The sequence below is a fragment of the Epinephelus fuscoguttatus genome, linkage group LG5 (genome assembly GCF_011397635.1).
Source record: "Epinephelus fuscoguttatus linkage group LG5, E.fuscoguttatus.final_Chr_v1".
In the NCBI taxonomy this organism is placed as follows: Eukaryota; Metazoa; Chordata; class Actinopteri; order Perciformes; family Serranidae; genus Epinephelus; species Epinephelus fuscoguttatus.
This window is the reverse complement of record NC_064756.1, coordinates 40,679,732-40,822,533: the sequence shown is the minus strand read 5'-3', so window position 1 is coordinate 40,822,533 and position 142,802 is coordinate 40,679,732. Positions and strand designations below refer to the sequence as shown.

The 142,802-nt window shown below is 41.8% G+C and overlaps 3 protein-coding genes across 6 annotated transcripts; all 3 read left to right on the top strand.

Annotated features, from left to right (window-relative positions):
• The first annotated feature begins 21,423 nt into the window (after nucleotides 1–21,423).
• On the top strand, nucleotides 21,424–45,218 carry LOC125888302 (dehydrogenase/reductase SDR family member 13-like). Its single transcript, XM_049575565.1, has 5 exons — nucleotides 21,424–21,635; nucleotides 29,853–29,971; nucleotides 30,229–30,352; nucleotides 37,762–38,088; nucleotides 44,561–45,218. Exons 1-5 carry the CDS (start codon nucleotides 21,509–21,511, stop codon nucleotides 44,818–44,820), a joined length of 957 nt encoding a protein of 318 aa, XP_049431522.1. The 5' UTR covers nucleotides 21,424–21,508; the 3' UTR covers nucleotides 44,821–45,218.
• A 4,423-nt stretch (nucleotides 45,219–49,641) lies between these two features.
• LOC125888303 (dehydrogenase/reductase SDR family member 13-like) lies at nucleotides 49,642–88,788 on the top strand. 3 transcript variants are annotated; one of them, XM_049575568.1, is made up of 6 exons: nucleotides 49,642–49,770; nucleotides 63,088–63,206; nucleotides 65,197–65,320; nucleotides 65,491–65,817; nucleotides 66,916–67,145; nucleotides 88,768–88,788. In XM_049575568.1, the coding sequence occupies exons 1-6, from the start codon at nucleotides 49,644–49,646 to the stop codon at nucleotides 88,771–88,773; spliced, it is 933 nt and encodes a 310-aa protein (XP_049431525.1). In that variant the 5' UTR covers nucleotides 49,642–49,643; the 3' UTR covers nucleotides 88,774–88,788. The 3 variants fall into 3 exon arrangements, with proteins under 3 accessions (XP_049431525.1, XP_049431524.1, XP_049431523.1); XM_049575567.1 differs by lacking the exon at nucleotides 88,768–88,788 and adding an exon at nucleotides 74,997–83,489; XM_049575566.1 differs by lacking the exon at nucleotides 88,768–88,788 and having other exon boundaries at nucleotides 66,916–69,864.
• An 8,139-nt stretch (nucleotides 88,789–96,927) lies between these two features.
• On the top strand, nucleotides 96,928–120,586 carry LOC125888300 (pyruvate dehydrogenase E1 component subunit alpha, somatic form, mitochondrial-like). 2 transcript variants are annotated; one of them, XM_049575563.1, is made up of 11 exons: nucleotides 96,928–96,933; nucleotides 97,607–97,665; nucleotides 97,786–97,959; nucleotides 99,987–100,113; nucleotides 102,001–102,092; nucleotides 104,445–104,537; nucleotides 104,728–104,883; nucleotides 105,863–105,934; nucleotides 106,053–106,120; nucleotides 116,636–116,744; nucleotides 120,310–120,586. In XM_049575563.1, exons 2-11 carry the CDS (start codon nucleotides 97,612–97,614, stop codon nucleotides 120,472–120,474), a joined length of 1,110 nt encoding a protein of 369 aa, XP_049431520.1. In that variant the 5' UTR covers nucleotides 96,928–96,933; nucleotides 97,607–97,611; the 3' UTR covers nucleotides 120,475–120,586. The 2 variants fall into 2 exon arrangements, with proteins under 2 accessions (XP_049431520.1, XP_049431521.1); XM_049575564.1 differs by lacking the exons at nucleotides 104,445–104,537; nucleotides 104,728–104,883.
• Nucleotides 120,587–142,802: the final 22,216 nt, after the last annotated feature.

Here is a 142,802-nt window from a genome sequence, read left to right as displayed (position 1 = left end):
GTCAGATCGGGGGGTCAAACACACACACGCACTTACACACATGAAGTGAGCGGGAAATGTCTTCTATGATGACTGTAGTAAACCTACATATATTGTCTCAATCGTCATGTCTCATGCACAAAATCACGCTGGTGAAACCAGGGGCGTAGCACCAAATACTGGGCCCTCTGCATAAGTCTCTGTGGGCCCCTGCCCCTGCTGTCTTTTCCCTCATGATGCACATTGTGATTTTTTTTTTTTTTTTTTTTTTACAAGGTTAGTTTTCTTTCTTCCCCTTTCCTTTCTGTCTTTTCTTTTTTGGAATCCCAATTGCCCTTTCTTGGGGAAAGACGTGAACTCACTCAGCTCTATGTGCATGTAGTGCAGGGGTGGGCTAAACCTTTTTGCGCCTTCAAAGGGTGAGGGGTCACAGTGAGGTTCCACATTATTTTTATACAAATTTAAATGTATCAAATCAATTTATTAAGCCAGTTTGAATTTAGTTTAGATATGGAACTAATTACTTATAAGTAAAAGTTTGCATACAAAACCAAGGCGCTCCCTCACATTAGGGCCCTGGGTAACTGGTCCCACTTTTACCCCCCACTACAATGACGCTAAGTGGAACACTCAGTATGTTTACATGACATTAGAGAAAATTGACTTATTGTGTTAGTCCAACTAAATCCAGAGTTTTAAAATACATGTAAACATGTTGGCCCGACTGAAATTGTACTAGTCAAATTTCTCAAAGTCGGACTAACACACCCAACAAACACACACATTACGCGGTGTCATCAGCAGTTAAAAATATAATAGCCGTTCTCACTCGAGCAGCTGAGTGTGTGGGAGCCCGGCAGAGGTTTGCGAGCTTGGCTAGAGGGTGTTGAAGTGTTTGCAGCCCAGTTCTGTGCTCTGGCCCATCAGGAGAACCACAGACTGACCAAACTGCTACAGAACTACTGGCACTGCCGCAGACAGCTGACCCAGTCACACACACACCTACATACACAGTCCTCTGACTGCAAGAGCACTCAGAATCATCTATGGAGCTTCAGAGATGAACAGCAGAAACAGCCAATGTGTGTGTGAGTGTGTGTGTGTGTGTGTTGTGTTCAGGTGTTGTCACATAAATAACAGTCCCCAAGCAATAAACAGGACAGACAATAGGATTTTATTTATTTTTACACTACATTTTCACTGAAAGCTGACCGAATCTGACTCGAGCCCGAATACAATTTATACATTTTTGACCGAACCCGGCCCGACCCATCGGGTACGGGACTCAAATCGTATAGCCACACTCTAATATAGTGCCACCGGGAGTCAAATTACTCCTCCATACAGTCAATCTGATCCAAAATGTCTAGGTGCTCTGTGCATGCTCCACAGTTTCCACCCTGGGCTTTGACCCGGAAGTCGAACACCATTAAATGCGTAACAAAGATGAAGCTGGTAAAAATAAGGCAAAATCTTCATCCAGAGCTGTGCATTTTTGGACAGACAGTGTCAGCACCAGTTTGCTGCGAGCTTACCGTAGCTAACTTGTTTGTTGATTGTTTGGTCTGTGATGTAATAGGTCGACTGGAACAAGCTGAACATGTTATGTGTGTGACTTGCGTCTACTCGAATTGCAACCCAGTTTAGATCACCACGCCCACTTCCGCATACGCAGAGCCCTGATGGAAACCTCCGACCACCTCCAAGCCTGCGACCCTCCGGTTCCCAACCCAAGTCCCTATGGACTGAGCTACTGCCGTCCATGGCCTGTTTGATCATTCATGACAACTGTGTGGGCGGTGATTTTTTTCCAGCAAGGGCTAGCACATTTTGTGGCTGCGGCAGCCAATTGTGGCACTTCCGGTGGCAGCTCCAGCTGCCGGATGAGCTGCCTCGCCAGCTGCCACCACCGCGGCAGCTGCCTCGGACGCTAGTGGCAGTGTCCGAGGCAGCAGACAGTATTTCGGCAGCTGCCACAGCACCACCTCTGTTTTTACTTACTGCCACGGAATGGCAGGGTGTTTGCATGTGTTTATAAATGAAGTTGCCTTTGTCAGCGGTCAATGTATATTAGTACTATGTATATCATACAAAGCTAGATCTTCATCATTCCACCTGTTTTAAACTACAAATTATGATAACGAACTGCCTCAGTGGGACCTCGAGCTGCCTCAACAGCGGCAGCTGCCACTACTGAAGCAGCTGCCTCAGTAGTGGCAGCTGCCTCGTAGGCTAGTGTCAGCTGCCGCTGTCGAGGCAGTTCCCGAGGGCAACTGACGGTACTTCGGCACTTGCCAGTTACATCTTCAGGTGTTCCCACAGCTGCCAGTGAGTTGCCATGGCAACTGCCACTGTTTTCCCTAAACTAAAGCTATGTCCTTGATGTTTTTAATTTCCAATTATTTTTCAGACCCAGATAGAACACCAGGAGGTCCAGCCAGAGCACTGTTCCCACCTGCTTCAAGACTACAACCCCACCCACCCACAACACAGACTGTTGTGGGTAAAGCCTAGCCTACAAAAGTGTGAAATGCAGAACATCAAGGCTGAAAAACTCTTTCATCCCCCTCTGCCATCAGACTCCTGAACAGGAGTCACAACCACGGACTCTCTCATCACTGTAGTCTACATTTTGCACATAATAATCTGCGCATTTGATTTGCACATTGTAATTTGCACATTGCATTGCTAACATCAGACACTTCACTTTTGTATATACCAGATATATAAGATTTGTGTTCTTTATTTATTGTAATTTCTGTTTTTTCATACTGTAATTTTATACTATTGTATAACTCGGCATCAGTGTGGACAGCAAAGAAAAAATTTCATTGCACAGAGAAACTTGTTTTTTCTTGCTGTACATGACAATAAACACTTTGAATCTCTTGTTTCTTGTTTGAAATTGCTCTAAATACATGGGTCATTTTTTCATACATATATGTCAAAGAGATGACGCAGTGGGATAAGCAGGCGCCCCATATGTAGGGGCTACAGTCCGCACTGCAGCGGCCCCAGTTCGAATCCTGCATCAGACGGCCCTTTGCTGCGTGTCTCTCCTGTCTCTCTCTCCAAGATGAGGACTATCAATAAAGGCATAAAATGCCCAAAAAAAATAATATTTAAAAAAAGTAAATTTAGCCTTTTAATAAATAAAGTAATGAAAAATAAAGATTTTTGTAAATTGAAAAGATGTACAGTACAGGCCAAAAGTTTGGACACACCTTCTCATTCAATGCGTTTTCTTTATTTTCATGACTATTTACATTGTAGATTCTCACTGAAGGCATCAAAACTATGAATGAACACGTGGAGTTATGTACTTAACATAAAAAGGTGAAATAACTGAAAACATGTTTTATATTCTAGTTTCTTCAAAATAGCCACCCTTTGCTCTGATTACTGCTTTGCACACTCTTGGCATTCTCTCCATGAGCTTTAAGAGGTAGTCACCTGAAATGGTTTTCCAACAGTCTTGAAGGAGTTCCCAGAGGTGTTTAGCACTTGTTGGCCCCTTTGCCTTCACTCTGCGGTCCAGCTCACCCCAAACCATCTCCATTGGGTTCAGGTCTGGTGACTGTGGAGGCCAGGTCATCTGCCGCAGCACTCCATCACTCTCCTTCTTGGTCAAATAGCCCTTACACAGCCTGGAGGTGTGTTTGGGGTCATTGTCCTGTTGAAAAATAAATGATCATCCAACTAAACGCAAACCGGATGGGATGGCATGTCGCTGCAGGATGCTGTGGTAGCCATGCTGGTTCAGTGTGCCTTCAATTTTGAATAAATCCCCAACAGTGTCACCAGCAAAACACCCCCACACCATCACACCTCCTCCTCCATGCTTCACAGTGGGAACCAGGCATGTGGAATCCATCCGTTCACCTTTTCTGCGTCTCACAAAGACACGGCGGTTGGAACCAAAGATCTCAAATTTGGACTCATCAGACCAAAGCACAGATTTCCACTGGTCTAATGTCCATTCCTTGTGTTTCTTGGCCCAAACAAATCTCTTCTGCTTGTTGCCTCTCCTTAGCAGTGGTTTCCTAGCAGCTATTTGACCATGAAGGCCTGATTCGCGCAGTCTCCTCTTAACAGTTGTTCTAGAGATGGGTCTGCTGTGTGACATTCATCTGGTCTCTGATCTGAGCTGCTGTTAACTTGCCATTTCTGAGGCTGGTGACTCAGATGAACTTATCCTCAGAAGCAGAGGTGACTCTTGGTCTTCCTTTCCTGGGTCGGTCCTCATGTGTGCCAGTTTCGTTGTAGCGCTTGATGGTTTTTGCGACTCCACTTGGGGACACATTTAAAGTTTTTGCAATTTTCCGGACCGACTGACCTTCATTTCTTAAAGTAATGATGGCCACTCGTTTTTCTTTAGTTAGCTGATTGGTTCTTGCCATAATATGAATTTTAACAGTTGTCCAATAGGGCTGTCGGCTGTGTATTAACCTGACTTCTGCACAACACAACTGATGGTCCCAACCCCATTGATAAAGCAAGAAATTCCACTAATTAACCCTGATAAGGCACACCTGTGAAGTGGAAACCATTTCAGGTGACTACCTCTTGAAGCTCATGGAGAGAATGCCAAGAGTGTGCAAAGCAGTAATCAGAGCAAAGGGTGGCTATTTTGAAGAAACTAGAATATAAAACATGTTTTCAGTTATTTCACCTTTTTTTGTTAAGTACATAACTCCACATGTGTTCATTCATAGTTTTGATGCCTTCAGTGAGAATCTACAATGTAAATAGTCATGAAAATAAAGAAAACGCATTGAATGAGAAGGTGTGTCCAAACTTTTGGCCTGTACTGTATATAGTAACATAGTTATATAGTTAGAATGCATTCATTTCAAATATAGCCTAAAGAAAAGGAACATTCAGGCATGTATGACATTACATGAATACAGGTAATTTTGATCCATGTTGTGCATAAAAGTGCTAATTAGTACATTAGGTACACACAAGTACATTAAAAATTCTCCAAACATGACAAGGCCACACACTGGAAAAGAGCAATGTAAGACCTACACCAGAAGTTGTTTTTCCTAACCATTTTCAGGATAGAGACGGCAGGAGACAAAGAGGATCAAAGTTAACGGAGGGTGAATTCAGGTATATTGGGACATCAGGTAATTTGGGACAGCATAAGAAAACAGCATGGTACTTCTGCCCTGAAAAGTGCATGGCAAAGCATTTGGTACTGAGATCTTGCTGTGGAAGTACATGACCAAAGTCACATGATATAATTCCTGTGGCATCACATGGGGGGTGGGGGGGGGGGGGGGGGGTGGTCAGCATCAAACAGGAAGTTGACCCCAGAAAGCAGGAGGTGAGAGAAATGACATATGCTCCAGCTTGACTTTAATATAAGGGTATACAATTTGAATGATGAATATATTGAAGATATAAACTATATACAAACATGTATGATGTAATAGTGTACCAAAATAAACATGTCTTGTTTTGAAATTATGTTTACATTTTTTAAAATAGGACATTTACTAGGTGTCCCAAATTATCAAACACGTTTGGTAATTTGGGACAGCATGTTTCAGGTAATTTGGGACAATGGCAAAAGGCTATTGAAATGAAATCCTAGCACTAGTGTACTTATATTATCTGATAAAAAGAAAGACAACACATCTATGTCAACCATAGACTATAAATAAAGGACATAGTCAATAGTCAGTTCAATACTGTGAACAATGGTAGCCTACTTAATAAAGAGTATCTATAAATCTCTAGTTAGGGAGTTTTTTGACAATAAATTAATAAGCATTTCTAATTATATCATCAATTTGTTAATTTGCTGTAAATTATAAACAAGTTTGAATGATTACTTGGGAATATCAATATACAATGAATATTTTGACCTTGTTTTCATGTTTACTGCAGAGCGATGTTTTTTTGAGAGACTGCATAGCTGCTGCTGAGTGGTGTCGCAAGACAAAGTTTGATGGAAGGCTTGAAATACCAGCGGTCCTTTCCATGGACAAAGAGGAGCAAACTAAAATCCTCCAGGACCTTCGTAGTTGGGAAGATGAGGATTATGTTGATTCTCCAGCAGAAATGTTTACTTTCATTTTTCAAAAGAAAACAGACTGTGACAATTTCTGAACACAAGTTGCTGAGGTGAAGAACCACAAAGTTTTTGCCAGATTTGAAGAACAAGACTGATTTTTTTTCTTTGTGGACCATGCAATAACTGTGCAATATCCCCACATAACTTTTTTGTTTTTTACTTGGTGTGAAATATTTTATTACAGTATTTCTATTACAGACTGGATAAAGGCATTACATAAAAATCTTTACAGCTGTATAATCTCTTTATTCCTCTTCAATGATACAAAGCCTGTAGTACATGATTGGAAAATGCTGAGGTCAACAGCTGGAATGATCTTGAAGCAGTGTGTATACATACATACTCATTCATACTCATTCGTAGGGCACCATAGGCAATCGTCAGATAAATACACATACTAAACAAACATCCTCTACCCTACACTAGAAATCCACAACCCCAATAACCAAACCAACTGAACAAAAATATAAACGCAACACTTTTGTTTTTGCTCCCATTTTTCATGAGCTGAACTCAAAGATCTAAAACATTTTCTATATACACAAAAGACCATTTCTCACAAATATTGTTCACAAATCTGTCTAAATCTGTGTTAGTGAGCACTTCTTTGCCGAGATAATCCATCCCACCTCACAGGTGTGGCATATCAGGATGCTGATTAGACAGCATGATTATTACACAGGTGTGCCTTAGGCTGGCCACAATAAAAGGCCACTCCTCGGCAAAGGAGAAGTGCTCACTAACACAGATTTAGACAGATTTGTGAACAATATTTGAGGGAAATATATATATATATATATATATATATATATATATAAATATATATATGTATGTATATATATATATATACATATGTATATAACAAAGCTGGATTCTCATCATTCCACCTGTTCCAAACTACAAAATTACAACAAGGCTTGAGCTGCCTCAACAGCGGCAGCTGCCAACAAGCTGCCCTTCATCGGTGTCTTATAAATATATGTAGGCCTACTGGCCAGTAGCCTATCATACCCTGTCATGCTGCTGTTAATGTAGGGTACCTATGGTGTTGTGGCCCTAGACCTCCTGGTGTTCTACTTATCTGGGTCTGAAAAATAATTGGAAATTAAAAAAAACATAAAGTGCATAGGTAAAACAGTGGCAGTTGCCATGGCAACTCACTGGCAGCTTTGGGAACACCTAAAGATGTAACCGGCAAGTGCCGAAGTACCGTCAATTGCCCTGTCAACAGCGGCAGCTGCCACTAGCCTACGAAGCAGCTGCCACTACTGAGGCAGCTGTCGCTGTCGAGGCAGCTCGAAGTCCCAGTGCGGCAGTTCATTATCATAATTTGTAGTTTAAAACAGGTGGAATGATGAGGATCTAGCTTTGTATAATATACATACTAATATACATTGACCGCTGACAAAGGCAACTTCGTTTATAAACACATGCAAACACCCTGCCATTCTGTGGCAGTAAGTAAAAACAGAGGTAGTGCTGCGGCAGCTGCTGAAGTACCGTCAGATGCCTAAGACGCTGCCACTAGCGTCCGAGGCAGCTGCCGCGGTGGTGGCAGCTGGCGAGGCTGCTCATCCGGCAGCTGGAGCTGCCACCGGAAGTGCCGTGACTAGCTGCCGCAGCCACAAAATGCGCTAGCCCTCTTTTTTTTTTTATGACGATCCCATTTAAATGTTATTTAGTTTTAAAGTTCTGCTTAATTAAGGGCATGGCCACTTTGACTGACAGGCTGTCAGCTAGGCCTCACTGCAGGCCACTCAACTTCACCTCCTTGCCATGTTTTGAGATGCTGGAGCTGGCTCGCAAGAGCTTGTTGGAGATTTGTTTTTGTACAAATATTGGACAATAAGGCTTGCTGTTCAGATAATTGTACCAAATGACCATGAAAGACACCAGTTCTCCAGTTTTTCAGTAAGTGATATTCTATTATTATGTTACTTACATGTTGACGCTAATTGGCAACATGAATCCTTGTTTTTCTGGCTTGTTAGCTCAGCATCTCGCTATCTAGCTGCTAACCAACATGCACCGAAGTCCAAACGTAATACAAACGTGCTAGAATTTAGGGTGATAACACTTTCAACAAAGGGCGTCTGTGTGAGGCTGGAAAATAAAGCTCCATCACGTTAATGTTAGTTAGCTAAAGTTCTGCCATGTAAGTGATACTTGCCATAAAGGCAGTGTAATGTTGAGGTAACATTAATGTTAGACTTGGTTAGGTAACAGTTTTGTTATGTTAAATGTTGCAGACTGTGTGCAATTACAGTAAGGTGTATGTGTGTAACTTAAAAATATTAATGTCACGTTTCAGCTTTGTTCCAGAAATAACATTATTCTAACTAGATGTTGTAGGCGGCACGGTAGTGGTGGTTAGCACTCTCGCCTCACAGCAAGAGGGTTGCCGGTTCGATCCCGGGCGTGGGAGCCCTTCTGTGTGGAGTTTGCATGTTCTCCCCGTGTCAGCGTGGGTTCTCTCCGGGCGCTCCGGCTTCCTCCCACAGTCCAAAGACATGCAGATTGGGGACTAGGTTAATTGATAACTCTAAATTGTCCGTAGGTGTGAGTGTGAGCGTGAATGGTTGTCTGTCTCTATGTGTCAGCCCTGCGATAGTCTGGCGACCTGTCCAGGGTGTACCCTGCCTCTCGCCCGATGTCAGCTGGGATAGGCTCCAGCCCCCCCGCGACCCTCAAGAGGATGAAGCGGTTAGAAGATGAATAACTAGATGTTGTGTCTTTGGTTAAGCAAGAGTTGGGTATTGAGGCTGTACGGCAAGTTAACATAAAATTTAACGGTACGCAAGCCCAAACTTTGTTATTTTTGTTAATATTATTGCTAAAACAGGCGACTGATTGTGGTCGGCTGTTGACTGTAACGTCAACCTGTAATGTTTGCAGCTTGTCCACTGCATTCAGTGTTTTTACATCGTCCTTAACACTACTGAACTTAATCGTGTGTTACACAAGTGAATGTGGTATGGCAACACTACATTTAAGTGTCACATATGAAAAATAAGTGTAAATGCAACAGACAGAATAGAGGACTGTGATGTCCACCGCCTCTTTCAAGCTAAAATCAAGTGGTGACCTAGAAAATTTAATTTGCAATGTTTTCATGTAAAAAAAAAAAAAAAAAAAAAAAAAAAAGTCTGGGAGAGAGGTAACCTTATACATATACACCTTCATATATCTGCTTATCTGTTTAAAGTTTTCCTGTAGGTGATGCAGATAGGCTGGACCAGTGGATGCTCAGTGTGAGAAGACAGAACTGGACTCCTAACAAGGCTTCACATCTGTGCAGTAAATACTTTGAGACTCACCACTTCAGCGCTTACCTCAGGGTACAAAGACCTTTTTTTAATACCTCATAAAGAATCAAGCAACTTACTGCTTTAAATTGATGAAGTATTGATAATTATTATGTATAATACAATGTTTAGAAGACTGATTTTTTTATTTAGGAGTTTTGTTCACCTAATACTGTCAGTCCACACAAGGTAGTTAGTCTTCGACTGAAGCAGACATTCATGCACCTATCCCGTCAAACTGGTTGTGTCCCACCATGTCTTGACAAAAGTGTTTGTCTTTTACTGTAATTCAAAAGGTATTGAATTATTGTTTTGATTAGCTGCTACCTTGGCCAGGTCTTTCTTGTAATAAAGAAATATCCAAATTCCAAACCTTGGATCACCCCCCACATAAAACAGTGCCTTAAAGAAAAACATCAAGCCTTCAAAACCAAAGACTGGGTTACCCTGAAAATGGCAAACCGAAACATCAAAAATGAAATATTTAAGGCAAAAGTAAAATACAAACACAGACTAGAATCTGAATTTGCTAACATGCACACAAAACAGGCATTTCAGAAAGTAAGAACTAAAGTCACCAGATGCACAATAACCGACCCGGAATCCTTCTCAGAAGAACTCAACTCATTCTATGCCCGCTTTGACGTTCATGACTTTTCTGGTGAATGTGAGGATATGTTGAAAGCCCTCCCCCATCTGGAACCAGAGGAATCGGCCCCCTTCACGGAGGAGGAGGTACGGCGCCAGCTCAGCCGGTGCAAGCTGGGCAAGGTCCCAGGGCCCGATGGCATCCCAGCAAGGGTGTTTAAAACCTGTTCACAGGAGCTTTCACCCATCTTTCACTCAGTCTTCACCAAAATCTACCTGACTGCCACAATACCCACCATCTGGAAAACCCCCACTATTATTCCAGTCCCCAAGAAACCCCAGCCCACAGAACTCAACCACTCCCGCCCTGTTGTCCTCACACCCATCATAATGAAATGCCTGGAAAAACTGCTGCTTAACATCATCCTGCCCATTGTCACCCCACAACTGGACCCCCTCCAATTTGCCTACAAAGCCAGGAGGGGCACAGAGGACGCTGTAGCCTGCCTGCTGCACCTCCTTCTTCAGCACCTAGACTCTCCGGGCCACTTTATTAAAATACTCTTCGTGGACTTCAACTCTGCTTTCAATACCATCCAGCAGCATCTGATAATCCAAAAATTATACCATCTCAACATCCCCCCCTATCTCACCCACAACTTCCTCAGTAAGAGACTACAAGCTGTATGGGTAGGTTCAACCACATCACCTGCACTCACCACCAACACCGGAGCACCGCAGGGTTGTGTGTTGAGTCCCTTCCTTTACACACTTTACACTAATGACTGCATCAGCCCATCCCCCAGGACCACTTACCTCAAATATTCAGATGACACAGCCATCCTCGCCCTTCTCACAGACAACTCTTCCCTCGACTACCATAACACTGTCACATGCTTCACCCAGTGGTGTGACAGTAACCACCTTCTCCTCAACGTCACCAAAACAAAAGAATTAATAATCAGCCCTCCCTCCCCCCAGCACCCCATTATCATTAACAACTAAACAGTTGAAACAGTAGACAGCTTCAAATACCTCAGAATAACACTGGACAATAAACTCACCTTCAACCAGCACATCACAGACATCTAGAAACGTAGTCACCAAAGACTATCAGTTATCTGTAAACTTAAAGGACTCTATGTTGCTCCACATCTCCTGCTGTTACTGTACCAAAGCATTATTCAGTCCATCCTACTGTACTGTTACACCTGTTTCTATACCATCCTCTCTGTCAAAAACCAGACTAAACTCACATGCATAACTGGCACTGCCGCAAAAATCATTGAACTTAATAACAGGGCCATCACACGTATCCCAACCTCAATAGAACAGGACTTCACACAACCACTAAATGAACATCTTGCCCTGCTGCCCTCAGGACGCAGGTATTCAACACTGAGGTGCAGAAGGGCTTGCTTCAGGAAAAGCCTGATTCCTGCAGCCATAGCTGCTCTGAACAACAGGCCCCGTTGATTGTGTCATGCTGTATATATGTCGTTACTCTTTATGTGCTGCTCGCCAGTATGATATATTCTGATGGTGTCAGTGTTTTTTTGTAATTTCATTTCATTTTAATTTAACCTTTATTTAAATCTCGAGGAATCATTGAGGGTGAGCCCTCATTTACAATGATGTAAGAGCACAACAAACAACAGTTATGTCATTGTCTTTCAAGCTGAGTCCAACAAGTACAGTGCTGTGGAAAAGAATTTTCCTTGGGGACAATAAAACCTAACTAACTAACTAACTAACTAACTAACTAAAAGAGATTTTCACTCTCAATGGGACTTCCTAATTAAATAAAGGTTTAAAAAAAAAAATCACCGAATGACCGGTGCCAACAGAGGAAAGACCTCATGTAAGGAGTGGTGTATTTGGTGCCATTCATCTGGACTGTGGAGAAGGGAGACTGCAGACTGAGTTCTGGGTTGTGATTATGATGCCAGAAAACCACTTCCATTTCAGCTTCCACTCATAAAAGGACAGACCAAGTTTTAACAGTTTGTTTGTTATTCTCTGTCCTTAGTGTGAGGGCTGACATGTAGGGTGAGAGCACTGCCCCCTGTAGGTAGGGTCAGAAAGTGTCCTGCCCTTATAAGGACAGGAGTGGGCAATTAGTGTCCCTTTGTCTGAATCCTGGTAAGAGGAGTCAAGGAGAGAGGAGGCTTTCAGAGGGGAAGAAAGCGAGGATACACGAGTGCAGCCTTTGCAGAAGTCTTTTACCAAACGGCACACCTCCGTGATTGGATATCAGTTATTGATTGGACAGCTGATCAGACTGATCTGACACATCACAACATCACTGGAGTTTCATACAGAGTGGACAGATAAGAGATTAAACCCAAGTGTATCACTGTGTAACGAAGAGCCCTCCGTTCCTAGTGACTGATGGCTTTGGCCTTGTAAATATTGCACAACTGGGTCTGTGCATTAATGTCACTTTTAAACAAACAATTTAATTAGGCACTTTAATAATGGCACATGGCACTTTCATGGTGATAGTTGCACTTTATTAGCATGATTTGCACAGAGCAGTTTGTACATTGCATATTTGCACATGAGCTTTATTAAATATGCAAAGCATGTGGATGAACATTTCAAACCATGGTGAAATTGATGAGTAGTGATTGGTGACGTGTGTTGTCTTCTGCCAGGTGCGGTTGTGGATGATCTGCTTCACCTCAGGGGGAGAGGGAGTTAGAGTAGACAATACTGTGTGCGCACCACAAGGTTCATAATAGACAACGGTTAAAATTAAGTGCTGCTGAGTTTTGGTTCATCAGACATAACATAATGTACTTTAATATTGCAGTGTTAAAGTGTTTATTAGTGTGTTAAAGTTGCGGCCTGTGTTTGAGTTGTATGTGTAGATTCTTACCTGTCCTTCCTGTGTCTCCTCCAGGGTATTCAGCCAAAAGAGTCCCCGGGCGTACGAACACCAACTTAAAGGTTCTGGGAGAGACCAAGTGATAGTATAGGAAGAGGGGGGTTTGGTAGATGGTGTATATATGTATATTTATTGTAGTGGGTTTGTGTTTATTCCGGGGGGGGGGGGGGGGGGGGGGGAAAAAGCGGTACAGCTGGAGGTGAGCTGGGATCCCCGATAGGAGCGGGGGCAAAGTTTTCCCGTCTTGTTTCATTCATCCCCAAAACAAACACATGCGCGAGCCAGGTAAACGTCCTTACGACAATACACGCTAGAGCTCATGGGAAATGTAGCCTTCATTCCGGCAAAACACTACCGCTTTTGTCCACATGGTCGCCAAAATCAACTCAAAATGAAAGTTCCTTGTAGGGGCTTTAAAGTACTCACCATCTCTTACAGTTCTGTATTCTTGAAGACCAGCCAACAGCTGTTCTTTTTTTTGAATTTCAATATGTTCAAGCACATCTGTATGACTGTTTTAAAGATTGTAAAAGAAGGATGTATTGAAATGTCCGATTTCTTTGAGCATCTAGTATGTACTCAACTGGCTGTATGATATCAAAATGAGAGGTGTAGTACTGTGTACATTTTATGCAGTAGCTAGAGGGCCATCTTTTGCAATTACGATAACCAACGGATTAGATTTGCATAAAACAGTGGCAAGCTCATCAGCTATTGGCTCGTCAACTTGCAGTCTATGACTCTTGAATACATCAAAAACATTAGCTTTTGTGACAGGTAAGGCTGCTGTACTTAATATGAAGTGAATTTCACAAAGGATCTCATCAATAACGGTCTTTAGAATGTGAATAATATTTTCCAACATCAAGAGAATGCAAGCAATTTTCTCTTCAGTAATATTTGGCAGGTGTAAATCTGCAGCCTCAATCAATCAATCAATCAATCAAACTTTATTTGTATAGCACTTTTCATACATTAAAAATGCAGCACAAAGTGCTTTACAGAATAAAAACAAACAAAAATAATACATACATGGGGCGTTGGTGGCTTGGTGGTAGAGCAGGCGCCTCATGTACAAGGCTGTTGCCACAGCGGCCTGGGTTCGAATCCAGCCTGTGGCCCTTTGCTGCATGTCATCCCCTCTCTCTCTCTCTCTCTCTCTCTCTCTCTCTCTCTCTCCCCCTTTCACACTTGTCTGTCCTATCAATTAACGGCTTAAAAATGCCCAAAAAATCTCTTAAAAAAAAAAAAAAAGATACAAACATATTGAAAACCCGTCCCTCCCACCCCCACATATAAACACACACACACACACACACAGTCAATATAGTCAATAACATGGCCGGGCACTGAGGAACTAGGTGAGGAAAGAACCACCTATGGGGAGCCATCCACACTGAGAGGTGCTACAGCCCACGGCCACAGGGAGCGCCGCCACAGAGACCACCCCGACCAGACAGACCGGGATGGACTCCACACATGGTGTGGAGATTAGGAAAAATTAAAGAGTTAAAGATTAAAATAATATTAATAATAATAATAAATAAATAAATAAATTAAGATTTAGAAACTAAAATACATAAAGATTTAAAAATAAATCATTTAAAAGCATTAGAAAGTAAAAAGAACATATAATAGAAGAATTAAAAGAGTAAAAGAAATCAGTTAAAAGCTAAATTAAAAAGGTGAGTCTTGAACCTCCTTTTAAAACCATCAAGAGTCTCTGCAGTCCTGATGCTCTCCGGCAGGCTGTTCCATAAGTGAGGGCCATAATGGCTGAATGCAGCCTCCCTGTGGGTTTTTGTTCTAACTCTTGGAACAATTAAAAGGCCTGTGCCAGAGGACCTCAGGATCCGAGAGGGTTGATATGATAAAAGCAGGTCAGATAAATAAGAAGGCCCAAGGCCGTTAAGACATTTAAAAACTAATAAAAGAACCTTAAAATCGATCCTGAAACACACGGGGAGCCAATGCAGCGATTGTAAAACTGGTGAAATGTGTTCCCGCCCACTAGTCCTCCTCAGCACTTGTGCGGCTGAGTTTTGGAGTAGCTGCAGGTTAGAGATGGTCTTTTTGGGAAGACCAGACAGCAGGGTATTACAGTAATCTAAACGACAAGAGATAAAAGCATGCATCAGCACCTCCGTGTTAGCCTGAGAGAGAAACGGGCGGACTCTGGCTATATTCTTAAGATGATAAAAACCTGTCTTTCTTACATTTTTGATGTGTGGAATAAAACTAAGCTCAGAGTCAAAAATGACGCGCAGGTTCTTTACACATTGTGAAGGTTTAAAATCTGTGTGTCATCTGCGTAACTGTGGAAGCTGATGCCGTGCCTCCTGATGACGTCCCCAAGGGAAAGCATGTATAGATTAAAAAGAATTGGACCTAAAATTGACCCTTGGGGCACTCCACATCTAATTTAATGCCTTCTGGAGGAACATGTATCCATACTTACAAAGAAACAACGATCTGTGAGATAAGAGCTGAACCAGTTAAAAACAGTACCAGAGAGGCCCACCAGGTTTCTGAGTCTGTTTAATAAAATGTGGTGATCTACTCTATCAAAGGCGGCGCTTAGATCCAGTAGTACCAAGACTGTGAGTTTTTGTGAATCAGCATTCAACCTGATATCATTTAAAATCTTTAAAAGGGCTGTCTCGGTACTGTGGTTTATCCTAAAACCAGATTGATAGTTCTCTAAAATATTGTTTCTTTTTAAAAAATCATTTACTTGGTTAAAAACCAGTTCTTCTAAAATCTTGCTTAAAAATGGTAAGTTGGATACAGGTCGATAATTATTAAAAAATGTTGGGATCTAAATTACTCTTCTTCAGAAGGGGCTTCACCACTGCCGTTTTGAAGGCAGTGGGGAAGACACCCGTCTGAAGAGAGTAATTCACTATATTTAAAAGCTGTTCCTCAAAGAATCCATAAGATGTCTTTAAAAGTGATGTGGGAATTGGATCTAAAAGGCAAGTTGTTGGGTTTACCTGGGAGAAAACTCGACCGAGTGTCCTTGCATCAACCAGGACAAAACTCTCCAGTGTTTCCTCAGGTAAAAGCAATGATCCAGGTGTGTTAAAAATTACATTCCGTTGGGATAAAAGACTGGACCTGATATCAGATTTTACTTCTGAAGTGGTCTGCAAAGTCCTCGCAGAGGGCATCTGTTGATATGTTGGATGGTTTATTAAAATTGGTGCTGGTTAAAAGATCGAAGGTGGAGAAAAGAAATTTGGGGTTGTTTTTATGATCGGAAATGAGTTTTGAAAATTTTTAATTTTAATTTTAATTTTATATACTTTATTAATCCCTGAGGGGAAATTCAATTTTTCACTCTGTTGTCAATTACACACAGGTCCGAACACACACATCCACAAACTGGACCTATACATGCACTAAGTAGAGAGATGTCAGAGTGGGCTTCCCATGTCAGGCGCTCTGAGGGGTTGGGGGGTTCGGTGCCTTGCTCAGGGGCCCTCGGCAGTGCCCAGGAGGTGAACTGGCACCTCTCCAGCTACCAGTCCACGCTCCATATTTTTGGTCCGGACGGGGACTTGAACAGGCGACCCTCTGGTTCCCAATCCAAGTCTCCATGGACTGAGCTACTGCCGCCCCAAAAGTGGGATATTCTTGCCTGTTTGACTGTTTTATTGTAGGTTTTGAGTTGTTTGCATAATATTTCAAAATGAACTGTCAGTTTGGTTTTTCTCCACCTCCTCTCTGCACTCCTGCATTTTCTTTTCAGTCTTTTGATGTTGTCATTTCTCCACCGGGGTGTAGGTTTTGTTTTTATGATTTTGGTTAAAAGTGGAGCCACTGAGTCAAGTGTTGACTTTAATTTACTGTTAAAGTTGTCCACAATAAAATCACAGGGTGCAGGTAAAATTTCAGCAGGAGTGCTCTGTAAAATCTCAATAAAATTTGCAGCCACTTCAGAAGTTAGGTAGCGTTTCCTCACTGTTCTCACCGGGGCCTCCTGATGGCTAAAACTGGTGATGTTAAAATACACACAGTAGTGGTCAGACGCAGCCAGGTCAACAACAGAGGACACACCAGTGGACAAGCCATAGGTCAGGGGTGGCCAACCAGTCAGAGACCAAGAGCCACAAAAATTACCGTGGTAGTACAAACAGCCACATCATACACATGTGCTTACAAACGCACTCCCTCTCTCACACAAACACGAAATGACATAAAATCAAAATCCATACATTTCCAATTTTCAAAGCCAGATTTATTTATCTCACACACAAATGAATAACCATGAATAGAGATACACACAAAAACAGTCTCTCCCTCTCATACTGTCTTTCTCCATCCCCCCTCCACACCCACAGTCTCTCCCTCTCCCACTCTCTCCACAGACACATCCACACAGTCTCTCCCACTCTCATACTCTCTCCAGATTAGTGTTGTCACGGTACCAAAATTGGGACCCACGGCACGATACCAGTGAAAGTATCACGGTTCTGAGTAGTATCAGGATACCACAGCGAAAATGAGGCAGATGTGCCTTTTGTCATTTATAAAAAGACAAATCACTTTTCTATAATACATCAATGATATTTCAATGGAATAAATTACTTATTGACTTATTCATACTTCAAAAACAGCATCAATAAGTAATTAACATAGGGGGGATCAAAATAAAATAAATAAATAAAGTAAGAATCAAACAGCCACCCTCCTCCCCTGACAAGTAAAGAGCAGTCCCTTCATAAGTAAAGAACAGTCCCTAAAGTGCGGTGAGGTTTGTGGACCGTTACCTGCCACAAAGAGTAATGTGAACGGCTTGTTTCTCCTCTGACACGTCACACACCTGTGTGCCGCCACGGCTGTTCAGGTACTGGGCAGTCATGACGCCAATTTATTCACCTGGAGCCGTGCTTCTCGGTCACCGGTAAGCCGTTATCTTGCGCCGCGGAGCACTTTGGCTGTTATTGGCCAGTGCATGGACACTCACCCTCATTTGATTGGACTTTGAACTTATCCCACAGTAGTGGCACCATGTCATGTAGCCTACTGTGGTGTTTAAGTAGCAGCCTACTGCGGTCTACTGTTGGTACCAGTATACCGTGCAACACTACTCCACACACATCCACACACAGTCTCTCCCTCTGTCATACTCTCTCCACACACACAAAGACATGCATTTCTTCCCTGACAACTTTTGTTGTGTGATGTCGCCACCGCGCTGCAGTCCTGCATTCCTCCTGAACTCCACACCCTCTCACCTGCCCTTGCGCACTCCTCTCTTTCACTCTCTCCACTTAAGCCTGCTAAATTTCTTAAAGGGCCATACACACTCATAACAATAAATTGATTTTTTTTACGACGGAAGAGCCGCACGCCAATGGTTTTAATTAATGGATCGAAGAGCCGCACACTGATAGGCAAAGAGCCGCATGCGGCTCGCGAGCCGCGGGTTGGCCACCCCTGCCATAGGTTATGACCAGGTCCAGGGTGTGTCCTCTGCTGTGAGTCGGCTGTGTGACGTGTTGTTTAAAATCCATGCAGATTAAAAGGTTTAAAAATTCTCTGGACATTGGATCCGAGGTATTATCAACATGTAAATTAAAATCACCAGTTATTAAAATTATGTTATAGGTGGTGTGAATGATTGTTAATAGTTCTGAAAAATCAGTGATAAAAGAGGTGGAATGGTGGGGTGGTCTGTAAACTGTGATACACAGAACTGAACTGAACTTAAAGTTACATTGTCATGATTTATATCCAAGGACTCTGTTGGCACATCTACTGAATTGTCTGACTGATCTAACTCAGTGCTTGTACTGAGGACATGAGCTTTACAGTCTTTCAGTGAATGCTGGTTGTGTGTCCTGTTTTTGTGTGTGCTGAATGTACTATAAACATTTGTCTGAAATGTACATCCTTGAAACACACGTGGAACTGTTTTATAGTGCCTGAGATGTCCATTTATGTGCTGAAAAAAATCTCTCTCTGTTGCTAGTTCTCTACATGAGCACACGATATCGGAATATAGATGCTTCTACTTCCTTTGGAGAATGAGGATTAGCATGATTTTTATAAGTGTGATTTAATAGCTTACTCCATGTATTAAATGTAAATGGACAATCTGTGTATGGACATGGATATCGATAACTACCCCAGAGATGGCCCATGGGCCTGCCTAAAATGTTGCAACAACAAGTACCTGGTAGCTAGTTCCAAACTGAACTCTTTACACTTTGACATACATTATCCTGTAAATTAAAAAGACAATTGACCTATGGCTAAGCCACGCCCCCTCCACTCACTTGGACAAACTATCAACATTCAGTGACCGGGGCGCTATGGCAGGTGTCACAGTACATGGCATTTCGCAGGAGGCAATTGATGATTTTTGGGGACATAACGATCAGATGTCACTGAGAAGTAACCAAAAGGCCTAAACTACACATTGGAGGGATATATTCATCATTTTATTGTTGAGAAGGTCAATGAAAAGCTTAAATTACAAACCAAAATTTACAGGTCCCAGTGTGCACTTGTGAACCGCATCTTGTTGCCGTCACCATCAAAGACAACAAGTTAAAGTGCCACTGAAGTTAAGGTTTTTGGCTCAGAATATGAGAAAAGGATAACAGCCTTTTTACCATCTTCAGTGTGTCTCCGTTAGTTTGGTGCTACAGTATTTACACTGAATCATTCAGCATAACATTTGCCAACCTTTGTTATCTCTGCGATTATTACAGATAAATTAATGAAACTATACTCCAGAAGGCGGCACGGTGGTGTGGTGGTTAGCACTCTCGCCTCACAGCAAGAGGGTTGCTGGTTCGATCCCGGGCGTGGGAGCCCTTCTGTGCGGAGTTTGCATGTTCTCCCCGTGTCAGCGTGGGTTCTCTCCGGGCACTCCAGCTTCCTCCCACAGTCCAAAGACATGCAGATTGGGGACTAGGTTAATTGGTAACTCTAAATTGTCCGTAGGTGTGAATGTGAGCGTGAATGGTTGTGTGTCTCTATGTGTCAGCCCTGTGTCTGGCGACCTGTCCAGGGTGTACCCTGCCTCTCGCCCAATGTCAGCTGGGATAGGCTCCAGCCCCCCCGCGACCCTCAAGAGGATGAAGCGGTTAGAAGAAGACTATACTCCAGAAGTTAACGTTAGCTTAATTTAGAGCCCTCTGGACAACAGCTAACAATGATGTGCGTTCACCAAAGTACAAAACTAGAACAAAATAGGCTAATGAACTCCCAGCAAACAAAGTAACATGATGAACAACGCAGCTAGGAACTAACGTTAGGCTAACTTTAGCTAACGTTAGCTAGAGATGTTAAAGATAACTTTAGCAAAGTGACAATATGTTGCCTCAAACATGATGTTGACATACCTTAGAACAGATGTAGACATCCTTGTTAATCTTATTCACGTTGAGTTGATGTTGTGGTCTAACGTTACTGCACAACTTTATCCAAAGGAGACACTTTTCTCGGTTGAGATGTGGTTTAAAGTGTAAAAAATACACCTCGTCACCCAGCCTCTCAGGATACCTTGTGTCGGAGTTGCATGTAACCCATGCACACCGTTTGACCATTTTTAAACTTCAAATCTCTGAAAAAGCTCATAAAACCGAACAAAACTGACTTTCTGTAATGCATTTCAGTGAACGGCCAGGCAGAGACTGTCCGAGTATATGGGAATGGCTATACGCACTGTGATTGGCTCATCGCGTTTGAGGGCGGGACTTAGCAATAGGTCGGTTAGTCACCTCACATTGAACTAATAATAATAGAAAGATGGTGTCATCAGTTAATAAGTAGCCAATATCTTACCATCACTAATAGGTTGCTAACACGGAACAGCATTATCATTCATTTGCAGTCGTGTAGACTATGTGATCAGTTTAAGTCCAATATTCGCTCTCCTTTTGTAAAGCCTAAGAAATAAATATCTTTCTCTTTAGCTGCTAAATGCCCCACTATGTTCATCAGCTTGTCTCTAACTGTGCCTGTCTGCTGTTTACTTTTTCAATGAAAACTGCTGCCTACTGTGACTGGGAACCAGGTCGATGAGAGTGGTGTGGCTCTGTGGCTCTGTGACACCTGTCACATCACCCATTGTCATTTGATCACAAATTAAAATATTGATTGGTGTATTGATAACCAACATTTAACTGCATGTATGCCATCAGAATAATTTGAAAGTTCCTACAGTCACATATATAAAAGAATTCTATATGGAATAACATTGTGAGGCAGCAAAGAGCAGTTCTACTGTATGTCTTCATCTGTAGGCCTGGAAATGTAGGTTGGCAACAGCAGGTGGTGCTGCTTTCCTATTAGATGATAGGCAACTGAATGGGAGGGAGATGAGAATAAGCCTTTCACAAGACATTGTTTTGATTTAACACAGCATTATTTTTACAAACATATTTTGCTGGTGTTCGTGATTGTTCACCAAAATATGGACTGTATTGTTTGATTTCACTTTGAGCTTATTTTAAAATAGAGAACAAACTTGAAATACATTGTCCAAACTTGCCCCAGCAGACATGTGTGTCGTCTGATAACAGCGAGTCCACTGTCACGCCCAGGCAGGATATGAGTGTTTGTTTATGTGTGTGTCTGAATACACAAATTTGCTCAGACTTCCTCAGTGCAGCCAGTCTGGTGTGAGCAACCAGGGCTTTAGCAATGTCTACTCTTCTGCTGGTTGTGGGTGTTGTTGTAGGGTTTGCTTACATTTACCGCCATGTTGTGGTTAAGGGAAAGCGGTGCACAAGTAAAGCAAGGCTGGATGGGAAAACTGTGATTGTGACCGGTAAGTAAAGATTCTTATTAATGTGTGCCATGAGGGGCAGACGACATATCCAGTGACTTTTTTCTATAGGCTATTAATTGGATGTGTGGACTACACTCAACAAATTTTGCATTAAGAAGCAGCTCTTACAGCACATTTTATAGCTTACCAATTTCAGTTGCAGGCACTGCAACTCTGAATGAAAACAAGACTCTAAGAATATAAAACAGAGAATCTGAAAGTACAGATATAAATCATGTCTTCATTTTAAGACTCTGTGTCCAAGAATTTTGGTTCCTTCATTGGTGATAATTCTTTATGGCTCCATCATTATGGGTGACTTCTTTTCATCACACAAGACGCACATGTCATTTGAGTCACTGTTAATAAAAACAGATATTGATAAGTGCTGCTTTAATGGAATGATAACTCAGAAACTGGTCATTTTAATATCGGTGTTATGTTGAATTGGTGAAGAATACTTTGACAAACAGAGAATCCAACAACAGGAAAAATTCTTGAACTGAAGAAATAGGGGGCCACAACAGCAAAATTTTATAAAAACATCCATTTTCAAACTGAAACAACTCCTGCAGTATAATCCAAATCTCATTTATCCAGTCATCTGGTCAGTACTCCCCAAACACATGCATTTTTGCTAAAACCTTACTATTCAAAACACTTAAGCATAAACAGTCTCAGGCAAGGATGATTAGTGTGCCTGCAGACTTCACACGCTTTCCCAGGTGCCTTACTTGTACGCGGAAGTGTTAAACATCGTAAGGTTTTAGTAAAAAATGCATGTACTTTGGAAAGACTGAGCATATGACTGCATACATGAGGTTTGTGTGAGAATTTGGAAACGGATTTGATTTTGCTTTGTTGTGGTTAAGCACGGCTCCCTTTTACCATCCTACCAGGATGCAGCTGCATAATCCATGCACTTATACAACAAGCTCTCTCATAAGGCAGAACACACAGAACTGTGTGCCAAGGCCATGGGTGCAGTGGCATACCTCAGAGCTGTACACAAAGATGGAAAAGTTGAAATGGAGTTTGTTTGGGGAAGAGTGAAATTAGCCCTCTGCTCAGAGCCAACTGTTTCTCAGCTTCAGTCGTGTGCTGCAGTGATAGCCATGGAAATTGCAGGACACATTTGCAATGAACAAAACCTCAGGCTAGATGCTATCAAGTGATAGTAAAGTAGTCTTAGGCTACATCAATCAATCAATCAATCAATCAATCAATCATTTATTTGTCACATGGAATTATACAAAGTCTAACTCCCACTCCCCACCAACTCATTTAACTTATGCACTATAATTTTTTATGCGTCTTCTTACTGTTGCTGTTGCTGTATAATTGTCTGTGTCTGTTAAAGGGCCAGTGTGTAAAATGGGTTGAAAACAGTGACATCAGTGGTCAAATTCTAGATTGCAGGGCTCACTCGCTCACCCCTCCCGTCGGGTAAATGACGGTGGCCTCGTAGGGACAAAAAGCCTTGCGCACGACTTTTTCAGGAGTAGGTCTATCTAGCGACGAAGTGAATGTTTATTTAGAAATCTAAACCATGTTACGATATTGTAATGAATCCCTCACGAGCAGGAGACCAGAGGAGCGTTCGGGAAAAAGGCCAGTTTATTTGAGCACTCCAAAAACTCCGGTAACACTCCACTCCGTCCCAAACTCTGACTCTTCTAGCGTAACAGACACACTTCATAACTTTACATACATACCCGTTTACCATTCCGAGTGGGGACCTCCCCCCCGCTCAATCTCCAGCCCGCACACTGACTGACAGCGTGGCCGGCAAACAGAACTGAGCTGTTTATTTAGCTTAGCGATATCTCCGGACTATAGTAGCTGCAATGGACGACTTTGAACGCGATTTTGAAGAGTTTCTTGTAGCGGACACAGACCCAGGACCATACCTGTTTGAGCCGGAGCATACAGATGAGGAACTCCATGTGTTTGATGCTGAGTGGGCGAGAAGAGAGGCTGAATGCACAGAATGGGATTCGGTGCTACTGCTACCATTGTTGGGGAGATATATCATCAGGAGGGAAAGCGCCGCAGAGAGTGCATCACAAGGAGTGAAGTTGCGTCTTCTTTTCCTCGCAGATGACGGTTCGGGTTCATTCTCTCCTGTTGCGTGGTAAGTGTGGTCCATTCGCAAACTTTATAACTAAATTAACTTTTCACTACTCTCTATCCACGAACTACTAACACTCTGCTGTTTCCTCCTCCTTCTTCCTTCCTCCCGCTGTCTTCGATGGTTCATTTATACACGCGAAACGCATTCTCTGGCTGGCTGGATTGTCCACACGGTCTGCCGTACATACATGGCAGCGCAAGATGGCGATATATATATATGTAAGCATAATTATAAGGCTACGAAAACCAAACGAATTTTATTTTATAGCGATCATACACTTGTATAAACATATTAATGGGTAGAATATTCAGATTCAGATTCAGATTGACAATAAACCATGCCAAATATTACACACTGGCCCTTTAAGCCATGGTTTCTGGCTGTGGAATGATTTAACCGTCCTTCAAAGAAATCATAATAAATCACCAGTTCATCCTACAGAGCTAATTTTTTTCAGCACTGAATTGTGACAAAACCTTGCTTCACTGCAACCTATAGTAAATTCAGAAGTCAATCAATATTTTTTAGAATATGCTAAATTAATCAACATATTTATCTCCAAACATCTTCATTCAAATGCAACCAAAATGGACACTGAAACTCTTTGGATACTAGATATCATATGTTTCAAATTGTGCTCAGATCATTTTAATGGTGAGTCTGCAGTGATATGCAATATCTTGTAAATTGTACTGTGAGCACAAAATTTTCTGTTTCATCTCATTTTTAACGAAATGTCAGCAACATATTTGACAATGCACCTGAAAGCAGCAGCAGTTTTGCACATGTGATATCATTGCCTGAAGTTGTCAGAAGAGGCATGACAAGCCAAGTCTTGTTGGTGGCACAGTTAGCATGTCACCTTCTCTATGGATACAAAGGTTCAAACCCCTAGGTGGGCAAGTACTATGCTTCCTCAAAGGTCAATGTATGGTTTTTTGGATTGTATCCCTATTAATTAAATTATTGTGAATATTTTAAGTTGTGTGACCTCCTTCTCTGCCCTCTGCTTCCGACTTATCCTATCCTACTTAATTGTGCAGCGGGGTTGAGGAGGTCTTTAGAAAACTACCTGCGCCTGGGTGAATGACACAAATTGTGTGCATCCTCCTGTTTCTGTTGTGGTTTAAAAGTTTACATGCTTCATCTTGTTCTACTTCACCAGTCCAACTAAAATTCCCAATCTCCTGTGACAAATCTCAAATATCCAATATATTCAACTCAAGTTAAAGAACGTCATTCAATCAAAGTTCATCCTGTCAAAACCCACTGGCATATCCCTGGGATTTTTTGATGGTTATAGAAACACAGTGACTAGGTGCTTGGTTCAGTAGTTGAGTGGTAAGGTGGATGACTTGTGAGTCGCAAGAGTTCAAATTCTGCTCTTGCCATCCTGCAGGTGGTCTTAATCTTTACATTTGCAGGATAACTTTTGACACCTGTCACATAGTAGCACCATTTGTGTATACATTAATAGACATGGGATGCATTCCAGGTCTTGAATGAAATAAAAACTTGATACAAAATATAGTCAAGCAAAACACATTTTTTTACTGAATGCAGCATCAAGTTTTTGCTTGTTGTCAGTTAACCCTAGGTGTTTTTTGGTATTTTTACTGCCTTTACTTTTAAGCTCATATCACAGTCATTATAAAGGCTACATACACATGCTATCCAGGCTATCCAGATTTGCCATCATTCCATGTCCTTCTGTGTGCCTGTATTTTATATTAATTTTTATATCAATGAAAAAAACAAATCTGTGTGACTAAATTCTTACATTTTTACATGTATCTCACCATATCAAGTTGGAAAATGACATTTTCTGCCATATATGAAGAGGGGAGACTCTCTGGAATCTGGCAGTATAAGAACCATGATGGTGGGACATTCTGTCACTTCACAGCTATCCAAAACATGTGGTTTGTGCCAGGTGGACATGATGCCAGTATTTTTTTCATTCCATTGACTCATTCACAAGTCATAAATGTGTTTTATCTGAAAGAAACATGCAATATTTACATCTAAGATCATAGAAAAATAGTCAACCACGTGCAATGATGTTCTCCAAGATAATATTTGCCACTTTGTTTGCAGTAAACAAAGTTTGTTGTTGTTTTTTAGTTTCAGTTATATATTGGGGGGGGGGGGGGGGGTTTGGGCATTGGGGGGGGGCACATGTCCCCCTCAATGTATATGGTGACTACGGCCCTGTCAGCATGCATAATTAGGCCTCAGTTGTCTGGGTGCGCAAAGGTGAAGTGGCTGGTCTTGTCCTACAAAGTTTGATGGAGTGTCAACTGGACAATATGGAGATATTTGCATCTTGAAAGCCGGACTACAAATGTGGATAGACAGGGAGAAACACATGCAAGCCTAAGACGTGGTAAGATAGGATATTCCTCACTATATGAAGTGACTGATAACAAGATCTGTATAATGGGTTGTAAAGAAATTCGTCAGGTTTTTATTTTGCAGACAACTGATCTGTATTTATAGCGTGATGGGATGACAGCACAATGATGTGTGTGGTATCATTGGAAAGCTCTGCTCCTGTGCTTTCATGTGATGTGTGTGGCATTTCTGTGCAAGCCTGTATTCACGAGTAATCCATCCAAGAGTAATGTGTGTGCCAAGCTGTATGAAAGCTCTGTTATACATAATTTTAGTGTAATTTTATCATTGTTTTTCGCTGTGAAAACATTGGACTACTGACAAGTGGTTGGTCTTGCCGGAAAGCTACAATTCTGTTTCACGTGATATGCGTGGCTTCTCACTATGACGCACGGTCACGGAGAAAATCATTAGAGAAGAACAGGTGTGAATTTGGACGCACTATGCGTCGTTCGGGCCCATAGGGTTAAAAAAGAAACAAGCATTCAAATGCTTGCAATCTGCTTGGACCCTGCTCTGCTTGGAAAAAGTTATTGAAACTTTAATGTTGCTTTTGTTTTATGGATAGCTGTTCTTGTACTTTACTCTAATGACATTCACTCTGAGATTGCAGTAGTTAAACTAGAAACATTTACTTCTAAATAATACAAACCAATAATTTACTAACTTGGCCTAAACAGAATAAAATGGTCACCAAAACTTGGACTGTAAAGCACAGGTGTCTTACTCAATGACTGCATGCTGTATGTCATGGAAAGCTGCCACTGCCTCCTCTGTCCACTGGATCTGACTGGGACACAGAGATCCAGTCAGGTCTGTGAGTAGAGCTGCCCTGGCAGAGAACTGCAGTATGAGGCGGTGAGAGAAGCCTGCCATGCCCAGAAATGATCATATTTGCTTCCTTGTTTGTGGCAAAGGACAGGACTCGATGGCCTGGATCTTGCTGACCTGCAGCTGTATCACCCCATTCCTGATGATGTGGCCCAGGTATTCTGTCTCTATGGCAGCAAAGACACACTTTGAAGGGTTGACAGTCGGCCCGGCAGCGTGGAGATGATCCAAGACAGCATGCAGATGTTTCAAGTGCTCCTCCCAGGTCGTACTGTAAATGACAATGTCATCCAGATATGTTGCAGCAAAGTCAGTGACATCACACAGTACCTGGTCCATGAGCCTCTGGAAGGTTGCTGGAGCCCCATGCAGACCAAATGGCAGGACCATGAACTGGAAGAGACCCCATAGCGTCCTGAGGGTTGTAAGCTTCCTGGATCACTCAGTGAGTGGAACCTGCCAATAACCCTTGCAGAGATCTATTGTGGTCAAGTATTTTGCTTTTCCTTGTCGTTCAAGCAGGTCATCAATTCTTGGTGTGGGATAGGAATCAAACTGAGAAACTGAATTCAGGCACCTGAAGTCAATGGAGAATCTTATGCTGCCATCCTTCTTTGGCACCAGGACCACTGGGTTACACCCCTCGCTTTTTGAAGTCTCAAAAATCCCCAGGGACAGCAGCAGGTCAATCTCCTTTTTCATTGAGGATAGCAGGCGTTCAGGAATCCTATAACTCAGCCGTCTCACAGCAGAACCTTCTTTAACAATGTCATGTTCACCAGTATTTGTCCTCCCAGGATTATCCTGGAATACTTCTGAATTATAGATTTCTCTCACCTGGAATTGCTTATCTTCTGAGAGGTGGCTGAGATCTTGGTCCACTGGAGCACCAACCAGAGGCAAGTATTGCTCATCTACTTCCTCCTCCTCTAGCACACCTCTGATTACCATCACGTCCTTCCTCTCAGGTCGCTGCACCCACTCCTTCCCTAGATTTACGTACATGCAGCACTCTACTCGACCATGGCTGCCCTGGGGTTGATACCTGGAATATGGTGAGCCCAAGTTTCTTCAGGAATTCAAGTGGCCCTTGCCACTTTACCAGAAGCTTGCTGTCATCACTAGGGAGGAGCACTGTCCAGGGATGAACGACCTTTGCCGGGCTGACTGATCATACCAGGATTTCTGCTGCTGTTGGGCCTCCACCATGTGTGATTGGGCAAGCTGACTCATTTTCTCCAATTGCTCTCTCATCTGAACAACATAGGATATAATATCAACAGAGTCCCCCCTCCCCCTTTCCTCCCTCCCAAATCTCTCTCAGTAGTTAAAGAGGTCCTCGTACTTCATGCCCGTACAAAAATTCAAATGGAGAGAAGCCAGTGGAGGCTTGGGGTACTTCCCTACAAAAAAGGGTATGGCAGCCACGGATCCCAGTCTGTGCCACTGTTGTTGATAAACTTCCAAAGCAGCTGCTTTAGGGTCTGGTTGAAGCATTCCGTCAGTCCACAAAGCACATTTGTGTCATCTGGGCTGAGTTTTAGGGCACATGGGCTTTGTGTGGCCTTCTACTCCACAGAGATAACAGACTGGCTTTTTACAAGAATGTTTCAATGGTCTGCTAGCTGGCTGGTTCTCCCCCATGGAAGGCTTACCCGCACTGGTTGCTGGCCCGTGTTGGTACTGTTGGGCTGCTTTGAGGTTGTCCTTTCTTGTTTTCCATGTGTTGTAGCCTGTAGCTCCATGGTTAGGCTGGTTGGAGACATCAGCCAGCTTAGCAGCCTCCATTGCTGACTCTGGGTCATGCTCTCAGGTCCAAACCCGAAGCTCAGGGGGCAACATTGTCAGGTATTGCTCTAATATGATCATTTCACAAATCTGCTGGATGGTTTTGGTCAAATAGGTAAAAAGAGAAATTAAAAAAAAAATCCAAAAAACTAAAGAGGAGGGCAAGAAAGAGAGAAAAAAATCCTGTTCCCTCCACTGGATGATCCCACCACTGCCACCAACTGTCAAGGGCCAAGCAGTGAGGCAATGAGATTTGGTTGGAAAAATAAGGTTTTACTTACCCAAAATCAATACAAACACTAGATGGTATGATCTAATGAGGTGGGCACAGTATTTAGGAGCTGCCTGCCCTTGGCCAAGCCTTTTGTCTTCCCAGGAAGAAACCTCTCACCAGCACGATAACACTTCTGCTTTTACTTTGTGTGGCTTTGGCCACCACAGTTTCCTTTAATGTTGCTACATTTGATTTAATCATAAATTGGAAAATTTTGTGAAATCTATGAAAATAAAGATAAACATGTTCATGGCATTCACCCTGCTTTGTTATACATTAAACTTTATGTGGAAGACATGTCAGTCATTTTGTAACATATATTCCTTTAGTTTCACCCCTGTTTTATAACTATATGCACATTAAATCTTCATTACAGATTACAGACATTTCAGGGTCTTGTCCCCCAGTGAGGGTAGAATGGAGCGTGAGATGGATCAGCGGTTTGTCATCTGCAGTGATGCAGGCACTCCGCGGACTGTCGTGGTGAAGAGCGAGCTGAGCCAGAAGGCAAAGCTTTCGATTTACTGGCCCATCTACATTCCAACCCTCACCTATGGTCATGAGCTGTGGATAAGTGAAGCTATAGTAACATCTATAGTAACAAAGAAGTAACCATAACTTCTATCATGGAAAAAAATGACTGTCATTCTTTCACCATATATATATGTATATGTATATATATATATATATATATATATATATATATATTAATGTATATTCTGTATATTCCACATACTGTATGTTGGACTTGTATATAAAACATGTTTCATCCATGTTTTTCACTTTTCATCTGCAGGCAGCAATACAGGCATTGGGAAGACTACAGCCATAGATCTGGCAAAAAGAGGAGCTAGAGTTATCCTGGCCTGTCGGAGTAAGCAGAGGGGAGAGGCTGCTCTTGAGGACATCAAGAGGGTGAGTAAAGCTCTACCATGTTCTTTTTCTTCTTCCAAAAGAAGGTTCTCTGTCTGAGATGCCTTGCTGATGAGCTTACCCACACAGAAGTTGCTTATAGTTGCTTCTAATGATTCTGTGAGGATGCTGTCATTAGCCATGTTGCCACACAGCAAGCTGACATCAATATTAAACAAGCGAATCCTAAAATTTCGGTGTCTGTTTGTTTTATATTTATTTTCTCATGTGCTGGAAATGCCCCTCAATATCTCCCACAGGAGAGTGGGAGTAATCAGGTGGTGTTCATGCAGTTGGATTTGGGGAGTCTCAAGTCTGTCCGCAGCTTTGCCGAAAACTTCCTGAAATCTGAACCCAGACTGGACATCCTCATCAACAATGCAGGTTAGATTGTTCATCGCAGCTTAATGTCATAAACCTGAGTGCACACAATCAGAAACCTGTATTAAGTGGGTTGGGTCCTTACCTGTCTTAGAAGTTTTAAGTATTTCGAATTAGTATTATTATTATATTGTCAGTAATATTTCAACAACAACTTCAAAGTGTAATGCAGAAAAATAATTCTATTTTTCCTAATGAGAAATGATCATTCGTGGGTTCGGTGTGATCGTCAAGCGCATGGCCACCTAGACAGGAGCTCCTGGTAAACTACCCCAAACTATCTCGAAATTCTCTAAGTTTAAGACCGGTATCATTGCCAAAGCTGTGACAGGGGTTTGTGGACTGCTTATGTGAACCATATTTGATCCTACATTCAGTAACTTTTATGAGTGGGAAGCAATATATGACGAAGGGAAAGGCCAAGAAGGAAACACTACAAGCTAACGCTACTGACACGATGGAGGGCGAGTCGGACTCTAGTGGTAAAAACAAGGCTGGCGTTTTATCTGCTATGCAAACGGCATTGGGTAACGCTATGGAAGAAATGGGCCGGGTCAGCAAACTGCTGCAGGTTCTACAGACGGATATAAATCAGATAAAGGTTAACAACACCGAGCTCTGAACAGACATGGACAACGTTATGAAGAGACTTGAGGAAGCTGAAAGCCGGATCTCAGAGCTAGAGGACGACAACGCAGACCTCCGCGTGACAGCCCAGCACAACGCTAAAGCACGTAAGGAGCTCAAAGCGGCTGTTGAGGATGTTACCAACCGTGATAGACGCCAGAACTTGAGGTTGATCAGCCTGAAGGAGAGAATAGAGGGCCGCAACCCAACGGATTGTGTGTGGAAGATCATCTTCGAGGCGCTGGATATAGGCTACAGGTGGATCCATCACAACTACAACAGGTACATCCTACTGCTGCAGAAATACCCAGAGATGATAAACCACCCAGGCCTATCATAATCCGCTTTCTGAGTTACTTGGAATGGGAAAGAGTATTAGCAGCATTGAGGGAAAAATACAGAAAGGGAGAAAAGGTGTGGTGGGGAGGCTGCAGACTGTCTTTCTTCCCGGACATGACAAAGGAACTGGCAGAGAAAAGAAAGCTGTTCACGGAGGCGAGGATGAAGTTGCACGCTCTGGATGTGTGTTTCACTCTGGCGTACCCAGCAGAGCTGCGCTGCACCTGGAGAGGTGAACAGATGAAGTTCAACGATCACAGTAAAGCAATGGAGTTTCTTTAGAAGATTAATACTACCGGCACCGACACCACGAGTTCCACGGAAACCGATAATACAAGCATGCTGGAGTCTTAGAAAAAATTGACAAACAATCTGTGCGACCGGACTGATATCCTGTTAAAAACACCAGAATGAAACTATGGTAACTCCTGACACTTTTCCCTCTCTACTTTTCCAATTGTTTTTCTTCGTGTGGAGTTAACCCACAAAGGGCATGGATGATTTAGTTTTTGGTGAGTTTTGATTCATACGACAGTTTACTGTGACTTTATCACACCAGATAATGTTGGTTAATTATTTAAGTTGATCTGTATGACTGGTCGGGCTCTGTTGTTATTAATACTGGCTGGAATAATGCTCTTCAGATAGTTGCCAATTATATATATATATATATTTTTACTTTATAGATAAAGTGGAGCCATATTTCAGGTGTGAATAAGTTAAATTGGCAATGAGATAAGCAAGAAGGGGGGTTTGGGGGGTTTTTATGGGCTGGCCAATTTCCTCTGCAACTCACGTTTTTGTTTTGTTTTTGTTTTAAATTTAGAGGGAAATTAAAGGTTGTGCAGGGAGCTCAGCACAAGTAATGTGTTTTCCTTTCTTATTTTTTTGTTTGACAGTCAGACAGCACTCAAGTATAATATGGACATTTGTACCTATGTTTATCCTGTATTTGGTTTTCTCAAATCCTAAAGTGCTAAGAGCATTTGATAATGGTTAATTTTGTAAGGTTTATCAGCTGGAATATAAATGGATCTCAGAACCCTGTAAAGAAGAGAAAATGTTTAACATATCTCAAATCCCAGCAAGCTGATATTGCTTTTATTCAGGAGACTCATTTGGTTGACTCTGAAATAATTAAATTCAAAAGAGATTGGGTGGGCCAAATCTTTTTTAGCTCCTACTCTAGCAAAAAATCAGGGGTTGTGATACTGGTGCATAAAAAATTGAATTTTGTCTTGCTAAAACAACATAAAGATGATGAAGGTAGAATAATATGATAAATGGGGTTAAGATTAATCTGTGTAATATTTACGCTCCTAATAAGGAAGAATCAGAGTTTTACCACAGGGTAAATAAAATGCTGGGGGAAATAGAAGGAGGCATTTGTGTACTGTAACTGCGGGTGATTACAATCAGGTACAAGATGGGATTTTGGATAAAACTACACATTCTACTCATGTGCCTACAGACAGGAAAGCCATACATTTGATGATGAAAGATTTGGTCCTTGTCGATAGCTGGAGGCTGGCTAATCCCAGGGGAAAGGAATTTACTTTTTACTCACATAATCACAAGTCATATTCAAGAATTGATTATTTTTTAGAGCTATTACTGATTGTGTAATTGAATGTACAATTGGTCCTATTGCAATATCGGACCATGCGGCTGTGCATCTATGTATGACGATTGGGACAGATGAAGTGAAGAAAAGCAGGTGGAGATTAAATGTATCCCTATTACAGGATCAAGTATGTGCCAATTCAATAGAGGATGATCTTAAGAGGTTTTTTGAAATAAATACTGGTTCAGTAGAGAAGGTGGGCACAGTGTGGGAGGCCTCTAAAGCCTATATAAGAGGGAAAATAATAGCATGCTCCAGCAAAAAGAAAAGGGAACATAGGGAGAATCTTTTGAAATTGGAAGCCCACCTTAAAGAAAAGGAAAAGAAATTGGTGGGAAATCACACACTGAAACCACTACTAAAGAAATAAACAAAGTATTCCATGATTTCTGTGTTGGGCTTTACTCATCAGAAATGAATCCATCACCAGTCAAAATCGATGAGTTTTTTTTCAAAGACTAATCTTCCTAAATTGTCTGAAGGTCAGGAAAAATGACTAAATGAAGCAATTACAGAACAGGAAGTTAGGGCTGCAATATTGGCATAAAAAGTAGGGAAATCACCGGGATTGGACGGGTTTCCTGTAGAATATTATAAAAAATGTATTAATATACTAGCACCCATACTGACTGATGTATACACAGAAGCATTTCTTATTATCAGGAAAATTGCCAGACACAAGGCTTTAATTTCATTAATTATTAAAAAAAATTAAGACCCCACAGATCCAGGTAGCTTCCGTCCGATAAGTTTGATAAATGTTGATGGTAAGATACTAACAAAAGTCCTGGCAACAAGGCTGGAAAAGGTGATAGCATATTTGATACATACAGACCAGGTCGGCTTTGTTAGGGGGCGATCATCATCCGATAATATTAGACACTTGTTGCACCTTTTTTGGTCCAGTTGTGAAAACGATACACCTGTAGCTGCCTTCTCCCTTGATGCGGAGAAGGCGTTTGATAGGATGGAGTGGGGCTTCATGGTGCATGCATTGAAAAGTTTTGGTTTTAGTGATGGATTCATAAAGTGGTTGAATGTATTTATTCAACCCTAAAACCCTCTGTCTTAACTAATGGCCTAACGTCTCCCTTCTTTAATTTAACAAGGGGTTCGAAACAAGGAGTCCCCCCTGAGCCCACTGCTCTTCATTTTGTTTTTAGAGCCACTGGCATAAGAGCGGAAACGGGTAGTAAAAGTGTATGGGGCGGTAGTTGTGAAAACAAATTGTTTTTGTACACAGACGATATCTTGCTCCTGGTTTCTGATCCTGTTAATTGGATTCCACTGGTTTTAGATAAGATTGAGGAGTTTTCAGAGATCTCTGGGTAAAAAATTAACTGGCATAAATCAGAGGCGATGCCCGTATCTAGAACATGCCTATCATCAGCAGTTTCCTCTTTTCAATTTAAATGGATCCCAGAAGGCATGAACTACCTAAGTGTAAGTTTAAGTGCAGACCTTGAGTGTATCCTCGAACTGAATATGGCAACAGTTCTTCATAAGATTAGGAATAACTTGGATAAGTGGAAAGTGATAAACCTCTCTCTTTGGGGGAAAATAAATACTATAAATATTACAACTGCTCCACAATTTAACTATATTTCAATGATGCTGCCACTAATAATACCAGACAGGATATTTAAACAATATAATCAAATAGTAAAAGATTTTTTAAGGAACGTAAAAAGGCCTAGGATTAACATCAGGAAAATGTACTCCCTCAGGGAGTGGGGGGGATTAGCTCTGCCAAATGTGGAGACATATAAATTGGCTTTTGAGTTGGCCAAATTAGCTAGGCACTGGGTAGGGTGTGATTCAGAGGTTGGGTGGGTACAAATTGAGCAATCGCTAATGGCCCCGTTTACACCTATACAAGCGCTTTCACAAAAGAGGCAGACAGATGGGAATCAAAATCCTATCTTGACTCATTCCAATTGGGTATGGGCTAAAACACATAGAATACTTGGTAGATCTCAATATAAACAGGCCTATTCTTCTGTGTGGAGTAACCCACAAGTCCACATAGGGAAACGACCAGTTTTTTGGGATAATTGGCAAATAAACAACATATGCACTATAAGTGATCTATATAAGGATACAACATTCAAGATATATCAGGAACTGATTGATGAATTTGGGCTGGATGGGAAAGGAGATCTTTTAAATATTTACTACTACGAAGCAGTATAAGGAGTATGTTGAAGTGTAATCAGGGTTTGGAGGAACAAATGCACAGTGCTTCAATATTCTATCAACATATCATTGACATTCAGAGTGTGAGCTGTGAGAACCTTAGGCTGATCTGGCAAAGGGACCTGGGAAGGGATATTGGAGAGAAGTTATGGCAGGATATAATATCCAAAGTTGGTAGGGCTACAAGGGATGTTAGAAGCAAATTTATCCATTACAAAATTGTGCATCGATACTATTATACTACTCTTAAACTCCACAGAATGGGACTATCAAAAGATCGAAAATGCTGGAAATGTCAGAGGGCAGAGGGTACGTTCTTGCATGCTATGTGGGAATGTCCCTCTGTTCTCCCTTTTTGGAAAGAGGTACTGAAGAAGCTTCGAGAATTTGTAGGGAATCATTTGCCAGAATCTCCTGAGCTTTACCTTCTTGGGAGTAGAGAGCTAGCACCGCAAGGTGTCACTAAAGCACAGTTTGAACTCATACTAGCAGGCTCCCTCGTGGCAGCAAGATTAATCTTGCGCAATTGGAAGAGCCCAAGTAGGCCAAGAATTTCGGAATGGACTAAACTTATCACTGAGACTGCATCTTTTGAACATCTGGGGCTGGTTGCACTACTGGTCTTTACTACACCTGGTCGTAACTCCTAAGACGGTCTTTGTTAAGACCAGTCTTAAGGAGTGGACTTAAGCCGGTTGCACCAACAGGGCTTACGCCTGGTCTTAGCTATGCTGGTTTTAGCTGTGTGCGTCCATGTGAATGCCCCCGGGATGCCCCTCGCGGCCTGCCTAGAGGAGCGCGGTGACGTTAAATGACGCGCCGCTGAATCACCCCGTGTGCTTGACAGATGACAATTGACAGTTGACACCCCCTCTCATCTGTGTTGACAGTTTATTTACAGTTTAAGATTTGAAGAAAACCTGAAGGATCAATGAAAGTTTTACCGACACTGAAATTAGAAAATTAATCAAGCTGTACAGCGAGCACAGAGACGTATTACAAATGAGAAAAAACAGTGTTATGTTATGTTATGTTATTTTTTTTTGGGGGGGGGGCATCCCTCTGTCCCATTCTTGTGAACTCAAATTCTCAAGACCGCCTTGAGGGGATTTCTTCAAATTTGGCACAAACATCCCCTTAGACTTAACAATGAATTGATTAGAATTTGGTTGTCATAGATCAAAGATCTAGGTCACTTTGACCTTGTCTTCTGAACGTCATATCTCAAGAACACCTTGAGGGATTTTTTTTCTTCAGATTTGGCAGAAACATTCACTTGGACTCAACAATGAACTGCTTAGATTATGGTGGTCAAAGCTCAAAGGTCACTGAGACTTTGAAACCGTCTCATTCTCATGAAAGTGTTATCTCAGAAATACCTTCAGTGAATTTCTTCAAAATTTGGCACACACATTGACTTGGACTGAACAATAAACTGATTGGAATTCGATGGTTGAAGGTCAAAGGTCAAAGGTAGTATAATGTCACAAAATATGTTTTTGGCCATAACTCAAGCAGTCATATGCTAATTATGACAAAACTTAACACAAATGTCTGGTAGGATGTAATGGAGTGATTAAAGATTAAAGTTCCATTGATTGTCATACACCTGAGTATATGGAATTTGTTCTCCGCATTAGACCCATCCCCTGAGGGAGTGGTGAGCAGCAGCGGTGCCGCGCTTGGGAATCATGTGGTGATCTAACCCAATGTGATTCCAACCCCTGATGCTGAGTGCCAAGCAGGGAGGCAATGGGTCCCATTTTTGTAGTCTTTGGTATGACCCAGCCGGGGACTGAACCCACGACCTCCCAGTCTCAGGGCGGATACTCTACTACTAGGCCACTGAGCTGGTGATTTTTATATCCAAAATGTTAACCAAAACACTGTTTTGACCATTACTCAACGTCATATCTCAGGAACAGAAAGGGAGACATTTGGTCAGATAATGAGCTGGTGTCACTAATCCTGGTTTCCATCTGAAACAGTGCTAATTGTATAGATCTTCTGTGCTGCCAGGGGAAAACATTTGTGAAGCACTGTATGAGAAACTTAGAGAAAGAGAACCAGTAAGAGAAACTGTTGCGTGGAGGCATACAGCTACGAGGTGGTAGTTCAAGTTTTTTAAGAAATTTGATTGAAGTTCTAGCATGTTCACAGTACATTCAGTCAGTCAGTGCAGTCAGTTAAGCACTTGCTGAATGGTTTAAATTTTAATCTGAAATCTGAAATTAATTCATTCAAGTTGCTGCATTGATCCGAGGAATACTACCATGCTCTGCTCTAACTTTACCCCACCGTTACACAAACTGACCATTTTTTTTTAGCTGTCTGTGTCTTACCAAAATGCACTTTGGTGTTTGTAGTTGACATCTTGTCTACCCTTCCGGACAGAAATGGGTCAGAGTCAGCTCAAAAAGTACATAACATAGATAAAGATATGTAAGACATGCAAGTTCTCTAGAATCAAGCAATCAATGTTGACTTTTCTTTTGACTTTAGCATGTCTTTATATTCAAGGAATCATCATACTCTTCCACAGATATTAGATAGTTTAAAGGCTTGCTTGTTTTGATGGTACCATGTCTGGAAACAGGATTAAGCTTTCTCTGTGTTTTTGTTTCAGGTATTTACCTACAGGGTCGAACAGAGGATGGACTGGGGATGATGTTTGGTGTCAATCACATTGGTCATTTCCTGTTAACAAACCTGTTACTGGATCGTCTGAAGGAGTGTGAACCGAGCAGGGTGGTCAATGTGTCATCCGTGGGACATTGCTTTGGAAAAATTGATTTTGACTGCCTGAACACCAACAAAGCTCTGGGACTGGGGACCTCATTCATGGAGGTCTTTCAGGTCTACACCGATAGCAAGCTGTGCAACGTCCTCTTCACACATGAGCTGGCCAAAAGACTGCAGGGAACCAAGGTCACCTGTTACTCCCTCCATCCAGGTCAGTAGTCAGAGTATGTCACCATTATATTCATGCACAGGAATGGGTAATAAATTATAGTAATAATATAGTAGTATATAGTAATATAGTAATTTATATATACAACACACACACACACACACACACACACACACACACACCAAAAAAAAAAACCTGGGGTCCTGTCTGGTGGGGTAGACCCCTGCTTCTACTGATCTTGTACTAAGTGCCTGTTCCTGTGTTGCCATGATCAGTGCTTCTGTGCTGGCTGTCAGTCCAACCTTTTCCAGCCACTGGTAGGACTACTTGGTGTGGGCCACTTCTTCAATCTGCCCAAGGTACATGCTGTGCAGGGGCTTGTCCTTCCAGCTCCCGGCGTCTGACCTCCGATTTCACCAGATCCAAATTTGAGCGTTCGAGCATTCATGGGACATGCTGGTACTTCAGAGGTACCCCTGATCTATGGTGGGGCCTCCTTGGATTGGACTTGGCTCTGACCTGTTGAGAGATGGACACAGGAACTCTGGTGGTGCCCTCTTGTGCCTGGCGCCAGGGCATTGGCAGTGTATCTTTGAGTTCTGCAGGTTGCAGGGTGGGGTACTGGCACATCCTCCAGATGCTTGATTGGGTTGGGATCTAACTAATTTGGTGGCCAGGTTGTCACCTTGAGCTTTTTGTCACGTTCCTCCTCAGGCCATTCCTGAACAGTTTTTGCATTGTGGCAAGGCACAGAGTGCCATTTCATTGTTTGGTTGGGTGGTGAGTGTTAAGTGGCATTCACGTGAATACCATCACCTAAGATTTCCCGCCAGAACACTGAATTGTGACAAGATGATCAATGTTATTCACTTCACCTGTCAGTGGTTATAATGTTTTGGCTGATTGGTGTATGTATGTGTGTACACACACACACACACACATATATATGTATATATATATATACACACTGCTCAAAAAAATAAAGGGAACACTTTAATCACACATCCCAGATCTCGATGAATGAAATATTCCAGATGAAAATCTTTGATACATAAGCTTTTCCACCGCAGGAACTTTTATCAATTACCCAGAATTTTGAAAAACCACCTTGCGTTTCCACCAAAATTACCTGGGTAAAAAACTTTCCCTCACCCCAAAATTTAGCCTGGAGAAAGTACCTAGTAGGGGGGTAGGACTTTTCAGATTACCTGGAATTCTTGAGGGGCGGGGCTGTTTGCCGGAGAACACTGATTGGTGGAGCACGCACTTGCAGCATTCCGCACTTCCTGGTACAGGCAGCTGCTGAAAACTTTTTTTTTTTCATCTCTACAGGCTTCACTTTGTTTGTGTTTTGATTAAGGATGGGTACCAGCCGCCGAGCGGCCGCGCTGGAAACAAAGTTAAGATAACTCAAAAATGACTCAAGTTGACCGCCGCTAGACTCATTACTGTAAGTGACATTAAACCTTGGAGAGTAAGAAGCCGATACTTTTTCAATACATGTGTTCAGCAGCATGAACATGTAAACATGTAGACAGCGATATTCAATATGCTCCATCCACAGTCTCTCATCCACCGTTACTAACGTTATGTCTTCCACAAGGACAGCACGCTAGTTCGGCTGATAGCGAATTGTTACTAATAAGCTGAAATGACAGCTGTCTGTATGTAGACTAACTTAGTTTGACATTTATCTTAAAATACTTTTAAACTTAGCTGCTGGCTGAGACAAACAGCCCCAACTCTCTACACCAGCATGTAACCAGCCAAGCTGGCAGAGCCAAATACAGGGCACACGCCAAATCAGCTACATCATCAGGCTAATTTGAATAAATTATCTGGAACTTTGAGGTGTGGTGGAAATGCAAACCACTCAGATTACCAGGAATTCTTTTACCTAGGTAAACAAATTCTTGGTAATAAAAGTTCCTGGAAATGTTGTTGGAAAAGGGGCTATAGTGTAATTCGTTGAGAACAAAATAATGTAAGAACAATCCATGGAAACCAAAATCATTAACTCATTTAGGACTGGATTCAGAATCATACCCAAAATCAAAGTGGAAAAATCAGATCATGGGCTGATCCAACTTCTGTGAATTTCCTCAGGACAACTCATAATGTGGCTCAGTAGTGTGTATGGCCTCCACGTGCCTGTATGCATTCCCTACAACATCTGGGCATGCTCCTGATGAGACGACGGATGGTCTCCTGGGGGATCTCCTCCCAGACCTAGATTAGGGCATCAGTCAGCTCCTGGACAGTCTGTGGTGTGATGTGGCGGCGGTGGATGCTACGATGCATGATGTCCCAAAGGTGCTTGATTGGATTCAGGTTTGGGGAATGGGCAGGCCAGTCAATAGCATCAGTGCCTTCGTCATCCAGGAACTGCTGACACACTCCAGCCACATGAGGCTGGGCATTGTCATGAATTAGAAGGAACCCAGGGCCCACTGTACCAGCGTAAGGTCTGACAATGGGTCTGAGGATCTCATCCCTGTACCTAACAGCAGTCAGGGTACCTCTGGTCATGCTGGAGAATGTTGCAGGCAGCAGAATGTTCTTCAGACTCTGTCATGTCTATCACATGTGTTCAGTGTGAACCTGCTCTCATGTGTGAAGAGAACAGGGCGCCAGTGGCGAATCTGACAATTTTGGTGTTCTCTTGCAAATGTCAATCGGGCTGCACAATGCTGGTGTGTGAGCATAGGCCCCCCTTGTGGCCCTCATGCCACTCTCATGTAGTCTGTTTCTGACAGTAAGGGCAGAAACATGCACACCAGTAGCCTGCTGGAGGTCATTTTGGAGGGCTCTGGCAGTGCTTCTCCTGTTCCTCTTTGCACAAAGAAGCAGTTAGCGATCCTGCTGCTGGGTTGTTGCCCTCCTATGGCCCCTTCACCTCTCCTGGTGTACTGGCCTGTCTCCTAGTATCTCCTCTATGCTCTTGACACTGTGCTGGGAGACACAAACCTGCTGGCCACTGTGCATATGAATGTGCCATCCTGGAGTAGCTGCATTACCTGAGCAACTTCTGTGGGCTGCAGTTACTGCCTCATGATACCACTAGTGGTGAGGGCACTGGAAAAATGCAAAACTAGCCAAGAATCAACCAGAAAGGATGCAGAGAGGGAAATGGTCTGTGGCCACCACCTGCAAAACCATTCCTGAATAGTGGTTGTCTTGGTAACTGCCCCTCCTTTCCACCTGTTGTCTGTCCAATTTGCACAACAGCAGGTGACATTGATTCACAATCAGTATTGCTTCGTATCTGGACAGGTTGATATCCCAGGAGTTATCATACATATATATATATACACACACACCCACACACACACACACACATATATGTATATATATATATATATACATACATATACATATGTATACACATTCACTTCAGGAAAACCTACAATCATTAGCCATAAGGTTCTGTCTTGAATGCAGCTGTGTTCCAACAGTACAGTTACCCCAAACACACATTAAAAGTGATATCAGGCTAGAATTAAGGTTTTGGAACAGCTTTCCTAAGGTCCTTACTTTAAAGCTATAGTGCGTAACTTCTGTCGCCTCCCAGCGGATAATACATTATTACAACTAATAAGCCGGCGGCACTTCCATGTACACAGAGTAACACTCGCCAGTCACCACACACCGTGTACACAGAGTAACACTCGCCACACACTGTGTACACAGAGTAACACTCGCCAGTTGCCACACACCGTGTACACAAAGTAACACTTGCCACACACCGTGTACACAGAGTAACACTCGCTTCACACCGTGTACACAATGCTACACAAGGTGGCGAACACCAGGCTGCTAACATTACATTACATTCATAGTACCATTTCCAAGAAAATACACTGAACAAAATATAAACGCAACACTTCTGTTTTTGCTCCCATTTTTCATGAGCTGAACTCAAAGGTCTATTTTTCTGTACACACGAAAGACCATTTCTCACAAATATTGTTCACAATATCTGTCTAAATCTGTGTTAGTGAGCACTTCTCCTTTGCCGAGATAATCCATCCCACCTCACAGGTGTGACATATCAAGATGCTAATTAGACAGCATGATTATTGCACAGGTGTGCCTTAGGCTGGCCATAATAAAAGGCCACTCTAAAATGTTCAGTTTTATCACACAGCACAATGCTACAGATGTCGCAAGTTTTGAGGGAGCGTGCAGTTGGCATGCTGACTGCAGGAATGTCCACCAGAGCTGTCGCCCGTGAATTGAATGTTCATTTCTCTACCATAAGCCATCTTCAATGGCGTTTCAGACAGTTTGGCAGTACATCCAACCGGCCTCACAACTGCAGACCATGTGTAACCACACCAGCCCAGGACCTCCACATCCAGCATGTTCACCTCCAAGATCATCTGAGACCAGCCACCCGGACAGCTGCTGCAACAATCGGTTTGCATAACCAAAGAATTTCTGCACAAACTGTCAGAAACCGTCTCAGGGAAGCTCATCTGCATGCTCGTCGTCCTCATCGGGGTCTCGATCTGACTGCAGTTCGTCGTCGTAACCTACTTGAGTGGGCAAATTCTCACATTCAATGGTGTCTGGCATGTTGGAGAGGTGTTCTCTTCATGGATGAATCCCGGTTTTCACTGTTCAGGGCAAATGGCAGACAGCGTGTGTGGCGTCGCGTGGGTGAGCGGTTTGCTGATGTCAACGTTGTGGATCGAGTGGCCTATGGTGGTGGTGGGGTTATGGTATGGGCAGGCGTATATTATGGACAGTGAACACAGGTGCATTTTAGTGATGGCATTTTGAATGCACAGAGATACTGTGACGAGATCCTGAGGCCCATTGTTGTGCCATTCATCCACGACCATCACCTCATGTTGCAGCATGATAATGCACGGCCCCATGTTGCAAGGATCTGTACACAATTTCTGGAAGCTGAAAACATCCCAGTTCTTGCATGGCCAGCATACTCACTGGACATGTCACCCATTGAGCATGTTTGGGATGCTCTGGATCGGCGTATACGTCAGCGTGTTCCAGTTCCTGCCAATATCCAGCAACTTCGCACAGCCATTGAAGAGGAGTGGACCAACATTCCACAGGCCACAATCAACAACCTGATCAACTCTATGCGAAGGAGATGTGTTGCACTGCGTGAGGCAAATGGTGTCACACCAGATACTGACTGGTATTCTGACCCCCCAGACCCCCTCAGTAAAGCAAAACCGCACATTTCAGAGTGGCCTTTTATTGTGGCCAGCCTAAGGCACACCTGTGCAATATTCATGCTGTCTAATCAGCATCTTGATATGCCACACCTGTGAGGTGGGATGGATTATCTCGGCAAAGGAGAAGTGCTCACTAACACAGATTTAGACAGATATTGTGAACAATATTTGTGAGAAATGGTCTTTTGTGTATATAGAAAATGTCTTGGATCTTTGAGTTCAGCTCATGAAAAATGGGAGCAAAAATGGGAGCAAAAACAGAAGTGTTGCTTTATATTTTGTTCAGTGTATTTTCTTGGAAATGGTACTATGAATGTAATGTAATGTTAGCAGCCTGGTGTTCGCCACCTTGTGTAGCATTGTGTACACGGTGTGAAGCGAGTGTTACTTTGTGTACACGGTGTGTGGCAACTGGCGAGTGTTACTCTGTGTACACGGTGTGTGGCGACTGGCGAGTGTTTATATTTTTGTTCAGAGTAATAAATTACTAGGTCCAGTACATGTAACAGCAACTCATAGTACTCATAATATAATTATAAACCAAGTCACTTACTTATCCAACAGCAGCAAGGCAACATCCGTGTCTGCCCTGAGCCCAGTTTCTTCCTTCAGGGCTCTCCACCGAGGAAAAGTGACACCAATACAAATCCTTGTTTGCCTTCTCCGTCGCTCACTTTCCTTCTTTGCTAATAGACCTTCAGCTGAACGTCCAGGCTTTATCTTTGTGGTAGGATCCACTTCTGAACCGTGTCTCAGCCGCTTCACCTCCATGTTGCTTTCTCTTTCTACCTGCACTCTACCTCTTGCTATGACACTCTCCGCTCTTCCTCCCCCTCCCTTCTTGTTGTGAGGAAGCATTTCCTGTGCGCCAGTGCGGGAATGTCGCTGGTCGACACGCAAACTAAAAATGATACATATTGAAAAATACCACGAGATGTTAGAGGAGCCGATTGGCTTAATCAGCATTGTGTCATCTCCTCTAGTAGTGGCTTGGGTGAAACGGACATTTACGGACCTGTAGAAGTTACGCGCTATAGTTTTTTAAACCTCAATGAGAACTTGTGAACTGTGCTGAAAAACATCCATGCCAGAGAGCCAACGAGTTTAGTTGAACTGCACCGAAGGCAATTGGTCAAAGATTCAACCAGAAACTTGTGGGTGGTCATCAACTAACTGAGGTGAAAATGCCCAAGGAACATTTGACCAAATATTAAGCGTTCTTGTATGTATGTTTCTGACCCAGCGGATTTGGTACATAGCGGTTAAAGACTGGGCAACTCACACTACATTATTTTATGCTTTTGCAGGAGCTATCAAATCTGAGCTGGCAAGGAACACTAGCTCTGTACTGCAATTGGTCCTGATACCCCTGACTGCGTTTTTCTTCAAAAACACCGTCCAGGGATCCCAGACCACCCTGCACTGTGCTGTCCAGGAGGGGATCGAACATCTCAGCGGGCGTTACTTCTCCAACTGCACTGTGAGAGAAGTCTATCCTAAAGCCAAGGATGACGCTGTGGCAAAGAAGCTGTGGGAGCTCAGTGAGAGACTGTGTGGTCTCGCATAAAAAGCTTACCATCAGATTCCTCATATTGGGTGTCAGAATTTCTGTTGGATATTAATCATGGGAGGATATCCTTCAAAGTACCTGATACCTAACAGGAAAAGTTTAGCTGGCAGGCAAGATATGGTAATGTAAGGTAAAGGTCTGGCACGTCATTCACTGCTAAGGGCTTAAATAAGAATAGAGCCAGTCTGACTATACAGACTAGTTGCCATGACTCAATAACTTTTGCTATTCATGTTGGTGATTATTTTCCATGTTGTATGCAGAAGATATGTACTCACAGCTAAAGTAATCACAGATTATGTGTAACAGCTTGTTAAAATTTAATATATCCACAGATTTTTGACTGCATTTATTTCAATTACCAATGCCCAATATAAATAAACAAGTTACTTTTACTCCATGAGATTTTTTGCTGACCCTATAAAAGCATTTTATTCTTTTAGATGATGGGTTCCTACATGAAGACACTACTACCTTATACTGTAACCATATTTGACATGAAAGGTCTCTGGTTTCATTGGTTTAGAGTCAGCAAAGGTGTGTTAGAATAAGGTGCTGACAGGTACGTGTTACACTAATCTGAATTTAACAATATAAGCCAAAGAATGTGATGACAGATAGTCCAGTGAATCATCTCAAACCACACCCACCTCAGTGAAGCAGGTTTTTGAGTTTTAATCAACAGTTACTTATCACTGATGAACATTGACTGTTCATTATTTAGACAGTACAATTAGTGTTACACAAATATAGTCAAGAAACCAAGTTTTCAGGTGCTTTAATAGATCATCAGGTTATCAAGTAGAGAACCGTCTGTTCTTCCTGAATAAAACCAGAAGCTTGGGTCTTTACTCTGGTCCTAAGCATGTGCAAAGCTCTCTGGGTTTGGTCTTTGTTTAATCCATTCATACTGACATGTACAAGTGGGCCCCATCAGAAATTCTTGACAAACTGAGAGCAAGCCCCGATGTTTATGAATTAACAAATGAGTACATAAAGAAAATAATCTCACAAGTATCACTGTAATCATAAGAGATGAGTTATACTGTTTTTGCTTTGATGAATTAAGCATTGTTCCATAGATCAAATGTAAAGTGTCTTCACTCAGGTGATGACACACATTTAACTGTCTGCAGTGCAAAGCAAGACCTGCAGAGCCACATACTCCTCACATCTGCTCCAGATTTCTGTTTTCACGTGTTTACTGTATGCGTCTATGCCCATGAGTATTTGATAAATGAGAATAATTTAAATCAAGTTATCAACAGGGACATAACTCTGGTGACAGAATACAGAGACTTAACCAAAAGGAAGCTTTTTGGATTCATCAGTTGGATGCGTTAAAATATCCTGGTCTTAATGAAGATATAGACTTTACATGTTTCCTTTAATGTTTTTGTTATGTTTAATATGTTTATCATATCTTGAACATATAATTAATACTGGTTCATAGGTATTTCTTTTATTTATTACGCAGTTGATAGACAGTGGGAGTTGGCAGGAGTCATTTGGGGTTACTATAGTGAAAATGATTTGGGGCACAGAGCCGGTTACTGGTTCAACATCACTGGGGCAGTAATAGGTCATTGGCCTGTGACATAATTCCATGGCAGCACATGATAATGATGTAACATGAACAACCCTGGAGCTAAACTCACAGCAGTATAAAAACAAAAAGGGAACTGTACTGAGATGTAGCTGTAACTGCCTTTATTTTTCCTTCTGAAAGGAGTCTTTTCAAACAGAGCTTATGCAATGAAAAAACTGCTGCAGCTAATGGTTGCTGGTTTGTTATGCTTAATTGCAAACACAGAAGCTGGCAGTAGGCCGACTGTTGACAGTGCTCACTAACTGGCAAACCTAAATCATACTTACCCATGATCGCTGCTATCAGCTGTTATCAGCACATTCTAATGCAACGCCTCCATCCAGGTGGGTCCAGCTGACAACACTGTTTACATAGGAAAATAACTTCAGTTTACTACATAGTGTTTCATGCAGCCACACTGAAACACAAAAAAAAGCTTAACAGAAAACTGGCTAAAGTCGTCTTCCTCCTCCTCTCTTGGCTGACTGACAAAAAAAATAAATAAATAAAAAAATCACACATCACAGCCATCATATGTCATGTTACTGCTGGCATGGCTGCTTATATGGTAGTTGTTTGGAAATTGTTATGCAAGCATTACCTTTTCAGTTCAGTGTGATGCAGATAAGTACCTGCTACTGTAAACCCCAATCCATCCATGACACAAAATTTTAATGTCTTCACAAATGCACTTCCGGGATCAGAATTCATCTCTTTGCCTTATTCTTGCAATTGAGAAAGCTAAGCTTGTCACAATATATGTTTATAGTTCAAACAACAAAAAAGTTACGTTAAACTGACATAAAATTCCTGTTAGACAAGGGGCATGTGACACATTTATGTTGTATCTGGTGTACTCAAAATGTTTATGTTACTGTACTGTACTAAACTAAAGTTTTGAGTGCAAGCTTTTTCCCCCAAAACAATTTAAGCTGAGTGAGCAAATTGGGGTTTACAGCAACACATATCAGTTTGTCTAATTCACAACTAGTCCATTCATCCATCCATTTTCTAAGCGCTTATCCTCTTGAGGGTCGCGGGGGGCTGGAGCGTATCCCAGCTGACACTGGGCGAGAGGCGGGGTACACCCTGGACAGGTCGCCAGACTATCGCAGGGCTCACAACTAGTCTCACATTTGAATTCATTCATTCATTCATTCATTCATCTTCTAACCGCTTCATCCTCTTGACGGTCACGGGGGGGCTGGAGCGTATCCCAGCTACATCGGGCAAGAGGCGGGGTACACCCTGGACAGGTCGCCAGACTATCGCAGGGCTCACAACTAGTCTCACATTTGAATTGTGTAACAAAATCTGTTTAACAACCTGATGAAAACCCTTTCCATTAAACAGTGCATGGTGAAACTGTCCACACCTTGCTGACATGTGATTGCGTAAGATTCATAAAGCAGCTGGTATGTTATTTATCAAGGTCATCAGAATGCTTTTCTGTGGGAGTCCTGTTCCGGCGGGTCAGATCACCCTGCACAGCAATCTCTCTAAATGAACCTCTCAGTGTTACTTCTTTAGCTGTGGGAAACATCAGTGTTAGTGAGTGATTGTGTTGCAGCTGATTGACTGTTTTGTAAAAAGCTTTTTCTAAGGACTAACAAGTATCACTTAGATTAAGGGAAAGGTTTGGTCCTTGATCAAAGTTTCTGCTCAGTATAAAACATATTCTATTAAGCCTGGAACTCAATCAGAATTGAAGTTGAATTAAATGTAAAATCCAAATAACCGACATCCAGATAAACTCTCCCTGTGTGAATGGGTTCAGGTCAGGGCACACCCTCCTTTCACTGCATGCCACAGCACTCCTCCTGTAATAACATAAAACACCAGTCAGACTTGTTGGTTGTGTTACCATGACTTAGCAACATTTATCAGTGGAGTGCAGTGTTTGTAATGTCATGTTATATACAATGTAGTGTTTACAGTTTAAGTTGCACACAGTTTTAGCCAGATAATTAATGTAATCAAATATCCCAGAAAATCTCCTCTTTGTTCAAGTTGTTGTGTAAAGTTCTGACCTTCTGGAATACTGTAAATGCTTTTGGTCATTTGCAGATTGAATAAGTATCATCCTAATACAGCGCACACATTCAATACACACTTGTGCTTTTCTCATGTTTACCGTACAAACACACACTACTCCATACATACAAAACTGCTATACTCAAGTAGTCAAGAAGTCATCAGTGTAACCAAACTATTCATTAAAAAAGATTGTCAGACCTTTCTGCTGAATGCTTTCCCTGCGCTTTTGCTATCTGTTTCCTTCGTGCCATATTGTCTAATAAAACATAACTTGCAAGTTTTGGGATCTTTTTTCTGCCTGTCCTAGTAATGTCAGACTAATTAAAATGATTGTTTCATGTAAAGGATTTGTTGCAACAATGCAATAGCCTAATACATTTGGTGATTGGCTGCCAATATTTTAACAGCCAAACGTTTAAAGGCTAACTTGTTCCACTTGATTGATGACCCACATTGCCTGACCTCACCCTAATAATTAACCACATTCACAACTGTTAACAGCCTACTGTAATTATTGTCCTATTGCTTTTGCAGGGTTTGAGGTGTGACCCCACCTTCTCTTGTCACTTTTACAGTACAACAAATGGGGCCCTCAAAATCTTATGAATTTGAATATGTGCACTGAGATAACATTAACACATTCAAGGCACATTTTCAGTCATGTAGGCTATCGATAAACTGAAGCTTGTGTGTGTTTAAGGTAAAGCCATTTTAGCCTTCCGGTCAACCCATGACGGAAGCAGACCTTTTCAGTTATCAGTATTATTTAATTATTGTTATTATTTATTAATATTTCATTGCAGCTGTATCAGGTGCAGTACAAACTGGAGTATTCCATATTAAAGACGTCATGAATTGTCCTTTCTCCTTGACAATATAAATGTTCCTTTGAGTGCATATATGGCGACATCTGGCGGTCCAGTAACGCTACACCAGGAAGCCCGATCGGAAGTTAAACTGTTGGCGTTCGATTTTCCTCCAAAGTAAATTCTTATGGTATTTGTGAAAATAAAATTAATACTCATATAGTATCTATTTGCCATTTTTTGTCAAAAGTGCCATGTTTTGCATTAATGTCAATTGTAGTTTTCGTTCTTTGATGCTTAACAAACAGTATAACACGCTTTGTTCGGCCACAAACATTTTATTTTGAAAGTCTTGTTGACACTACCCGCTCCGCTCATACAGTGCAGTGATGTCGGCACTGCTTTGCCTCGTAGCTGGTGCACTTTTCTTCTATGTGATAGTGTATTACGCTGTGTTTAGAGGAGCCAGGTGTTCCAGTTTAGTGAGGCTGAATGGGAAGACGGCCATTGTTACAGGTAACAAGCCTCACCCACCGGCTCTTGCTAACATGAAGCTTCATTCACACTGTCAAGGTAGCTCATTCATGTAGGCTACACAGCAGGGCTATCTCCCGTGTCTCCCCTGTCAACGCTACACTGAATCACTTTTCATGAGGATACAATGTTACAACCGGGTTCTAATCTACAAAATGTATCGTTATCAGACACAAACATGACTTGGTGGCAAAGCCGAAACTGCAGTTCATCGAATGGCCGACCAATAGACTATATAAAAATGTAGCTTAAATAAAATTTAATGCACATTTTTTTCCATTATGAATTACTGCAGTTTCCAAGCTCTCTTCATTTTTTAGTCCCAATCTATTTTAGTCTGTCTCTTAATATATTTTGTTTTGGACCAAGATATTCTACAGGTGAGATGTTTTTAGGTGTGTGTTATTCTGCGCCCATTTAAAGGAGCAGTTTTTAAGAGTTGGGAACATTTAGTGCAGTGATGATTTTGACAGCCATTTAAGTCTTTAAAAGCCCTTTTTAAACAGGAATTGTGCAAATTTGCAGGAAAGCCCAGTCAGTCTTCTTTCACCATTGGAAATATAAAAGCAAAATCGGGGAGTGCAGCAAGCTTTTGTTTATACAGAATGTGCCTTTTTCAGGGCAATTGGTTGGGGTGGGGTGGGGGGGCGGGTTGAGCAGGTAACAAAACGTGTTGCTCAGCGTGTGACGTAAACAGAAGCCGCGGCTGGTCAGTCCTTCTGCGATTCTCTCGTAAGTCGGCCCGTTCTTCACCGTCCCCGTCATCTGACGGTTAATGGCCTCTTTGTTTGTGAGGACAAGGAGGGCGCGCAATTCCTTGTCTCCCCAGTTGCTCATCTTTACAGTGTCTGTCAGGTTTGGGGTCCCTCTTGCTACTAGCTGCTGGCTAATTCCTGCTATCAGCTGTTTCCTGTTTATCCACCGCCAGTGGCTCGCACGTGAGGCGTCATCAACAGCTCCTCCCACAAGTCTTCAACAGCCCCTCCCGTTGCGGAAGGGTGCCTTGTTCTTTTTAAGGGGCCATCACACCTGGTGGCGCTAGAAACACGGATGCTTCAAAGACGCTTGAAATGCCTGAAATGGCCTTTTAAAAAGCGCTCCTTACTAGGAGTGCCTGTAGAGGAGGGATGTGTGCGCAACCAAAGACGGTGGATAAACCCAAGACAGTCCACTGCGAGTCAGTTTCCTGCATCAGTGTCATGTGGGGTTTGCGACCACCACGCCCTTTTAGGAGACTAACAGCAGGTCCTGAGTCCATCGACTTCCGTGGGAGAAATGAACGTGATTACAGATTATGGCCGATTCTTTCGGCCCATAGTCACAGAAGCAAATATTGGACCCATTTATCACAAGCCACATATCTTCAGAACATTCCAACACCAAAATGGCAAATTTCAGACGGACAAATCAGGAGAAAATTTACTTTGTTCAAGACTTGTCTCTGTCTCAACAACACACTCTCGCGAGATTTGGCAACAGATAGCCTATCTCCTCTCTGGTGCTGAACTCAGCGCAGTTTTGAACTGTTTTTGGAGGAGAAAACGGATATTATCAGACTGATCCTACAATCTTGTACTGGGTTGAGCTAACTGGAGTAGTTTCATGTCGTATCCGACAATGGGAGGCTTTTAATGGATGACGTGCTGATGTTAGCTTTGCTGCTGCTGTTAGCTGTCTCTGTCAGCTGCAGCCACTGATGATTTCTAGACATTGTGATTTCCCAAAACTGAATGAATACCACACATAGCAACACAAAACTGCTTTGCTAGCTCAATCACGTTGTAACTAAGATATCCGCTGGAAAAAAATTTTTTTTCACGGACCGTTTATTGAGTTACTGAGTTATTACAGACACTGCTAACAGCTACCGGTTAGCCCAACTAATCTACGATAACCAAGCGAGGTTGGGGATACTTGTCATTGGTTGACGGTTCTCCATCGTCTTTGATTGGGGAACGGGGGACAACGCCTACTTAGGAGACCGGAAATGTATACCATTTCATACAGCGGGAGTGTATTGTAGGTGGGCCATCTTGTAGTAATCCAGTATCTTTGGCACAACCGGCCAATCAAGTTAACCTAGCTAGCTAATGTTAGCATGTTTATTGTCGTAGTAACATTTAATGCCATTGTACTCACCAGACAAATTCACTTGGCTGCTCACACAGCTCCAAGCGTGTGCTCTCTTGTGCTTATTGCTATACTGAGGTATTGAGGGATTCTATAGCTCCTCGTAATTATAAACAGTCAGGATGAACCGTTTGTTGTCGCACTGCACTGCCATTGTGTTTACACAATTTACCTCAGGTACTCTCAACAACAAAACATGAATGAAGTTGACATGATAGCAAAGTCTAAATGGCCCAACATTTGCCGAAAATCTGGCAGTGTAAACAGGGCTTTAGTCTTGAGAAGAAAATGCTTGGTAGTTTTAGTCACATTTTAGTCATTTTATCCCTCATAGTTTTAGTCGACAAAAATTCATGACATTATCAAGTCATTTTATTTTCTATAGCTATGTTTTCTTTTTAAATCTTTAAACTAATCCAGTGAGGCTAATTCATGTATCAGAAATGAGAATCAAGGTGACTCAAAGTTATGACAATGTTTTTCCACAATTACAAATAATTTGTGCACACCAACAAACTTTTTGGTGAAATAAAAAACTTAACTAGAAATAACTGATCTGAGACTTCTAGGATTTGTACCCTTTGACAAAAATTGATCACACTGTTAAGAAGCATAAAAATAACCTAAAGGAAGCATGAATACTTTCTTAATCTGCAGCTTGTCAGTCTGAGGGTTTAAACTCATGTCTCAAAGAGCTGGTGATTAAAACTGATCTGAGTTTAGACTGAATCCTGCAGAGATCAGCTGTGAAGTCCGGCAGCCTGTGGCCACTAGCTTTGCTTCTTCTTCTTCTTCTTCTTCTTCTTCTTCTTCTTCTTCTTCTTCTTCTTCTTCTTGTCTTTTAACGGTGGTTGGCAACCAGCGTATTAGGTGCATTACCGCCACCTTCTGCTCCGGAGTGTGAATCAGAGATTAGATTCTATTGTGTAAACCTGTCCGTCTAATGAATTCAGAAAACACTCTTGTACTCAGCCCACTTGGCAGACTCATCAAAGTTTTAACATTAATTTCATGTATTCCAATTTTTCTCAACTCCTCCTTCATATGCTGTCTTTCTTGGCTGTAAGTGTTGCATTCTGTGATTGCATGTGTTATTGATTCCTCTGACTGACAGTGTACACGTAAACCAGTTGGGTGTTTTCCTATTTTGTGTAGTGTACTGTTTAAATTGGAATGACCTAATTTAATCCAATTGCATATTACCTCCTCCCTCCTTGTCCTTCCTATATTCCTGTCTGTTGACTTTATATTACTGATAAATCTATATAAGAACCTTCCCCTTGTTTCATTGTCCCACCTCCCCTGCCATTCCTCCATTGACTTATTCCAGATTAATGTTCTGATCTCTGATTTACTTAACGAACTGTGTGTATTTATGGTGTCGTTTTGTAGTGCTTGTTTAGCCAGTTTATCCACCTCCTCATTCCCTTTTATACCTGCATGTGCTGGTACCCACATAAATTCAATACGCATACCTTGCTGTATGACTCTGGCGTGTACTTGTAAAATCTGGAACAGAGTATCTTGACGGCTGGATATGAAGGATGTCAGGCTGCTCAGCACTGAAACAGAATCAGAGCATATTAGGGTATTTCCTGGTTTGTTTTCTTCTATCCACTTAAGTGCCAAAAACACTGCCTACAACTCTACAGTGTAAACTCCCAAATAATCTGAGGAACGCTTTACCACATGAACCTTTCTGCATGGAAGAGAGAAAGCAGCCCCTGTTGTTTGCTGCTCTGGATCTTTAGACCCATCTGTATATATCTGAGTGTACTGAGGGTAATGCTGGTTTACATGAGCTGAGAAATCTGACATCAAGTCTTCAAATCTTCCCTTTCTCTGTCTTCCTGAGGTCCAGGAGGTACAAGTCTACTTGTGGTGTAATAAGCTTCCATGGTTACGCTTTTGGAGTTACCACTGTTGGGCTCACGTAAAGATTTTCCATCCTCATATCCTCTGCATACTGATTGCCCGCCCACCCAAAGCTAGCCTTTTGTCCTCTGCCTTGCTCCCAACACTCCTGCATTACCACTTTTGTGGGGTGTTGCTCTTGGTGCCCCTTGAGGCTAGCCCAGTAGTTGGTCATTAACTGCTTTCTCCTAATGTCCAATGGCATCTCTTTCCCCAGAACTTGCAGGGCTGGGATGGGGGTTGTTCTTACTGCTTCACAACACTGCCTCAGAGCTTGAACCTGAATTTTATTCAGTCTCTCTAGCAGACTTTTTGAGGCTGAACCATAAACCACACTCCCATAATCAAACACTGACCGGATTATTGTCACATAGATGGCTTTTAATGATAAGAAGCTAGAGCCCCATCCCATCCCATTTAAACACCTCATGATATTTTAAACCTTCTGGCATTTCTCAACTATTTTATTTATGTGATTTACCCATGTTAACTTGGAATCAAAATGAATTCCCAAGAATCTGAAAGTTTTCACCCTCTCCAATATTTTTCCATGCATCTGCAGGCTAACATCAGGAAGAGCTCTCTTTCTTGTGAAGACAACTGTATTTGTTTTCTCTACTGAAAATTTAAATCCCCAATCATATGCCCCCTGCTCGACTTTATCGATGGCTTCTTGCACCTTTCCATTAATATGCATGATGTTCCTACCCCTTTTTCACACTGCCCCATCATCAGCAAAAAGAGATCTGCCTATGTCTGGTTGGATCTGAGAGAAAACATCATTAATCATAATTGAAAAAATTAATGGGCTTATTACACTCCCTTGCGGGGTACCATTTTCCACCACACATTGACTCGATATTTCATTTCCTATCCTTACCTGGATAGTTCTATATGTCATAAAATCCTTTATCCAATTGAATATTCTCCCTCCTAACCACATTAACTTTAACTTTATGAGAAGTCCGTCTTTCCACATCATATCATAAGCTTTTTCAACATCAAAAAATACTGCTGTAACTGACTCTTATTGATTTGTGCTTTTCTAATCTAATGTTCTAAGCAAATGATAGGCTCCAAGGTTCCCCTTCCTTTTCTAAACCCACTTTGATAATGCGACAGTATTCCTTTCTTTTCTGTAAAATATGTCAACCTTTCAGTGACCATTCTTTCCATGATCTTACATACATTTGATGTGAGGGCTATTGGCCTATAATTAGAGGGCTTCGAAGGATTCTTCCCAAGTTTCCTTATAGGTACTATTACAGCCTATTTCCAAGCTTTTGGTAGCCTTCCTTCTTCCCACACTTTATTATAGAGAACCAAAAGTTTACTCAATGCCCTGTTACTAAGATGTCTCAACATTATATAACATACTAGGTCTTTTCCTGGAGAAGAATTGCCTGATTACAAATAGCTCTCTTCATTTCATCTAAAGTGAATGGAGAGTTAATTGACTCATCCTCCATAGTCATACTCCTTTCTAATGCATCTAAGTGTTGTCTTTTTGTTATTTCTCTTCTTCTTCTTCCCTCTTCTGTCAAATTTCCTGAACCATGTACTCGGACAAATGCTTTGATCATCATCTCTGATTTATCCCTCTCAGTAACTGCTAGTTGTCCTTTAGATTCTAAAACTGGATACTCCCACTCCTTTCTATTACCCCCCATTCTCTTGATCATGTTCCATAGATTTCCTACCGGAGTTGTTCTTCCAATCTTATTGCAAAAACTTTGCCAATTTTCTCTCTTTGCTTGTCTTATCGTTGTCTTTACTACAGCCTGGGCTTTCTGATGCGCAACTAAATGATTATAATTATGACTCTTCTTCAAAAGTCTAAATGCTTTGTTCCTTTCTTTTATAGCCCTGCTACACTTTTCTGTCCACCATGGAACAGCTTTCCTTAACATCCTCCCTCTACTCTTCGGGATTGACTCTAAGGCTGCCTCAGTTATTTTAGAACAAAAACTCTCATTTAACTCATCAATATCCTGATTTTCATCAACTACTGCCACTCTTTCTTCACTAATTACCTCATACTTTTTCCCAGTCTGCCTTTTCAAACACCCACCTTCCCCTTCCTCGTGTTGATAATCTTTCCACCTTAATATCTACAACTGTCATAATTGGATAGTGGTCACTTCCAACACATGACTCATACTATATTTCCCAACTACATTTCCTAGCCAAAGTATTAGACACCAACGTCAGTTCCAGAGCAGAGTCCTGTCCTGTACGTACATCTACCCTAGTACCTCTCCCATCATTCAGACACACCAACTCCTTTTCCTCTAAAAGAGCCTCTCTTGCTTGGCCATTAACATCTAGGTGCCCGCCCCCCCCCAGAGTGGATTGTGTGCATTAAAATCCCCACACCAAATTACTCTATGCCTACCCTGACCCTGAACTCCTAACAACATGTCTAGTTCAATCCTTTTACATGGATTATAATAGTTTATTATCACAACCTCCTTTACCTTACACCACACCTCCACCTCAACATATTCGTGACCTTCTCCCCTTCCCAACACTCTGTATGGTATATTTATTTTGATAAATGTCGCACACCCACCACCATTCCCTACTTCCCTATCTTGACATATGATAACATACCCTTGTAATACAAAATCTAAGTGTTGCTTCAACCAAGTCTCTTGAACACATATTACATCTGGCTTTGTCACAAAACCTTCAATAAAACTCTTAAACTCCTGTCCATTTGCAATAAGAGACCTAGCATTCCACTGGAGTATCAATACCATCAAAGGTATTAACCACATCCTTCCTGACTGGATCTTGCTTGGAGCTCATCTCTAACCTCTTCCCAAGCCACTCCTACAGGTCCAAGGTGGTGCACTGCAGATTTTACTATCAACTGAATCTTCTGCGTTTCAGACTCCACTCCCGCTGGGCTATTAATTACACCTGTGATAAATGTTACCAGCTTATTCTTCTCAACCACTAAACTGTCCTTTAAAATCTCACTGGCTCCCAACATTGGACCCCATGGATGCACCCTCTGACCCAAATCTTGTCTCTTTACTTGCTTTGCAGCTTCGGCATAAGACAATTTACTTTCCACTCTGACTTTCTGTATCTCCACTTCCTTTTTCAGTACTTCACATCCGTTGTAGGCGGCGCTGTGGGCCCGTCCACAGTTGCAGCACTTCGGCTGCACTCCCTCACCACACTTGCCATACTCATGATTCCCTCCACAGCGTGCACATCTGCATTGCTCCCTGCACCTTGAAGCTACATGCCCAAACTTTTGGCAGTTGAAACACCTCATTGGTTTCGGAACATAGTCTCTCACAATCAGGGGTCGCGTTAACCGGATATTCTTGGTCATTGACCGTTTTTTTTACAACAATGACCGGAAAATCTGAAGGCCGTTGGTCATTTTGACTGGTTGCAATTACCACCCCTGCCCACTTGGCGGCGGAGTGCACAGTCAGTGGTTTAAGTGGCTGCCGTTTTCACACTGGAGAGAAAAGGTCATTCTCCTGTCGCTCTGATGCAGCGTTGTTGACATAATGCCGTGGACACACCGGACGCAGAACCGAGGCATGGCGCCCAGCAGCGGAGGCATTTTTCAGTCAGCGCCCATGTTAACCTATCTGACTGTCCACACAGGCCGCTGAGCGGAGCGGAGCGCCCGCGGAGGCAGCGCTTCAGTTCGGCGTCTGGTCTATTTTTCACTGGAGCCGTGAGCGCTTCTGTCAAGCTGGATTGAGCGGATCGTACCAATCAGGAAGTCGGACACAAAAAAGGCGAAAGAATCCGGCCAATTTTCAAAATAAAATAACAGCATGCACTGAGGAACGTGAGGAGAAAATACTGTGTTTATAATTTAAAATAACACAACAGTATATAACCGAACACATTTTTCAATACCATAATCACTTCATTACAATTTTAATTTTGTGTCACCGAGCCTACAGACATAACTTCATAACGCCCTGGACACACCGGATGCGTTAGTGCCGTCCGGTGTGTCCGGGGCGAAGCCTAATGGCACGGGTGTGTGGATGCCTGTTCATCTTTTTGTTCATGTCCTTATTAATGCACACTTTATAACTTGCTTGTTGGATTTATTAAAAACGATTGAATGAAAACTAAATTTCTTTGAATATCTTTATTATCATTTAAAAACGAAAATTAAAATGACCGGTAAAAATAGATTATGACCGGATTTTTATGACCCTGTCGGTCAAAATGACCGGCGACAAAAAAGTCTGGCGCAACGTCTGCTCACAGCCCCAACAGCACTCGCTTTGGAATAACATCCCCTTCAAACTCAATCATTACAGTTTCCGTGTCTTTTTTGGTCCCGTTCACATTAGACCTCAGCCTCTGAACATTTAATATCATGCCCCCTTTCAAGTTATTTTTAATCTCCTCCACGCCTATGTTAAGGGGTACACCAGAAATGACACCTCTACGTCCCCTGGCCCTACCTGTCCCTCCTACTCTGCTCGTGCTGACCACTTTAATCCCCCCAATCTCTTTAAGTTTGAGAGCCTTACTTGCCTGCTCCTCCTTGTTGCATCCAATTAAAAGGTTACCATCAAGAAGTACCTTAGCAAAATCAATATTACCAATATCGCTATTTAGCATTTTGGTTAACTTTAACGGATTAACCCTGCTCATTCCCGACTGGTCACTGAATCTTACAATGCATTTTATATTTTCCTGATTCTGCCTACCAGATCCTTCCGAATTACTCCTTTCCTTTCTCTTTTCCCCCCGATTGCTCCTTACTTTTTTCCATCTTTGCCCTGAGGATCCTCCGCGTTCTCCTTCACTTCCTACCTACATACTCCCATCACTGTCTCCCCAATCAAACTTTTTCTCTGATTCATTCACGGAGCAGTTGTGCCTCACCACCGTCCCTTTTCTTCCAGTCGAGGACGCAGCCATCTCTCCGAAAACCTCTGAAACAGAGGCTCCGACAACAATCTTGGGTTTGTTTGAAATTTGAATTTCCTACACAGCAACTACTTCCGTCTCTCCACTAGCTTTGCTGCTGTTGAATGGCCACCAAGTGGAGCTAATGTTAGCTGCTAACAGCCACCGCTGCAACTATCAAGCTCCACAGATCCATTCAACAGCTCTACCATCCGCAGTCAGACACACATGGCTGATTATTTACTGCTGAATTGCAGGTCACATCTCGCACCAACAACTGACGCTGCTCCTGTGTGAGTGTTTTTGTTTGTTAGTGAAACATCCTGGTGCAGACTATTTACTGGAGTTTGCGAGCATGTCGCTCATACAGCATTTGAAGATGATTACAAGCATGGCTGTTCTCAGCCTTTTAATGTCCAATAGTCCACCATGGACATTTTTGTCACGTCTTGTCTTATCAATGAAAATGAAACATAGAGTTGATCTTAGTTTTTGTTATCAAGATCTACTTTTAGCTCGTCATCATCTCATTTTCGTCATGGAAAAAAGGATGATGAAAATTTTTGTATTAGTTTTTGTCGATGAAATTAATACTGATTTAGTGGCATCTAGTGGTGAGGATTGCAGACTGCAACCAGCTAAAACTGCCCCTGTTTAGAATTCCTTCAGTGTACATTGTTCAGAAGGTTTTTATTAGGAGCTGAATTATTAAAGCTATAGTTGGTAATGTTGGAGAGCTAGCAAGATTTGAAAGCGGCACCTCCTCTAAGCTCCATCCCCTCCTCCCCCTCCCGTCAGTGCTCCATCCAAAGCCACGGCACCGCAAGCTTGAATGTGCATCCTGCAGTAGGAGTCAGCAGGGCAGAGGAGAGCCGAGTAAAATAACAAATCCCCCCGAAGCAAACAAATAATTACCTGACAGCAACCTCTGCATCACTTTTCAGGCCCTTCCGCTCCCTCAGTTGTCTCCACCCTTCAAAAGCTGCACCAATGTTGACTATGGTTTGTCCTCTCGCTTTATCCAAAGCCTTTTTCATTGCAGCCTTTTCTGCCTCCAACTTTCTTTTCTTAGCCTGTTTAGCGGGGCAAGCCGTTACAAGTAATGCTGGAAGGGGCACTTTTGGCTGCATTTTCTCTGCCATTGTTCAGCAAGCTTATTCTCCTGCTAACTTGGTATTTCTGCTGAGGAGTGTGCTGAATATTTCCGGCAACAGTGACATGTGATGAGTGCATGCAGGGAGGAGGAAGGGAGGGACAGAGGGGGGCTCGGGCAGGACGAGACATGAAGGCATCTGATTGGTTCTTTCCACGCGCACCGATTTTTTTCATTCCTTTTTCTGAACACATTATGTATTGACTACTCTCAGGATGGAAGGACCATTTCAGTGTTTCTGAACAGGATTACCAACTATCGCTTTAAGTAATTTCACAGTAGATATTGGTGTTTTTTAATGCTGTTTGGCCTGTCTTTGACAAGCACCTGCTAATTTGTACTCATCTTTTTTTTTATCCAGACCTTTAGAGGGTTTTTACTGGGAGCTGAATTATCCACAGAGGTCTTTTCATCTTCTAAAATAAACAGACCAGATCATTTAAACTGGTAAAAAAAAATACTGAATAACACAGTTTTAGTTATAAATCAGTGTTTCTGTGACACTGTTAGGCTCATCAGAGATGGGTGGCTAGCCCAGCACCTGCTAATGTCTGCTCATCCTTTTCCACTAATAATTTAAGATCCATACATTCAGTTGGTTTTTACTGGGAGCAGAATTATCTGCAGAGGTCTTTTCCTCTCCAAAACAAATGGACCCAGTGACCCATGTAAAAAAAAAAGTGACACTGCTAAGGAGGAGGAGGGAGGAGCTGCTAACTACGGTGGCCGATGCGAAAACACAAAAACATGCATGGTCCTATCTAGAGCCAGTGTTTGTTTGTCTGTGCTACTACTTTAGAAACATGTCGGCCTTCCGCTCTCTTTGTAGATATACTTGGCTCATTCTAAGTTAACAAAAACATGACCTGTCTTATTTTTAAGTGAAATGCACCTGTGAAATGAAGAATTAATGTAACCATTCAAGTTTAAATCATTAAGTTTAATTCTGTCTTCCATCACAATACAGTGTGTTGGGTGCCATAGAACAATGTTTATTTTACTGAATTTGTATTGAAAGGAAATACTAGTTATTTCATCTCAATGCCAAGTGCATGAAAGGAGTAATGATGTGTTTATACTAAGGCTCTAATCTTCTGGTTTACAAGCTGTAATTTTGCAGGCAACATGAAATACCAGGCTTTGGAATGCCAGTTAGGAGTTAGGAGTTCAGCACAGCTCCTTGCTGTCAGTGAGTACGTTTACATGCACAAAATATTACGGATTTCGCCCTTGTTCTGAAGAAGACCATATTTTACATGGCTAATATTCCACTAATAATCCTGGTTACATGCAGTCCTGTGTACTCCAAGTAACGCGCCCCAACATGCAGTTGTCGTGATGAAATGTGTTGCCCTGTCAAATAGTGTTTGCCTCCCAGTAATGCAAAGTGCCCATGGTTAGGGTTAGGGCCAAGGGTTTGGATATGGGTTAGGTAGGGGGAAACACATATCAACTGGGAAACAGACTTCTATACAACACCTTTTATCACGTCAAAATGTAAAAAAGTGGAATGGCTGGAGCTGCTTGTCATTTTGCGTCTTTGCATTAATAGGATTTTTTCAAAGTTTCCTACCAGTTGTGTTGACTTGTTTGACCATCTGAGCAAAGCATCCCTCTTTCATTCCTTCAGCCACCTTCTTAAAAAAATGTCGGCATTGGGATATTAACAAATACCCTAAAAACTGTCGATATCTCACCCTTTCATAATGTTTTAAAGTAGGTGTGTTTCTCCTTCTGACCAGAAATGTGGGCTTTACTTTTGGGCATGCACGTCTAGACCAGCTTCGCGAACTGCTGGGGAGTTGGTTTGTGCACAACATATTCATGACAATGCACACAGCCGGCTGTTACAGACAAGAGGCCCGTGTCACAAACTGCGGCCAATAAAAACCATTTAAGACGCATGTTTGGAATGTGCTGTGTACATGTCCAAATAATGCTGTTAAACTAGGGCTGGGTGATATGGACAAAAATTCACATCTTGGTATTTACAGGCAGACTGGCGATACACAAAAAATATCTCGGCTACATGTTTTTAGTTGCAAGTCAAAGTCAAATTTTAGATGTCTCCAGCACTTTTATAAACCCAGACTGTGATCAAAATAAAATGCAAAGACAGGGATTTCATTACCCTTTTTGAAAATAGACAGCTGCACAACATTTAAATGAAAAATGATATAAATTAAATAGCAGGGCTGTACGTTAACGTTTTGAACATACCATTGGAGCCACAGAGGTTTAAAGTTTTACAGCACAGACCACAAAAGTATATCACTAGTATAAAAGTAGGCCTAAATCCATTGGAATTTAAAACAATTAAAAATCTTTGTGATTTAAATATTTTTATTTATTTAGGCTATTAATCTTATTTATGCACAGAGCATAAACAGAGAGACTGAGGGAGAGAAGGAGCGAGAGACACTTTGTCCGTGTTATGCACATCTTGTGTTTGAAACGCCTGGGTTGTTTTTTTAAACAGATTTGTCGCCTGCAGGCACTGTCTCAGTGTCACACAACAGACTACAACTGCCAAGGACGATGATGTTCTATGATCCACCTCACACACTAACTAGCAAACAAACGTTCACCTGACACAATCAAGCAGCTCTGTTTCCCACACATGCAGCACAGCGCTGGATTGCACATGTGCTACTGTGGTTATTTCACTCAACTCACAGTGCTAGTGTAGCACGTGCAATATCTGGACTGATGTCATACTGTAGACTAATGAACAGACAGGTTAAACAGAGTAGCAGTTCTATATCTCTTTTATTGTGGCTGAAGAACTTGTGAGTGAGTGAGTGAGTGAGTGAGTGGGGCGGAGCTGTACAGAGAGTGTGTCAGAGGAGAGATGCACACTGACCGGCGTTACGTAATGCTACTTGACCCTATATCGATAAACAGTGTTGTTTAAATCTATATCTTGCTTGGAAATATATCCATATATCTCACATAGTGGTTACATTGCCGAGCCCTATATTAAAACCTAAATACAGTAGTATCAACATGTCCCAAATGTCTTAATTGTAAATTTGCCACGTTTAGAAGAAGGCCTAATTTGGAACATCCAAAAAACATATGTTCTTAACATGACCTGCATCAATTTCAGATTTTCTGAATGATAGTGGAAAATTAGTGTGCATGTAAACATAGCCGGTGTTATGTTGAGGTTGATGTATGGTTTTCCTGCACAGGAAGCAACACTGGCATCGGCAAGGCCACGGCTCTGGAACTGGCAAAGAGAGGAGCCAGGGTGATCCTAGCCTGCCGCAACAAGGACAAAGCTGAGTCAGCTGCATATGACATCCGTAGAGTAAGTACTCTGATAACTATAGATTGCTGAAAAGTAGACATTGGAGGCCGCTGTTCTGTCATTCATGAAGAGCACTAAGAATTCCAATTCAGATGTCACTTGTTAGTAATATTTATGTATCTAAAAATTGTTACTAAATAGTATTTAATCCAGATAAACTCCAAAGTGTGGACTCTATTCAGCCTACTCTACCAATGATGTAAATGATAACCTCTCATTATTATTCAATACAGTTCACAAACTGCAGCTTTCAAAATGATCAAACAGTTGAATCAGCATCTCTAAAATAGTCTCAACATGAGGTGAACAGTAGAAACATCATGAAGTCGAAATTAATAGTTTTATTAGACTGCATTAGCTCAGCATCCCTAATAAACTGGCACCTGATTGTAGTATTTATACAGTTACATACATTTTTTTTGTTGAGACTGCATCCCAGAACCAGCACCTTTGTACCTAACCTACAGTTGGACTTGCCCATAGCCCTTGCACATCTGTAATAATGTGGAAGGGAGATGTTGTGATAATTACGATGTGCAGGTGTTTTTTTCTAATCAATTTAAACACAGTAACTGCCCGTGAAATGACCTGAGCCTTCAAGAGACTTAACACTGTCAAGACCACCCAGCCTGCGGGAAACATTGTTTTCTATATCAGTCAATCAATCAATCAATCAATTTTATTTCTAAAGCCCAATATCACAAATCACAATTTGTCTCACAGGGCTTTACAGCATACGACATCCCTCTCTCCTTAGGATCCTCGCAGTGGATAAGGATAAACTCTGCAAAAAACCCCCTTTAACAGGGAAAAAAATAGTAGAAACCTCAGGAAGAGCAACTGAGGAGGGATCCCTCTTCCAGGACGACAGACGTGCAATAGATGTCGTACAGAACAGATCAACATAATAAATTAACAGTAATCCGTATGACACAATGAGACAGAGAGAGAGAGAGAGAGAGAGAGAGAGAGAGAGAGAGAGAGAGAGACAGAGAGAATGTAGGACAGATGGTAATTATAATAGCTTACAACAACATTAATTAAAGTAATAATATTATAATAATAATTACAGCTATTGTGGTACAATATGTTGAAAGCATATATTAATATCTGATAGTATATGTGACAATAATCATATGTGTATAATAACAGTAGAAGTATGACTAATGATAACAGCAGCAGCAGGAGGCATCTGGCAGGACCACGGCAGCAGCACAACTACATGTGTCACACCATCCAGGCACTGCTGCGATTTGAGTTAACCTGTGAGACAGTGGAGCACAAAGGCTCCAGAGAAGAAGCCGAGTTAGTGACATGCAGTACAGCCAAGTTAGCGAGATGCAGTAACAGGACATGAGTGTCAGCAAGGGAGAGAGAGAGAAGGAGAGAAGGTGCTTGGTGTATTATAGGAGGTCCCCCGGCAGACTAAGCCTAAGTCAGTCTAACTAGGGGCTGGTACAAGCCAAGCCTGAGCCAGCCCTAACTATAAGCTTTATCAAAGAGGAAAGTCTTAAGTCTAGTCTTAAATGGGCACTATGAGCTCTCTAAGATATGACGGAGTCTGACCATTTAGAGCTTTATAAGTTAGGAGTAGGATTTAAATTCAATTCTGGATTTTACAGGGAGCCAGTGCAGAGAAGCTAAAACAGGAGAAATATGATCTTGTTTCTAAGTTCCTGTTAGTACACGTGCTGCTGCATTCTGAATTAGCTGGAGAGTTTTTAAGGACTTACTAGAGCTACCTGATAATAGGGAGTTACAGTAATCCAGCCTTGAGGTAACAAAAGCGTGGACCAATTTTTATATATATATATATATATTGGTCCAAGCTATATATATATCTATATCTATATCTATATCTATATATATATATATATATATATATATATATATATATATATATATATATATATACGTTTTCATCAGTAATGTTCAGTTCTGTTAGATGTGTGTATTACAGCCAGACTGAGACAGCATATATGTCCTTCAGGAGAGTGGGAACAATCAGGTGGTGTTCATGCAGTTGGATCTCGCGAGTTTCAAGTCTGTTCGCAGCTTTGCTGAAATTTTCCTGAAGTCTGAACCCAGACTGGACATCCTCATCAACAACGCAGGTGAGGATGGTAAAATGCTGTGGATTATCCCTCCTTGGTACATTATTATTTCAACATAAAAACAAGATAAAAATGCACAGGTAAAGGAAACAAAATCAGTTACATTTGTCTTTATCACAACAGTGCTGTAAAATTGAATCACACAGACTGATTGAACCCCTCTGGTTCAGGTGTGATGGGTCCAGGACGTACTGAGGATGGATTTGGCATGGCGTTTGGGGTTAACCACCTGGGTCACTTCCTGCTCACCAACCTTCTCCTGGAGCGCCTGCAGCAGTGTGGTCCCAGTCGCGTGCTCACCGTGGCCGCACTGCTGCACTGCTTTGGCAGCCTTGACTTCCCTCTGTTGGCTTCCAGGAAGGACTTAGTATCTGGTCAGTCCACCTGGGACAACTTTCAAGCCTACTGCAACAGCAAGCTGTGTAATGTGCTGTTCACCAGGGAGCTGGCCAACAGGCTGGAGGGTACCGGTGTCACCTGTTACAGCCTCCACCCAGGTCAGTGCCTTCTGCACATTTTATAAAGGAATGTTGGCTGAGGTAACAGATCCTCTGGCAGTTATTTTAGAAGTTAAAACCAAGCTGGGAAGCATTTTCATTTGCACTTGTCTCTTCTGTTTTACAGTTTCAAGTCTGTTGTGCCCCTCACCACTGCACACAAGTCCACAAGGCTATTAGCTATTTTAATGCTAACAAGAAATGACAGAATGTTGACATCTTTCAATCAGACCATATAGTTTAAATCGTCAGAGAATGTTAGTGAAAGTGAAGAGCACTTATTTTCTGAAGCTGTTTTCAGATATGGAATAGATTGCATTACTGGCTTCACCTATTTATTACAATGATGGCCTTCTGTTGTAAATGTATGTAAATGTGCCATTATAGCTTCATTTAGACATGACATATGCAGGAGACACAGTACTAGTATGATATTGTCACCTGTTGCACGAGAGGAAGCATGTCACTGCTGAAAAACAGCAGTAGTTGGAAAAAAAAAAGTCATTTTTTCTTGTTAACAGGCTGAATCAGTGATGGATTTTAATTCAGTTGAAGCCTTAATTAAAGATATACTACTGGGGATTGTAAATCACTGTTTGTAAACACTGAAAAAGAGAGTAAAAACCAACCCCAGATTCACCCTTGTTTGGCATTTTGCCTTATGCAGGTGGGACACAGGTAATATTGCAAAAGCAATATTTGCTTTTTTCTTTGCATTTTGACTTCGCAACTCACTATCCTCAACTGAAAGCATCTGGTGATATCTGATGTTGATATGCCAGTCATTATTAACACAGTGGCAGCTTCTCACAGTGGCATCAACAGATCTTCAAAAAATCATTTAATTGTCTCACTGTACAGAGTGTACAGTTTGCTTTTAGTCTTTAAATCAGGAAGCGAACTACATTTTCTAGTCATAGTCATTGTTGTTCACACTTGTTGTTGCTTAAGTATGGCTGCCACTAGATCATATTAATGTCAGAACAGTATCTGAGTGTACATCTTGCAACTGAAAGAACAAATTACCTGCAAGCCAAGCTGTGTTTGACAGTAGCCATGAAGCCAAACCTTATACGTTTGTATCATCTCCTCTTCCAGGAGTCATCTACACAGAACTGTGTCGCAGTCTGAGCCTGTGGCAGCAGCTTCTCCTGATGCCCTTGGCCAAGCTCTTCTTCCTGGATCCTGAGGGGGGGTCTCAGACCACCCTGCACTGTGCCCTGCAGGAGGGCATTGAGTCCTTCAGCGGACGCTACTTCTCTAACTGTGCACTGCAACAGGTGGGAGCCAAGGGACGAGATGATGCTCTGGCAAAGAAGCTGTGGGAAGTGAGTGAGAGGTTAACTGGTTTATCGTAACAGACTGAATCCTTATCCAGTGTTATCGCTCTGTGCCTTATCAGAGACCTTAACAGACCTCCAGTGTCACCGTCGTACTGTTGGTCTGTTTCTTTAAGGGCTGGTTTCTAATGGTCTTATACATGTTTGACACAGGGAACAGAAAGCAGTGCAGTGTTTTACTATTTCTATTATCTGCATAACCTTACATTTGTTCCTGTTGTTTAATAAATGGCAGTTATCCAAAAAGACATGTCATGATTGCACTTGTGGTTCAAGCACATTTTCCTACTGAAATGTTACTCGGCCAGTATGAAGAAAAATTGCTTTTGGGTAAATGCTCCATCAGACTAGAAAGTGCCACTGCAAATGTCCTTCCTCTGCTCTAAATAAATGGTGCTGGCTCCTCAGTGACACTTGCTGTTCTTACTGGACAACACATTAGCACAGTTAATCCAAGATAACATATTATATTTATACCATTTACTTTTGTCTCACAACTGTCTGCAAACCATTCCACATCTCACGTGGAGCAGTTTATACCACAAAGGGGAAATAATATGAAACGAGATATGCAACACGGCTAATATGATAGCCGAGAGGTCAACCTGTCAAGACAGTTTGGTCAAAGGTACAAATTCACACGTTAGAATCATAGACTGTATAAAAAAGATGGACAATATGACAGTCCCTCAAAAGTGAAGCCAAAACATCTGAGTCACCCCCAGTGGCTGGCTACAATATAGGTCACAAACTCCGCCCCCTCCATGTTAGTGGATGGGAATGAGCCAATCTAAAAACTCAAGTACATGTCTGTTCTTACCACGCTGATGTTTGTTTAAGTCTTCCTTTTTTTGATGTGTGGTTCTAATTATTATTTGATGCAATAAAAAGGGGATTGATATCATGATTGACAGCTCTGTGTGACAGTTGGTGTGCTTGCTAGCTATGGTGCTACTCATAAGGCCGGCTGTGGTTCAGAGGCGGAGCAGGTTGTCCACTAATTGGAAGATTGGCGGTTCAATCCCTAGCACCTTCAGTCTGCATGTCGAAGTGTCCTTGGACAAGATACTGAACCCCAAATTACTCCCGATGGCTGTTCGGTTCCACCAGTGTGTGAGTGGGTGAATGTGACATGAAGTGTAAAAGCGCTTTGAGTGGTCAGAGGACTAGAAAGGCGCTATACAAGTGTAGCCCATTTACCATTCTTGATTGGGTTCTACAGATGTTTGGGTGGTAACTCTGCACCACAGAGATTGCTACTGCTTAGACTCTGGCTCCAAATCACATCAGCAGTGCAAGATGGCAGCGGCCGTATCCGGGATATTTTGGCTTCATTTTTGTACAGTGGGGGTACAGCAGAGATGCACTGTCTCTCTTTATGTACAGTCTATGGTCAAAATTCACCAAAGTTTAAATCTTCATAAAACATTAGGACATATTTTGTTGACAAAATCCACTGATGATGGTAGTTCCATTGAAATGAACTGCTTTCTATCACAATTTTTAAATCATGATATTTTGGCTTGACTGGGCCCCAATGTGAGATGTCTACCAACTATCAGCACCAGTGTGGTGTTTTACAAACTACTACTACTTTACTACTTAATCTTCAAGCTGTACTGTAGCACTTAAAATATTTATGATGCTGTAAATGCTGTGTCAGCAGCAGTGGTGGAGGAAGTATTCAGATCCTTTACTTAGTACTAATACCACATTGTAAAACTCGGTATGGTAAACGAGTATGTGTGTAAAGTTATGAAGTGTGTCTGTTACGCTAGAAGAGTCAGAGTTTGGGACGGAGTCTTTTACCCCCTGGAGTGTTACCGGGGTTTTTGGAGTGCTCAAATAAACTGGCCTTTTTCCCGAACGCTCCTCTGGTCTCCTGCTCGTGAGGGATTCATTACAATATCGTAACATGGTTTAGATTTCTAAATAAACATTCACCTCGTCGCTAGATAGACCTACTCCTGAAAAAGTTGTGCGCAAGGCTTTTTGTCCCTACAAGGCCACCGTCATTTACCTGACGGGAGGGGTGAGCGAGTGAGCCCTGCAATCTAGAATTTGACCACTGATGTCACTGTTTTCAAACCATTTTACACACTGGCCCTTTAGTACTAAAAGTAACAGTACTCATACAGAAGCATTTTAATAAATTTAATAAATAAAAATAATTAAACTAATTCAAAGGAAAAGCAGCAAGCCCTCATATTTGAGAAGCTGGAAATATGAAATGTTTTTTGCATAAAAAATGACAAACAATTATCAAAATAGTTGCCAGGGTAGGGTAATCGTTTCAGATGCACTTGTAGATTTCCATTTAGTTTGTGTGCAAAAGTCTTAATTTGTAAAGTTACTAAAATGATCAGATAACTGTAGTAGAGTAAAATGTACAATATTTTTTGTAGTGGTGCAGAGGCAGAAAGTAACATGAACTCAAAATACTCAGAGTAAAAGTACCTCAAATTTGTACTTAAGTACAGTACTTGAGTAAATGTACTTAGTTACAATCAAGCACTGGTTAGCATAGGGACACACAGTAAGTGAAATTACAGTAATTGGGATAAGTGGAGAAACTATAGTAGTGCTTCTTTAGCCCACAAATTTAATAATCCAATCATTTTATGTTCCCCAAATTTAAAACTTTAGTTTGCTTTTGTTGGGCAACACTTTGTGGACGGTGAAAACGAGAGGCTGTTTTTTTTTTTTTCTCTTGGTGAAAGTGCTCTAGACCATTTGTAAAATTCTCAAACGCAAAAAAAAAAACGAAAAGAAAACATTGGTAAATTCCAGAAATCAATAAGTTTGAGCCAAATTACACCAAATCATAGACACGGCCAAAAATAGAGAGAATTTGTTCATATATCATTTCTTGCATGAATCTCAATATCACTGACTCTCGGTGGTTGGAGATACTTTTCACATTCTGCTGCTGTCGATGACCCTGTTGTGTTAAACCTGTGCTAATAAAGTTTGTTAACTCCTGAGACAGTATAAAGTGAGTTATTTAAGAACAGAGAACAAAACTGCAGATTTTTTTTTTTTTTATGATCTGCCACATCGCTCCATGTTTCTACATGTCCAGTGGTTTTCTACAGAAGGACAGACGGCTGTGCTTGTACCAGATTTTATCAGTGATTGTCATCTTCAACTCTGATCGCTATTGGTCACAAATTCCAGCCATTCAAAATATGTCACTTACAATAACAAATGACTCAAAAAACTATCCAGCCTAGTTAGAATGACTCTGCAGAAATCAGCGAATTACATGGGAACTGACTTTGACCTAACTGCAGTAGGTAACTTTTACATAAAAGACAAATTGCAGAGGTATATAGGTTGAAGTCAGTGACTAACTATTTAACAACACAAGGAAATGTGTTTTCTGTTAGGGAGGTTTCGGTAACATCTTGTTAGAGGTGGTGGGGTGTGTAGGAGGAACACCCCTTTTGAACTTCCCCTGAACCGGGATTATAAATGAACAGACCAACGAGAGACCATCGGAGGGTCAAATGTTTAGGACAAACACTCCTCTCAGCCATATGCCAAGAAGAGGTAAAAAGGTCACTTGAGACTCCTCTTCCTCCCTGTCACCCCAGGAAATCACATCCTCCACTCTCTTACCAAGTGTTTCTGTTGTAACAGACTTGAAATGTCTCTTGGAAGTAAAATTATACATTTTATCCATGTTTTAACATTGTAAGTTTGTATAATCCTTGTTTGTTAGTTGAATGATGTTTTTTTTTATCTTGTAAGCCAAAATATCAGAAAATTACGAGTTAAGCATTTTAATCCCTCATCTAACATGGAGCCATACTGCCATCTTGTGACGGTAGTTAAGCGGGACTCCCTTAAACCAAGAAAAAAAAGAGATTCTTGTTACTGGAGCAAAAGCAGAGAGAGAAAAACTGTCTAACCACCTAAAATTATTTGCACTGAACACCAAGGAACATGTAAAAAAAAAAAACCTTGGTGTTATCGTTGATCCTGACCTCAACTTTGAACAACACATTAAAACTTGAGTAAAGTGTCCTTTTATCACTTGAGGATATTGCCAAAGTCAGACCGTTTCTCTCTCATGCAGATAGAGAAAAGCTGATACGTGCTTTTATCTCCAGCCGACTGGGCTATTGTAACACTCTTCTGTCTGGTGTCTCCAAGAAAACCATTGATAAGATAAAGCTCGTACAGAATGCAGCAACATGTGTTCTGACAAAAAAACAAACAAACAGAGAGCCCATATTACTCCAATCTTAAAATCATTACAAAGTTACCTGTCTGTCACAGAATTAATTTTAAAATTCTTTTATTGGTTTTTTAATCACTGAATGGCCTTGCCCCATCTTATCTGTCTGACATGATCAAGATGTATGTGCCTGCTAGGTCCCTATCGTTTTGATTGCTCCAGAGGTCAGAACTAAAGGGCATGGAGAGGCAGCCTAAGGGCTTTTTTGTTTATTTATTTATTTATCATTATTATTAACAATAATAATGATAATTTATATATGGTTTAATCCTTCCTTTATCAAAAATGTTTTGATTGTCATTTATGTGATTATAATTTTATGCATGAATTGTGCTGTATAAATGAAGCTATTATTATTGTTGTTGTTATTGTCATTGTTATCGTTATTATTATTATTATTATTATTATTATGTGTTAAAGAAAGTTGCATCTTTATTATACATTGGCAAATGACTGCCAGCAGAACAGCGTCTTTAGGCTGCTATGAGAGTTACCAGTCTTGCTGGGCAGGAGAGGCAGACCAAATACAACAACTGGACTTGGTCCAACAACTGTAAGACAGAGACAAGTCTAGGTCAAAACACTCATGAGAACATTTAAGTGAAGCATTTATATGTCACACACACATCAGCAGAATCACTATATACCCAAACACATCCTTACATTTAACTGCATGACACATTAAAGGATATGTACAGTAAACCAGTAAACAATCTGAATCCAGTAGAGGCTGTCTATGTCCAGTGTGTCCACACGGGGGCAATAGTGTAGCACAGTTCGAACGACATCTCTTTATGCTGCTCCTTGGCCGTTGTTGCTTGGAGCAAGGTTGTTGAGGACCTTAACCCAGCAGACCTATGGATTCTGTTCATTATGAGAGCTGATTATTAACACGGGTAGGCATGAAAGCCGGGTCAGTTGTGTGTGTTAAGAGAGGTGCTCTTGTAATTACTCAGTAGGACATTCTTCTGTGCAGGCTTCTCCTTTAACCTCAGTGTTGGTGGGGAGGAACACACTTCCACGATCGATTCCTATCTCCTCCTGCCTTCAACTATCCCTCTGTCCCCTTCCTTCATCGCCTCCCACTCCTGACCCCCACCCACGCTGTCTCTGCTGCATGCTGGAAGGACCTGTGGTAAACTTGAATCCTCATTGAGAAACACCTTTAATGACAATCTTTTCTTTATGTAGTTACGGTTCAGCACTTCACTTCACCTGTTCCAGCAAACAGTTATAGGCTAGAGGTCATTAAGCTCAACATTAACCCAAACAAGAATACAAAGTTCAACACAAACAGTTACAATGAAGACAGTGACAGATGCAAGACATTATTTCTGGAAGTTTATGATGCCATTCAGTTTTTTTTTTTTAACAGAATTTCACTCCCCTCTACTGTTTCTTGGATTCAAGTAGAAATCTTCAGACCTTAGCAAATGAAACAAAAAACACTCTGCATAGCCAGATTGCGCTAAAGGCAGGAGAGAACAAGAGTTTTTCTATCAACTGGGTGAACCAACCTTTTACTGGAATATCAAAGAATAAAAATACCACTCCTTGAACTTGGAAATTTCTCAAACAAAATATTTTTCTTTCACAAGCTGTATGCTATTGTCTTGTTCTGGTGGCACCTAGCTTTGCATGGCATGGCATGGCAGGATTCAAGCTTGAATGTACACTCTGCAGGATTTTCTTAAAAAAACAATGTTTAGACTCATACAAAAGTATTCCCCCTCAAACATCACTTAAGTATGTAATGATGTATTTATCTGCAGAGACTCCACCCTCTGCATTCTCATTTTTTAAGCCAGCACAAAGATAGTGGTATCTTGTGAAACTAGAAAACCTAAAGCTTTCAGTGGTATCAGCCATGTTCATAGCTCCTCGTGGCTTGTCAGGAAGGGGGTTACATAATGCTCCAAAGTTAGGCTAAATTTTGGCGAGGAAACAGTTTGCATCGCTATTTTTAAAGGGGTCCCTTGAACTCTCAACTAAAGATATCTGAATGAAAATGGATTTTATGGGTACTCACAAGTCCTCCCTAAGCTTTAGAAGGCCTATTCCCAGTAAATGTTTTGTTTCTTACAATCAGTGTACTCATTCAGACTAAAGCTGTATATTAGTCTTCAATCAGCATTGAAGAACAATAAATGACCTAATGTACATCTACATTACAAAACTGGATTGTTGTGGAACTCAAAATGTTAACAGGACTGGTATTAGTCTATGCTCATTGGATAATCTTGTAATAGTAACTGTAAAATAAGAAACCAAAGCCCACAGGTCAGGTCAGGACTTGTGTCAGGACTTGTGTTAGGACAGGTGCCAGACCGTAAACAGCACACATCCAGGAGGAAGCTACCAAAATCACGGATATATTGCTGGAAGCAAATGTTGTGAGGTAAACAATTACAACAATTCCTGAACTGTATACCTTTAAATTTATTGTGGCTAGGTTTTTCGTTACAGTTCTTTTCCATTTAGGGTCGTAAAGGTTGCCTTATCCTTTTTGGTTTAGTCTTTTGGATGTGATCTGCCTAACCCAATCACCAGAATAAATGTCGGTGTAGCCCAGAGGGTTAAATAAGCCACTGAAAAGATGAATAAATAAACACATCTATGTATTAACATCCATAAATTTATACCACTTCATTTGAAATACATGTAGTTTTATTTAATAGCACACATAAATCTGTTCAAGAGTGTAAAAGTGTATAAAGTGCGAGAGATTAAACAAAAGTGTTTGGTTGATAAGCTTGGCAATCAGCCAATAAACACAGAAATCACTTTCACCTCAGCCAGTCAGATGCTTAAGCCACCTCCTGACCGTCCACTGATTGGTCACACTAGCGCAGTGAAAGCGGCAGAGAGTCAGTCTTCATGAGAGTAAACGATCTTACAAAAGTGCTAAAAAATTGAGTGAAGTTCATTGGAAAAGTTTGTTGAAAGTTAATGTTGTGTTTTCATGTATTAATTCAAGCTTTATTTGTAAATATAAAATGACAGTGTGGAAAAAGGATGAGAGAAGGCCGCCTGTATAAGTGTTTGCACAGAAGCCATTTCCAAGCCTATACATTGCTACATTGCACTGGTGAGTTGAGTCAACTGTTAGCATGTAACAAGTTAGCATCTGAAAGTCCGCTGGCACGCGGCTAATTAGCATATGAACGTCCACTGGCTGCAGTGCTAAATGTCACCATGTAAAATCCCATTTGACTATGCTAAATTTGTTAGCAGTTCAAAATGGGACATGTAATTGTGTTTAAGAAATACTGCTGACGAACAGACATGTTCTGTCATGTTGTATTAAGGAGACTGACATTTATATTGTTTCTATGCAGTTTTTATGCCATTTCTGAGTTATTTGCTGCAGTTTAACTGCTGACCAAGATTTACCATACTGTATTTTACTGGTGAATTTCACTGTTAGTAATGGTTATTTTAACTACAGTTGGAGTTCTACTACAAGTACAGCTCTGGTTTGATTTTGAAACTAAAGTGAACTAAGCTAACTTAAGCTGAATTTACTAGCTTTATTCTATGATCAATAATGGTAATAAAATTAGCCAAATGTAATTTTATCTTGAACTCATTCACAGGTCAGGTTTTTTTTTGAGTCCCCTTAAGAAGAGCTGAGACTTCAGAGGACACCTCACAGCCATTAGCGGAGATCCCAGAGATTTAGAGGTGATTTCAGAGAGAACCTTTTCCAGTACTGGATGGCGATCCCAGCCCATGAGATACAGGACCTGTCGCTGCCATAAGGAGGATGTGCACTGAACCCCTACATCAAGTGCGGTAGGATTGAACTGAGCACACACGTCTTCCAGGACAGAGACCATACCTACTTTTCTCCGTACTGGTCCCACACTGGAGTTGGATTGCAAAATGTGACTTTTAAAGAGACATTGAACAATAGACCCGGGTCTGTCTTAATTTTTTTATGTGCGCACAGTTTATTTTTTTAGTTTGTTATTTTCTAAGTGAACTTGTGGAACAAATATACATTGAACTGGAACTTACCGGTTGAATTGCTATTACCCTGTTCAGATATTTTCAGTAGAAGCCGTTAAAATCTACAGTGGCGTCCTGTGGTTCTGCTTCACTATTGCTACCCATCCTCTTGGCTCCAGTTCAAATCTTTTTTACAGTTACCTCTAATATTCCTTTCCTCACACAGTACCTAGTAGCACATACTGGTTACATTAGTATTGTACTTTTCCTCATTTGTATGTTATTTTTTTTTAATATATATACTTTATTAATCCCCCTGAAGGGAAATTCAATTTTTTCAATGCGTTGTCATTAACACACAGGTCCAAAGTACACACACATGCACAAACAGGACCTATACATGCACAAAGTGGAGAGATGTCAGAGTGAGGGGGCTGCCATGGACAGGCACCCTGAGCCGTTGGGGGGTTCGGTGCCTTGCTCAAGGGCACCTCGGCAGTGCCCAGGAGGTGAACTGGCACCTCTCTAGACACCAGTCAAATCTTCAAGCTGCAAGTTCCACAGAATGTCTTTGTGTTTATCTGCTGTGGTTTTGGACTTTGGGGGGAGGATGCAACCTTGTCTCGTTCTTGACTGAACGAGCAAACACAGAGTTTTATCCATGATGACACTGCATCCAAAATTTTCATAGAATGCTGGGGTAATAGGCATGCATTTTGGTGGAATTCCATAGGCACCAAGTATCTGTCAGAGCAAGTGCTTGTCTTGCTAAAACTACAAAGAGCAATATAAATGGAGTCAATGATAAATGCACTCAGTGACATGATGTCAGCATTTAAATTGTTTGGTGTGAATTTAAATGCAACTAAGTTGAATGCAGCTCTTCAATTAATTGCAGGAGTTGATACAGAACAAAAAGCAACCTTGGTGAGATGTTACAGTCAAACTGCATCAAAGTTCTTCACCAGCATAACAAGATACAGTAGAATCTGGCCATGCATATATTACATGTTTATGTTAATGCAGCTCTTTAGGTCACTAGTAGCCTGTGAGAGTCACTGCTGGAAAAGTGATAAAAGATCAACAGCAGAAACTAGTTTGGGCTGGGGTTGCAGCGATATACTAACCTGGAAATCCAGATGCCCCGCCCCCGCTGCGCTGTAGGAGTCGAAAAGTAAACAGCCAAGATGGCAGCTGCCGAAGGACCGCGTCCATTCAATTTAGCTTTGGAAGAAATGCTAAGCCAACTACACCTATCTTTTTCCTTGGGAGAGGAACAGAAGACTGCCCTAGAAGCCTTCGCTTCCAGGAAGGAAGCTTTTGCCGTTTTGCCAACGGGATACGGCAAAAGTATAATATATCAGTTAGCCCCACTGGTCGGCAAACGTTAGCCTACATACAGACAGCTTCAATTTTAGTTTGTCTTTAACACCTTGATGTTAGCACCGCGAGCGCGATGTGCTTGTGTCGACTGCGATCCTAAATCATAATAGAGGTGAATGAGAGACTGTGGACAGAGCAGACTGAAATATGGCTTTCTACATGCTGATCACATGTATTGATAAAGTATTGGCTTGGCTGGCAGAGGTTTTATTGCAGTTACTCACAGTAACAAGCGTAGTTGTTGTCAACTAGAGTGATCTTGAAGTTATATTCCCTTCATCTGCACTGCGGCCTCTCTGCTGTTGAGTTTGTGTGTCTGTGTGTGTGCGCGCTGTGAGGGGTGACATGCAGAGAGCAGGAGAAAGGCTGCAGAATGATGATACATGAAACCGAAACTTTAAAAAGTAACGCCGATAATAGCGGAGCTTACTATTATTATGGTCTTGATTAAACTTCCCTTGGGTTGTTTAATATTGGGTGTCCAACTGTCGTTACAGCCCGTCCGAGTGGTTCATGCCAGGCTTGAATCAAACCCACCATTGGTGATGTACGCATCGTCTCATTTGATGTTGCCCAATAAGACTCCAGAATGTCATTGCATTATTTTTTTCTCAATAGATGCAGGTGTCAAAGCCGTGTTGACAGGAAAGAGGCAGAGGAGAGAACTGCAAAATCACCTGGGGCAGTGCGGGCAGGGCATCAAGGCCACTGTGGCCTTAGGGCAGATATTTTTTTCAAGGGCACAGGGCCAAATGAGGAGGGCCATGGCCCTTGTGGCCCTTGTGAAATTCCTGCCCTGGTGGACACCCAAGATTAGTGCCACCAATTCAGTATTTGACCAAATGTTCCTGAGATGTGGTGTTGAATTCTTGAGTTTTGGCCAAAAACATGTTTTGTGAGGTCACACTGATCTTTGACCTACGACCACCAAATTTTAATAAGTGTATTCTTGAGCCCAAGTTGACGTTTGTGCTAAATTTAAAGAAGCTCCCCTGAGGTCTTCTTGGGATATCATGTTCAGGCAGATGCAAGGTCACAGCAACCTTGACCTTTGACCACCAAAGTCTCATGAGTTTATGGTTGAATCCAAATCTCCACCCTCTGGACTTGCAGACTGAGCCCTTGCGGCAGTGCTTAATTTCGAAAATTAGAAGTAGGGGAACACTTTTTGCCTCTGAGAGAGCAGTGTTCCCCCACTCCCAAAAGTGGGGGAACACTTTTTTAAGCGGCACCTGAGCTGCCTCACTGCGTGACTCCGAACTGAATGGTTGTGACATCTAGTGTTGTCACGGTACCAAAATTGGGACCCACGGTACGATACCAGTGAAAGTATCATGGTTCTGAGTAGTATCATGATACCGCAGCGAAAATGAGGCAGATGTGCCTTTTGTCATTTATAAAAAGATAAATCACTTCTCTATAATACATCAATGATATTTCAATGGAATAAATTACTTATTGACTTATTCATACTTCAAAAACAGCATCAATAAGTGATTAACATAGGGGGGATCAAAATAAAATAAATAAATAAAATAATAAAATGAGGTTTGTGGACTGTTACCTGCCACAAAGAGAGAAATGTGAACGGCTCATTTCTCCTCTGACACATCACATACCTGTGTGCCGCCACGGCTCGGTTGTCCAGGTACTACTGGGCAGTCATGACGCCAACGAAGGAAATTAGGCTACTGGACCTGGAGTCTGACATCTCTGTCACCGTAAGCCATTATCTTGTGCCGCGGAGCCGCCGTAGGCTATCTGACTGCCGTATTCCTGTCTGTGACCCCCGTTCAACCCACAACCGGCAGGATTTGCCTTTCGTTTCTGCTGCTGGTTGAAATCTGTACTCTTTTCTGAAAAGATCCTGGTATGCGTTCCAGTACGTTCCGGCTCAAATTAAGCACTGCCTTGCGGACTTCAGGCGTACGTAATGTGATGTCTTCACCGTCATCACGTAAAGTCTGCAAGAGCGGGAGTCTGCAGCATTATAGAAGGAGCTAATAGACAGGCTTGGAGTCTGTTTCACTCGTTTCCGTGGGAACATTTGAGAGACTATCATGTATACGGTGATCACTGCAGCACTCACCTACATGATTGCACAGCTTTTATAGGTTAGGCTGCAGTATTAAAATTCATATTGATTATCCCTATAGGTTAAACTTCTAAATATTTCTGTACCATGATGTTGCTGAATTTTATATCTGGCCTAAATTATTCAAGTAACATTTTAATATTACAATTTATAATAAGTTTATGTGGTTTTGTGTGTGTAAAACGACTGAATGAATTGTGGAATTGGACAGCCTTAAGCACTCCTGGACTTCCCGTGAACGCGCCCGCAAAGTCCGTGAGTCTGCAAGTGCGGTGAAGTGCGGACATTTGGATTCAGCCTATTGTTGAGTCCAAGTGGACGCTTCTGCCAAATTTAAAGAATGTCCCTCAACGAGTTCTTGAGATATCCCGCTCACAATGGATGGGACTTATGGACTACTCAAAAACACAATGCCTCCACTCTGGCGATAGCCATGGCCGGCATAAATAACGCACCCTGTGCACATTTTTAACTGTAGCATGTAACTCCACCAAAGTTACTCACCGCCACAGATTCCCAGATTTCAGAAGACATGACCTCAGTGTGGGGTGATGAGATGTCATCAAAAGTGATGCTTCATTCATAGTCACACTTGTAAAATATCATTACAGAACAGTATAAATGTGTTGCAGCCTCATTTCCTGGATGTCCATTAGATAAGAAAGAAGTGTTGTTTCAGGCCAAAGGTCTGCAGCTCAGGAGTGTGCACTTCTCTTCCTTGATCTATACTTCATAGATGTTCTGTCAGTCCTGCTCCACTCTCTTGTTTGAGAAGCAGCTCATTGATGACTTGTGTGTTGTGTTTGCTTTGGGCAGACTCCACAGCGCTGCAGTACTTAGTGACTGGATTAGTGCATCAATTAGGCAGCTATTGGATGCATAGAGCCATGCTGATTGATTTAGATGCTGTGGGAACCTTGTGCAGGTTGTTTGTGTGGGGACAATATCAACACATCTCAGTGATGGAAAACTATTTTGTTCTCTCTGTTTCACTTTGTTACTGTTTTTAATGAATACAGCTTTTTGGCATATTTGCTGCCAGTGAAAGTGAAGATAAACCTGATGTGTATGAAACACATTGAAATGTGGTTCAAGGCCCAGACACACTATACTAGGGCTGCACGATGCATCATTTAAACATCATCATCGCGATGTGCGCATGTGTTCATGTGTGTGTTTCTGATATAAAAAGGATGATGTCGACCAAAAGAGTGTACTGTGCCAACAGTGCCTCGCTGTTGTCGCCACAACACGAGGTAACACAACGAATCTTTTTGATCACCTAAGTCACCATCACAGAGTGCTGTATGATGAGTGCAAAGCAAGAACTCAAACAAACATTACAGCACAAAAAACTAAAAGATGTTTACTACTACTACTTAAAATAAAGTGTTAAATAATGTCTTTTTTGTCACTTGTGTTAATTCCACTTGTGTGAATCAACCTAATTCTTTCCAAATAGAGCTACTCAAGTCATCTGGTGAGAATTCTTGTATTTTTTTAACATCGCAATATACATTGCAAAAAAAAAAAAAGAAATCACAATGTCAGTTTTTCCAACATCGTGCAGCCCTACACTATACCAACTTCAAAGAAGTAACAGCAGGGAAAGCTGACTGTATTTAAACAGACAGTAAAAAACAGTCCTGTTTGACATAGTTAACCTAGTGATCATGGAATAAATGCAATAAAGTTAAAGTAAATTATAAGTATTTATCATACATCATAGTAACAAGTATTAAACTGATCTGAAGTGAATTAAAGTTATATAAAGCGCACTGTGTCACAGAGACCAAACTTCCAGAAAGGTCAGGTCTTCTAATTTTAGAAAAAGAAAAGTAAGCATTTGTACAATTTGTAAAGTGTCCAACCTCCTCTCATTTCCAGGTCAAATACTTTTGGTTTGTCACGCTCCTCAGTCTCATAGTGATACACAGTGAACCCTTCAACTTTAACTTTAACATTATGTTACACACAGCTGAAACACATTGTAACGCATGATTCAACGCCCAGACACACCATACCATCTTCAAAGAAGTAGCAGCAATGGAAGCTGACTGTTGTTACGCCTCACATCACCTGTGTCTCAGCCACAAAGTTGCACATAAACACACTGCAAAGACTAGCTCCAGCTAACCAGCATGTATGGTCAGTGCCTAATAAATAATAATCAATTACTATCCACACCAGCATAGGCGGTAGTGTGTAATCATCATACAAAATGGAAACCGGAAGACTGTCTTGATGCTAGTTAGCCAGTTAGCACATTAACAACACAATCAAGCTTTGAAAAAATAAATGATATTTACTGTATGCCACTGAACAATAACGCAGACCATCAAGAAATGTTTCTGCTTCACTGTACGTTCACACCAAAAGCTGCCAGAGCTGCAAAGGCATCAGGTCTAATTCATTTTCAATGGATAGTGGCGACTAGAGGGGTTCTGAGCTGCAAAAGCGATGAGCGGAGGCAGTTTGGCAAATTGGGCTGCAAATGAAAGTTGAAGACTGGTTAACTTTATGCAAATTAGCTATGATGCATTGGAGCTGCAAATGACCAGCAACCAATTGGAATGTAAATGTCCATCGCTTGTGTTTAACCCAGAGAACATCCTTGGAAACTTTTAGTTCCTACCACATATTCGTTCCTACTTCAAAACAAGCAGCGAGCTGTCAAACTGATCTATGTTCAGCCTTGGAACCTCTCCCTATCCAGCCGCAGCTTCCGCACCAGCCAATGATATTCCCTGTGCTGTTCCTGGAGGATATCGTAAACCCAGATCAGACGGCGGCTACATCCACGCAGGTAGCCTACCACATGGCAGCACAAATTACAAGAGTGTCTTCTTTCATGTTGAATCGATACACAAGTGTGGACAAGCGCACGTACTTATACAATTTCTTTGTGCTCTGGAACACTTGTTCTTAGTGGGAATGCAGTTAATTTGCTCTCCTTACCACCAGTTTAACTAATCGCACTGCAGGCACTTAAACCCAAACCAGTGACAGTGTTTCCCCTAGGTTTACAGCTTTGGGGGGGATAACAAATCAAAAGATTTTGCTCATATTCGGTTCGGGTTTGGCCCACTTGACATGCTGCTGTGTTGTGCTACGGCCTATTCAAGTGCTGGAATTTGTTATTTACATGACAACACCTGAACGCAACACAGGCTGTGTGTGTTTAATGTTTAATGTCGACCTATTTAGACTTTTTATTCTGTTTTCATTGTCCAAACGTGAAAGTTTCTGTACTCAGGAAAATGCACAAAGTCAAGTAATTTGACGTCATGAGTGACTTTTGGTGTGAACGGTTAAAGAGCTCAGTGGAGAAAGAAAAAAATAATCTTACCTTATGTAACAAGTTTGTTTCAGTCTCACTCCCTCTTGACTGTACTCTTTGTTTACTTTCCTCACTTACGTTTCTCTTTTTTTGTGCTAAGCTGAACTGCCATTCAGAGTGATTTCATTAATCCAAGGGGCTCCGCCTTCTCCTATGCTGATTCAACATGCTGAATCAGCCTAATAAAAGCCGATGGGGGCTGACAAGAGAGATCATCCATTGTAAAGACTGTGTTCAAAGAGAAGCAGAACTAATAAGATTTAATTTGATTGTTATGGGTCCTTTATGGGACGGCACGTGGTACGGTGGTTAGCACTGTCGCCTCACAGCAAGAGGGTTCCTGGTTCAATCCCAGGAGGGAGCCCCTCTGTGCAGAGTTTGCATGTTCTCCCCGTGTCAGCATGGGTTTTCTCCAGGTACTCCAGCTTCCTCCCACAGTGCGAATGGTTGTCTGTCTCTATGTGTCAGCCCTGTCAATCAATCAGTCAATCAATCATTTATAAAGCCCAATATCACAAATCACAATTTGCCTCACAGGGCTTTACAGCATATGACACCCCTCTGTCCTTTGGACCCTCACAGTGGATAAGGAAAAACTCCCCAAAAAAACCCTTAAACAGGGAGAAAAAATGGTAGAAACCTCAGGAAGAGCAACTGAGGAGGCATGCCTCTTCCAGGACGGACAGACGTGCAATAGATGTCATACAGAACAGATCAGCATAATAAATTAACAGTAATCCGTATGACACAATGAGACAGATGGATGTAAACATCAGCACCAGCTTGACCGGTGGGGCTGAGGAACAGAAGCTAATGCTGGTTGGATAAACCAGGGAGCAGCCAAGCCGCAGCAGAAACGAAAGGCGAATCCTGCTGGTTGTGGGTTGAACGGGGGTCACAGACACAGACAGAAATACATATTCCTGTCAAATACGGCAGCCATAGTGCTCCGCGGCGCAAGATAACGGCTTACCAGCGGCCGACAAGCCCGGCTCTAGGTCCAAGAAGACTTCGTCAGTGTCATGACTGCCCAAAAATACCTGAACAGCTGAGCCGTGGCAGCACACAGGTATGTGACGTGTCAGAGGAGAAACGAGCCGTTCACATTTCCACAAACCTCACCGCACTTTAGGGACTGTTCTTTACTTATGAAGGGACTGTTCTTTACTTGTCAGGGGAGGAGGGTGGCTGGTTGATTTTTATTTTATTTATTCATTTTATTTTGATCCCCCCATGTTAATCACTTCAATCAATCAATCATTGATGCTGTTTTTGAAGTATGAATAAGTCAATAAGTAATTTATTCCATTGAAATATCATTGATGTATTATAGAAAAGTGATTTATCTTGTGTAGCAAACACAGAGAAATAGTCTGACATGCTGTCAGTGATAAGCTGCTAGTCATCACAGTCCATGATATCAACTAATAACAGGAGATGTCAGATTCTGCCCCTACATTGCATGTTATTATTTTATTCTGCTTTATGTTTATATTGTACAGCATTATGATAAACTATTCCAACTCAAGTCCATATTAGATACGTACAAAAACACAGTGTGTTTTCGTTGTTGTTTGTCTTTTTATTTTATTTTTGCCAGTGCCATACAGCTACAATGCTTGGGGATGTGGTCTTTTACAAATTTGAAAATACTGTAAGAATGTCACTTTTATAGAATTGGCTTCTTTATTTTATAATATATGATTAATGTCTACATCAACAAATGTTAACCATAGAATTGTATCAAATCGTATCGAATCGTAACGTTCCTACACTGTATCGAATCGTTCTGTATTAAAAATATATCATTTTTGAATCGTATCGTAACCTGTCTATCTAGATACGTATCGAATTGTCTATCACAGAGAGATTCCCAACCCTAATATATATATATATATATATATATACACACACATATATATACATACATATACATATATATATGTACATGTACATCGGATGTTGGGAACACCAAGTCACAATTATCGACTTCCGACTTGCAATGGATTGTGGCGTTACTACATCCCTGACATCTTGTGTAAACACATTGAATATTGAATTCCGACTCAGCTTCAGTATTGCTGCTACTAGACCTCAGCGCAGTGTTTGATACACTTGATCACCAAATTGTACTTCACCATCTAGAAAACAACATAGAATTCACCGACTCTGCTCTCGCCTGGTTCAAATCTTACCTTACCGACAGAACTCAGTTTGTTTTTCATAATAACTGCTCTTCAGAACTCAAAAAGGTCAATTATGGTGTACCACAAGGGTCTGTGCTTGGTCCCATTCTCTTTACTATTTACATGCTACCCCTCGGTTCATTAATCAATAAATACAGATTAGGTTCCCACTTTTACACAGATGATACTCAGCTCTACATGTCCATTAAGCCTGACACCTCTCATAAACTGATTCATCTAGAACAGTGCACACAAGAAATCAAACAATGGATGTCGTCAAACATCCTTCTCTTAAATACTGAAAAAACTGAAATCCTAGGTCCAAAGCACATCAGAAGCAAATTCTGCAATCTCACCTTAAACTTAGCTGGTTCTATCATTTCACAAAGCCCCCGTGTTAGAAATCTCGGTATTTTATTCGATCCTAATCTCTCCTTTGAAGACCATATTAATAATATAACAAAAACAGCATATTTTCGCTTATGCAGTATTGTCAAGATTTGTCCCATTCTCTCCTTGACTGATGCAGAAACACTGGTTCATGCTTTTGTCTCACCCTAACAACTCGTTCAGAATACTGTTGCCAGGATATTAACCAGAACCAGAAAATTTGACCATATCACCCCTGTTCTCATTTCATTACACTGGCTCCCTGTACACACTAGATTGGACTTCAAGATTCTGCTTTTAACTTATAAAATATTACACGGACTTGCACCATCCTACTTATCATCTCTACTTACTCCACGTTTATCAATCAGGCCTCCATGATCCCATAATGTCGGTCTCCTATCCACCCCCAAATTTAATAAATCATCAGCAGGTGGTAGAGCGTTCTCATACCGAGCCCCTCTCCTCTGGAACCGCCTTCCCATTCAAATCCGTGAAGCCAACACAGTCGATTTCTTCAAAAGTAAACTCAAAACACACCTTTTTGCATCTGCCTTTAACATCACATAGTCTCTGTCCTTACATACTACACCATGGTTATCTACTACTACTCAGTCATTGTGTGCATCAATTTATGTTTAGTTTTTTTATATGTACAAGTGCCAATGTTATTTTTGTTTTTTGTTGTTTTTATATATTTTATTTATTGTGTTATTTGTAATTTGCTTATGTGTTTTTATGTACAGTCCATTGGGGCATTTTTTGTGATTTTGGGCTATAATAAATTTTGACTTGACTTTTTTGACTTGAATATTGTGAATTGTGGGAACAGTTGAAACAACTTCACTGTAAGAAAAAAAGGCCATGCCCATTTCAGCATTGCCAGTGCTGTTCATTTTAAATGTTCTTGCTTACTTTAAAATTCATGAATAACTGATATATTGTGTCACCCTGAAGAATTTAACATGATCAGCTACTGTCCAAAACTCAGTTAAACTGAATTGTAATTCAACAGACTATTTTGCTAGCAACTTTGTCTGTGTGTGTGTGTGTGTGTGTGTGTGTGTGTGTGTGCGCGCTATTCAGAGAGAAAGATGTGGGTTGGTGACATTAATGACAAAGAAAAGTGTTGGTAAGCTCATATTCAATATTAAATCCCCCATGTCACCTCTCTCCTCCAGACACTCCTCACTTTTCAGTGTGAACACACACACACACATACACACACACACACACACCACCCGTCTGGCCCTTATCAGTAACAGTGGGGGTGTCGATAAATAGAAGCATCCTCTGGGTCTTGTTATTTCCTCCACTGCAATTAACGTTCTCATCTGCTAACCTGTGATTAACGGTGTTTACCGATATGCTGCGGCGTGTTCGACTGCTTGAGTCACAGTACGCTCCTTCCTCTCCATTTCTCATCCCCTCCCATATGCAGCTCAGGCTGTTCACCGCAAGTTTTACTAAACAGTTCCCCCCAAGGAGTCCAAGTTGCTTTTGCCCCAATGGTGGAAACTTGGTAAGGTATGATTAGATATATCAGACTGATACTGAAGAGAGGTATAATATAAACATAATTTTCAAATGAACTGCATTATTAGATGATAGTAGTTTATATTTCAAGATTCCAAGTCCACATTTCCCATGAATCTTCTGTCTCCTTTGACCCCTCCCCTGTCACTCACAGGTTTGTGGAGGGATGTTTTAAAGCTTTGATTGGATTCATTGCTGGCTACCATTAACACACCATCCAAATGTTGACATTCTTGCTTAAAATCAAGGAATAATAAAAAACAGCCAGATTACAGTGGAACTTAGTGAGCACATTCAATTTCCTCAGAGGAACTACTGTCCGTCTGCTTTGGTCATTCAAAGAGATTCACACATTTTTTGCACCTTTTTCTTTTCTGTCACTAGGCCAAGTTATTGTCTTTGCTCACAAAATGACACAATGATAAATGGTGGTGATAGTAGTGAACACATGGCCTTTTCTCTAGCCTTATGCCAAAATTCATATTACAAAGTGACTAGGTGAGCTACATAGTTAAAAGTGCACAGCTAACAAAACTATTTGCACACACACACACACACACACACACACACACACACACACACACACATAAAGAATTCACAATTCACAACAAAAATACACAAAATATGAATAAAATGCACATCTGGTGCAAGTTACCCAAAAGCCTGTCTGAACAGGTGTGCCTTTAGGTGGCTTTTAAAAGAAACCGCAGAGTCAGCAAACTGTAGCAGGCAGAGCATTCCAACATTTAGGTGTTACGGCCAAAAAAGCTTGATCACTACAGGTCTTAAGGCGAGTGCGAGGGACAGACAACAAATTCAGCGTATTTAAGTTTAAGTTTTTAAGTTTATTTACTTTATTAATCCCCCTGAGGGGAAATTCAATGTTTTCACTCTTGCTTGTCAATTACACACAGGTCCGAAAGACACACACATGCACAAACAGGACCTATACATACACAAAGTGGAGAGATGTCAGAGTGAGGGGGCTGCCCTTGGTCAGGCACCCCGAACGGTTGGGGGGTTCGGTGCCTTGCTCAAGGGCACCTCGGCAGTGCCCAGGAGGTGAACTGGCACCTCTCCGGCCACCAGTCCACGCTGCATTTTTGGTCCAGACGGGGACTCGGTTCCCAATCCAAGTCCCTATGGACTGAGCTACTCAAAGATCGAAGACAGTGAACTGAAGAACACAGGTGAAGTAGTTCAGCTGCATAGAGAGAGTCTGACCACATAATGCTCTGTAAGTATGAATGCGTATTTTGAACTGGATCCTATACTCAACAGGGAGTCAGTGAAGGGATTTTAGCGTAGGGGTAATATGAGACTGTCTATTTTATCTTAGTTAGTAGTTTTGCAGCAGCATTCTGGATTGCTTGCAGTCAAGCAAGAGCAGACATACTCAGTGAGGAGAGAAATGCAATACAGTTGATGTGAGGTGAAATAAAGGCATGTATAATCATTTCTAGTTCAGCATATTTCTCAAATGGAAAAAACATTTTGGATTTGGTCAGGTGCTTCACACAGGTATCAAATGACGTAGACTGATAAAAATTATTACCCCTAAATTACACAGGTTTGAGTGAGCAGGAGAGGAAATAGGCCCAATACTTTTTAGACTGAGGGGCACAACCTTTTCTCAAGCAACAACCAGAACCTCCATCTTATCAACACCCACTACCACGAACACATCACACGGTACTCTGCACCCTTCACTGGCTCCCCATCTCTGCCAGAATCAGCTACAAACTTGCTCCTCATCACCCATCAGTGTATCCATGGAAATGCCCCGGATTATCTCAATGAATTGCTCACCCAGCAAGCTTCAACCCGGAATCTACGCTCCCAAAACCAATACCTTCTCCACCTCCCCAGAACCAAGCTCTGCACTATGGGAGACCATGCCTTTTGTTCAGCTGCCCCTCGTCACTGGAACTCCCTACCCGGCCACCTCAGAGCCCCACAGACAGTGGATGCCTTTAAGAGAGGCTTACAGACTTTCCTTTTTAAAGAAGCTTTTGACTTGGCCTAGGACTTTTTGAATTTGTTTTTATAATGTTTTAATTGATAAATTAAAAGTGCATTATAAATTAAATTTATTATTGTTATTATTGTTATTATTATTATTATTATTATTATTATTATTACCAACCACTACAATGCTGCACCAATTCATCTTACTCTGACTCTGAACAAAATCTCAGATACTTTCCCTTCTCTCCCGTCTTGGAAGACATTGATTCTCACTGTTGTTTTCACCTGCCTGCTCATTCTGTATTTGATAAGAAAAATAATAAAGGACATTACAAACTTTGCTATTTGCCTGTATTGCTGCAATTGGGTTCTTACCATACCCGTGATATGGTGCTGATGGAGAATATGCTTTATTTAAAATTCTTAAATCAATCTTAAACAAGAAATATAAATATATATTACAATATACCATCAGATGCTTAGTTTGTCATCTACTCTGTTTTGTATATGACATGTAGGAGTGAATATTAAAAGGATAATCTGGGGCGCCCAGCCTGCATTAGGTGGAGTTGTGCTGCTACCCACTCTCCCCTTGGATCTCCGCAAGTGATGTGAGGACTCTATAACTTCACCTGAGCCTCCCTCGGCATATGGGTGAGTAGATAATGGCTGAATTTTCATTTTTAGGTGCACTATCCCTTTAATGTTTAGTGCTCTGACCATGATGATTAAACACCCCGAGAATGCCGCTGTTTTTGGTTTGTTATTAAGGAACTAATTGTGAATTCCTCTGTAAAAACTTAGTAGCTACTTTTAAGCCTTTTTTACACAGAGATCATCCTATAGGGCTGCTATGAAGTCCCTTCTTTATGCCGCCTTTGCATTTTTACACAGAACAAAATGATGGCAGCATCATGCTGCTTCAGTGTATGATTTTAGCCGGCATATCTGCATCACAGAATCAAAAGAAGTGTGACAGGTGTGACATGTAACACAACAGCATCGGCCTCTAGTGTGACATAACATACGCGTCAGCAGCACTTTATAAACAATAGCAATGACTTAACATGACAATAACAATCATTTACCGTCCTTGAGATATGGCGTCTGATCTCATCTTCTGCTCGAAGGGTAAGGAGCTCCCAGACCTCATTTTTTCGTCACACGTCACACCTGTGCCACCCATGAGCCTGTGCTGCCGGCTGTCCCGTTTAAGCCTCAGTTATATCTTTGCCTGGCTCTGTTCGCGGATTGTGCACGCACCTCAACAGAGCTCGAAGGCATTTATACTGTAAATTCTCTGTTGCAGTATTCACTGCAAAGACAGGGGGCAGTAGAGAAAAAATACTATAGGAAGTAGTAAAAGAAGGCAAAAAACAGTAGAAATAGAAGCAAGTGGAAAACAATTTAAACAGCAATGATGGCAGCACGAAAAGTATGGATTGCAGAGGAGGAGGAATTGTTATGTTTATGGCTTTTGACCAGACAAAAGCGTTGCAAAAGAAGATGGTCTGTCTGCCTGTTACATGTAGCGAGATATCTGACTGGGGAACACAGCCAGCTTGTGAAGCCACTGCGGGCTGTAGATGATGCACTTTGGCTAGTCTTCCCTCAAATTCATCCATTTTGAACTGAGCGACACTAGCGCAGCCTGTGAAAAATTTCAAAATCCCGACATTGATTATGTAATTTGTGGCATGAAACCTTGCGCACTCGCGACTGCGTCAAGCATAAACTAGGCTTTATACAGACATTGTTTAAGCGCTGTTACTACCTCTGCTGCTGGATGGAGGCAAGACAACTCTGTCCTGCCAATCAGTGATTGTACCTCTTGTACAGAATGATGAGACGTCATAGCGACGTGAAATTCACAACTCCAACCAAGAGTTGGTGTAAAAGGGGCTTTAGTCTTGTATGATGATGCTTTCCTTAGGCCATGGCTGTGGCTCAGGAGGTTGAGCAAGTTGTCCACTTATCAGAGGATCAGTGGTGAATGGATGAATGTGAAATGTAGTGTCAGTGCACTTGGACTGGTCGCAAGACTAGAAAGATGCTGTACAAATGCAAGTCCATTTTCTATAACCATTTACAATAGGAGTGTAAATCACCAGTTTCATCATGATCCAATGTTATAGCGATTCTTTGGACAATGATGTGATATTTGCCAATATCACAAAGTCTGCCACAATATGATTTCGATTTGATGCGATTCACTGGCTTGCAATCGATAAGAGATGATGTTATCTGTCCATTTAACACAGTCAGTTACAGAAGAAGCTGCCACCCCTTTCCTTTTTTGCTTTTGGCCATAAAAGATAAAAACAACACATAAAGAATAAGAACAGGAAAGTTTACTTTGAACTGACTCCACTAACACACATAAAAAAGCAGTTAGTTAGCCTTTAGGGTTAACCTTTAGGGCTTTCTGTCAGAAAGTCCTCTCTGGAACCCAAACCATCATCTCTTTCTAAAACTTAAGGATTATCTGGTTTAAAGCCCTGAAGACAAACTTCTCCAAACAGCCATAAAACAACAGGATCATTTAACAAAAGTACCAAATTCAGCTCATTACTAAGTGTCAATTTTCATAGACAAAACAACTGTTTTTTGTTAGTCACATTATTAGCTTTAGCATGTGTACACTGCATAAATTAGCCTTGTGGCTAGCATACTTTTAGTCCTCTACTCATCACTTAACAAGTTACATGTAATGTTACTATTTTTCTTACTCTTGAATTAAATCACTGTATCTCCCAGCAGAACAGCTCAGTTGAATTTCAGCCTGCATGCACATTTTTTTCCAGCCCAGCATTGTTGAAACAGAGCAGCTTGTGTTGCTGTATTGAGAAGTTAATGAGATGCCTGTCCAGGCAGGTAACATTATGTCATGTTTTATCTCATAGTGGGTATTGTTTACATACAGCATTTCCTTTGTCAGGTGACCTGTATTTACTCCATCACTGAAAATATTTCCACACTGCTGATTTATTCCCAAGTTAATAACGTTATCCTCAGTCTTTCTTTTGGGTGCTTGTCAGTTACCTACTGCTGTTTGATGTTAACACAGACTTTCAAAATAAAAGTGTATCCTAAAGATGATGATATAGATCAATGTTTCGCTTTGCATCGATGTTATTGGATCGTTGATCATTGAATGGATATACTGATCCAGATCAATGGATCAATACACTCCTAATTTACAAAGGGGAGCACAAAGGGCAAGAAATGGTCAGAGAAATTACTTGGTAACCACTCAGTGAAATGTACCACTTTACTTGAGGGGGCACTAAAAAGGTAACTTATGAGTAAGAATAATTATTGAGACATTGTCCATTTCAGTTGTTAAACCATGATCAACTGAACTACTCATGAAGAAAGTGATCACTATTGATTCACTTATGAACTATTCATTGTGTAATGGGATATTAATATAATATTTCCCAGACTGTCCTCCAGTAACCCATCATTATCTACCATAAAGTCCTTGATTCAGAGTTATTCTAGCACTGCTTCATTTATTATAAAGTCATTCCTGATTTATTCCTCACTCTTCCCATGCAACTACTCATAATATTGTGTACTATATTGTGTTACCCAGCATTCTATGCTTCTTCTCTGTCACAGTGCAGGTTTGCTAGGAGTTAAGACATTTAAGCATGTTTAGATGTGCAAAACAGGTTGTGGCTCAGAGTGCATCACTGGTGAGAAACTCATTTTAATTAGTGGCTCATTTTACTTGTTACTTGTTTTAAACATTTGCAAAGATACTGTACATTGGCTGATGTACAAACACTAACACTGAGTGCATATTCACCGGCCCAAATTGAAATGACAAGTTTTTCCTGTGAACAAAGAGCAATTTCCGATGTTGTGACAAATCACTGCATAAAACTATCAGGCTCGGTGTGCAGGGGATAATAGAAGTTTTAATCATGTTAAGTCTCTTCATTTGTCTTGTAGGTGTTTTAATTATCCTGCCTGTTACCCGCTGTGTCTGGAAACAACATGAAAGAGACATGGAGAGAAAGCAAAGCTTTTAAAAGCCTCTTAAACATACATTCAGTCATAGCACTTAGGTAAATGAGCCCACTCTCATGCTTTTTGCAATTTGCAATAATCTAACGAGAAAATGCTGCTCGCTGAGCAGAGACTATAAAACAGCAACATACCAGAGAGGCTGCTGCTGTACAAGCTATCAATTAGACAGAAATTATACTCTTTTGTTGGTTGCTATGGTAACAAATTGCCAATTACCTGCACAGAAAAAGGTATTTGTGTGACATCCATCCATCCAGTCACAATAGCTTTATTTCCTGGGGGCTCTTGCTCCTTTACTGTGGTGACTAAGTTCAAGGTCCGGTTCTTGAATTGAACTAATGAGAGGATTTCAGTTTTCTAACTGATCTGATTTGCATTCACAAAGGCAAAACTTAAATAGTGCAGAAATTATAATTATGGTGTAAATATTGCTCAATTATTGGTCTCCAAAGTTGGTGAGTAAAAAGAAGTCAAACGCCTCCTAATTTCTACCTGTGTATCGTACATTATGGAGCACCATCAGGTTCCTTTCATGTTGGTGTTGATCTGGAATACATACCATTTAACATGACACTGCTCAACAATATGCTGGAATCAATTTTCCTTCATTTTTATTGCTGAATAATTTCAATAAATCAGTGTTCTTATCAAATCTGTAAATGTCAACTTGATTTTTAACAGCGCCACCTTGAGGTCAATGAGTATCATTTTTTGTGCCTGAGTTGTGGGTGGATTGCAATTCACCTGCTTTTTTAAGTTAATATTTTTCATATAGCTTTTGCTGCAAAAACATTAGGGCTCCAGCAGCTGTGTTGCTGCCTGGACCCCTAATAATCGTGTGACAATGCAAACATTTAATTTTTGGTGGAATGCACAGAACGTGGTCACTCATCTTGGCTTTGGTGTGACATGTTTGAACAGGAAAAATTGTCAGTGAAGATTCTGTATTTTCATTAGGTCCATAGTGTGAAAAGGCCTACATCTGAGTAGATGTATTTGTCAGTGACTGCGAAACAGAAACACAACCTCTTTAACAGAAATGCCATAAGAATGCCTGTAACACTTGCAGCCTGTGGGGTCCTCAAGGCTGCTGCTGTTCTCTGCTTCTCATTGAAAATTGATTGAGAAATTCCGCAAGAGTACCACTATCGATTAGACTCTGATTGTGGAGGGTGAGAATAGCCAAACATCACAAGCTGGCAGTCACAGATCGAAGTCAACTATCTGCACAGTTAACACCACACTGTATATACAATAGCCTGCACATAGAAGTGTCCTTTTGTAGGTGTAGGCTATTTTCCTGCAAGTGCAGTCCTGTGCACTGGCTAGCTTTGTGAGGTGGGCTTGTTTACACAGCTCAGAGCCCATCTTCCTTTCACTTATGACATCTGAAACAAGGTCAGCATTATAGATTAGACAAACACTTAGAATGAAAACACTGGGTTGCTTTGAATATCCACCTTTAGCTGTAAGAGGTTGTTGTCTTGAGTTGCTTAAGGACACAAACTACACACACACACACACACACACAGACAATATTTGCCACACAAACAAGCACATTACAGTTTGCTCATTTGTTCATACAGAAGTTACATAGTGGTTAAGTGATGCCTTGTATTCAATCGAATATAGGTAAAAAAAAAAAAAAAAAAAAGATTAACAAAATATTGCATTCTGGTTTTTTTTTCTCACAGTGTCTTAACTGTTTTTTGAAACCGGGGTTGTACAATAAGTGGGGATGGAAATCAATGGAGGATCCAAGATACAATATTATTACAATACTTAAAATATGATACAATATTAATGCAATTTTAAATATGCTGACTATTGCAATAAAATATATTGTGATATATTTAGATTCATTACCTTTTTTTTAACTATACATTATGTCCCCAAAGGAAAACTTAATCAACATCTGCTTTATCTATTAAGATAAAGTTTTCAGTCTATTCATCTCACTTCAGCCATTTTTTTGTAGCAGCAAATGTATCTACTGAACCAAAAAAGCACTTGATTATATTATTCTAGTAGGCTACCTGAAGTTTAATTCGTATTTGTCATATTAATAATTTATATAATAAAAAAATCAATGCTTAGCACCGTGTGACGAAATGATATTGCCCCACGATAATATTGCGATACTATGTTGTATTGATTTTTTCCCCCACTGCTAACAACAAGTATATCTCCTTGCATAGGTATGGATTTTAGGGGGGACGCAGGGAACACATGCCCCTCAATATTTAGAACATATGCATTTGTCCCCTCCAATAACAACATAAAAGTAGCAGAGGACCTTTATTTTGACCAAATTTAAGACGTTTACACCAGAAATGAATGCGGACAAGGCACAAAGAGGTGCATAAAAATTCATCAGAATGCAGGAATATAAGTGTTTGATCTCAAACTGTTCTGCTGGGGGACCCATAAATCCCCTGTTTCCTATGTGACCCTCCCAGTGTTGAAACATAACATATGCCCTTATTGCCTGGCAAAAAAGCTCATTTAAACCCTTTGTAGAGTTGTAGAGTGTATTCTAGATCATAAATTATTACAGTCTTTACAAATTGTCATCAAGTAGGGCTGGCATGATATTAGATTTTCACTCCACCATAATTGTGACCATAAGAGTCACAATAACAATAGTATCATGATATCTGTGGAAAATTAAAAAAAGAAGAAAAAAAATGTGTCAAACTTCTCACCTTTAACCGTTTTATTGTGTGTTTTGGCTTTGCTTTTGCTAATGAATGACACTCAAAATACAAGTGTGGAGAGAGTTTTTAACTATGATGGTAAAAAGCGTACAGAAAGGCCAGTTACTCTGAAAACAGATGACATAAGGTGGAGGGGGCCAAAGCAAGACTGGAAGTAAATAAATATGATATTTGAGGTGCTGGATTATTTAAACAATATCATGATATGCATATTATTAACATGCTAAATATTTCATGTTTAATTAATGCATTTATCGTCAATACAGGTATACTGAGACACCCCTATCACCAATCCTATATCACATCAATAAGCCCTGTGTACACCAAATAAATACGTTTGTGTATGCAAACTGTGTGTCGACACTCTGGAGGCGACCAGACTAGAAAGACTAGCTTCACTGTTTGTGAAAGGAGCAATAAGCGAAATTCATCATTTCTAGATTGAAGGAATTAAAAAATCGCTATGTGAAGAACTAGAGGTGTAATTTCATCTGGAGTATAGCATGACGTCACACACCCTCTCTCTGTGTTGATCTCCAGCCCCTTGTTTACAAGCTGGTCCGGCTGCGTGTTCATGTACGTTCATGTGAATCGCTGCCTCCTCCCTCCTCTCAGAGCCCTTGGCCCTCCCTCCCTATAAAAGGCTACAGCCAGTGAGCAACAGCAGAATGAAACGTTCACCTGAAGACGACCAGGATCCGACATTACCTCTAAAGAAACAACGGTTGTTGGCGAAGAAGTTGTCGGATAAAGAAAGGGACAGAACTCAGATTAACATTGGCCTTGCATTTCCAAGGTGGAGAGCACTGTGAGAGCTAAAGGGGCTACAATTTGACTCGGAGCTATCTCTTCTTCTCCTGGACAGGTACAACATAAAGTCAAATGTCTGTTTTAATTAGTGTTACAGTAACGTTAGGCACATGTCGCTATGTCGATTCAATTAAATTTAATGTTACAATCGTAGCATGGGTTAATGTCCGGAGCTTGAGTTATTAGCGGCTCTGTCCCTGCAATGGGTCAGGTGTTACGGTTGTGTTAGGTGAGTAGCCCGGCAGCCCAGCTAACATTTGCAATTAGCATTGTAAAATGTAGCCAGGCTAAAACATCGCTCTCACTCACGGAGAAGAGTAGGAACGTTAGCGTTAGCTCCCGGTGTTAGCACTAGCCGGGATCCGGCGATGGCTCTAGACGAGTCGGCTGCCACCGGCTACTGGAGTAACTTAACGTTATAGCTATGGAGCCCTTCTACCAGCTCGTCTAGTCACTGAGCCTCGCCTCCATCTCAGCAAATATATTACATTTATTACAAGTACCATCATCATTGAAGTAGGCAGGGGAATAGCTATACTCAGCAGAAACCGAGAGTGGGTGAAAGACATTGCTAACTGCTAAACTAAGTTTAGACGAGGCGAGTGAGAGGTGGGAGGGTGGGGGGTGGAGAGCAGAGGTAGAGGGAGGAGTGGCTCATGACACACTTTGTTTTGGTCTACAGGCAGTGCACAACAGCAAACCTAGCGGTGAAACCATTTCGCTTTTTGCCCCTTTAAAAGACTGAAAAACATAATGTGACGTGAGGAGCATCAGTTGTTTTGGAAGTCATCATGCTGAACATCTCCAACGTATTATGGACAACTGCCCAGAGAAATGTAAGCCAGCCTGCTTTTACACAGAAGTACCAGGAAACAGACATACAAGTGTTAAGTTCAGGTTAGGGTCATTCTGAAGGTTGTAGTTGTGTTGGTGTTGTAATGAAATGCATTACACTGAAAGGTGATTCTGACTGAATGTTATCATTATCTTTCAGCTATATTCTGATGTGAATTATTAACATATGAAGAGAAACTGAAAATGCTTAACCTGGTTGTTTTTGTCTAATTTTCTGTTTTATATTTGTGATTGACTGACTGCTGCAGATGACGAACAGATTATGTAAGTTCCCGTATTTCTAATGATGTTGTATTTAATATTATTTCTAATATTAAGTCCAAAAACAACAGACAAAAAAGACAAATGTGAAACATAAGACAACATAACATGAAACATGAAAAAGTAACTCAGCTCAGGTCGACATGAGAATTATAATTATACCCTCACCATAAAACTTTGCATATAGTCTACAGTAACCATAGAGAAACGTGTAGGTGACTTGCAGGAGAAAGCCCAAACAACAAAAAGAAAAAAACAAAGCTGCAGATTTTTTTTAAATTTAGAAATGTATATATTTAGTTGTAAGAACTGGTCTTACCGGTTCAGTAGGTAAAGAAAGAATAACATTAGTTACAGCTGTAAGTAATAATAATAATAATGATAATAATAATAATAATAATAATGATCAGGAGAATAGGAAGACACAGAAGAAATTATAAGAATGAATAAGGCTTATTTGTGTGACAAACTTGATCAGGCAAACATCTCTGAGTAAATTTTAGCAACTGACGTAATTTTTTAAGTATAACAAATTTGAGAGACTCAAAACAGTATTCAGACTTAATTAAACAGCTTAAAAGCAGGGACTGAATTCAGAATTTTAGCTTCATGAATACGGAATTTCTGAGCAAGAAATGTTAACAATGGTGATCTCTCCTGTTACACGGACTTGTAGTAGTGATGTCAGTACCACCACATGCTGACTTCACCACCTGGGCTACATTTGAAATAAAGGTAAAACATTTCTTTTTGTCAGTTTTATCTTAAATATATCTTATATATATTTTATATAAATATATATAAATATATATCCACACAACACAATGTTAATTATTACTACTTGTCTTATTATAGAAATGTGATGTCCACAAGCTGGATGAAGCTCCGGCCGCTCAGGTGGTTCTGACTCGTGATGAGGGTCTGCAGTACTACAGCACCATGCAGACTATTAGATGTTTAGAGCTGAAGGCTGGACAGCTGTTCAACCAGAGGATTATCAGAGGTGGCTGCCACTTGTACAATGGCCAGGTAGAGTAGCCTTCAATGGACTCTCTTTGATATAACTGATTATTTATTAAGGGAATAGCCTCAGTGAGATTGAGAATCATCACAGTCACAAGAATGTCTAATAAATAATGTTACATAGACTTTAATTGCAGCACGATAGTGCTGCTGATACATGTTGGATATCATTTGAAACAGACAACTACACTTGCAAAAATATATTTGTCATGATTGAAAAACAGTGACATGGCTCTGTGGATGGCAATGATGATTGGTATGTTCCACTACTTTTAAAGGTGCAGACACACCAAACCGACATCAAAGAACTAGCAGCGACGAAAGCCAACTGTTGTGTCGTCTACGTCGCCTCACGTCGCCCTATGTCAGTTGTATTTGAACACACTACACAGACTACATCCAACAGCCAAGTAGCATGTACGTTCTGCGCCTGCATGAGAGAGAGCGGAGTGAGAGAGTGGTACATCCTGTCAGCCGAGGGGGTTTCCTATCTGTGCAGCCGAGCACCGCAGCACCTCCACAGACTATTACATCCAGATGGTCCCGGTGTTTCCTGTGCAGGCTCCTCTTCACTCACTGCCCGATAAACCCGCTGCTTCTTCCCAGTTTAACCTGAATAACAAACCAGGGCTCAGTGCTCCGGTTGGATCCAAACAGAGAGCCAGGGCTAGCTCAGAGACTAGTGGAGGCTAACTGGCTAACGCTCTGCTAGCCACTCCCAGCTAGTTCTGGTTTGTTATTCAGGTTAAAGTGGGAAGAAGCAGCGGGTCTGTCAGGCAGCTGAGTGAAGTGGAGCCTGAGGAGGAAGCACTGGTTAGTCCCGGTTTCACTACAGGTAGATTCACTCGCTACAGGGGAGAGGAAATAAAACCTGAACAGCCAATCAGAGTGATCTCTCTAACCAACAAGCTCAGCCGCCGATTCAGCATGCTCAATCTGCCGAAAAGCTGCCGACAAAAGCCGCTGACGCCCAAGTGCCGACGGTGAGGGACACACCGCAAAAACTAGGGTGACAGACGCTCACCGACGGCCCGACTTTGGTCAACGGCTGACCGTCGGCTTGGTGTGTCAGGGCATCTCCACAACTATCTGATAGATGGTCATGAGATATTGTATTCACAGTCCCCAGATGATGAATCCCTTCTGATTTTGGTTATCCCCTGACTTTATCCCGAATACCTCTAGCTGGTCAAACTTCTCACTTATTGAGTATTTTGACTGTAGATGTACTGCATGGACTGAAAATACATTTTGTAAATTTGAAAATGCATGTTCATAATTTTCAAGACAATGTCTATGAATATTTTGGTGATCCCCTTATTTTTCCTGGAGCATCACCATGGGGTTTACATTTTTGGTGTTAAATTTACAGTTCACTCCCAAATCAGTAATACATATTCTTTGTCTTACCTGTACACTATTTATCTGTCTAGATTGTTGTGGTGTGAGCTGCAGAATGTTGGAGATGTCGGACATAGAGATGTCTGCCTTATCTTGAATATAATGGAACTAGATGGCACAAAACTTGTGGTGCTTAAAGCACCAAAACAATATATTTGAAAAACTCAACAGCAATGTCTCTTTCTAGAAATCATGACAGTATCACTGTGCTTAAGGAAGCATGCGGCTGCAGAAATGAGTTTCCTCTATTGGGTGGCTGAGCTCAGAATTAGAGATTGGGTGAGGAGCTCGGCCATCCTGAGGGAGCTCGGAGTAGGTGTCAGTTGAGGTGGTTCGGGCATCTGACTAGGATGCCTCCTGGGCGCCTCCCGCTGGATGTGTCTCGGTTGAGTGCAAGGATCTCCTCTACTGAATAGCCTACTCTTAAATTTTACTGCTTGGTTGCAGTCACAAGGTTCAACATATACAACAAATGTTTTATTTGGACTACTGTATTGTTAAACGAATTTCTTGTCCATTAACTTTTCAGTCCTCTCCAATCAAACTCCACAGTCCCACATGGATACCTTCATTAAATGTCCCAATCCCACTGGGACAAAGAAAAAATATAAATATATGTATATTTCCTCTAGGAAGCCTGTGCAGTTGGTATTGAAGCAGCAATTAACTTAACAGACCACCTGATCACTGCATATCGTTGCCATGGCTTCACTTACACCAGGGGTGGGTCCCTTAAGAAAATTCTGGCTGAGCTTGCTGGTAAGATAAATGCACCCAAAAGTTTAAATGTCCTGTAGCTCCCCCTAAGTTCATTTGTTTCCATGTTTTCACTCAACCTGATCTCACAGAAATATGTGAAATGACCATGACCTCTTAACACTGCATTCCGTGGTGGCAGCACGTAATGGGTTGAAATTACGTGCCGGTACCATGGAAACAATGCCAGTGTAAAGTCAATTATGATCCTTTCCCGTGGTGGACACACGAATTCCCTGATTCAACAACGTCACGTCAACCTCGTTTTCCTCAATGATATCTTTAACTTTCCTGTATACACACAAAAACACGGAAGTGTCCTTGACAACTCAACAATATGACAGGATAATGTCAAGGCCATAAATTAAATAAATGTATTTTGCCAGCTTTTGATAGTGTAGGGCTTTAACCCTATGGGCCCAAACGACGCATAGTGCATCCAAATTCACACCTGTTCTTCTCTATGTTTTTTCTCTGCAACCTTGCGTCATAGCGAGAAACCACGCATATCACGTGAAACCTTTCACCACTTCACCTTTGCGCACCCAAATTTCTTTTTTACTGCAATCAAAGTGGCAAATATTATCTTGGAGGACATCACTGCACTTGGTTGACTATTTTTCTATGATCTTAGATGTAAATATTGCATGTTTCTTTCAGATAAAACACATTTTTGACTTGTGAATGAGTCAATGGAATTTCTTGCAATAATGAAAAAATACTGCCAATCATGTCCGCCTGGCACAAACCACATGTTTTGGACAACTGTGAAATGACAGAATGTCCCAGCACCACTCCAGAGAGTCTCCCCTCTTCATATATGGCAGAATATGTCAACTTGCAACTTGCTATGGTGAAATACAGGTAAAAATGTAAAAATTTAATCACACGGATTTGTTTTTTTCACTGATACGCCACTAATAAATAAATAAATAAGAAGAGAAAAATAAAGCTGAGCACGGAAGAACCAGAGAGGAAACGCCATCACATGGACAGAGGCGGCCACCTCCACTCCACCAGGGGAGACCAGACCCCAAGCCAGCACCACAGAACCAGCGAAATCTAGGAAAAACACTTATTTTTAAAAAAAAAAACAAAAAAAAAAGTACAGTTCCCTGGGACCGCGCCATGCAGCTTGATACATATCAGAAACATAGTTGTAGTTCTTCTGATTTGCAAAGTAGGGTTCTAAATAGGGTTGTAAAAAGATATAGCTACCCAATATATCTAATATCTAATAAAGCCAAACTAGTAATTACACTGCACCTAGATGAACTATGTTAAGAAAAAGTAAAGATGTCGGCTAATTTTTGATATTTTAGCTAATATGCTAGAAACTGCGTTTTTGGGACGGTAGGTTTATTGCGGCTTGTAAAATAGAGTTGTAAAACAGGGTCGTAATAAGATAGATCTACTGAATATATCAAATATCTAGTAAAGCTGAACTAGTAATGACACTGCACCTAGATGAAATATGTTAAGAAAAAGTAGGCATGATGGCTAATTTCAGATATTTTAGCAAGTTCTCTAGAAACAGTTTTCTTGGGACTGAATATTTGAACATATCAAATATCTAGTACAGCCGAACTATCATGTTGTTATTCTTATTATTATTGGTGGGAAATTATAACAGAGGAATATATTTGCCGTTTTAATATCAAGAACACTGTTGTGTATATACAGGACTTTGTTCAATCAGAACAATTTGTGTGTCCACCACGAAAAAGGATCCTAATTGACTTTACATTGGCATTGTTTTCGTGGTACTGGCATGTAATTTCAACCCATTACATGCTGCCACCACAAAATGCGGTGTTAAGAGGTCGTGGTCATTTCACGTATTTTTGTGAGATCAGGTTGTTTTCACTGCTCACAATTTGCTGTTTACAGGCCGAGCAGCAGGTATTTCAAAAGGACGAGGAGGGTCCATGCACATGTACACTAAAACCTTCTATGGAGGAAATGGTATTGTTGGATCACAGGTAATTATTTAAATTAATTATAGCATCTGTAGTTGATTGACTAAAGCTGGCCACCTCAGTTTTTTTGTCATCCTCCACTGACAAACAGTTGCATGTCATCTGTCAAACAGGAAGGAAATAACTGCATTTCATTTTTTTTTTTTTTTTTTACATCTGTTCAACTGTAAAATGGCACTCTAACAATTTAGTATTGCGTTTAGGTAATGTTTGAGGACTTGTGAGAGACATTTTCGAAAGAATCGTCAAAATTAATGCAGCCTCAGGTCCATTTGCTGATTTTTAATCCCTAGTTTTGGGACAGTTCCAAATACACTTGATCCTACACACCCACAGTGTTAGCCTCTTTGATTCCACCCTCTCTGCCTGCTTAAGGCACACACCTTTCACATCTCCTGTTGCCAGTTTGTAAGACAGGTTTTCTGTTAAACATTTTAAATTTCTAAGACCAATCTGAAACAACCCCAATAATACAACAAGAGTAATCCTGCATTTGAATGCTCCCTCATGTTAAAACAACAACTGGAAAAGAGATGCCGAGTTGATTTTATATTTGCAGATACATGGTGGATGACAGTAAATGTTCAGTTGATGGCAAAAACAAAATTGTTTTAATTCACTTGATGCATCAGGTTTTTTGCTCACAATTTGTTAGCATGGGTTTTTGTCTGGGTTCTGAGGCTTCCTCCCACATGCTAAAGACATGGTTAACTGGTGAGTTTAAATTTTATTAAATTAGGTGTGAATGTGAACATGAATGGTGTCTGTCTCTATGTGTCAGTGCTGTGATAGTCTGGCAACCTGTCCGGGGTGTACCCTGCCTCTCAGCCAATGTCAGCTGGGATAGGCTCCAGCCTTCCCAAGACCCTTGTGGATAATCAATTACAGATTATGAATGAATGTCATTTGTGATATGGTAATAGGTTGTAACTGTTAGTTGCTGTCCATGAGTGCCCTAGATGAGTTAGAAAAGTTATTTATTAGCATTAGTCAGGTAAAGCAATATTTAAGTGCATACTCGTGTAGCAACAAGTCTGGGACAAAATCATTTGTGTAATGATGCTGATTATTCTAGGGTAACCATATTTTGATTTCCAAAAAAAGAGGACACTCGGCCAGCCACGACATAGCCTACTTAAATGATACTTGCAGTTTACTCAAAGATGCCTTATAATTGTAATATAGTTAACCGATGTCAGCTGGGATAGGCTCCAGCCCCCCCGCGACCTTCAAGAGGATGAAGCGGTTAGAAGATGAATGAATGAATGTGTGGATAGAAAATTCAGTTATATTACAAAATAATATCTCTCAAAGACAGAAATTCAGATAGACTCCAATAGGAGACACATACACACACTAGAGTGTAGCGATCCGAGCCCGACGGTACCCGACGGGTCGGGCCGGGTTTGGTCAGAAATGGAGCTAAAAATTGTATTCGGGCTCAGGTCGGATTCGGTCAGCTTTCAGTGAAAATGTAGTGTAAAAATAAATAAAATCCTATTGTCTGTCCTGTTTATTGCTTGGGCACTGTTATTTACATGACAACACCTGAACATAACACACACAGACACACATTGGCTGTTTGTTTCTGCCCTTGCTGGAAGTCTCGGACCTCCCGCCGCCCGCCTCCACCTTGATTAAACGCTGAAAATAAAATAAAAGAGGAAGACAGGTTTTTCCTATTTTATCTTAGTTTGTTTTATGTCTCCCTCTCCTCTCGCTGGAAGCGTCGGACCTCCCGCCTCCCGCTCCCGCCTCCCGCTCCCGTCTCAAACACGGAGGTCTCCCTCTCCGCAGCTGAGCACCCACGACGCACGCCCGGCCTGTTAAATAGCCTGTAACCATGACAACTGTGTGACACAAACTCAGTGCTTTGGTCATTAAATAACGTCGGGCTCGGTTCGGGTTCGGACAGAAATATGATGCCCGTGCCGCACTCTAACACACAAACACAAACACACGGAAAACCGGACATTATCATCAGTTTATAAAAAACCCCCGGACGCCCCGGACGCCCCGGACGGGACGTGAAAAGTGGACATATCCGGGCAAAAGAGGACGTTTGGTCAGCCTAGATTATTCTGATCTATGGGAGCATGTGAATGCAGCATTATTTTCTGGGAATTTACCGTTGAAATGCTTCCTCAAGAGTCCAAACCTTCACATAACAGTTTTCATAAAATGATCTTTGAATAAAATGATCCTCTAATGTAGAACTGATTGAATGGTAAAACTTCATCAACACTCTTAGATGTTTGCTTGCAACTGTTAGTACATTTTAGTAGTGTTTATTAAAGTGATTTGCAATTCAGTGTTAATGTAATGCAATTTTGGCTTTCTCTGGATTCTTCCGAGGTTCCCTTGGGTGCCGGTTTAGCTCTCGCTTGCAAGTATCAGAACAAGAGCGAGCTGAGTGTTTGTGTCTATGGTGATGGTGCGGCCAATCAGGTATATGAACTTGCAAATTCAAACATTAAACTGACTCTAACCTATCTGTAAAAACTGACTTAGAGTAAACAAATCATCTTCTTCTTGTCTATAAACTGATTTATTTTATTATCCATGAGGGTCCTGTGTAAGAAATTGATACTTTTTTTTTTAAAGTAAAAAAATATTGGACTATGTCTGTATTCCACAGGGTCAGGTTTTTGAAACCTTTAATATGGCAGCACTTTGGAAGTTGCCCGTCATTTTTGTCTGTGAGAACAACAGGTTTGCTAAAGGTACACCGATGGAGCGAGCTTCTGCAAGCACAGACTTTTACAAGAGAGGAGACTTCATTCCTGGTCTCAGGGTACTGTTCTGAATTATTTCTTTTAAAGCCTCCTGCAGACTGTAAGATGTAAGCAATGTTATAAGTTTAGTGACGCTACACTGTGTGACATCGATCTAATAAACTTCGGTAGGACATCAAGTTTGATTTATGCAGACTGTACAATGACAGCACCTACTGAATCACAGGCTACGAGTGCAAGGATGCTGCACAGGTGTGAAACACAACATGGAGGGTCACATTATTAAAAGTTAAAGTTTTGTGGGCACTATTAATTGTGGTGTGTCTGTGTGTTTGCTAGCTAGGCTAGCAGCAGCTAGCTTCCTCCTCCTTTACGTGATCATGGTAAAAGCTATAGGACACATCATATAGACAAGGCTTCTGCTGCCACAATTCCACAAGGTTTTCCTCTTTGCTGGAATCCCACACATTTCTTTTACATGTTTTGCCTCCATGGCGAGCTGCTATCTGTCTGTTTGTTTGGGTCTAGCCCCAGTGCGTCGCTTGAAATTGCATTTCAATTGGCTGGTTAGTAGGCGTAGGTCATAACAGCAGTCACACAGAGAGATGGTCATCCCAGATTTCTGACACTGTCAGAATTTTATCTCAGGCTGTCTTCGATTGCAAGACCGTCCTTGAACCCCTAACGCTGTGCAACGTAGGACCACTGTTTAAGAGCCATGACCAAAGATATCTTTGATGTTGGTCATCTTTCATCTGGGACAGCCCAAAATCATACAGTGAATACCGGGCTTAACAGAGGTTTTCCTCACTTGGTAGAGGGACTATTTGTCTGCATGGTTGTTGTGCAAACATGGTCCTTGAAAGACAAGCTTTATCATTTATGAGTTTTGGCCAATAGGGGGAGGATGAACTCCAAAATAAGGTGATAGCCACAATGCCCTTTATTATTATGAACACTTTTCTTATGTATGTCTGAAGGGATGCTAAATAGACATCTAAAATCCACTTACTTTAGTGTAAACCTGATTATGTTAAGGTGGACGGGATGGACATTCTTTGTGTTCGTGAGGCGACCAGGTTTGCAGCTGATCACTGTAAATCGGGGAAGGTGAGTCAGTGTTTTAGATAGTGTTGATTGTTGATCATTTTAAAAAATGCTTTCACATCTTTTAATATATGCTGTCATATCTTTATTTAAATTATCTCTTACTTGTACGGTAACTCAGGGCCCCATCCTACTGGAGCTTCAGACTTATCGTTTTGCTGGACATTTTGAGGGTGATGCTCACTTAAGGTAAAAGCCCATACATGCCCATATGTCTTTATACATTCTTGTTTTTCTTATTTTTATTTATGTGCTCATGTTATTCCATTATTGGACTCACTCACTTGTCTTTGCCCATTTGTCCAGTGTATGCTGGCATAGACTTTAGGTTTGTTTGTTTGTTATTTGAGACAAAGTAGACAAAATGACATCTATGTCTGTTGTTTCCAATGCACATGATTCTGTTAAGAAAACCACTACAACTGTTACTGCCAAGAAAAATAATATAGCACTTTGGTGGTATATATATGGTGGTATATATACTTTCAGCCATTCAAAGAACCCACATTTACCCACATTTAGTAAATATGGTTTAAAAATCAGTCAAAAATTGTAGTGACACAAAAGTGACATTTTACGCATTGCATGAATCATTTGCTAAAAAAGAAAAAAAAGAAAAGAAAAAAAAAACAATAATTGAGCTTTGTTATATGTAACATTTAGGTATTAACACCAGCATGTGAAAGTTTGGGCACCCCTGGTCAAAATTTCTTTTATTGTGAAGAGTTGAGCTAAGTAAGAAGAAGATGAACTGATCTCCAAAAGCCATTAAGTTAAAGATTAAACATGCTTTTCAACATTTTAAGCAATATCAGTGTATTATTTTGGTTTTGTACAATTGTAGAGTGGAAAAAAAAGGAAAGCATCATGCAAAAGTTTGGGCACCCCAAGTCATTTGAGCTCTCAGACAACTTCTACCAGGGTCTCAGACTTTAATTAGGTTGTTAGGACTATGGCTTGTTCACAGTCTTCGTTAGGAAAGGCCAGGTGATGCAAATTTAAAAGCTTTTTAAATATTCTGACTCCTGAAACCTTGTCCTAACAATCAGCAGCCATAGGTTCCTCTTAACAACTGCCTAGCACACTGGAAACTAAAATAACCGATGCCCACTTAGCAGGAGAAGACTATAAGAAGATAGCAAAGTGTTTTCGGGTAGCTGTTTCCACAATTTATAATGTAATTAAGAAATGGCAGTTAACAGGAACTGTGGGGGTCAGGTTTAGGATTGGAAGATGAAAACTTTCAGAGAGAGCTGCTCGTTAGAAAGGCAAATCAAAGGGTGCAGAATTTCATGAAAAGAATTCCTGTCCAACTGTTAAACAAGGGGATGGATCGATCATGCTTTGGGCTTGTGATGCAGCCAGTAGCATGGGGAACATTTCAAAGAGAGAAGGTAGAACGGTTCAGTCAGTTAAATTACAGCAAATTCTGGAGGCAAATATCACACCATCTGTAAAAAAGCTGAAGATGGACAGGATGGATTCTTCAGTTGGACAATGATCCTAAACACACCTCAAAATCCACAGTGGACTACCTCAAAAGGCACAAACTGATGATTGTGCCATGGCCCTCACAGTCCCCCGACCTAAATTTCATTAAAAATCTGTGGATAGACCTCAAAAGAGCAGTGCATGCAAGACAGCTCCAGAATCTCACAGAGTTAGACACCTTTTGCAGGAAGAATGGGTGAAAAACCTCCAAACAAGAACTGAAAAACTCTTGGACACAAAAAGTGTTTAGCAGCTGTAATACTTGCCAAAGGGGGCTAAATACTGACCATGCAGGGTTCCCAAACTTTTGCTTCAGGCTCTTTTCCTTTTTTGTTATTTTGAAACTGGAAAAGACGTTAAAGCTATAGTGCGTAACTTCTGTCGCCTCCCAGCGGATAATGCGTTATTACAACTAATAAGCCGGCGGCACTTCCATGTACACAGAGTAACACTCGCCAGTCACCACACACCGTGTACACAGAGTAACACTCGCCACACACCGTGTACACAGAGTAACACTCGCCAGTCACCACACACCGTGTACACAGAGTAACACTCGCCACACACCGTGTACACAGAGTAACACTCGCCAGTCACCACACACCGTGTACACAGAGTAACACTCGCCACACACCGTGTACACAGAGTAACACTCGCCACACACCGTGTACACAGAGTAACACTCGCCAGTCACCACACACCGTGTACACAGAGTAACACTCGCCACACACCGTGTACACAGAGTAACACTCGCCAGTCGCCACACACCGTACACAGAGTAACACTCACCAGTCACCACACACCGTGTACACAGAGTAACACTCGCCACACACCGTGTACACAGAGTAACACTCGCCAGTCGCCACACACCGTGTACACAGAGTAACACTCACCAGTCACCACACACCGTGTACACAGAGTAACACTCGCCACACACCGTGTACACAGAGTAACACTCGCCAGTCGCCACACACCGTGTACACAGAGTAACACTCACCACACACCGTGTACACAGAGTAACACTCGCCACACACCATGTACACAGAGTAACACTCACCAGTCACCACACACCGTGTACACAGAGTAACACTCACCAGTCACCACACACCGTGTACACAGAGTAACACTCACCACACACCATGTACACAGAGTAACACTCACCAGTCACCACACACCGTGTACACAGAGTAACACTCGCCACACACCGTGTACACAGAGTAACACTCACCAGTCACCACACACCGTGTACACAGTAACACTCGCCACACACCATGTACACAGAGTAACACTCGCCAGTCACCACACACCGTGTACACAGAGTAACACTCGCCACACATGTACACAGAGTAACACTCGCCAGTCGCCACACACTATGTACACAGAGTAACACTCGCCAGTCACCACACACCGTACACAGAGTAACACTCGCCAGTCACCACACACCGTGTACACAGAGTAACACTCGCCACACACCGTGTACACAGAGTAACACTCGCCAGTCACCACACACCGTGTACACAGAGTAACACTCGCCACACACCGTGTACACAGAGTAACACTCGCCACACACCGTGTACACAGAGTAACACTCGCCAGTCACCACACACCGTGTACACAGAGTAACACTCACCAGTTGCCACACACCGTGTACACAGAGTAACACTCGCCAGTCGCCACACCATGTACACAGAGTAACACTCGCCAGTCACCACACACTGTGTACACAGAGTAACACTCGCCACACACCGTGTACACAGAGTAACACTCGCCAGTCACCACACACCGTACACAGAGTAACACTCACCAGTCACCACACACCGTGTACACAGAGTAACACTCGCCACACACCGTGTACACAGAGTAACACTCGCCAGTCGCCACACACCGTGTACACAGAGTAACACTCGCCAGTCACCACACACCGTGTACACAGAGTAACACTCGCCACACACCATGTACACAGAGTAACACTCACCAGTCACCACACACCGTGTACACAGAGTAACACTCACCAGTCACCACACACCGTGTACACAGAGTAACACTCACCACACACCATGTACACAGAGTAACACTCACCAGTCACCACACACCGTGTACACAGAGTAACACTCGCCACACACCGTGTACACAGAGTAACACTCACCAGTCACCACACACCGTGTACACAGAGTAACACTCGCCACACACCATGTACACAGAGTAACACTCGCCAGTCACCACACACCGTGTACACAGAGTAACACTCGCCACACACCGTGTACACAGAGTAACACTCGCCAGTCGCCACACACCGTACACAGAGTAACACTTGCCACACACCGTATACACAGAGTAACACTCGCCAGTCGCCACACACCGTGTACACAGAGTAACACTCGCCAGTCACCACACACTGTGTACACAGAGTAACACTCGCCAGTCGCCACACACCGTGTACACAAAGTAACACTCGCCAGTCACCACACACCGTACACAGAGTAACACTCACCACAAACCGTGTACACAGAGTAACACTCGCCAGTCACCACACACTGTGTACACAGAGTAACACTCGCCAGTCACCACACACTGTACATAGAGTAACACTCGCTTCACACCGTGTACACAGAGTAACACTCGCCAGTCGCCACACACCGTGTACACAGAGTAACACTCACCACAAACCGTGTACACAGAGTAACACTCGCCACACACCGTACACAGAGTAACACTCGCCACAAACCGTGTACACAGAGTAACACTCGCCAGTCGCCGCACACAGTACACAGAGTAACACTCGCCACACACCGTGTACACAGAGTAACACTCGCCAGTCACCACACACTGTGTATACAGAGTAACACTCGCCAGTCACCACACACCGTACACAGAGTAACACTCGCCAGTCACCACACACCATGTACACAGAGTAACACTCGCCAGTCACCACACACCGTGTACACAGAGTAACACTCGCCAGTCGCCACACCATGTACACAGAGTAGCACTCGCCAGTCACCACACACTGTGTACACAGAGTAACACTCACCAGTCACCACACACTGTGTACACAGAGTAGCACTCGCCAGTCGCCACACACCGTGTACACAGAGTAACACTCGCCAGTCACCACACACCGTACACAGAGTAACACTCGCCACAAACCGTGTACACAGAGTAACACTCGCCAGTCACCACACACCGTACACAGAGTAACACTCACCACAAACCGTGTACACAGAGTAACACTCGCCAGTCACCACACACTGTGTACACAGAGTAACACTCACCAGTCACCACACACCGTGTACACAGAGTAACACTTGCTTCACACCGTGTACACAGAGTAACACTCACCACAAACCGTGTACACAGAGTAACACTCGCCACACACCGTACACAGAGTAACACTCACCAGTCACCACACACCGTGTACACAGAGTAACACTCACCAGTCACCACACACCGTGTACACAGAGTAACACTCACCACACACCATGTACACAGAGTAACACTCACCAGTCACCACACACAGTACACAGAGTAACACTCGCCACACACCGTGTACACAGAGTAACACTCACCAGTCACCACACACCGTGTACACAGAGTAACACTCGCCACACACCATGTACACAGAGTAACACTCGCCAGTCACCACACACCGTGTACACAGAGTAACACTCGCCACACACCGTGTACACAGAGTAACACTCGCCAGTCGCCACACACTATGTACACAGAGTAACACTCGCCAGTCACCACACACCGTACACAGAGTAACACTCGCCAGTCACCACACACCGTGTACACAGAGTAACACTCGCCACACACCGTGTACACAGAGTAACACTCGCCAGTCACCACACACCGTACACAGAGTAACACTCGCCACACACCGTGTACACAGAGTAACACTCGCCACACACCGTGTACACAGAGTAACACTCGCCAGTCACCACACACAGTACACAGATGAACACTCCACACAACACGTGTACACAGAGTAACAATCGCGAGTCGCCACACACCGTGTACACAGAGTAACACTCGCCAGTCACCACACACTGTGTACACAGAGTAACACTCGCCAGTCGCCACACACCGTGTACACAGAGTAACACTCACCAGTCGCCACACACCGTGTACACAGAGTAACACTCGCCAGTCACCACACACCGTGTACACAGAGTAACACTCGCCACACACCGTGTACACAGAGTAACACTCGCCAGTCGCCACACACCGTGTACACAGAGTAACACTCACCAGTCACCACACACCGTGTACACAGAGTAACACTCGCCACACACCATGTACACAGAGTAACACTCACCAGTCACCACACACCGTGTACACAGAGTAACACTCACCAGTCACCACACACCGTGTACACAGAGTAACACTCACCACACACCATGTACACAGAGTAACACTCACCAGTCACCACACACCGTGTACACAGAGTAACACTCGCCACACACCGTGTACACAGAGTAACACTCACCAGTCACCACACACCGTGTACACAGAGTAACACTCGCCACACACCATGTACACAGAGTAACACTCTCCAGTCACCACACACCGTGTACACAGAGTAACACTCGCCACACACCGTGTACACAGAGTAACACTCGCCAGTCGCCACACACCGTACACAGAGTAACACTTGCCACACACCGTATACACAGAGTAACACTCGCCAGTCGCCACACACCGTGTACACAGAGTAACACTCGCCAGTCACCACACACTGTGTACACAGAGTAACACTCGCCAGTCGCCACACACCGTGTACACAGAGTAACACTCGCCAGTCACCACACACCGTACACAGAGTAACACTCACCACAAACCGTGTACACAGAGTAACACTCGCCAGTCACCACACACTGTGTACACAGAGTAACACTCGCCAGTCACCACACACTGTACATAGAGTAACACTCGCTACACACCGTGTACACAGAGTAACACTCGCCAGTCGCCACACACCGTGTACACAGAGTAACACTCACCACAAACCGTGTACACAGAGTAACACTCGCCACACACCGTACACAGAGTAACACTCGCCACAAACCGTGTACACAGAGTAACACTCGCCAGTCGCCACACACCGTACACAGAGTAACACTTGCCACAAACCGTGTACACAGAGTAACACTCGCCAGTCGCCACACACTATGTACACAGAGTAACACTCGCCAGTCACCACACACCGTACACAGAGTAACACTCGCCAGTCACCACACACCATGTACACAGAGTAACACTCGCCAGTCACCACACACCGTGTACACAGAGTAACACTCGCCAGTCGCCACACCATGTACACAGAGTAGCACTCGCAGTCACACACACAGTGTACACAGAGTATCACTCCCCAGTCTCCACACACGCTGTACACAGAGTAGCACTCGCCAGTCGCCACACACCGTGTACACAGAGTAACACTCGCCAGTCTCCACACACAATATTACAGGTAATGTGTCACAAACCGTGTACACAGAGTAACACTCCAGTCACCACACACCGTAACTACACAGAGTAACACTCACCACAAACCGTGTACACAGAGTGCTAATCTGCAGTCACCACACACTGTGTGACAGAGTAACACTCATAGTCACCACACACACGTGTACACAGAGTAACACTTGCTTACACCGTGTACACAGAGTAACACTCACCACAATATCTCCAACAGAGTAACACTATCGCCACACACAGGTTGATGAGTAACACTCGCACAAACCGTGTACACAGAGTAACACTGAGTCGCCACACACACATGCTCAGAGTAACACTCGCCACAAACCGTGTACACAGAGGTAACAAATCGCCAGTCGCACACACAGTACACAGAGTAACACTGCAGTCACTCACACACCTTACACAGAGTAACACTCACCAGTTGCCACACACCGTGTACACAGAAATATGAACACCCAAGATACAGCCACATACTGTGTACACAGAGTAGCACTCAGCCAGTCAACTGAGGGTGTACACAGAGTAACACTCGCCAGTCGCCACACACCTGTACACAGAGTAACACTCACAGTCGCCACACCTTACACAGAGTAAGAATAAAAAATCAAAATTAAAATTACACAGAGTAACACTCGCCACACACCAGGTACACAGAGTAACACGAAAAAGTTATACACACCGTGTGAGAATAATGAATGAACACTCATTTGATTTGATAACACCGTATACACAGAGTAACACTGTCTTATGTCTTGATTTACACAGAGTAACACTTTTTCGCCAGTCGCCACACATAAACAGACTGATGTAACACTCCTACAAACCGTGGTACACAGAGTAACACTTGCCACACATGCACAGAGTAACACTCGCCACAATATACACAGAGTAACACTCGCCAGTGACGCCACACACGTGTACACAGAGTAACACTGGGCTCTATTTCACCACACACTGTGTACACAGAGTAACACTCGCCAGTCACCACACACTGTGCACACAGAGTAACACTCACCAGTCACCACACACTGTGCACACAGAGTAACACTTGCCAGTCACCACACACTGTGTACACAGAGTAACACTCGCCAGTCACCACACACTGTGCACACAGAGTAACACTTGCCAGTCACCACACACTGTGTACACAGAGTAACACTCGCCAGTCACCACACACTGTACATAGAGTAACACTCGCTTCACACCGTATACACAGAGTAACACTCGCCAGTCGCCACACACCGTGTACACAGAGTAACACTCGCCACAAACCGTGTACACAGAGTAACACTCGCCAGTCACCACACACCGTACACAGAGTAACACTCGCCACAAACCGTGTACACAGAGTAACACTCGCCAGTCGCCACACACAGTCAACACAGATTAACTCTCGACAGTCACCACACACTGTACACAGAGTAACACTCGCCACAAACCGTGTACACAGAGTAACACTCGCCAGTCACCACACACAGTACACAGAGTAACACTCACCACACACCGTGTACACAGAGTAACACTCGCCAGTCACCACACACCGTACACAGAGTAACACTCACCACACACCGTGTACACAGAGTAACACTCGCCAGTCACCACACACTGTACACAGAGTAACACTCGCCACAAACCGTGTACACAGAGTAACACTTGCCACACACCGTACACAGAGTAACACTCGCCACACACCGTGTACACAGAGTAACACTCGCCAGTCGCCACACACCGTGTACACAGAGTAACACTCGCCAGTCACCACACACTGTGCACACAGAGTAACACTTGCCAGTCACCACACACTGTGTACACAGAGTAACACTCACCACAAACCGTGTACACAGAGTAACACTCGCCAGTCACCACACACTGTACACAGAGTAACACTCGCCAGTCACCACACACTGTGCACACAGAGTAACACTCGCCAGTCACCACACACTGTGCACACAGAGTAACACTTGCCAGTCACCACACACTGTGTACACAGAGTAACACTCACCACAAACCGTGTACACAGAGTAACACTCGCCAGTCACCACACACCGTACACAGAGTAACACTCACCACAAACCGTGTACACAGAGTAACACTCGCCAGTCACCACACACTGTACACAGAGTAACACTCACCACAAACCGTGTACACAGAGTAACACTCGCCAGTCACCACACACCGTACACAGAGTAACACTCACCACAAACCGTGTACACAGAGTAACACTCGCCAGTCACCACACACTGTACACAGAGTAACACTCGCCAGTCACCACACACTGTGCACACAGAGTAACACTTGCCAGTCACCACACACTGTGTACACAGAGTAACACTCGCCAGTCACCACACACTGTACATAGAGTAACACTCACTTCACACCGTGTACACAGAGTAACACTCGCCAGTCACCACACACTGTACACAGAGTAACACTCGCCAGTCACCACACACTGTGCACACAGAGTAACACTTGCCAGTCACCACACACTGTGTACACAGAGTAACACTCGCCAGTCACCACACACTGTACACAGAGTAACACTCACTTCACACCGTGTACACAGAGTAACACTCGCCAGTCACCACACACCGTACACAGAGTAACACTCACCACAAACCGTGTACACAGAGTAACACTCGCCAGTCACCACACACCGTGTACACAGAGTAACACTCGCTTCACACCGTGTACACAGAGTAACACTCGCCAGTCGCCACACACTGTGTACACAGAGTAACACTCGCCAGTCGCCACACACTGTACACAGAGTAACACTCGCCACACACCGTGTACACAGAGTAACACTCGCTTCACACCGTGTACACAATGCTACACAAAGTGGCAAACATCAGGCTGCTAACATTACATCTAACATTACATTATGTTCATAGCACCATTTCCAAGAAAATAATAAAGTAGTAGGTCCAGTACATGTAACAGCAACTCATACTACTCATAATATAATTATAAACCAAGTCACTTACTTATCCAACAGCAGCAAGGCAACATCCGTGTCTGCCCTCAGCTCAGTTTCTTCCTTCAGGGCTCTCCACCGAGGAAAAGCGACGCCAATACAAATCCTTGTTTGCCTTCTCCGTCGCTCACTTTCCTTCTTTGCTAATAGACCTTCAGCCGAACGTCCAGGCTTTATCTTTGTGGTAGGATCCACTTCTGAACCGTGTCTCAGCCGCTTCACCTCCATGTTGCTTTCTCTTTCTACCTGCACTCTACCTCTTGCTATGACACTCTCCGCTCTTCCTCCCCCTCCCTTCTTGTTGTGAGGAAGCATTTCCTGTGCGCCAGTGCGGGAATGTCGCTGGTCGACACACAAACTAAAAATGATATATATTGAAAAATACCGTGAGATGTTAGAGGAGCCGATCGGCTTAATCAGCATTGTGTCATCTCCTCTAGTAGTGGCTTGGGTGAAACGGACATTTACGGACCTGTAGAAGTTATGCACTATAGCTTTAAATTAAAAAAGTAATCTTACTTAAAATATTAAAGGAATGTGTCACCTTTAACTTCATGTCTTCTGGAAATCCATTCATCTTCTACTTACCTAACTACTCACAGTAAATAAAATTTTGACAAGGGGTGCTCAATCTTTTGCATGCCACTGTATCAATGGTGACTAAGACGATACTCATAGTTATTAATTCAAGTTTAGCATAACATATTAGTTATATCTATAATAAAGTAATTTTCCTGCTCCAATATCTCCAACCTCAGCTATCGCTCACAGGAGGAGGTTGATGAAGTTCGCAGAGATCGTGATCCTATCTCCATACTGAGGGACCACATGCTCAGTAGCAACATGACCAGTGTGGAGGAGCTTGAGGTAACAAATATTTCCAAACTGTGAAACTTGAAGGTTTGCTGCATGTCATCCCCCTCTCTCTCCCCCCTTCATGCTTAGATGTCCTGTCCATTAAAGGCAAAATGCCCAAAAAATATGAAACCCAATTTTGATACAGCTCAGGACAAAGTGTATCAGCAACAAGGCAACTGAGGGTGCTTTATATCAAAAAGCATTAAGACAAACTGCAAAAGAAACACATTATAATGCCTTAAAGAGCTAGAGAATAAAAAATAAAATTAAAATTAAAATAAAGACTAAGACAGGTATAAAATATAAGAAAAAAGTTATAAGGCTGTGTGAGAATAATGAATGAATAAATATTTGATTTGATAAAAGATAGCAACAAAAAAAAGTCTTATGTCTTGATTTAAAAGAACTTTTTTACCACTTTTTTTATTGCAACATAAACAGACTGATGTATCCTAATTGAATGGTTCATATGATATCCTACATAAAACACATGCACAACAATTTGTACAATATCCTAAAAATTTGCACCCCACAAATGACACCACATCCTTAACGGACAACTTCGGAATTTTTCAACCTGGGCTCTATTTCCCCATGTGTATGTGTGCGTATGATTCATGGGTACCACTCGTTCTAAAATTGGTTCAGTATTGAGTCGCGAAACGAGCTAAAACGGTAATGGGGGCAAATGCATCCCATATAAAAGTGTTTTTTTTTTCGCCACTGACTGGTTCAGATTGCCAGTACTATCTCTGTAAATAGGATATGGTAGTGGCCCTGGGGCAGTGGTGAGTGTGAATGAGTGGAGTCAGCTGTCAGTCAGTGCTGGAGCAGAAAGGCGGAAGTTGTGCCCACTCAGTAATGTAAATGAGTATGTGTGTGTGAAGTGTGTTTTTTCGCCACTGACCGGTTCAGATCGCCAGTGTTATCTCTGTAAATAGCATACTAACTTAGCCTTTCCCTTACCTCTGGGCTGTGTGATGTCACGAGCTTTGCTCCACTGTGTCTGTAGCTGTCTCTACTTGTGGGACAGCCGTTTTCTTGAGGAAGAGGTGTTTCGGGATTGGATGTCTTCTATTCTTCGGCTGGCAGTAGTCATCTTGGGAGAAGTGAGCACTGCAGACCCGATGGTCTGCAAGGTGCAGTGTCTGGACAGGAGTGCTAGCATCCATTTGTAGCACAACTAGCCACAACTTCAGCATCTCGCCGTCCGACAAAGGCAGCCTATGAAAGCTGTACGGGGTGTTGCACGACATCCCGTTCTTGCGTTTGGGAAAAAGGCCCATTTATTTGAGTACTCCAAAAACTCCGGTAACACTCCAGGGGGTAGCACGTAAAAGACTCCGTCCTCTGAATCTTCTAGCGTAACACACACTTCACACATACATACTCATTTACATTACCAAGCGGGGACAACTTCCACCCTTCTGCTCCAACACTGACTGACAGCTGACTCCACTCATTCACACTCACCACTGCCCCAGGGCCGCTACCATATGCTATCTACAGAGATTACACTGGTGATCTGAACTGGTCAGTGGCGAAAAAAAGCACTTTTATACAGGATGCATTTGCCCCCATTACCGTTTTAGCTCATTTCGCAGGTCAATACTGAACCAGTTTTAGAACGAGTGGTACCCATGAATCATACGCATACATACACATGGTGAAATAGAGCCCAGGTTGAAAAATACCGAAGTTGTCCTTTAACGTACAGTTATGTAATTATTATAAAGTTACAGAGGTTATGTTTAGGAAAAAAAAACATGGTGAGGACATATAAAATGACTTAAAGTTTATATGGATTCGAACACACAACTCCAGGGCAAAGTTCAAGGTGAAAGTCCAGCTTTTTGTGACCCATCCACTACCCCAGCCTGCCTCCTTAGAAGTGCTCATCATTTAGAGGATGGACAGCATTGTCCACTGGCAATTGCATCCCTGTTAGTTCTACAATGGTGCATAACATTCCCCTCAAAACCAAAAACCCCTTGACATTCCCATACAATATGTGTAATGTGTTCATTAATCTGTCTTTATTTAACAGGCCACTGTCTACACAATGCTCTCTTTTTTTTTTAAAGATATTTTTTGACCATTTTGCCTTTAATGGACAGGACAGGTAAGCCTGAGGGAGGGGAGAGAGAGGGGGGGGATGACATGCAGCAGAGGGCCACAGGCTGGATTTGAACCCGGGCCGCTGCGGCAACAGGGACGCCCCACAATGCTGTCTTTCAGGGGTGGAAATCCCGGGGGGGACGGGGGGACATGACTCCCCCTTCAGTAAAGCTGTACCCCCCTAGAATCATTTGAGACACAATTAATAATTTTTGAACAATGCAGTAGTATTTATTGAAAGCACAATGTAAGCGGTGCTCATTATAATCGCGCAATAATATGCTATTTAAATCTTAAAAGATTTAGTCCCCCCCCCCCCTCCCATTCCTAGTAGTGGTATATCCCACACTGTTTCCAACGGGCGAGGCTGCTTGGCAGCAGGAGCAGCGTGTGGCTGGAACCGCTGCCCACATTGCGCATTGCAGGGTAAGATGTTCACTCACACAGACACAGTTTAACTTACACAAGTTACAACACATCCCATTTACTGTTACAACAAGCCCCAGGCCCAGGCTGATAATATAAACTGTCTGCAACATTTCTCCTGCATTGTTCAAAAGCCTACTCAATTACGAGTGCTGCTAAGCTAAAAGCTAATGATTAAGCTCAGAGTTTGGTGATAGTCAGAGAGGACAGGAGAGAAAGAAGAGGGAGAGGACAGGACAAGAGCAGTCAGTGGCGGAGCAATGGGTACCTGTTTGTAGGCTCTCCACCTGTCAGTGAGACAAACATGAATGACCTGCAGTCTAACTGACAAGGAGCGGTCATTACGCGCGACTATTACGCACGGTTGTGACGGAGCGTAGCTAATGGGTACCTGTCTGTAGGCTCTCCACCTGTCAGTGAGACAAACGTGAATGACCTGCAGTCTAACTGACAAGGAGCGGTCATTACGCGCGAATATTACGCACGGTTGTGACGGAGCTAATGGGTACCTGTCTGTAGGCTCTCCACCTGTCAGTGAGACAAACATGAAAGACGTGCAGTTTAATCGACGAGGAGTGGTCATTACGCACAACTATTACGTACAACTATTACGCACGGTTGTGAGGTGCGCAGCGGCAGATCTCACAGCACACTGTTTATAAACCAGTTTACCAGTTTAATTGCAGGAAATGTTTAGTTTTAGTTTAGTTAGTATAGACATTCACTCTGCCTGTTGGAGAGATAGAGAGAAGATTAAAGCGTCAAATTGCGGTAAAAGATGCTGTATAAAAGACAGGCTACAACTTTTTTTCCTTGTCCCCCCCTGGAATTATTATCTAAAATTTTACTGTTTATTGTCCCCCCCCCAACTATGAAATGGGATTTTCACCCCTGCTCTCTTTACAACAAGAATCACATACAATGATGCTTTCCTCTTCTGCTGCTAGTGAGCGTGACTGGTGCTGGTTACATGCAGACTTTTAAACCCCCTCTCTGCTGTTTTTGTTTCCTCTGTTTATGACTGATGAAGGGGATCGATGTGGGAATTATTAAAGACGTTGAGGAAGCTGCAGAGTTTGCTGTTACAAGCCCTGAACCCCCACTGGAGGAGCTGTGCAACCACGTCTTCTGTAACAATCCACCCTTGGAAATGCGTGGCACAAACCCATGGACCAAGCTGAAGTCTAGTAGCTAAAGTTTATTAACTCCTTCTTACATCCACTGCATAATTTTTTAAAGTATACAACAGTTAAACACAGATGTATGGATCAGATAATGTATCCTAAACAACCCCACAAACTCAATCAATCAGGTTCTGTGTTCTGTGCCTGTAAGTAATGTTCATCTTACAGCCAAAATTAGAAATACATTATTTTCATCTGAAGAAACAATACAATAAAGAAAAAAAAGAATACAGGAATTGCAAAACATTGGTCTTGTTTTGAATGGCCTCTTGTCTCAAGCTGTGCTGTCAAAATAAAAATATACAATTGAAAGTTTCATACATTAGTGTTTAAATATTTCCCAACTTTGCAGGTTGCTCAACTTCTCAACAGCAATCATTTTTTCAAAAATAATTTTCACATAACTATACACAGAAAGACACAGAAACATCTTGCAAACCAGCACTTCCTGCTGCAGGTGTTAGCAGTGAATGGATTACATTATCATGCTGGCACACGCCAAAAATCCCAAATCCAATCAAGAAGAATCTACATTACCAAAATCAATCAGCAGATTGAGTTAAAGGGTAAGTTTGGTAATTTTAATCTGGACGCTATTTTTCCATTTTTTCTAAGCCTCTGTGCTGGCAATAGCCATGGCCAGAGCAATTATGTTTTGGGTTGTCCATGGGTCTGTACACATGTTTATCTGTCCCATCCCTGTGAAAACAAAATCTCAAGAACAGCTTGTGGGAATTTCTTCAAATTTGAAAACTATCCACTTGGACTCAACAATGAGCTGATTAGTTTTTGGGAGTCATAGATCAAAGGTCAATGTCACTGTTACCCTGTCTGTCTCATTCTCATGAATGTGATATTTCAAGCACAGCTTGAGGCAATTTCTTCACATTTGGCACAAGTGTCCACTTGGACTCAACCATGAACTGAATAGATTTTGATGGTCAAAGGTCAAGGTCACTGTGACCTTGTTGTTGTCATTCTTGTGAATGTGATTTCTCAAAAACACTGTGAGGGAATTTCTTTAATTTGGCACAAATGGTGACTTGGACTTCACAATGAAATGACTGAATTTTGGCGGTCAAAGGTCAAAGTCAGTCTATCTCATTCTCATGAACATGACATCACAAGAACACCTTAGAGGAATGTCTTTAAATGTGACACAGATGTCCACTTGGACTGCAGAATAAACTTTCTTCAGTCCAGAATTTTGTGGCAGAACGTCGAAGGTCAAAGTCAGTGTGACCTCTCAAAATATGTTTTTGGCCATCACTCAAGAGTTCATATGCTAATTACAACAAATGTTCACATTATTGGTAATAGGATAAAATAATTAAGTGATGACATTTTATATCCAAAAAGTCAATGGTCAACTTCACTGTAACATCATAATGTTCTGCACAAAATACTTTTCTGGCTGTTTTTCCATGGCATATCACAGGAACAAAAGGGAAAATATTGAGTCAGATACTGAACTGGTGACACTTATCTTGGACACCCACCTTGAAACTACGCTTATTGTAGATCTTCTGTGCTGTTGGGGGGACACTGTGTATGAAGCATCCATGTTTTCACAGACATGGATGTACACTGTAAGAGAAACTTGACTTGGTCCACTATTGAGCAGCAGTGGCAAAACAGGCTGCAATGTAACATTTGTGCACCATCAATTTACATTTACTAAAAGTGATTTTTTTTGCCACTGACAAGCTTAGTTTGTCATTTTAAGTGTCAGACAACATTATGGTAAGGGTTCTACAGAGACTTTTTAGTAACGATTAAGATCCCTTTGTTTAAACAGAAACAACCATTGCCAAACCCACCAGACTCCATTTAAATAAACGGTAATTTTGTAATTGTAACAGGCTTCAATAAAAGTCTACTTTAAAAAAAACACACCTGAAAAAACAGTCTTGGTTTGTCTTTCTACTATTGCAAAAATCACCAACTCTGGCTTGGTTGAAATAAACCCTTAATTCACCCTGTCAAATGTGAAAATTTGCAGGCTCAATAAATCCTAAAATAACTGTTATACAAAATCTGGTGTGTTTGGCAGTGCTGCTTTTCAGGCTGTTTTGGTTAAACAAAAATGATCTTACACTTTAACAAAATGTGTACCTCCATAGGGATTCTTGCCATAATATTGTCAGACACTTAGAATAATAATTTGAGCCTGTCAGTGGCAAAAACATGCACTTTCAGTGGATGTAAATTGACTGTGCACCAATACCCAACTGGTCACACTGCAACCTGCTTTGTGCTGCCAACTGTAACAGTGCAACTCAGTACTGCATCAATTTCAAAAATTGTTGTCTCCATTAGCTGCTTAGACACAAAAACACGGGAAAATGGGGTCCACGTTGGCAATTACCAAAGTTACCCTTTAAGGCCCACTTACAGAGAGACTTCATATTAAGTATAAGAACACTTTTCCTCTCTTTCTCCCAGAAAATCATTTTTGGCAATAAATATCCGATTCAAGCTATTTAGATGTAGTTATTAGTAAACAGTCATTAAAAACAAGATTAAGAATGAAATACTGATAGATTCACAGATGGATCAGCTAAAGAGAAAGTAGAAATTAAAGGATAAAATAAGTATGGTTGTTACTAACGTCATGTAACATAATGTGACATATGTCACTACCATAGCATGCTACACATACCAGCACGCTAATTTGTAATTAAAATAACTCCACTGACTTTTGGTTTCACATGGGAAATGAACAGCAGGCTCCCAGCTGAAAGTCTGGTGTTTGTTTGACCTATCCATCCCCTCACCAACCCATCCTATAGGGACATTCTCACTCTTTTTTTACTGTTGTCAGTAGTAAAACAGTCAGTACTGTGGTGGTGCTACACAAAAACTGATTTGGTTGAACTGGTTTCAGAGGTTGTAGCTGCAGTGTCAGTTTTGTTATGCGTTGTTCAATAAATGAGAAAATATACATTTTCAATTGAGCACAAATAGTTTGTTTTGATGGAGTGATTGATACGTTTAAAGAAGGTTGTGTTATTTTGCAAACATGCTGTTCTTAACATTTTATTTTCTGTTAAGGGGTGTGTTTGTTTTAAAATGTTAAACTGCAAATGAAAAACATCATCCAAAAGCAGTCAAGAGAAACCCTTATAACTCTAAAATGTCAGCCTCTTCAGCCTGTTTAGTAGTCTTAATTTAGTGAGCCCATCCTTGGATCTATACAACACGGGATGTGGAGGAGCTTGAGAGAAGAAATGTGGAACAGGACTGCACCTGAGCTACAGGATAAGAGCCCCCTCAGCTGAGATCCCAATTGGATTTTTACTCTGAGGCCTCCTTGTAGATATTTGGATGAGCTATGAATCTGGCAGCTGCTGTAGATGAGCTCTGACACAGCCACCTGGTGCACCTGAGCTCTCTGACAATGTTTTCATCCACAGTCCCATATCCTATCAGAGAAGTGTATGGTTTAGGCCAGGGCAGACTGCTTTTTGATTTTTTTGACCCGGTTGATTGGTAGAAATGCTGATGCTGTCTGACTGTGAAAAGACTCTCTGGTCTTCATGTTTAAATTTTCCTCAAATGGATGGTTTCGCTGACAATCACCATATTTGGCAGGACCATCTCCTGCCCAGCAGTGAGAAGTCTCTTCCTACCTCCAAAAGATGGCCGCCTGTCAGTTACTGACCTTTGGTCATCTGTCTCAGTGTTGGGCAAGTTACTCTTAAAATATAATACATTACATATTATTAGTTACCTTCATTTAAAAGTAATAAGTTACTTTACAACATTACTCTCTGTGTACAGTAATAAGTCACTTATTACACTACTTTTGCATTACTTTGACCAAAATGAGCTCAAAAGAACTAATGATCATTTTAATGCAGCTGATAGAAAACATTCGGTACAGGCAGGTAACTAAAAGTCCAGATGAAAGCAGAACAAAAACTAAACTGAAAACCAACACCAAGCACGAAACAGAGCAGGGAACACAGGGGTAAGCACAGGAATAACACAGGATGGACACAGGAGGAACACAGACAAACTGACAAAGAACAAAGGTAAACACATAGGCAGAGACGGCTGGTATAAATGGGCTAGCACGGCTAAGCCCTGCCTATCTTTTTCTGTTACTGTAGTGGAAGAGTGAGCGTTGAGTCTTGCGAATTGCGTTAGCATCATGCTGAACAAGGTGGATTATTTATCGAGCGGGACCTCATCCAAAAATCATCGGACTTAAATGACTTGGTGATTAACATGTTTGCATCCCAGAAAGGCCGTCGATGTGAGCTTCTCTTCAAATAAGGTAGGCCTAAGTAAGGTTGGGCGGTATTCGTGGTGATGGTAACTTAGCCTACCGCAGTAAACATGAGCCACGGTACTGCTTTTGTGGTTACCGTCATCCCGCAGTACTCCGGCTACGGTGGCAGAACAGGGCCCGGCGGCCAGCCTGCCTGCCTGCCTCACGCACCTCCCTCGCTATGTGATGGAGGTGGCCTGGCCGACCGCCCCAAACCCAGGCCTGCAGGAGAAGCCGCCAGCCAGCCCTCCCTCTTCCCTCTAGTTTATACATACGTTTTATACACAATAATAGATGGATTAGCAACCGTTTAACTTCTGATGATAAATGGTTTCCATCCTAGACTTGTATGGCTTTCTAAATTGCTTTATTTAAGGTGTAAAAAAAGATAAAAGATGATACCGCAATATCATACTGTCACCGCATCCCCCCAGAATAATACAATGATAATGATTTTAGGCCATACCGCCCAGCCCTAGGCCCAAGCCCCAACCTCTTATTAAAGGAGCATTACTCCTTTCCTTTCTTTACCTTTCCTCTCTGTGTGTACAGCGGAAAATAGTTAGTGTGTGTGTGTGTGTGTGTGAGCGAGCCAGCGAGAGAGAGAGAGAGAGAGAGAGCAAGCTTTTGGCATCAGAACATTTTTGTAGTTAACCTAATTCTCTAGTTTTGTCGTAGTGCATTGTTGCTGTAACCTGGTACTGTACCTCAGTGTGATATTACTGTTACTGCAGCTGAACTATTGATCAGTATAGGCCATAGGCCTAATGCGTTAGCCCTCCCACCCAATTTCACCACGAGCCACTACTGCACATAGATATTAGGGGTGGGAATCTCTAGGCACCTCACAATTCCGATTCTGAGGGCAACAATTTCGATTATAAAACGATTCTGGATTCTAAAACGAGCCAGTAAGACAATTTACACTAGATATTGAAAAACATTATCGTAATAAAGCTGGGAATACATATCCAGTGCATACAAACTGTATTACTTACTGTGGTTGAGATGACTACACTCCACCAGTCTCCTCCGGTCCATCCTCCTCATCCACAAATCTCAACGGGACTCTCCTGTCCCTCGTCGACCTCCTCGACATTTCTCCTCCAGTATTTACAAAACTATAACTGAACTATTTATAGACTATAAAAATACAAACTATTGCTAAAAAGACGAACAATGGCAAAACTACGAACTATGGTGAAAACACGACAAAAACACGGGAAAAAACATTCAAAAACACGACATAAAAAAACTCAAAAGCTCTCAAAAAAACACAAATACTATTATTTACAATACTAAATATTATTTACAAATAAAACGCCACCCAAATTCCACTAAAACTCACCAAAACTCCGTTAAAACACCTCTAAATCACTCCAACTTGCACTCTCCTTGTCAGCTGTCACTCTCCTCCTGCTGTGCTCACTTACTTCCCCCCCTTCACAGGTAATGACGTCACTACCGTAACGTAGATCCCTGGAAAGCTCTGCTTCTCAGCTTTCAGAATCCGTTGGAATTACTTCAATAGCATGAATGGTCAAGGAGTTACGTTAATTTGAAAAATAAATATAAAAATAAAATTAAAATTGATTATGAGTTTTCCACATTGATGAAACAGCCCACCCCTAATATTCACAATAAACTAATCACAAGAACGAAACACAGCTGGATTAGGAAGACATGGGCAAAAGAAGGGAAATGAAGATTGGCTAAAAACAAGGGTGTGGAAGAGAACAAGACTGGAGCAAACAAGACTAATACAGAGGAGGTGGGAGGGGAAGACTCTGGGAATAGGGAAGGACTAATGAGACAGTTATGACAGAAAACAGGTGGGAAAACACACAGAGACAGGGAGTAAAACCAGACACAACCCATGAAAAGAGAATCTACGAAATAAAACAGGAAGCAGATTAAACATGACTGAATAGCATGAAACAAGGGACACAAACAGAAAACTCCAAAACAAAGTCCATAGGATGACAGCCTATAAACAAACCTAGGATCATGGCAGAGGGTCAAAGTCAAAGTCTGATCATTTTGAGATATGGATAAATATTTGTGGGCCTATGATATGAAATACAATAAACAAATATTGAGGGTAGCACAGCAAACAGAATGGCGTGTGAGTCAGTTACTATGACAAATGCAAATGAATACACTGGAGCTGGAAGATCCACCTGCCAGTTCTTACGTGTGCCAGTCAGCTACAGCAACACCAAAGAGAGAGTTACGCACAAGAACAGGACTCTGTGCTGGTGTTGCTCTGCAGTTGTAGGGGATGTGAATGGAAACATATCCAACATGTGCTGATCACTGGGACAGGAAAAAAACAAATCAGAGGCTAGCTCCTTAACCCTGCTGCTTTCTAGCAGCCTTAGGACGCAAGAGCAGAATGGGATACATTGTAGACATTGCAGGTGTATTAATGGAGACACACTGAACATGATAATGCACAGTACGACAGGACCCAGATGTGCTGATCACCGACACCCTCTATAATGTAGTCTTTAATGACATGACAAGAAAAGATAACCTTCAGATTATATTTTTTCTGGTGTAGCACTGGCGGAAGCTAGTGATGTGTCAGTCGCGAACGAAACGGCTCATAGAGCTGGCTCTTTAAAGTGAACGACGGGAGCCGGCTCCTGACTGGGAGCCGCTTTGTTTTTTTTTTTTGTTTGTTTTGTTTTCTGTTCAAAGCCGCACGATTGGTCAATATGTGTGGTGTTGTCTGTGCGTCTGTGGTGAGCAGAAGTGGGAGGGGCGGGGGTTACAGGCACACACAGCACAGTGAGCACATGAACAGGAGGGAGACAGAGAGAGACAGAGAGCAGGCGCTACAGAGAGACAACATGCTGGAAAGATTAAAAAAAGTTGAGAAAATGAATACAGCAGGAAAAGCAGTAAAATCTGGAATCATTTAAATTACACTGACAATACAAGGGCAGAGTGTAGAGTCTGCAAGATTAAAATCTCATATCCAAACAACCTGCACAGGCACATGAGAACTGTTCATTCATCAGTGCAATTGGAAGCAAGCAAACCTGCTATTAATGAAGGTGCCAGTGTGTCTACTGCAACTGCTGCTGCAGTTTTAGTTATATTCTGTTGTGTGATTCTGTAAACTTCTCTATGTTGTTTCACTGTAAATAGTTACAAGTTCAAGATAGTTAAGTGTAGTAAAAAGCTAAAAGTTTAAAATACTAAAAAGTTTTTTTGTACTTTATAATTTATTTTTTGTAGCACTCTGTAGAGTATATAATGCCATATAAATAGTAAACATTTGATGCAATGTATATTTTTTTTACATGAGTAATTTATTTTACACATAATTTTATATTATTGTTGGTAATAAATTAATTTAAGCAACAAAAATCTGAGGAGCCACTTGGGAACCAAAAGAGCCGGCTCTTTTTAGTGAGCCAAGCCATCACTAGCGGAAGCGGAGCAGTGTGGATCAGTGTGGATAAATGAAAAATGAAAACAAAGAATAGTTTTTTTTAGATGGTAACGCATTATGTGACATTGTAAATGTAATACTATTACCCAAAATCCTGTTGGTATACTTTGTTATGGCTCAGATGTAGAATATTGCCAGAACACTGTCTGCCACCGTGGTAAAAACTACACTGAGAGTGGAGATTCAGTCTATATGCACTACAACACATGTATCACAGTAACAATAAGGCAAATGACTGTATTTCCCCTCTAAAAGTAAGAGCAATGGCTACAACCGTGTAACTGCTGAGGTTGGGTGGCACTGGCTCTCTAGTGTCTTTCATAGTCCTCCCATGTATGAGCACATGATGAACTAAGGTGGCACATTTAGGGCTCTAGTTTCGCAGACGGGGCGAGGCGGGGGCGCAGCACACCTGTCCTTCGCCAACTGGGTGTGGCCAGGCGGATTTTGTAAGTTTGGCACACTGTGCGCGCTGGCGCAGCTACTCCTCTATCCCACCTCCGTCCCTCCTACCGGTGCAAGTTGGAAAGAGGGAGGAGAGAAGGCGTGGAGTGGGTTTTACAGACATCACACCAATCAAATGAGCCCCTCTCCTCGCCCTTAAATGCACCGCGCAAAGGCGTAATGAGAGTTTACTCAATTCGCCATAGCAGAAGAGAGCTGCAGCGTCAGACGGCCAAACTTCTCCCAGGAGGAAACTGATGTTTTGGTCCAGGAGGTCCAAGCTCGCAGTGTCGGAATATACGGAACTGCGAGCAGACCTCCATGGGCTGATGATGCAAAGGTAGCCTGGGAGGAGGTCACCACAATTGTTGTGTTTCTCTCGTGCACGCGCTCTCTCTTTCTCTCTCGCAGTCTCACTCTGTTTCTTTTCTTTTGACTTTTCTAAGATGACAGATGCTGAATATATACTCCCTATCTGATGCTGTGGCTGTTTGTGGTTGGCTGAGAGGGATGTGAACTCATTAGTTTGCAGCTGTGTTAATCAAATCAGGTTGGGTTTCCATTACGCGTGCCAAACGTGCCAAATGGTGCCAATCCCCTTTGATCTGACATTAGATGTGACGGGACAGTCGATATAGAGATACATTTATGTGCTGATTGCAGATAGTTGCATTGAATAGTGGTTTTTTGGGTATTTATTGCATCGTTAATGTGCCTGATATTCTGGAAACCTGCCTGTGAGGTTTTGGTGACGTGTGCGCACTGTCCGCTGGTCAGCCAAACTTCGGCTACACCAGCTGCGCTCCACCTGCGTTGACAGTAGACGTGATTTCAGATGGCGAGCTTTTAGCGCACCTTTGGCGAAGCCTTTTGGCACGAAACTGTCACTGCGCCAAGCTGGATCTGTCGACACCTCCCCCTGCTGCGCCGCCACACCCATCTCAGCTCACTTCGGTCTGCCAAACTACCAAACTGAGCATACCTCGGGTTGCGCTGCTCGAAACTAGCTCTGCGCGGGGTTCGCCACCCTGCGTTGCGCCAGGAAACTAGAGCCCTTAGATGTAACATTTAGATTTAGATTTAACATCTAGATTTAGATTTAACATTTAGGTAAACATTTAACATTTAGATTTAACTGTCACATTATATTTAACATAATTCAAATATTGCTGTAAATGTGGTAGAAAGTAAAAGCTAAATGTGGCAAAATGTTGCTGTTAATTTCAGTGTGAGCCATTTTACAAACGGCACCTCATATCTGTTGGCTGTACCTATGCCATCATAGAGGGTGCTTGGAGGTATGAGGGCAGTGACATTTACAGCTTTTGAGATGGACATATCTCTAAAGGTAATATAAATGAGCCATGGGGGGGGGGGGGGGAGCAGAAGATGAGTGACAGAAAGTAGGAAAGGTATCATTGCCTCTCCACTCTACGCCCTTGGCCCACATTCACTTTATTCAGAGTCACTGCATTGCGAGTGGATTGATCCAACCACAAGATGGTCTTTAGTTGTTGGTGTTGTCCTTCTTTTCCTCTGTTGTCTTGCAAATTCAGCATTGTTAGGATCCATTGTCCCAAAGTACAAACATGCCTCAGGTCCTATTTATTGACCTGGGCAGTTCTGATTGGTGTGTTAACAATTCTGAGGCAAAGTGTTTGTGCCTGGAGAAAGGTGTGGTACTTCTGTTGTAATGACTTGAGCTCATTATAATGACAGCATATGTTTGCTGAATGAACACAGTACAATGGACAATTTATCAGGTCTTTTGTGTAAGGTTTTGCAGAAAGTTTGAAGTTTTGAACATTGATTCATGTGGAAACAGGTGAATAGTGTTCATAGATTGGGAAATGGGTTTGTCTTTTGGTAGATGGTGGATTGACAGTTTGAGATGTTTGGTTGATAGGCCCAGTTATACTGTGTTAGTGATCAAATAAAACTGTAATAAGCAAAAGGCTAACTCTAAGTTAAGAGCAGATACCTGCAATAATATCTGAATCATTTAAGCAAAAATGTTAAAATGGTGGTGTGACTAGACAGGACTTTTTTCAAGTTGGTCAAAGCAGAACAAAATAAAATGTGTGCAAAGCTGCGTTCTTTCATTGTGGTATGTGTGTTTTTGTGTGCACGCATCTGTGCAAGAACACAGTGAAGGGTTTGCGTGACTGTCAACCTTCATAACTGTCTGTCAGCAGGGGTCCCTGTCAACAAGTGTGTGTGTGTGTGTGTGTGTGTGTGTGTGTGTGTGTGTGTGACAACCCATCTCACCCCACCACCACCACTAGCTGGGAATGGACAGCAGATGAGGAAGAGTCATCAATATCGGTCACTAGGTATTGATCACCTCATTGATGAGGATGGGCATTGTGCATGCGTGTGTTTGGGTGGCGGTGGGAAGAGAGGGGGAGATGGAGGGCCGGGGCGACTGTTTATTCAGGGTCACAGGCCAACCCAGTTGTCTATAGCTGGGACCTTTCATGGGAACAAGCGGCTGATTTTGCCATTTGGTAGCTGTCAGTCAGAATTAAGCCTCCAGTCTGGGCCTGTTGCCAGGAGGCTGCACTGTTAGTAGGCCAGGTCAGTATGAGAGGGGGCAGTTAGGGATGTCTCTTATTTTAAAAGTGACAAAGCACAAATATTCTTCTTCTTTCTGCATTTGGACAGTATTATCAGTTTTGAGAAAATACATCTGTAGTCCACTGAAAATAACTCAAGTCTTTTTATTACAAATCAAATCAGTTTGACTGCAAGACAAGAGAGGTCTATAGTGCAGCTTGAAATGACATGAGTCTGCTACTGTCATGTTGCACCAGTGCACAACATTTTTAGAAATGGCAATGTCAGTCTGTCAGTCCACCACTTTGGTCCAAACTGAAATATTTCCACAACTATTGGATGGATTGCAATGAAATGTGGTACAGACATCCATGATTCCCAGAGTATTCATTGTGTTAAGTGAGAATTAACATAATGCAATTTAGAATAAGTATGTTTGTTAGGGCTAGGGGTTAGCGTTAGGGTAGAGTAAACCTATTATATCAGCATACTATGATGCAATGTTACATTAAACCAGCGTTGACTTTTGGTTTCACATGGGACATAAATACTGGTCTCCTGGATGAAGGTCCTGTGTTTGTTTAAACCTGTCCATGAGCTCTTGGACAGTCTGTGGTGGTACTTGGCAGAGTTGGATGAACCGATAAGTAATTTCCCAAAGGTGCTCAATTGAATTTAGGTCAGGGGAACGAGAGGGCCAGTCAGTGGCATCACTGCCTTTAGCCTTATTTGGACGGGATTAGTTTTACATAGGTACGGGGGGTAAAGTAATAATTACTAGAGATTTTAGTCCCGTCTGAATGTGCCATGTCAGTAATCATTACCACACGATGTCAGTAAAGATTACCGCGACTTTTATCTTCTGTAAAAGGGTCCTGGACAATTACCTCAGGTAATACTAATCCCGTACGAATAGACCAGCAGTAAACATGTGTGTTAGGGCTGTCAAAAAAAACCCTGAAGTTAGAAATATATTCGAATATATATATTTTTTATAACTTCGAACCTAAATTTGATCATTCGAATATCATTAATAATTAATTAATACTATCAATAATGTTGTATATCACGGTGAATCCCGTTCGGGCGGAGATGGCTCGCACACAAGCCGGGCCAGAGAGGGAGGCAGAGATGGAGGGAGAGGCACCGACGGAGGAGCCTGCTGTGCCAACACCACCCACTGCGCTGTCCGCAATGTGTGACCTGTTCGGGGAGACATACAGGGAGAGTGTTGCACCTGCTGCCTCCCTGCCTACCCTTTTTGAAGAAGAGATGAAACGTTACCAGATTGAGACACCACTACGAGCTGACCAGGATCCACTCTTGTGGTGAAAAACTATGCACTGAAGTATCCAAACATTGTTCAGATAGCGAGGCAGAAGTTTTTCATACCTGGCACTTCAGTGAGGTCAGAACGGGTGTTTTCATCTGAGTGTCACATTCATATTGCGCCAAAAAAAATCTATATATAATAATAATAATAATAATGATAATAATAATAATAAATTCTAATATTATTGGAACTCTACTAAATTAATTCGAAAGTATTCAAATTCAATTTCATGGTGCTTTTGACAGTCCTATCATATGCACATGATGGCAGAAGGAATGGATTGTGAATGGATTTACCCCTCCCACTTGTGGTAGTTTTAGTGATATTTCTTATCCCTTGTGAATCGGCCATTAATATTACTGACGTCCTGTGGTAAAGTGATATTACCCCACGTGCCCATGTAAAACTAATCCCATCCAAATAGTGCTTTTGTCATTCAGGAACTGCTTACACACACTGCTTACAAATCTCTGAGGATTTCATTTTGGTACATAACAGCAATCAGGATACCACTGGCTATGACATGGAGGTCTATGCAGCCCTCCAAGGATATGACTCCTCAGACCATCACTGACCCACCGCCAAACCGGTCATACTGGATGATGTTACAGGCAGCATAATATTCACTGCAGTGTCTCCAGACTCTTTCACACCTGTCACATGTGCTCAGTGTGAACGTGCTATCATCTGTGAAGAGAACAGCTGAATCAAGCTGCATGGTGCTGGGCCATGAGCACAGGTCCCACTAGAGAACGTCAGGCCCTCATGCCACCCTCATGGAGTCTGTTTCTGACAGTTTGGTCAGAAACATGCACACCAGTAGCTGCTGGAGGTCATTTTGTAGGGCTCTGGCAGTGCACTTCCTGTTCCTCTTCACACAAAGGAGCAGATACTGGTCCTGCTGCTGGGTTGATGCCCTGCTACAGCCCTGTCCAGCTCTCCTCGTGTGACAGCCAGTCTCCTGGTATCTCTTCCACACTCTTGATACTGTGCTGAGAGACACAGCAAACCTTCTTGCGATCACATAGATGTACCATCCTGGAGGAGCTGGACTACCTGTGCAACCTGATTGGGCTGCAGGTACCGTCTCATGCTACCAGTAGTGACAAGGACAAGGAGTAGTGACAGCTGTCAACATCAAGGGCCGCTGCTTTCAGGAGTGGTGTAATGTTGAATACCTTTGTGCTGAAAGGTGATGATATATATATATATGTATATATATATAACCCATATGATGAAAGAAGCAGATGACCTCAGTTATTTTTACATTATCTATTCTGGCCCCCATTCAAAAAATTTGGACACCCCTGACTTACTTGGTTTTGGTTTTAATCACATTTCATGGCCTTCATTAGAGTATGGAGGTTACTCAGTTGTCATGGAGATGTTTTGGTAAACTCTAAAAACCTCTGCACATTGGACTGAGGTTGCACCAGACAACAGCCACAATGATTAAGAAGCCCTTGTGCCAGTCTGATAAAGGCCCAACCTGACAGGAATGAAAATGAGTATTGGGCATGACAGTTTTTTTTGATTATCCCATCCAGTCTGTCATAGTGCTAGTTTTTCAACTCCAGTCAGTCTTCCAAATGCTACTGTAAACACTGGTGATATAAAAGAAATAATGTTGGTGGTGTCAGGTGGAAGAATGATGTCTCATGCATCTCCTTTCCTATCACCTATTGATGCTGCTCATGTTGGGAGGTCATGGATTACTAGGTCGGGGTCCAATGTGCATCCATTAAGCTGATGCTGAACTATTTTACTTGATAATTATCAAATGTCACTGTGATTCATTTGATAGTTGTCGAGATATTTCAGTTTGGACCAATGGTGAGGGCCAACCAACTGATATTTCTTTCAACATGGTTGAAAACAACTCCATCTTGTATGGTCTTGGATGTAACCCTCTGCTGGCTTTCGTCTGGCTTTTTCCAACAAAACCCCCATGTAAAGGGAAGTGCTGATTCATTAGCTTCAGGCTTTGGGCCCATAAAGCCCAGTGAAAACATGTTTAGGTCAAGTGTCTCACTTGTAAACTTGAGGGCTTTTGATTTGTTGATCCAAGCACAAGTTGTAATATTAGAGCTGTAAGATCCTGGAGCTCTCCGTCATGTTTCTCAAGACAAGCAATTACACACACACACACACACACACACACACACACACACACACAGAGATATGCACCTTTCTGGTTTTCCAGACTCCCTGTTGACCCCTCGAGACTTTATGTAGCTCTGTTTTTCCACACACACCAACAAATACACCTGCTTGCTGCCATCCTGCTCTGTGTGTCAGTGACCTTGCATCTTTAAATCCTTGAACTGTCCCATTTGAACAGACTAAGCTACTTGTTTTTCATTTACTGAAGCTCCACTGGGATTGCAGTACTCGGTGGACTGTCAGTGGGTGGAATGTAGGGCATTCAAACTTGGCTTCAGCAGGCCTGTTAAAGGGTTTTTAGGTCACGTTCATAATCAATTTTTTCAATAAATGTGGAGCTCCACTGAGGTTCATGTGAAATGCAGACATGACCTTATATGACATGTCCTCTTGGGGCACCATTTTCTAATTAGACACTTAACAAAGAGTTTATGCATTGTAACATATAGTGTTATTAATTGTTAATAAATAATGTGTCAATGCTTTATAGATACATTCAAAGCTATTCAAGAGTTGCTCCAATTTCACACATGAAGATCATTTTACGTTTCATGGGGAATACTACTGCCTGTGAAAATGTCTTCTGAAGCTCCGGAGGACTTTTGTCACATCTGCTGACATCATTAGGGTTGTCCCAGCTTGGACTTGGGAAGATTTAGGAATTTACAAAGCAGGGAGGGTCACCCTGTGTAACAAAAGCTATCAGGTTTATTCATGGGAGATGTAAGATGTGGTGTTTTTGGAGCTCAACCTATACAGCACTAAAAGTATAACGTGTTTATAACATATTTAATTTACTTACTTGTAATTAATCAGGGAGACCACTCAGAAAGTTTGATCACATTGAAAAGCATCAGGACCAAAATCCATTTACAACTGGTGCTTTGCTGGGCTATCATAAATGCTATTAGTTAGTGATTTTCTGTGGTTTCATATTGGCAACAAATCCCCAAAAAGGCACTGCCCAGTTCAAAATAAATTTGACATTGTTTTGTGCTTTTAGCCTGTTCTTATCCCTTGGTTGTCAAAAATAAATACTTCGTAACTCCCCCCAACTTCTCAAATGCTGCTGCTTTGTCAGTAGACCTACATGTCAAAATATCATGCACAAGTTATCATGCTCTTTACTTGCTTTTTCAAAATAAACTTACAACCTATGCATAACATTCATTCATTCATTCATCTTCTAACCGCTTCATCCTCTTGAGGGTCGCGGGGGGGCTGGAGCCTATCCCAGCTACATCGGGCGAGAGGCAGGGTACACCCTGGACAGGTCGCCAGACTATCGCAGGGCTGACACATAGAGACAAACAACCATTCACGCTCACATTCACACCTACGGACAATTTAGAGTCTCCAATTAACCTAGTCCCCAATCTGCATGTCTTTGGACTGTGGGAGGAAGCCAGAGTGCCCGGAGAGAACCCACGCTGACACGGGGAGAACATGCAAACTCCGCACAAAAGGGCTCCCACGCCCGGGATCGAACCGGCAACCCTCTTGCTATGAGGCGAGAGTGCTAACCACCACCCCACCATGCCGCCCATCCTATGCATAACACTTTTTTCAAATTTTTAGGTTTACTTCCCTTAGATTTAGGTAACCAAAGCATGTGGTTAGGTTTAGAAAAATACATTGTAACTAACGTAATGTCTAACGTGTTACTAACTACTGCTGCTAATTAATGTTACTAATGTAATGTCACTTCATGTGACATACATCATGTGCACATAGCACACTAAGTTGTTATCAACATAACTGCATTGACTTTTGGTCGCACATAATCAGCAGGCTCCACTTTCTCGCTCGCCTACTACTAAGGTAGTTGCCAGTGGCATTATGAACTGTTGTCAGCTGGTGCGTTTAATACCACAGTGAAGGGTGCCTCTGTGTGTCAGTGTCTGATCCACCCACTCAGTATCGGCTGATATTGGCCTTGAAATGATCGGAATCAGCCAACATGCTTTTTTTTATTTTGCACAATGATTGAATATTGCATACATTGAAAAGCATTATATTTCATGTTTCCATCTGCTTTTGGGCCATCATAAGAGTATGCATGCATAATATGATGATAATTCCACTACAGAGGAGACTTGATGATCACTAAAATTAGGTTGAATAAAAAGCGGATATATTGATACTGGTATTGGTTATCGGTCACATAAGTTGTTATACAGTTTATTGGCATATTGGCAAAAAAAAAAAAAAATCCAATATCGTGCATCCCTAGTTCCTATTCTGGGGTGGTGCTGTACAAACATCATATATTTTTTCCAGGGTATTTTTTTCTCTAGAGGACAGAATTATTGTTTTCTCTTAAAAAAGACAAAAGTAGCTGCTCTGTGACTGTAATTTACTTGTATATTTCATTAACTAATAATTATATTTATAAATATGATTTAGTGTTAAGTTATCTTTAATGGCCCCACTGGTAATGGCCTCCTGAGCTAGAGAGCAATGACCTATACCTGATCTATAAAGTACTAATAAATGATTTATCATCATTAGCCATTATCTACAACTTATAAATACATTTATACAGGCTGCATTAATAAAGAGTGAGTAACACTTTATTTTGATAGTCCATCTACAGATACTTAAAAGAGTATCTGTAACATTTCAACACGCTTTTTCTGTAAATGTTTTACAGATTATCTGTAGAGTACATGTGACAATACAGGAACACAGGTCCAAGTGTTAAAGTGCTAAAAGTGGTAACCATCTTAGTTTACCCTGTGCAGCCTTTCCTGTGCCGTGTGACATGTAAATAGAGAAGACATTAAGTGTCCTGGGGTCATGTGTTTATTTGATGCTGCAATGATCATATCCTCTGAAAGACACACACACACACACACACGTTGTGTATTTCATCCGAATGCAGCTGGAGCGGTCTTGCATCCCTCTGCCAACAGTCAGTGTCACAGAGCAACCGCGGTTGTGGTGCTTTTTGAATTAAAACTATGGCTCGGGGCACTTTGTTAACTTATTATGGAAAACAGAGGACCTCACCAACGCCCTCTCTAACACACACATACACACACACATACACACAAACATGCGCCTACACACACCCTCCTGTCTTTTGATAAGGCTTGTACCCTTGTCAACAAGCACACAATTTAATTAGTGTTGATTGTTGTTGGCGTGTTCAATAGTTATTAATTAGAGTGGGGAGGGGCCCCGGTCTAGATTGCACGCCCGAAGCTGTGACGCATCATGTTGTCTCACACTCCAGAATAACAGAGATGCTGTGAAAAATCAAAGACTGGTGGGAGGGGTGTGTGGGGAGGGGGGTTGGAACCCCTAAGATAACGTCTTCTTAACTAACAACATTATTATTAAAAGGCAAAATGTGGACAAGAAGTATGCAACTAGTCATTTATTTTTAGTAATTTATTTTTAGCCAATGACACAGAAGTACTGAACTGACCAGGTCTGGGATAGTACAAAACCTCTATGTGTTTGAGGTGTACTGTAATACTGTAGTACATGAAAAACATCACAGTATTACTAGCTATTATTGCAGAGGAGAGAGTGCTGCATTTACCCTCTAATTCAGGGTCAAAAACAGGTCTGAATTGTACATTTTTGAGAATGGGTGTCAAAATCTCATTGTATGTCATTACCTAAAACTCAGTTCTCCATTTCACTAATACAATGTATAAGAGGACCTCCCCTGCACACCAGAGTGTGTCATGTGCCAAGACTTGCTGCCAGATGAAAATCTGTTGTCATCTAATCTTTAGGCTGTGGCTGTTTGATTTCATTTTTCCTACTCTTCATCGTGAAATAGAACCTACAACCCCACTGTTTATAAAAACACATTGATATTAGAATCTTGTAACTAGTTATTTATTTATTTATTTACATTCTCATAAAGTAAACACAAATCCAATGTTCATAATAACTAGCAAATAAAGGTAATTTTGCATCTATGCAATGATGCTCAACTGTGAGGATAACCAAGATTATAGCTCCAAAATCTTCATCCAACAGCTAATATGAGGAAATAATCCTGCTTTTGTTGCCCTCTGTAATGTTTTTTATCTTCATATCAGACATTTTCTAAATTTTGCTCTTATTGCAAACTTAATACCTGCTCGCTAGATGCTTGATTGTCAAACAGATTGTATTTTGGGTCCTGTACAGTTGATAGACAGTGCAGGAAGTGTGGTTGCACTGGGGCCTGTGAGGTCAGGGGCCCATAGAGAGAATTGGTGACCCTAAAACAATGCATTGGGTGGAAAATGGGCCTTTATAAGTGATTACCACCTTGGAAATATGCCTGTGTTCAAAGAAGAACTCTCATTAAATAAAACAGTGCCATTTGCTATGTATGCCCTAGAAAAAGGAAAATCCATCTCTGTCATGTTTATTTATTTTTTGTAAAATAAACAGTAGCATCTCTAAAAGAATTACATGCTTATTGTATAAATATAAATCAAATATTCTGTAACTGTTAATCAAGTATTAAAACTGTTACGTAAGTCCAGCATTTTCTCTCAATTTAATTGTTTTGGTCTACAACTTCAACTTAAACTTAAAGAGCGTGGTTATTAAACATGCTTATATTTATGGTGAAAGGTGAACTGAACGCATCAGTTTGCACTTTGTGAACTTGAACGTGAGCATTGTTAACTCTAGTGACAGTCAACGTCACAATGCAGCTCATGGTACTGCTGAAGCTAGTTCATATGGATACTTGTAAGGACTTTTACAGTAGGAACAAATTTGTGTGTTACAGATTCCAATGGAAAAAAAAACACAAAAAAACAAAACAACACGTACTTATATGCAAATTGTGCCCATGGGGTCTGAATAAACAAGTCTGAATGTCAGCTACATTGGCAGTGAATTTGAGACAGCACATTGCGTTGAAACATCTGACCAGTCTTTTGAAGTATCTGCAAGTGAATGATGATCAAGAGATTTAGAAAACAAACAAAACAACATGTAAACTAGTTAATTTTTTGGGACTGAGAACTAAGCTCAAAGATCAAATTGTGAACTATGTAATCTAATTATTTTAAATGTGTATGAACTGAACTTTGAGTGTGCTCTTGTGTGAACATGCACAACAATGATATTCCTGAGCTAGTCTCTAACTGTCTGTCTGCTGTTAGCTGTTAAGCAGGTAGTGTAAAGTGTGTTTCTAAGAGCTGTTTTATTGAAAACAGCTGCTGGCTGCATTTTGAAATTAGTGACAGGTTGATGTGGGCCATAAAACCAAAACAATGAGTTGAAAGATGCTAAAATGCTACACAGAGCTGGAGAGACTCCACAGTGGTAATGATCCTGCGTGGAGCTGTCACTGCCAGTGACTCATTTGCCTCAGTGTTCATATAAAAATCTTGATTATTGCAGCTTTAAAGTGGAGAACATCAGAAAAGATTCTAATTTTGACTTACAGTCCTATTGTGCTTTTCCCCCCTTTCCTACAATTGTTTATTGTGTATAATTTTTCTAGCACTTGGTTTCGGAGCTTAATTTGATTTGAGTACTTGATTGCGACACTGTTTTCCATGCCTTTAAATCAGTACAGAGATGATAAAAACCAATGTAATACAATCTACAGATGCTCAAAGAGAAAACATGTGGACGTGGCTTCAGTGTTAAAAGTAGGCAGAGTGTAGCTGCTCTGTTGCTGCACTCCTATTGACCTCCTCACTCGTGCTCCGGGGCTGACACTTCATCAAGAGGCCTTGTGACAGAGCAGGAGTGACGAGGACCATCCTCCCCCCTCCGCCTCTTCCTCTCCGTCCTGCTCTTGATGTGCCTTTTGTTTGGTGCCTAATGACAGCTGTGATGGAACCGTCATGCTCTGTGATCACACCGGCCCGCAGCCAGGCCTTCTTTCTGCTGCCGCCACCGCTCTGCTCTGCTTTGCTCAGCTCAGCTCTTTCCCCATCTCTATCCACTGCCAGTACCAGAGAGAGCTCTGCAGGTCAAACCCAGCCCTGTATTCTCACCTCATCACCCCTGATCTAAGGTGGCACCATATCAAATCTCATTTCACACATCTAGTTTGTTTTGTAAAATATGCATGTGTGTATATGTATAGTATATACAAAAGCTGCAGGCAGGGAGGCCCAGTGGCTAAAAATATCATTTTCCCTGGCCCAGGAATTGTCTGGAGGGTTCATTGGAAACTTGTGCAGCTGGGTGCGTTTCCTGCTGTTCGCCTGAACACATACCCTCATTCGGAGACGGTGAGCAGCTCTGCCTATTAAAATGTAAATTCCCTCTCGGTGCAGCGGCGGCGGCAACAGCAGCAGCGACGGCGGCAGGCAAGCCCAGACTGGGATGCAGCGGGGAAGGAAGGGGAAGCTGGTGGGGGTGAGAGGTGTACGCGCTATAGGCAGGATCTGTCTTCCACCATGCAGCGGCGCCCAGATAGGCAGCATGTGGCTGTATAATATGCTCCGCTGGCCGGGCCCTTCAGCGGATTTCAAAGCCAAGGCTGGAAACAAAAGGTGATTCTTCTGATGTAATCACTTTATTTTACTGACTTTATACAGTCACTGTGCTTATGTTTGTGTTGTTTTAAAAGATTTCATTGTATTTACTTATTTTCATACTTATTTGGATTCATCAATCAAAAATGTTCAGCATGCAGTTAAGAATAATCTAACACTATAGTTTTTTGTAAATTAAGTATACATTATTCTTAAAACACATTTTCATTGATTAACCATAATTTCTTTCACTATTGGGGTCTATTCCAAGTTTATATGTGAAGATTGCAAAATAACCATCTTTAATCTTATTTATCACATTTTTACTGCATTTACAAATACTGATCCAGTCTCACTGTAAACGACCTGCCGATCAAATGTAGAGTAACAGCAGGTTCCAGTCGTGTCTTGTAATTTTGCTGGTGATGCTGCCACTTGTTTGGATCATGTACTTTTATTGTAGTTGAACCACGTGCCTTTCATTATCACAAATTATGATTTCAATTGTGCAAATTCAACACATTTTTATTGTTTACAAGATAAACCCCTCACAAGAAGGCCCTGACAAGTCATTGCAGCTCACTAACTACTCTGTACTGCAGGTGCTGAAGACAAATGAATAAACACATTATACAATTATAAATAAGACACAGAAAGGAAATAGGAAAAAAACCCAAGCTAAATATTACACCATGTATAAATAGGCTAACTTTGATGAATACATTGCATTAAACAACAGCAAAGATGTGAACAATGAATGATGGATTTACACAAATCAATACAAATTGCAAAACACTGTAAACATATACACTTAGACTCATACACACTCTCGCACCTATATGTCATTGTGGACACTGTCATGCACACACACATACAGACAGATGCATATATGCTGTTATGTTATAATACATAACAGACACAGTTGTTTTTGTCCTGATCCTGTTGTCATTTTTTAATTTGGTTGTTTGAGTCTTAGCACAGATGGGGGCATCTGCTGCATTACTTTTTCCTATGTTACAACGTCTATCTGTATTGTCCCTGTCAAATAAACTAACTGGAAAAAGGAAAGAAAACAATCTAAAAGAATGGTACTGATTTAATGAGTAATAGTAGTTAAGGATTTTGAAAAGATCTCTGAATATTAAATGTTATTGTATAATTGTTGCAATGCTCAGGTGTTCTTGAATGTTTCTAAGCAGCCCTCTTTTGAGACCTATTAAGATTATTATCATTAAAAAAGCTGTTTCTCAAGAAATAATGGCTATCAAAGTCATCAGAGGACGTTATACTAATATGCTATATAAAACCACAAAAAAAAAGAAATGGCCCAAAAATGAGACGTAATAGGAACAGTGATGTTTCTGTTTTTGTTAGACGGCCTGTTTATATTATACAGACTGAGCCACAGTGTCATTCTTTTTCCCAGGTAGCGAATACTACATATATGTAGCCTATATGATGCATGTAAATGTTAATAATCATGAACTGAATACATTCAAATTCACTTTTTAAGTTGTATTTGTATTATTATTTCCCCTGTCTTTCTTTTCTGTCATGTAGACACATTTTGTATGGTATAGACATTTTGTTTTCTTACTGTATCTGTAAAAGTTACCGTTGATGTATCTGTTACTTTTGTAGAAGGA

Coding starts and splice junctions, on each gene's coding strand:
- LOC125888303 (XM_049575566.1), top strand. CDS start 49,644: ATGTCGGCACTGCTTTGCCTCGTAGCTGGTGCACTTTTCTTCTATGTG. Junction 49,771..63,087: donor GAAGACGGCCATTGTTACAG/GTAACAAGCCTC, acceptor TTTCCTGCACAG/GAAGCAACACTGGCATCGGC. Junction 65,321..65,490: donor CATCCTCATCAACAACGCAG/GTGAGGATGGTA, acceptor CCTCTGGTTCAG/GTGTGATGGGTCCAGGACGT.
- LOC125888302 (XM_049575565.1), top strand. CDS start 21,509: ATGTCTACTCTTCTGCTGGTTGTGGGTGTTGTTGTAGGGTTTGCTTAC. Junction 30,353..37,761: donor CATCCTCATCAACAATGCAG/GTTAGATTGTTC, acceptor TTTTTGTTTCAG/GTATTTACCTACAGGGTCGA. Junction 38,089..44,560: donor CTGTTACTCCCTCCATCCAG/GTCAGTAGTCAG, acceptor ATGCTTTTGCAG/GAGCTATCAAATCTGAGCTG.
- LOC125888300 (XM_049575563.1), top strand. CDS start 97,612: ATGTCAGTACCACCACATGCTGACTTCACCACCTGGGCTACATTTGAA. Junction 104,884..105,862: donor ACTTCATTCCTGGTCTCAGG/GTACTGTTCTGA, acceptor GATTATGTTAAG/GTGGACGGGATGGACATTCT. Junction 106,121..116,635: donor GAGGGTGATGCTCACTTAAG/GTAAAAGCCCAT, acceptor CTCCAACCTCAG/CTATCGCTCACAGGAGGAGG.